At 47.1% G+C, this 142,756-nt stretch overlaps 1 protein-coding gene across 4 annotated transcripts; it reads left to right on the top strand.

The window, feature by feature from the left end:
* Positions 1-35,782: 35,782 nt before the first annotated feature.
* On the top strand, positions 35,783-141,151 carry FGFR2 (fibroblast growth factor receptor 2). 4 transcript variants are annotated; one of them, XM_061162790.1, is made up of 18 exons: positions 35,783-36,113; positions 39,918-40,204; positions 63,984-64,250; positions 65,132-65,209; positions 74,987-75,156; positions 86,920-87,043; positions 104,399-104,589; positions 105,702-105,849; positions 109,472-109,668; positions 119,199-119,350; positions 122,191-122,312; positions 124,354-124,464; positions 125,817-126,007; positions 132,551-132,673; positions 133,235-133,305; positions 134,592-134,729; positions 136,391-136,496; positions 139,455-141,151. In XM_061162790.1, the coding sequence occupies exons 2-18, from the start codon at positions 40,039-40,041 to the stop codon at positions 139,617-139,619; spliced, it is 2,520 nt and encodes an 839-aa protein (XP_061018773.1). In that variant the 5' UTR covers positions 35,783-36,113; positions 39,918-40,038; the 3' UTR covers positions 139,620-141,151. The 4 variants fall into 4 exon arrangements, with proteins under 4 accessions (XP_061018773.1, XP_061018775.1, XP_061018774.1 ...); XM_061162792.1 differs by lacking the exon at positions 105,702-105,849 and adding an exon at positions 107,286-107,430 and having other exon boundaries at positions 139,363-139,597; XM_061162791.1 differs by lacking the exon at positions 105,702-105,849 and adding an exon at positions 107,286-107,430 and having other exon boundaries at positions 35,786-36,113.
* The last annotated feature ends 1,605 nt before the right edge of the window (positions 141,152-142,756 follow it).

Raw genomic sequence — 142,756 nt, 5'->3', positions numbered from 1 at the left:
TTTATATATAGTAGTGTACATGCAGGCTTCCCAGGTGGTGCTGATGGTAAAGAAACCGCAGGCCCATTCAGGAGACGTAAGAGACACAAACGGGTTAGATCTCGGGGTCGGGAAGATCCCCTGGAGGAGGGCACGGCAACCCACTCCAGCATTCTTGCCTGGAGAATGCCACGGACAGGGGAGCCTGGTGGGCCACAGTCCATGGCTACAGTCCATGGAGACGACTGAAGTGACTCAGCACGCTTGCACAGTGTACGTACACCCCGGTGTTCATTGCAGCACTGTTTACAACAGCCAGGACATGAGAGCAACCTAAGTGTCCATTGGCAGAGCCTCTACAGGTGACACCACCTGGGGGAACAATGCAGGCCGCAAAAGAGTGGCACTTCAGGAGGATGGGCGGGTGGGTTGAGTGGCTCCATGTGAAAACCCTGGGCTGCCCTCAGCAGAGCCCTGTCTTCTTTAATTAGCATAGAGTGGTTTCTCCTGCTTGTTCGCCAGTGAAGGTGTGAGTGGGGAAGTGCAGAGTGATGAAGCCACGTGTTCGCACGTGTGTGTCAACTGTTCATCGCTGAGATCAGAAGGTAAGTTCCACAAGGGGAGAGATTTCTGTGCACTTTGTTCTGTTTCTGCAGCGTCTGCGAGAGTACATGGCCCAGGACTGGCACCCCAGATGCTTTTTGAGTTAGTGAATGCATCAGAGTCCCAGAGCCTGGCATGGGAGGCTGGGGCTGGACCAAATGTCTTCTTGGGGTCCACTAAGGGCTGAGGTCCACTTGTGTAGGTTTCATCTACAGTCATTAATAGGACTGCTCTTGGTTCTCTGCTTTACAGCAAACCTACTGTTTTCATTACGGAGAGTGTTCAGGTGCCTTTCATAGTTCCTGCTGCATTTGATCCTTATACTCGCCTGTGAAGGACATGGAACCAATGCTATTACCTTCACTCTACAGAGGGGGAAACTGAGGCTTGGGGACACGAGATGTCTTCTCAAGGTCACACCCAGAAGCCCACGGCCTTTCTTCCATCCTTCCTGCCTCAGGGGTGTCCGAACACAAGGTCATGAGTTACTAAGGAGGGTGCTGGTAAGGGGCTTAGGGGGAGGCTTCTAGGAGCCAAAGCCAGGAAGCCTTTTCATCCAAAAAAGACAAACATGCTTTTCAATTCCAATGCATGGCCTCTGGCCCTTTTTATTTCATTTTCTCTTTTTATTGATGAAATTCACATAAAAATAACCGCTTTTTAAAACATACATTTCAGCAGCATTAAATACATTTGCAATGTTGTGCTATTTAAGTTCCAAGATATTTTCATCATCCCAAAAGAAAACCCTGCCCCATGAGTGCTCAGTCCCTACTCCCCTCCCTTGGCCCCTGACAACAAGTAACTGGCTTTCCATCTCTATGGATTTACCTGTTTTGGGTGTTTGGATATTGTTTGTTGTTGTTATGGTTTAGTTGCTAAGTCGTGTCTGACTCTTTTGTGCCCCCATGGACTGTAGCCGCCAGGCTCCTCTGTCCATGGGATTTCCCAGGCAAGAATACTGGAGAGGGTTGCCATTTCCTTCCCCAGGGCATCTGTTGTATAAACAGGACCAACTAATTTTCAGTCTTTGTTGCCTGGCTTTTTTCACTTAGTATAATGTTTCCAAGCCCTCAGAGCAGGTGTCGGGACTTCCTTCCTTTCTATGACTGACTAATATTCCTCTGCGTGGACCACACATTCCGGTTATCCAGTCTGGCGGCATTTTAGAAAGGTTGTGTGAAGAAGTTTCACTTTCCTGGGACGTCACATCCCGTGCGGATGCCCTGAGGTGTGGCTCTTGACCATGGTCTGGTTGAAGCTCTTTTCCCTCTGCAGGAGCCCAGTGAATGGTCACGTCCCTCAGGGACACTGAGAACCCCCCGAGGAGACAAAGTGAGGGTCAGGAGTGGGTGAAGATCCCATTTGACCACACGCCCAGTGAACCCGAATGAAACTGGACCTGAGAGGCCCGTAGGGGGTCAGCCCCAGGGATGGAGGGGGAGGCAGTTTTCTGCTTGGCCCGGCTACAGATTCAACTAGGGAAGACCTTTTCTCATAGGGCTTCCCGTCCCCATCTTTTTGCAGAGGAAATGGGGCCTGGGTCCCTGCTGCCTTTCACATCCCAGGTTCTTATTTTTAATATTTATTTATTTATTTTGGCTCTGCCAAGTCTTAGCTGTAGTACTTGGGATCTTCTATCTTTGTTGTAAAATGCAGGATCTTTGGTTGTGGCGTGCAAACTCTTAGTTGTGGCGTGTGGGATCTGGTTCCCTGACCAGAGGTTGAACCCAGCTTCCTGCATAGGGGGTGTGGAGTCTTAGCCATTGGGCCACCTTCGTTGGAAGTCCCTCATTCAAGGTTCTAATCTGTTCTCCATGGTTAGTGTCCAGCTTTGAGTCCCAGGTTGTTATTCCCAATACCTGCCATGGGGAACTCTTCAGTGTTCATTAGAACCTTCCTTAGGTTCTATGCATGGGCTTTCCAGGTGGAACTAGTGCTAAAGAACCCACTTGCCAATGCAGGAGACATAAGAAACCCAGGTTTGATCCCTGGGTTGGGAAGATCCCCTGGAAGAGGGAATGGCAACTCACTCCAGTATTCTTGCCTGGAGAATCCCACGGACAGAGGAGACTGGCAGACTACAGTCCATAGAGTCGCAAAGAGTCAGACACGACTGAAGCGACTTAGTCTGCATGTTCTACACACTGACTTCAGCACGAACCATCTTGGGGTCATGGGTTCACAAACGAGAGTTCCTGGGGCAATTCTCTGAGTTAATTGCATAAAGTTTCTGGTTAATGGTAAATTTTCAATAACTCTTGCTGTGAAGGCTATGATAATCATGATGATAATGATTTAGATTAAAATTTAGTGCTTTGGAAAAAGCAGTACAGAAATGTGATCAGCTTGTTTTGTCTGCTGGGTGGACTGTCCCAGTTTCCCTGCATGGGTTGGAGATGGGAACTGGGTACCTGTCTGGTACGTAGTCAAGCATCACCAAATGCAGCTGCTTGGATGCGAATCACAGCGTTCACGCCTCCGTGTCAGCCCCAGACATGAAGAGCAGTTGGGCTCTGATCACCGGTTTGGGGTCCATATTTAAGAAGATTCAAACCAGAGACAGCGCTTCCTCTGCGCCCCTCCCCCCACATCCTGTTCCCTAGTGGCTTTGAGGATGGAGCCAACTTCTCAAACGATATCACACCAGGAGCTGACTGCAACCTTGGATGGTTTGGCTGGAACCCAACAAGTGTCATAAACTGGCATTTCTTGAACTTTCATGTGCCCGCTAACCAACCTTGTAAGCTGTTAGAGGCCCATTTGGCAAATGTGGGTGGAGCCTGGGTCTCCGTGTTTCTAACAAGCTCCCAGGTGGGGGTGCTGGGTCCTTGGGCCACCCCTGGGGGAGTGAGGCCCTAAGTGTTTAATTCCCGGCCTGGTCTCTGTATGCGTGTGTGTGCGCGCTAGGCTAGGCATTCACGGGAGCTTCTAGAAAATTCCTAACAGGGTTTCTCCACCATTCCTCTGGTACGGAAGCCTCATTCCTTGATGACATTAGGAGAGGGAGCCTCGGCAGAAGAGGCCAGCCTGGCTGACAAGGGAAGGGCCGTGGCCTTGCTGCGCTAACGGCCAGTGACCCGGTGCACAAGGTACTCTGTGGTCAATTCAGCCTGCTGGTCTCGGCCTGAGGTCACCTCTCTTGCCCACCCCGGGCACAGGCAGGCTGCTTGGGGCACTCGGCCGCTTGACATGGGGGTCAAGCCCAGAGCTCTGAGGGGGTGGACTGGGATGGTGGGACTTTGGGGCTCTCATGCTGCCTTTGGTCTCCGCTCACAGTCAGACGGCAGCGGTCCATGTGACTTTGGGCTGCACCGTGCTACAGGGGCCAAGGACAGGGACCAGTTCCCCCACCCCTGGCTCCCCAGCTGGTGCTCCAGTGTCTCCTGGAGGGCGGATGCGTTGCTGAGACCATGACTGCACTAAGGCATCTGGAATAGTCTCAACACAGAAGAGAATGTGCCCCCCAACCCCGAGAGAAGAAGGGCAGGAGCGCCCCACCTGCCCTGGCCCAGCGGTGGTGACGCTCTGTTCGCTGTCACCCCCCCTTGCTCCATTGGCAGCCACCAGGCCTTGGAGTGCAGTGCTGCCTCGTAATTTATGGGGCACCAGTTTCCTCCAGGACACGGGGTGGAGAGCCAGAAATCATGTATTTTGTTCTTTCCCTCTCTTTCAAGGGGAAGAGCAATGCTCTTGGAAAAGGAATCAATGTGTGTCCCATATGGATTTCATAAATTTCAGACACACCTCGTAGGGCGAGATGTGACCAAGCTGCCACTGGAAAGTTTAAAATGTGAGTCGGGGCGGGGGCGGTGGCTAGCGGTCAGCGGTGGAGAGAACCACTTTGAAGCATCTTTCAGAGCTCCTGTTCTTCACACGCAGGGCAGACGGGCCAGGGCCAGGGGCTGCCGGGTGGTCGGGACGGGGTGCAGATTCCAGGACACAGCTAGTGGAGGTACTGGGGGAGACGCTGGCCCCCCGTGGTGCCTCCTTGGTTGCTGGGAGAGAGAGAAGGAGGCACTCAAGGGAAGGCCGATGGGGAATGAAATGAGGGGTTTCTTCTCAGAGCAGGAGAGGAGGGTGGGGAGTGGGAGGAATCACCTCTGAGAAGAAGCTAGCTGTCACCAAGACTCCTCTCTGGAATGAGGGCTTCACAGGCCTGTGGACTCAGTTAGTCCTCAAAGGATCACGCAGTGGAGATCTTTTATGCCCATGTTACAGACTCAGAAGCGGAGGCTCCTTTAACAGATGCAGACGTTTAAAGCCACGGTGTGGCGCCTAGGAGACAGAGATGTGTGCCTACCTCCCAGGCACACATCTGTAAGCAGGCCACAGTGTACCAAGGCCTCCAGCTGATTCAGGGGCACGCTGGGGGAGAGCTGTGTGGCCGGGGTTGCGTGGTGGTGACCATTTCTCTAGAAAGGACCATATTGGCTTTCAGAGCAGCAACATAGCATCTGTGAACGTTCGGTAGAGAAAAATAGCGCAAGATGACCTTCTAGAAGCATCCCGTGGATTCTGTGGGCACCCAATTTCTCAGCACGGAGTGAGGACCGGAAGAGTTTTACAACTGCTTGGAATTAGCACGTGCAGACAGTGCCTATTATCTTCCTGTTGACAGTGGATGGGGAGTCAAGGTCCCCCTGCTTTCAAACAGAATCAGGACAAGCTGATTGGCTAATTTTCCCATGAAGACCTTTGTCTGTAAAAGATTTTGTTGACTCAAGGCTTTCAGAGATGCCTCATCTGGATCTACTGCTATACAAAACTTGAGCTAGAACATAAATATTGAATCAACGGTGGATGTTTATTGAGTGCTTACTATGGGCCAGAGATTTTTTGAATGTGGTTTACATGTCTTGCCTCCCACATCCTCACAATGAGCCTATAAGGCAGGGACTGTCTTTATCGTTACGTTATGAATGGGGACGCTGAGGCCCAGAGAGGCTCAGAAACGTGCCCTTGCTCACACAACCAGGAAGTGCTGCAGCCAAGATATGAACCCAGACAGATTGGTTGGTTTGCTTTTTAAAACTATTTCAGAAAATTTCAAACACATAGAAAAGTAGAGAGAATTGCACAGTGAACCCCTGTGTGTCCCTCACCCACTTCAACCATGATCAACATTCTGTCATCTTGTTTTATCTTTCTTTCCCACACTTGTTGTTTTCTGGAATATTTCACTCCTGGGTATCACATCATTTCACCTGTAAATACTTTAGTGGGTTTATGTAACAGATAAGGACCTCTCGGTTTTTATATGACAATAATGCTATAACCCTCCCCTGTAATTCCTTTATACCATCTAATACTCAGTCCAGTTTCAGTTTTCCCTGACTCCCCCCAGAATGTCCTTTTGCAGTTTTGTGTATGCTGAGTTGCTTCGGTCGTGTCCGACCCTTTTGTCTCCCGTGGCTTCTGCGTTGGCAGGGTGGATACTTTACCACTGAGCCACCTGGGAAGCCTCCTTTTGCAGTTAGTCTGTTTGAATCATGGTGTGACCACCTAACATTGCAATTTGGTTGATGCTTCTTGTCTTCTAACCTGTAACTGTTGTCCGCTCCCCTTCTCATGTCATTTATTGGTGAAATATTCTGGATTTCGCTGTTTATATCTTGGTGGTGTCTGTCGTTTAACGTGTTCCTCTGCCCCTTATGGTTGTGGTTTAGTCACTGAGTCATCCAAATCTTTGCAACCCCATGGACTATAGCCCACCAGGCTCTCAAACCATCTCTCCAAGAAAAGAAAGAGATTAGATAAAATTCAGTCTTTTTACTAATACTCTTAAATTTGGAGAGAAACAGGATCTCTAGCAGAGTAGACAAGAGTAAGTGTTATTTAGTCGCTCAGTTCTGTCTGACTCTTTGCAACCCCATGGACCACAGCACACCAGGCTCTACTGACCTCCACTATCCCTGGGAGTTTGTTCAAACTCATGTCCATTGAGTTGGCGATGCTATCAAACCATCTTATCCTCTGCCTCCCACCTATCCTTTTGCCTTCAATCTTTCCCAGCATCAGGGTCTTTTCCAATGAGTCAGCTCTTCGCATTAAGCTGAAACTCCAATACTTTGGCAACATCATCCCTTCCAATGAATATTCAGGGTTGATTTCCTTTAGGATTGACTACAGCCCTGAGAAAGGATTCCTTGAATTTGGAAGGCCCTAAATGTCACCTTGAAACCTTGGGGGAGAGTAGGAGTTGCCAAGGATCACAGCCATGCAGGAAGCCAACAAGCACAGAAGTGCGATACAGCCTTGGCTGGTGGGAGTGGACCTTGATTTATGACATGGAGTGGCACCCCAGAAGAGGGAGCAGAGCCCTGGTTTCCAAGAGAAGGCTACTGGCCATGCTCCCTATCCCACAACCCAGCTCCTTCCCGATATCTGTGTCATCAGACTACAGAAGAGTGAAGCGTTTAGTAAAATAAACCACAACACAGCTTACAGGATAGTGAGCCTCAGATAATGTGAAAAGGGGGTCAAGGAAAACTCCCCTGCTATTCAGAGGAAATACAGTGTTGCTCTCGTTAAACTTGAACAAGGTAAGATACAGTGTGGCCATCATGCAAGCTCATTATAGAAAACAATGACAACAAATGGAAGAAAAGGAGCAGAGCTGGGAAAAGAAAAAATAGATGAAGGGCCTGTCTTGAGTGAAAACCTATTCCAGGAACTATTTATGAACATTCCGGATAATAGAACTTAATAAGACTATAAATGCAGTACAACAAGACCTTAAAAGTAAGATGATATACAATAATAGAATGAGATTTTAAAGAATTTCAGAGCACAGGAAACACACTAAGTTTAAAAAGACCGTGTTGATGACTTTAATAGATTAGAAGTAAGGAATAATAAAGGCACCACTGGAAATCAAATTACTGACAAGGAAGAATTACTGAAATTATTCATGATAAATACATAGGAAAAAAGGCAAAAGATTAAAGTAGGTAGGAGGAGACATGGTAATAAAGGACAAAGATGATCCAATATAATGATAAATAATGTCTCTGAATCAGGGACCCAACAAATGAAATAGGAAAAGCACCACTCAGAGAGAGAAATCATCAGAAATAAAGTCAAACCTGCAGATCCAAAGGGCATAGGAAAAAAAATATGTTAGTACTGACATTAAGCTGCATCCTGGTTAAGATATTGAACTTGGAGGGTAAACAAAGACTTCTCAGATGTTCAGGCAGAAGCAGCCTACAAGGGGAAAAAAGTCAGGTGTCCCAGACTTACTAAGACAATGGCGCAATGTCTTGAGTGCTCTGAAGGAAAGAAAGCAAAATCCAAAAATATTAAACCAACACAAGTTGTTGTTTAAGCAGAAAAGCAGCAGGCAGACACTGGAAAGAGTCTTTGCTGCAGATATTTTTGCCCAGTCTTGTTTGTGTATATGTTTTTATCATCAAAATAATCTGTTTTCTTTATAAAAACACAGTTATTGCAGAAAATCAGATAATGTAGAGAAAAAAAAAAAAAAAAAAAAAAACAACAGCAATGTACAATTCCACCTATTCCAAACCAACTTCTATTAACACCTTGGAGTACACATTTCCAGATGATTTTCTATATAGATACCAGTTGGGATTTTTTTTTTTTTACACAAATGTCACAGTACCATACTGTTTTTGCAATACGGTATGCTTTTCTTCACCTAATTTACTGTGAACATCTTTCCATGTCATTAAATTTTTTCCTAAAGTGTAATGATCATGTACTGTTTTATGATTTGGCTCTTTATTTTTCAGTTAATTCACTCTTGACCCTTTAGATAGTTTCCTGTCTTTCACTATTATAATCCATAATGCAGTGAATGTGCTTTATAAATACATTTTTGTGCACACCCATAATAGTTTCCATGTAAAGTTGCTGGGACCAAAGCTAACGATATTTTTAAAAGACGTTTGACATATATCAAAATCTGCCATCTAGGAAACTTGACCAAATTTCAGTCCCACCAGAATTTTGGGCTGTTAAAAAGGCATCCTGTTGGTTTCTTAAATCTTCTGATTGGCGAAAAATTGTGTCTGAAAGTTGATTATGTTTTCACATCCTTTGATTACTAGGGAGATTGATTTTTTTAAGTATATATGAGTCTTTTATATTTCTTCATTTTCATGTTTTTTTTTTTTTTTTCCATAAAAAAAAAAAGTGGGCATCTGTTTCTTCTTGTCCTGGAAGAGCTGTTTATGTCGTAAATATTCAGTTCAGTTCAGTTCAGTTCAGTCGCTCAGTCGTGTTCGACTCTTTGTGACCCCATGAATTGCAGCACGCCAGGCCTCCCTGTCCATCATCAACTCCCGGAGCTTACTCAAACTCATGTCCATCGAGTAGGTGATGCCATCCAGCCATCTCATCTTCTGTCATCCCCTTCTCCTCCTGCCCCCAATCCCTCCCAGCATCAGGGTCATTTTCAACGAGTCGACTCTTTGCATGAGGTGACCAAAGTACTGGAGTTTCAGCTTCAGCATCAGTCCTTCCAATGAACACCCAGGACTGATCTCCTTTAGGATGGACTGGTTTGATCTCCTTGCAGTCCAAGGGACTCTCAAGAGTCTTCTCCAACACCACAGTTAGTAGCCCTATATTACAGATTTTCTGAATCACTTTCCTGATGTGACATTTAATTTTTAAAATCATCCTCTCATCTGTTTTCCTTCTTTTTTAAATTATGAAAATATTATAACACATTTACAGGAGGCTTGAAAAATATAGAATGAAATTTACATAGAGTTCCACTATATATGGGACATTTAATGTGATTATGGTCTTCTCTATATAGAAATTTTATTCTTCTTCCTACCACCAAATCTGTCAAAATTCTCCTTAAAAAAACAAGGAAGTATACAGTATAATAAACATGTTTCCGTTTAATTACCACGGAAATGGAAACGCTCAAGCACTTGACCTTGCAGATTTGACCCTCCAGCCCTGCTCTTTGTGTTGAGGTTTTAGATCATCTGGTTCCACAGCAGTTTGCCTTCATCTCTCCCAGCACCAGGTTGTTGATGACCTGCCCTGATCCATTTCTCTTTTCTGGGGCACCTGCGGCTCACCAAGACCCTGTGGATGGAGAGACCAGAGATGAGCCCTGTGCCTTGGGCACCAGAGCTCTATGCCAATCTGGTGGAGCTGCCAGCAGGTACCAACCTGAGTGCTGCAGAGGCAGCCCTTCCCCACGGGGCTGCCTGTCGACATTCCTACAGACAGGAGGTATGGGCTTGGGCTGCTGGGGGATGTGACTCTGGATCCAGACTCTGTCCCTGGGAGACCCGATGGGGGGCAGGGTGACATTCTGGTGTCACCTTGAAACCTTGGGGGAGAGTAGGAGTTGCCAAGGATCACAGCCATGCTGGAAGCCAACAAGCCCAGACATGTGATACAGCCTTTGCTGGTGGGAGTGGGCCTTGATTTATGCCATGGAGTGGCACCCCAGAAGAGGGAGCTGAGCCCTGGTTTCCATGAGTGTTGGAGAACTCTGGGGATCTGCTGAGAGCCCTGGACCAAAAGAATGACCTGGGCCCCTGCATGGACGGCGAGGTATGAAGAAGCTTGGTCATGAGGAATGAAGCAACATCCTAGGTCCAGAAACCAGGGGTGGTTAAGTTGTGGCATGTGGGCTCAGCAGTCACGATGCACAGGCTTGTCACCTCATGATATGTGAGATCTTAGTTCCCAGACCAGGGATCGAACCCAGATTCTTAACCACTGGGCCTCCAGGGTAGTCCCTCCCGACCATGTCCACCTTATCACTACCGGATTAGCAGCTGCTACTGTTGCTTTCCTTCTTCCCGTCATTTTGTTGATAAAGACGACTTCATCGATCATGTACTTCATCCAAGTTGGAAGTTACGATGAACTGGAATCACTGAAGAAATGGAGCTTCCCCAGCCATTCATTTTTGTCCCCAAATTGAGTCTGTTGTAAATAAGGATTCTTGGTTACAAATTAAGAAAACCTGATCCAAAATTATATATAATCTGTAGGCTTTCCTGAGGCTCAAGCTCCAGGCAGGAGCTTACAATAGTACTTCCTTATCAGTTTCCATAGGACCAGCCAGGACTGTCAGTCATATGTGATGCAATAGTTAAATGAAAATGGAAAGCTTGTGTTTTGCTTGAGCAGAGGCCCCGGGGGACACTTTGCTCCAGGGATCCACTTTATAATGTCGCAGAGGGAAGCTTACTCCCTCCAAACTGTGGAGGCCGTGCCAAGACCCCAGGAACAAGCACTCTCCAGTTAGGGACTTGCCATCTCAACTCCTGGGGTGGGCAGTTGTGAAAAGGAACGAGTCTGGAAGACATGGCAAAAGACAGACATGCCTCAGCCCCTGCCCTGGGGTCTCTGTTTCCAGCTTTTGAAAATGAACCCCAACTATTTATTTTCCTGCATGTGAGCTCGATGTGCCCTTCTCGCCAGCACTGACCTAGAAGATTGGGCTGTCCGACTACATTCACAGTTCAGCTCAGGGAGTCAGCGTGCTCTGGTCACTGCGCAGGCGTGGGTGTGACTGACCCCCACCCTCCAAGCGGGCCCCCCCAGCAGCATCCTGCCAGCAGGGGTGACTCGAAGGAAAGCCCACGTGTGCGAGTTCTGGAGAGAAGAAAGACAGGGGAAAGGCTGGGTTTGCTGGGAAGCCAGTACTGTAAACCCGAGATCCCCTCGGCCACCAGAAAGGAACAGAAGAGCATTTGTTATTCTTTTAAACGTGTCTTTTAAGCATCTGGCAAGTCATTGTACATAAAAGTAATGCATGTTCCAATGAAAAGAAGGCTTGAGTGAATAAAGCTGCCTATTCACTGTCTGGCCCGGTGTGTTTGACTTGAATGACAGTCAGAAGGACGAGTGCGTACTTGACATTTCTTCTCAAGCCCGAGCGTCTAAAGAGTTGCCAATGGTCTCCAGGAGGGGCAGCTGGGAGAGACCTCAGTGTGTTCCCCAGCAACAAAGTAACTTCTGACTCACTCCCCATGGAACCACTTTGGGGGAAAAACTCAGGGTTCTGAACTTTACTTCTCTGTTCTGGTGGCCAAGCTGGGGGAGGGGGGGGAGGTGCAGATTCCCAGCTGCCAGTTTAAGTCAGGCCACTTGCTGTGTTACTATGGGCAGGTTGCTAGGCCTCTCTGTGCCTTAGTTTAAGGCCTGGCAAAGAACAGATGGTCAGACCTGCATTTGTGAAAACCTCCTTTAGATCAGGGGTTGGCAAACTATGGCCCACAGGTCAAACCTAGCTTCTGTGTGGCAGGTGAGGTAAGAAAGATTTTACATTTTTAAATCATTGAAAAAGTCCAGGGCTTCCCTGGTGGCTCAGTGGTAAAGAATTCGCCTGCCAAGGCAGGAGACACAGGTTCGATCCCTGATCTAGGAAGATCCCACATGCCACAGAGCAACCAAGCCCATGTGCCACGACTACTGAGCCCACGTGCTGCAACTACTGAACCTTCATGCCCTAGAGCCCATGCTCTGTAGCCACTATGAGAAGCCCACCCACAGTAACTAGAGAGTAGCCCCTGTTCCCCTCACTGCAACGAAAGAAAAGCCTGAGGAGCAACAAAGACACGACACAGCCAAAAATCAATCAACCAATAAAGTTATTTTTTTAAAAAGTCCAAAGAAGAATAATATTTTGTGATGTGCAAAAATTGTCTGAAATTCATATTACACTCAGTGAAATAAGCCAGACACAAAGGGATGAATGTTATATGATTCCACTTATACGAGGCACCTCAAGCCGTCAGACTTATGGAGACAGAGAGATGCAGGGCTGTTGCCAGGGGCTGGGGGAGGGGAGTGGTGAGTTACTGTCGAGTTTGGGTGGAGTTTCAGTTTGGGACGATGGAAAAATTCTGGAGCTGGATGGTGGTATGGTTGCACAACAGTGGGAATGTACTCCAGGCTACTGAACCGTGCACTTAAAAATGGTAAATACAAGAATTTCCCTGGCAGTCCAGTGGTTGACTGCACGTCCAAGGCTGGGGATGCAGGTTCGATCCCTGGTCAGGGAACTAAGAGCCCACATACCACGCAGCACGGCCACAAAAAAGAAAAAAGAAAAAGAAAAAAGAAAAAAACTGGTGAAAACGGTCAATTGATGTTGTGTCTATTTACCACCACAAAACAGTTATGTAAAATTCAAATTTCAGTGTCCATAAATTCAAGTTCTATTGGAACACAATCACACACAGTCACTTCTGGATCTTTTATGGCTCTTTTTGCTATGACTGAACAGCTGAAAAGTGGCACCAGAGATCATATGGCTCACAAAACCTAAATTATTTCTACCTGGGCTTTTGCAGAAAAATTTTGCCGAGCCCTGGGTTAGAGACATAAAATCTGCTGCTTTTTATCAAGGGTTGGGGGCACAGCTCTGTGTCAGAACACTAACTCACAAGCTGTATCTCCCCCTATTCAAACGTCTCTGAATTCAGAGTGTCATTCATGGAGGCAGAATGCTGAGACAGAAAGAGATGGTGACACTGCGGGCCTGGCTCTGCCATGAATGGTCTGGGTGACTTGGGACAAGTCCTTCTTTTCTCAGGACCACAGCCTACTTAGAGGGTGGGTGTGCATGTGCACCCGGGGTTTGTCCCTAGTCAGAGCCACTTCAGAGCTGTTTTATAGTGGATTGCTTACGGCACTAACTAACTAGAAAGCTGAGCACCGAAGAATTGATGCTTTTGAACTGTGGCATTGGAGAAGACTCTTGAGAGTCCCTTGGACTGCAAGGAGATCCAATCAGTCCATCCTAAAGGAGATCAACCTGAATATTCATTGGAAGGACTGATGCTGAAGCTGAAACTCCAATACTTTGGCCACCTGATGTGAAGAACTGACTCATTTGAAAAGACCCTGATGCTGGGAATGATTGAAAGCGGGAGGAGAAAGGGAAGACAGAGGATGAGATGGTTGTATGGCATCACCGACTCAACGAACATGAGTTTGAGCAAGCTCTGGGAGTTGGTGATGGACCAACGGGGAGGCCTGGCGTGCTGCAGTCTGTGGGGTAGAAAAGAGTCGGACACGACTGAGCAACCGAACTGAACTGAACTGAGTTACAGCACTACCCTATGCCTCAGTTTTCCTTCTGTAATTGGGGATAATAGTAACCTACCTCTAGGGTTTTTTTTGAATTCATTGATTTTTTATTGGCATGTAATTGCTTTACAATGAAGTGAATCAGCTATATGTATTCATATATCCCCTCCCTCTTGAATGTGCCTCCCATGTCCCCCCTCCCCGCTCCCGTCGCACCCCTCTAGGTCATCACGGAGCACCGAACTGAGCTTCCTGTGCTTCATTGCAGGTTCCCACTAGCTATCTATGTTACACATGGTACTCTATATGCGTGGAGAAGGAAATGGCACCCCACTCCAGTACTCTTGCCTGGAAAATCCCATGGACAGAGGAGCCTGGTAGGCTGCAGCCCATGGGCTCGCGAAGAGTTGGACAAGACTGAGTGACTTCACTTTCACTTTTCACTTTCATGCATTGGAGGAGGAAATGGCAACCCATTCCAGTGTTCTTGCCTGGAGAATCCCAGGGACAGTGGAGCCTGGTGGGCTGCCGTCTATGGGGTCGCACAGAGTCGGACAAGACTGAAGCGATTTAGCAGCAGCAGCAGTGTACATACGTCCTTCATAATCTCCCAGTTTAACCCACCCTCCCCTCCCTCTCTGTGTCCACATGTCCATTCTCTATGTCTGTGTCTACACCTAGAATTTAAAAAATAGTTGCGTGTTGTTTGGGATAATAAGTTCTGAAGATAGGTGAATGTGCTTGGATTCTTTTTACTGGATGACACCCAGGTGGCCGAAATACAGCTTCTGCCTCCCATAGTCCTACCCAGGTCTTCTTCTGAAAGACTCAGGAAGCAGTCAGGCCCAAATGACCCTGCATAATGAGCTTAGAATGTAGAGCTAAAGTGAGATCCTTGTTTGATTTCTTCTAGTACCATGAGCAAATAGTTTCCTTTAGAGATGATTAAGAACATTACTGCTGCATAATTAATTGTCTTAAAGCCAGTTCTTGCAAAGCAGCGACTTACTATTTTTAGTGAGCTTTCCCAGTCTCTTCATTTTGTTTCCAAAATAACTGAGCTACAGATAAGTTATAAGGAGTGACTGGTTCATTGCTTGAAGAGGCTTGCACTGTCTTATGGAAACCTGTGCAGCGCTCCAAACCGTCGTTTCTAACAGTCAGAACAGCAGGGAGGCGGTCAAGTTTCGTTAAGATTTCTCGTCCCGGTCAGCTTTATCTCTGGTTTTTAAAACCGCCGTAGAAAAATGTTTATAGAGAAGGGCAGTTGCAGCCTAACCTTGATGTACTGTTACCCGGAAGCCCTCATGCGTGGAAACTGACCAAAATGCACGGTAGCGCTGAGATGTGGGGTGGACGATGGAATAGACTCGCTACAAACTGCACTGCACATGCAAAACGGCAGCCCAGATTTTAGCCTCAGAGGTTTGCCCCCGTCTGGGACCATCCACTGAAATAGTCAGGCTGTAACTTAATTCTGTAAATCAGCGTTCTGTGGAAAGAGAGGTTTTCAGCTGGGGGGGTCTCTGAGCGTCCGTCTCTCCACAGCCCGGCTTGGAAGTGTTGTGCGCCTTTTGCCTTCGTCAGAACCTTAAAGATGGAATTGAGAGCTGGGAAACTTTAGCCTGTTTAAAAGAAACTCAGTCCATATGTGGACCCCTGACAAGACCCAGGGTGTGCTGGAGATTCAAAAATATGTGATGATCACACTTTGTGTGGGACTTGGGAGGGGGGAAGTGGAGGAAACGGGATAATTTTTTTAGCAAGTGAAGGCATGTGTCGGGCATGGATCTCAAAAAGATTCTGTAAACACAGTTTTACAAGCAGTGGACTAAACAGACTCATCTGGGGGAGGGGAGGGGGGCAGAAAACGTGGTTGTAAAAGATTCTGTTCTAGATGATACTTGTATCTTTTGTAACTGTGGTGTTTTGATTGCCCATAGTCACCAGGCAAGAGCAGAGGAACTGGGGAAAGTGGTAGAAATTTGGGAGGACTGAGTTGATAAAAAGCATGTGACATAAGCAGTCAGGCAGGGTTTGGGTTTGGTGCCATATATGCAGTGGTGAGCTATAAATGTTAAACCACTGGTTCTCCAAGAAAAAAAAAGAAGCCCTGATTTATAGTCTGCTGATTTCTGTGGTGCAAATATTCCCACCATGGCCAAGGCCAAGTTCAAGCCAGCCAAGTGAATTCCCTGGACATGGCCTTGGCAACAGGAGCACAGAGTTGACTCCTGTAAGTCAGGCAGAGCCGGCTCCCTCACATGTGTGAGATAAATGGTGATTCTCCAGGATTTAAGAGAGAAATGCAAGCCTGCACAAGGAAGAAAGACCGGGAGGAGGAAACAGATTAGGTATAAACTAAGCTCAGTTATTTAGGAGGAAATGTCACCTATTGCTTTGCACTGAAGGTAGGTCATTTCAGCAGGGATGTGTGGAGCCCTTTCTGAGAATTTTTTTTTCTTAAACATTTTTAAACATTATTTATTTATTTGGCTGTGGCAGGTCTCAGTTGCTCAGGATCTTCGGTCTTCATTGTGGCAGATGGGCTCTGGTTCTCTGACCAAGGATCGAACCTGGTCCCCTGCATTGGGAGCACAGAGTCTTAGCCATTGGACCATCAGGGAAGTCCCTGAGAATTTTCATGTCTTGAAAATTGGGAAAGATGGGTCCCTGGTGGTTCTTGTTGGATTGTCAGCAGTGTGATGGATGCTGAGAATGAAGACCTTCAGCATACTTCTGTGTGAGAGGCAACGTAATACTGTTGTGGGCAACATCCCTTTCTACAGAGCGCAGTCTTTTACAAACAGGAACAGGTAATTATATGACAACAGAGACGGATGTGGGAGCGAAGGTGGGAGCGAAGGGAAAGAGTAGTGAATTGTCACCGGAATGCCTGTGTCGTGCATGGATAATCAGGATGATCACTGAGCTCTGAAACTCACCAAAAGAAGATGGGTGAACTAAAAAATGTAAGTTGTTGATTTCACAAACGACATCAGCATGCTGACCAGCACTCGTGCTGTTACAGACCACGAACCTTACACTTCAGTGGAAGAGAGTCTGGGAGATGCCTGCAGTCCCTGCATCTGAACATACTGCTATGTGGACTTGGGCAAGGTTCTTAACTTCTCTGAGGTTCACTGTTGTCCTTTGCAAAATGAGATCTTGCCGAAACACAATGACAGAGACCAGCACCTCCCAGCTTTGCTGTTGTTCTTGAGGACAAGGAATTAGCACCTGCAGTGTGACCCTGAACCTGGGGTCTGCTATGAGGTCATGTCACTTCAGGTCATTCTTAACCTCCCCAGGGCTCCCTAGCTCAATAGCTTCATGTGTCAAAGAAGTAGGTTGGATTTGATGATCTGTAAAGACCTCACGTATTAGATAGGAACAGCCAGGGTGACCAGATGCCCTCGCTTGCCTGGACAGTCTTGGTTGATGCCTGCTCTTGTGGTGTAATTGTTATAGGTCCATATTCACTTCTAAACATGTCCCTGTTTGGGCAATATGGTCACCTCTTAATAGCTAACATTTTTCAAGTACCTATGACTTACCAAATAGTGAGTTATGTAAATGTGATTTAATTTAATCATTTTACTGGCATTTAATCAGTTAAGCTGACGAAGACACAAACGTAGAGAACTTAAGGTCGCACCAAAAATGACAAACAGAACTGAGACCCAGACCCAGATCCTAGATCTTCCTGAAGCCAGTGTCTCCAGCCTTCTTAGCCAGCATGCTTGACTACACCCATGTTGTTTAGTCACTCAACAAATAGTTACAGAGTGCCCATTATTCTATTCTAGTCTTGTGGTTCAGAAGAGAGTTCCAGAAACAAGTTCAAAAAGCCGTGCATGTGAAGTTGGTTATTGCTAATAAGTAAAAGCATCATTAATTAGGCCCGTGCCCAGCACGCACTGGAAGATTTTGTGCATGTGTGGTACATACGAGGCCCATCTAGACCTCAAGGAAGCTTGCAGTAAATGAGCTTTGCCTTTTCAACTTGATGCTTTGGGGAGGCCCAAATAATGTGAAACGTTAGCTTAAGCAAAGCACCAATTAAGTAAGTGTGTTTGGTGCGGGGCATGTTCCAGCTTGATAATTGTTCTTTATCGCACCCAGATGTGGGTCAGATTCCCAAAGATGCCCAATCCAGATGCCAAAGAAAATCAGGGAGACCTACCAGGGGCTTAAAGAAACAGCACCACTTTTCAGGCACAACTGGATGGCTCAACCAGGGACATGGGGACTTTGAGAGAAAGGGAAAAAATAAGAGATCCTGAAGATCAGTAAGAGGATGAAGATGAGAGGTGGGGAGATTAGTTCTGTGCTCACGCATAGCTTGTGTATCAGGCACTATTCCAGACATCAATTTTGCACCATGTTTATACAGGTCTTCTCTATGACTCCCCATCGCTGTCTTTCTAACTGCTGCAGATTCATTTCCGCTGCACTAAGTTCCTAGAACTATATGCCATGGCTGACTCTCAGCCACCTTTGTTCAAATTCCCAGTGAAGGGTTCTGGTCTATTTCCAGGCTGGGTAAACCATCCAGGCTTCTAGATCTGACTGCTCCTTATGTTAATGAAGTCCATTTCCTCTGGGGGAAAAGCAGAGTAGGTGATGTTGGCTTCTGCACAGTTGGGCCACCAGGGCCAAGAGGCTGGATGCTTGACAGTGATGTAGCTAGGGCTTGAGTGCCATGGAGTCCAAACTAGTGCTCTTTACATAGTAGCCTGGGGGGCCCAGGGACTGAATACAGCTCTCAGTCTCGGGAATAAAAAGAGACAGATCCAAGGAGAATAAAATGTCTGGTATAGAGATGTGTCTCGTGGCTTCAGTCCACACAAACCAGTCCATCACATATCTTCCTTCCATGGTTCAGCTGTCCATCCACACCACACACCTAGCTGGAACAGAATATTTTTCAGGGAAAGGTAAATTTATTTGCTTAAGTTTCATGGTGGTCTTGGTAGTTGATGGAGGCCCCTCTGAGCTCTCCTACAGCCCCTGTGCTGGACAAGGACAAGTCACTTGGTTAGGGTTGCAGGGAGCGCTCTGTGTTCTGTGGTCCCTGGACCAGCTGTACTGGCATCATTTGGAAGCCAGGCAGAAATGCAGCATCTCAGGCCCCAGAACAGCTGAATCAGATTCTGCATTTTTACAAGCAGGCACTCCATGAGCACACCAAAGTTTCAGAGGCTCTGCTGGGCAAGTGGAGACCTGCTCAGACTGTGGCTGCCCACTTAGGTGATTGGGGCTCAGAGGATGACAAGGACAAGGCCTCCCAGGTACTCTTAACTTTCATCACTTTATTTCCCTCCTTGTTCCGATCTGTAATTGTTGTGTTTATTTATTCACTTGCTTATTGCTTTGTCTCCTCCAGAAAGTACATTTTATGGGGCAGCAAAGATATTATCCTGTTTAATGCTGGATCATTAGTGCCCTTGGACTCATTGGAAGAGACCCTGATCCTGGGAAAGATTGAAGGCGGGAGGAGAAGGGGACGACTGAGGATGAGATGGTTGGATGGCATCACCAATTTGATGGACATGAGCCTGAGCAAGCTCTGGGACTTGGTGATGGACAGGGAAGCCTGGCGTGCTGCAGTCCATGGGGTCGCAAAGTGCTGGACACGACTGAGCCACTGAACTGAACTGAACTAGGGCCCTTGGGACAGCCCTGCACAGGGCAGATGCACAAAAACTATCAGCCGGTTGCCTAGTTGGTTGGTTGAATGAATGATTATGGAGAGTGAGGACTAAAGAAGAAAGAGAAGGTGGATTGGCTGATGTTCCCTAAAGCATGTCTCATTGACTACACTCACCTGTGAACTGTTTGTCACTATTTGTCGCAAAGTTCCATTAGTAGAAATGTGTGACATTAACAGGTTGATTGTAAATGATGTAGACCTGTCAGAGGGATCCTTCAGTCTCCCAGTGCTGAGTGCTTGTCACGTTGGTTTCAGCAGGGAAACCCTTGGTAAGTGAAGTCTGATGTGGAAACCCAACCTTGATGACCCATGTAACTGGGTGTTCAGTGCCCTGGGATTCCAGATCAGGGGACGTGGGCACACCCAGCGGCCACCTGGCCCCGCAGTGGGTGCCCTACTCGGATGCAGGGTCTTGCTTCTCAGGCTCTGCTGGGGGCTGGCCGGGACACACCCTTGCCTCAAGCCTTGTTCTGATCCTTGCCTTCTTTGGAACACAGCCCAAAGTTCTCCTGCTCCTCCCTTCATCTTTTAAAAATATATTTTAAAAATATTTGACTTCGCTGGGTCTTAGCTGTGGCCCTTGGGATCTTCTCTTTTCGTTGTGGGACCTTTTTAGTTGCGACATGTGGGATCTTTAGTTATAGGGTGCGAACTCTTAGTTGCGGCGTGTGGGATCTAGTTTCCTGGCCAGGGATGGAACTCAGGCCCCCTGCACTGGGAGTGCGGAGGAGTCTTAGCCTCTAGACTTCCAGGGAAGTCCCACCCCTCCGCTTTCATGATGGGGCTCCATGGTCAGGGATGTGCCAAAACCAATCCCACTCTCCTGATGGAGGGGGGCACAGAGTGAGACAGGCAGAGGAGCCTGCCCCAGCCACAGAGGGTGAGCTTGGGGCTTCCCTAGTGGCTCAGTTGGAAAAGAATCTGCCTGAAATGCAGGAGACCTGAGGTCCATCCCTGGTTGGGAAGACCCCCTGAAGGAGGGAATGGCAACCCACTCTAGTATTTTTGCTGGAAGAATCCCATGGACAGAGGAGCCTGGCGGGCTACAGTCTATGGGGTCGCACAGAGTTGGATGCAACTGAGGGACTAACGCATAAATAAACAGGCGACAGCAGAATCGTCCCTAGGTCAGCAGTGAGGCTGGGAGACCAGCACTTGCTCCCCAGGAGGAACATTCCCTGCCTGATGCTGCTCCTTGTTGCTTCTGAAAAGAACTGCTGAGTGAGGGAACATGGTTAGCCAGTCGGTCCTTTCCCCACCCAATCTGCAGATGAGAAAACTGCAACCAGAGAAGGGCCGTGATCTGCCTTCAGCTGCCAGTGGCTGAGCTGGGGCAGCTCTTCCTTCACCTCCTGGGCCGGCCCTGGCTTTCAGCAAAAGAAAAATATGAAGCATGGATGAGCGCTATACAGACTGGGGGTTTGGGTCCCCTCCACCTCAAATTCATATGCGGAAACTTAATTCCCAGGTGATGTTAGGAGGTGGAGCCTTTGGGACGTGACCAGGTCATGAGGGTGGGGTCCCTGTGAATGAGATTAGTGCCTTTATGAAAGAGACCCCAGGGGGTCTCCTCCCTCGTGAGTGTGAGGAGCTGGGTAGGGGGTGGGGGGGGGGTGGGTGTGAATGAGAGGGGAGGCAGCAGGTCCAGATGTCCTTCTGGGAGCAGGACCCTGGTGGCCTCTGCTGCCTGGGTACGTGGAGTGGGAGGGGTTAGGCAGGGCCTACGGTTAGTGCTGAAGGGGACAATTCAGGTAAAACAACCCTTGGAGACCCCTGGAGAAGGATTTGGAGGCTGCCCTGCTTCTGTAAGTCCTCCACTGCCATGCTGTCCTCAGAGGCTGGAGCTGGTCTCTACTGCTTTGAGCATCAGAGAGAGTGGTCAGTTTGTGTCTCTGAGCCATGTTGCCAGGAGAAGAAGGGGGTTCACTTCAGGACCAAGAGGTGCTGACACTGTGATGCTCGCTTAGGATGGTGATGGAAGGAGTGGTGTTACATGCCTGTTACCTCAGGCCTGAGATGTCGGGGCATGTGGCCTGAGCCACTGAAACCGTATCCCCTCCGTTCTTTCTCCTCTTCTCACTTTTTCTCTCTCTTTTCTGACCCTGCTCCCTGCTCCCCCTACCCCGTTTCCCAACTAGAAACCCTGAACCCTAAGTTATCATAGGGCTAGGATGCAGCTCCCCTGAATGGTAGGAAGAGCCTCCATCTGGGAATTGGACCCAGACCCTGGGTCTATGTCTGTCGCCACTAGGTAAGACCTTGACCAAGTCACCCAAGACACCTCTGGGTTTCTGTTTCCTGAACCCTAGCCTCTGTGCGCCCTGGACTCTATGCCCCTTGAAGGCAGCTGTCAGGCTTGGCATCAGGACCAGGACTAGGTCCTGCTCCAGGACTAGCGGATTGTCAATCTTCTGATCCACCAACAAGTGAATGAATGAAAGAATGAATGAAAGAGTGGCTGCCCTGTGGGTCTTCTGGGGGACCACCGTGGGAACAGGCTTTGTGAACTGGCACCGTGAGGATAAGTGTACTGTCTTTGTGATGGCTGAGATCGAGGGAGGAGGCGAGGACAGCTCCAGGTACCTTTTGGACAGAGAAGGGGTGGAGCCCGCAGTCAGATCTTCTCCCTCCTTCTTCTGTGCAAATGTTCCACGAGGGGCTGAAGGCAGGGGACATAGGCAGATGCCATCTAAGGTGCCTCAGAGTCACAGTAAAGCAGGGGTGGGTGGCTGGGGCGTGGTCCTGGCTTAAAAGACATGGGTGGCTTCTCGCTTGGCTTACCTGACCTCCCTTCATTAGGCTGAGCTGAGGCTCGGGGTAGCGGATGCCAGGGGCCACCTCCTTGGTCATTGAAGAGTCACCTGGCTTGTGCCGGCCTGCCTGGACCCACCAGGAGAGATAACTAGAAGGATCTGCTGCTCACAGTCTCCCTCCCCCACATCCTAACAGGGAGCATTTCCTTTGAGCGGAACTTTTACACACAGGCCCCTCGGAGGGATCCATAAACTGGGTTTATTAACCAGCTGAAAGGCGAGTAGCTCGGGACCCAGGGCCCTGACGCTAGGTTCAAACATCACCACGTCTGTTTATTTTTTTTAGGTTTCTGAGCGAATGTATATTCCTGCATGTTTAGAGATTGGCAGCCCTGGAAAATGAAGTTTATTTATCCACTCTATACACATCACATAAACAGCTGCAAGCGGCTTCCCCGCCCCACGCGGCCGTGGCGCTCGGCTCTGACCTGCGGGCCTGCAGCTTAAAAGCTGGCTGGGTTTCTTGAGCGTTCTTCCCCGGGCCCGTTTCCAGGTGATGCCCGTGGGAGACAGAGGCCTGAATCCTGGGACTCAGGTGGGGCTGAGACCCAACCTCGACTGCCCGCAGGGACAGCTTCCACCAGCCTTGGTCTGGCTGCCTCGAGTCCACGGTCTTCATTCATTTGTTCCTTCTGCCAACCCATGCTGGTCTCTCGCAGGCCCTGGGCTAGATCCTGGCGATACCGAGCTGATCCTCTGCCCGTCCCTCGGGAGCCCCTACCCTGTAGGTGAGAGCCTCCAGGGACCGTGTCTGGAGGGAGACAGTGACTTCCCTCTGGGGCATCCTTCAGTCCCAAGCGAGGCCGCCTATCTCTTCCGTTTCTCCGGCAGTGACAGCTGTCCCTCGTCCGCCCAGCTCCGTTCCCATCTGTGCTGGGGGAAACGAGCTTAAGGACGTTTCCGGAAACGAGGCGAGGTCAGGACGCTCAAGTGTTTGGAAGTCATCCTAGAGATTGAGTGCTGAGGCCGGCTCTCTCCGCAGACGTGGCTGCGTCTGGGGACTGCTCTGGGTGTGCACGTGTTCTAATTGATTAAACGTGGAGGTACTAAAAAAATGGTGTGAGATTCCTGGACTGCTGATGGAATGTATCAGTCCTCTCCTACTCTGCATTTTAGGTCGGGCCAACGTGATAGTTACAAATATGCAAGGGGAGGGTGATCAGACAATACGCTGTGTGTACTATAGACACCCCCGCCCCCAAAGACTTATAGCCCCTGAAGGCTAACTTGGCCAGGGTGTAAGGATGTTATTGTTTTTCTTTCTAGGAAGAACAGGTCATGTTTACAAGATGGATTATTATCAGACCGGATAGAGAGAGGGTGAATTTCTTGCTTGAAAATTACTCTTCTTCTGAACCTTTTCAGCCACTGAATCAGCATCTTGCTTTATCTTCATTTCTCCCTTGAGTTTTTGACCTGCATCTCCTAATAGGAAGGCTCGTTTTCCAGCCAGCTGAGCAGTGGGACTTCCAGGGTGGAATTAGTCTTTCCAGTTTCTGTCTTTAATTGGCCCAGCCTTCGGATGGGCGCAGCCACCTGAGAGATGGCTTTTCAGAAAAGGTGGGGCTTGAAGAGCAACCAGGATGCCGATTTGGAGAGGGGAGAGGACCTCACAGGCAAGGGGGCGGCCTGAGTAGAGGGTGGGGGTGAAGCTGACCACAGGATGGGGGGGGGGTGGTCAGGAAGGCAGGACGGAAGGAGGAGCGGTTTCTAGGCTCCTGCCGCACACACACCAGCCAGCCACGTCCGTGGCCACGGTCACCCAGAGTGTCTGAGACATCACTCGTGCATGCCAATTCCTACTGTTTTCTTTGGTGTGTATTTTTATTTACTAATTTTATTTTTGGCTGCATTGGGTCTTAGTTGAGGCACTCAGGATCTTCCTTGTGGCATGTGAACTTGTCTGTAGTTGAGGTGTGTGGGCTTAGTTTGTCCCATGGCTTTTGGGATGACCAGGGATCGAACCTGTGTCCCCTGCACAGGTAGAGATTCTTAACCACTGGACCACCAGGGAAGTCCCCCAACTGTTACTGTTGATGAGCAGAGACCAGAGGTCAAGCTCTGTACCTAGTACCTTTCTGGCATTACCTTGTGTTTGGGATTGAACTATGTCCCCTACAAAATACTTGTGGAAATCCTAGCCCCAGTATCTGTGAGTGGGACCTAATTTCAAAATAAGGATCTTTACAGATGGAATTGGGTTAAGTTGAGGTCATTTGGGTAAGACCCTCATTCAGGATGACCGGTGTCCTTATCAGAAGAAGGAAATCTGGACACAGACACACCGGGAGAGGCCACGTGACGACAGAGGCAGAGACTGGAGCGATGCAGCTGCAACCCAAGGAAGCCGAGGACTGCCGGTCACCACTGGAAGCTCGGACAAGAGAGAAAGGATTCTCCCCTAAGGTTTCAGAGGGAGCATGGCTCACTAAAATGGTTGGATGGCATCACTGACTCAATGGACGTGATTTTGAGCAAGCTCCAGGAGATAGTGAAGGACAGGGAAGGCTGGTGTGCTGCAGTTCATGGGGTCGTAGAGTCTGACACAATTTAGTGACTGAACAACAACTAGGAAATTAATGTGCTTTGTTTTACCCTAAAACATCACTACCCCATGTGTGGTAGGCAGACTATGCCTTCCTCCTCCCTGCCCCAAAGACACTTGTTTTCCAATCCCCAGAACCTGGTAATAGGACTTTGAGAATGGAATTAAAATTTCGGACATAAAAATAAGAAGGTGACCTGGGTAGACCCAGTCTAATTACATGAACCCTTAACAGCAGAGAATTTTTCTCTGGCTTGAGCAGAAGAGACTCAGGAGAGGGAGAAGTCAGAGGCTTTCCCAAGGTGGGAGGGACTTGCTGTGTTGTTGCTGACTTTGCCAATGGAAGAAGGATGAGCAGAGAGACTCCTGGTGATTGGCCAGCCGGAAAACAGGACCTGGAGCCATGAGGAACTGAATCGGCCAACAACCTAGGTGAACCTGGGAGCAGATTCTCCCCACAGAGTCTCCAGAAAAGAACAAAACTCTGCCAACACCTTGAGTCCAGCTGAGCCCACTGCACTCTTGAGCCACAGAACTGTGGCATACTAAGTTTGAATTGTTTCAAGCCACTAAGTTTGTGGTAATTTGCTATAGCAGCATGCGTGTGTGCGTGTGTGCTAAGTCACTTCGGTCTTGTCCGACTCTTTTCGACCCTGTGGACCGTAGCCCACCAGGCTCCTCTGTCCATGGGATTCTCCAGGCAAGAACACTGGAGTGGGTTGCTATTTCCTCATCCAGGGGAACTTCCTGACCCAGGGATTGAACCTGCAGCTCCTGTGTCTCCTGCTTTCATGGGTGGATTCTTTACCCCATGATCTCGGGGTTTGAGTGGGAGTGGTACCCACAGGAGATGGCTGACACTGGTGGGATCATAATAAATCACTGGAAATTCAGCAGGCTTGAGCAGGAAAATCAGCTCTGAGACACAGAGCCAGGTAAAGTAGCAGGGGCTGGCACTAAACAGCAGCTAGAAAAATGGCCCAGGTATGTAGGGATGTATTCAGGGTGGAGGGTCTGTCCGCTTCCATCTTGGACAGAATTGCATCTTGCCCATCAGCTAATCCCCGTGGGATGGCACAGATGAGGTGAGGAAGCACAGGGGCTCAGAGGCCTGTTCCGTCATCACAGGCTTTGTGACCCGTCCGCCATGGCAAGCCTCTGGCCCTGGCATGGACCACATCCATGTGTTTTACATACATGCTTGATGACAAAGCATCATGTCTTTTCCAATAGTGCAGTCAATACCATAGTTACTATTTCATTCAAGAGGAGGCATGTTTGTTTTTTAAAATGTTCATATATTTATTTGGATACCCTGGGTCTAAGTTGTGGCATGTAGGGTCTAATTCCCTGACCAAAGATCGAATCCAGACTTCCTGCATTGGGAGCTCAGAGTCTCAGTCACCGGACCACCCGGGGAGTCCTGGAAGCATGGGTTTTTAACAGATTATCTTTATCACTGAACATTCAAATAGCACTGTCAATACACAAATCCATCAGAAGGAGAAGGCAGTTAGTTCCCAATGACCTCTGGGAAGAAGGCCCATCTCTCTTGGACTTGCCCCAACCAGGCAACTTGTGGGAGTGCCTTCTACCCAGTGTAGGGTTGCCATATAAAATATAAACCATTCACCTCAATCTGAATTTCAGATAAACAATGAATACTTTTTCATGTAAGTACATTCCATGTGATACTTGTTCATGCAATATTAGGGAATACAAAGAAGTATTCATTGTTTATCTGAAATCCCAATTTAACTGTCTTGTAATTTATTAAATAGCTAAATTTGGCACCCCTAACCCAGTGGTGTTCTGAAGTGATGCCATGTCTGATTTGGAGGAGGCTAACAAATGTCTGGAGAAGGCAATGGCACCCCACTCCAGTACTCTTGCCTGGAAAATCCCATGGACGGAGGAGCCTGGTGGGCTGCAGTCCATGGGGTCACTAAGAGTCAGACAAGACTGAATGACTTCACTTTCACTTTTCACTTTCATGCATTGGAGGAGGAAATGGCAACCCACTCCAGTGTTCTTGCCTGGAGAAGCCCAGGGATGGGGGAGCCTGGTGGGCTGCCGTCTATGGGGTCGCACAGAGTCGGACACGACTGAAGCGACTTAGCAGCAGCAGCAGTAACAAATGCCTTGATTCCTGTTTTGAAGCACACAGAGGATATTTTACAATGGGTCTTTTCCTTGTCCTGAGAGGGTGGGACAAAATGGTGCCTCAGACAGATAAAATGAAGAATCTGGTGGTTGTCATGATGAGCCCACAATGGAATGAATTTCTGCGTGATACTGAGAAGATCTTTAGAAGAAAGTGAGCAATACTCTGCCCTAGACAGCTTGAGCTGCTGTTGGAGTCAAGACTATTAGAGGTGAAACTTGAACTTGGTGACATTCAATGTTCAGTACCTAAAAATAAGGACACAAGAGGCTCAGAGAGGTGGAGTAGCTTGCCAATGATTTCACAGCAAAGAGAAACAGCAGGAAACAAAGCCAGAGCTAGGGCTTCAAAGAGAGAGGTCTTACTGTCTCTTCATTCAGACTGGAAATAATAATACTAGCTAACATGGACTGATCATTTGCCATGAATCAAGCACTTTACCTGAAGCCTCCCATTCAATCTGTACAAAAACTCTTCTAAGCAGGTGTTAGTATTGTCTCTGTCTACAGAGGAGGATGTGGAAAGAAGATGCAGATGATAAGCCCATGGCCGGCAGAGCTGGACTCCAGGGCCCATGCCCCTAGCACTCCAGGACAGCAGAGGGTACAATCTGCAGGCCCACTGGCTAACTGAAAGAGGGGCTGGTCCAAAAATGGAAAGAGCTCTCATCATCTGAATGGGATGGCCAACTTCTCTGGGAGGATCTGAAGAACTGGCCCCACTGGCTTTCATTTCCATCCACTGGCTAAAGCTGCTGCCCCTCCCCTGGACCTCACAGGGACCCCTGGATCAGGGTGCTGGCAGCATAAGGGACAAGCACTTGCTCCAAAGCCAGGCTCCCTCCCTCATGACTGTATGACTTGGCAAGCTCTTCATGTTTCCACAGCCTGATTTGTAACATGGGGGTCAGAGAGGTACCTGACCTGTATGGGATAACCTGTAAGGCCATGATCGCATTTGCTTGGAACAGAGTAAGTGCCAAGTAAATATCAGCCACCAAGCATCCACTCTGTGCTAAGACAGCAGGGTCATGGCTATTGCAAATGGGGAGCCACCGAGGCTCTGAGTGATGAAAGAGCAGGGCGGTGGTCCCCACCTCTGGGGAGAAGACAGACTAGAGGCTGAACTGCTTCAGAATCCCTTCAGAAGGGACTGGGGAGCTGGGGCAGCTGCCCTGATGCAGGAGAAAAACAAACCCAAAAGGAGGGGTGTGGTGTAAGGTTTTCCAAAGACAGCTCAGATCTGGGACAGACTGGCTTTGTTGGGAGGGGAGCTGGAAACTCCCACGCTTTAGGGTGGCAGTCCAGGTGGGCGCTGTGGCTGGGAACTAAAACAGGGGGCGGGAGGTTGAAGCTGAGCCATAAGAATCAGGGTGCAGAAGTGCTTCTCAAGCTGGATCCAGGTGGAGCGATGCGGCCACAACCTGGCAATGTGAGGCCAGGCCCCGCTGGGGACAAAGGAAGCCGGATAGAGGGAACACGCCAGGCCAGATCCCAGGGGAGGCCGCCCCCTGCCCTTGCAGGATGCCGGGTCCACAGGTGTCAGGGTAAGACATTCCGTCCCAGCGGGATTCCCGCTGCAGACGCACCTCGACACGAATCGCTCGTCACCTGCACAGCCGAAGGACTTCAGGGTGAGGCCGGGCGCAGGCCGGATAGCGATGCTCCCGGGCGGGCCGCAACCCCTCCTTCATCCCGGGGCGCTGCGCGCCCACCCATCCACCCTGTCTGTGCGCGCCCGGGACGCCCGTGGCCACACGGGGGCGCCGGCGGCCGCCGCGCGCCTCGCAGCTCAGAGGCCGGAGAACAAAGGGAGCCCCGGGGACCTCGGCCTCCCGCACCTGGACCCACCTGCTCCCCGAGCCCGCGGGCCCCGCGCCGCGCCGGCCTCCGGCTCCCGCGAAGGAGTTAATTTTTGCTCAGCGCCGCTCTTAGAAACCTGTTAAAGAAATCGCTCGCCCCTTGATGGACTTTCTCCCCAGCCAGGGGACAAAATACGAGCGCGCTGGGACGCTGAAAATGTTACTGGGTTTGTGGTTTTACGATGAGTCCTGCTCTGGATTCCCCCGCCCGTCTCCTTCCCTAATTCACCAGGATCCTGGCCGCATCACTTTTCTCCACTTGGATTTATTAAAGTGAACTTTTCACGTTTGGACAAAGTAGACACACCCTCGGGAAACAGGGTAACAAACGGAAGGCAGAAATCAAGGGCAAAGAGGAAGGCACCATGGAAATCAGGTCTTGCCCGGAAAGGTAACTTCCACCGCAATAACTTCTAAATATACTTCAGGAACTAGGTGCAAACTCTATGTAAATGTTCCCAGACGCCCTAATTAGGAAGCCCCCAAAGCCCCCAAAGCTGTCATGATCCCCATCAATTACCTAGTATCTACTGAGGACCTGTAGGCACAAAACGGCTCATGAGCTGTACACGACTAGCCAGCAGTTGTGCCAGGCCCTGGACCACGAGAAAGGGGAGGCAGGCCAGGTTCTTCTGGGTGATACGATTTGTGTGTGTGTTGTGCTTGTGCCGAGTCACTCAGTCGTGTCCAGCTCTTGGAGACCCTCCGGACTGTAGCGTGCAAGGCTCCTCTGTCCATGGGATTTCCCAAAAATACTGGAGGGGGTTGCCATTTCCTCCTCCAGAGGATCTTCCCCGCTCAGGGTTCAGACACCCGTCTCCTTCCTCTCCTGCGTTGGCCAGCAGATTCTTCACCACTGAGGCACGTGGGAGGCCCCGTTGTGATTTAGGAGTCCCCAGTGAACTCGTCTATCCCCTCATTGATGTCCAAGGTCAAACTCCACAGGGCTCTCTCCTCGGGCACTGCCGTCTTGGTTCAGCTGGCCTTTCTCCCTCTGGTTCATGGCTCTGGGCACACAGCTGTGAATTCCTGGGGGTTTGAGGGAGCTTCAGTCCTCACAGGGAGGGACTTAGGGCTTACAGAAACCCGCACTGGGACTGCTTCAAGTGGGTCCCGGAAGCAGGAGGTGATGCTGCAGGCCCTTTTCATTCAGCCAACAGTAATATTGTATCTGTCCATCAGAGACCATCCTGGCTATCTCTGACACTCTTCCCATTCTGATGAGGACCTTGCCCTAAACCCTGCTGGCAACACAAGACGATGGAATGCACGTGGGAGTTGGGGGGAGATGGGCAAAAGCAGCCCCTGGGGACACCCCTGGTTGAGGAGATCTTCTTGGAGGAGGCAGGGGAAGGCAGGGGGCCTCTCCAGTGAAGTCCACTGTGTACAGCATTCTGCCATGGTGACAATTTCCTCTAAAATCTCCACTGTCCGATGTGACGGCCCTAGCCACATGTGGCTATCGAGTACTTGAAACGGGGCTGTGCTATCAAAGAGCTGAACTTGAAGTCTTATTCAGTTTTAACTTGAAATGATCACATTGGCTAGGGGCTACCACAGTGGACAGCACAGCTCTAGGCAGGGATGGGGAGGGGTCTGAAAGAGGCAGGAGGACCTCATGGTTGATCTCATCCTCATTTGCTCTACTCCAGCTAAAACCACCTGTATGCTCTCTCTCCAGTCCGCTGGGAGGCATTGGTGTGGTGGAGGTGGTGGTTGAATGCGGGGTGGGAGTGAAGGAAGAGAACGGAGTCTTGTAACCAAGCAATGGTGGTGGTGGTTTAGCAGCTAGCTAAGTCATGTGTGACGCTATGCAACCTCATGGGCTGTAGCCCGCCAGGCTCTGTTGTCCATGGGATTTCCCAGGCAAGAACACTGGAGTGCGTTGCCATTTCCTTCTCCAGGGGATCTTCCCGACCCAGAGATCCAACCTGTGTCTCCTGCATTGCAGGCGGATTCTTTACCGGCTGAGTCAAATGCAGCCAAGCAATGCTGTGTGGTATGTGCAGCTATGGATCAGGGCTTAGAGGACTTTTTTGGGAGATACCGTGACTAGTAGATAGGGGTGAAAAGCAGGGTTCCTAGACTAGGGTTCAGAATACCTCAGAGTGGATGTAGACTCTGTAACCAGTTTGCTCTTCAGTGATGAGTAAATGACAATTCCTCTGTTTCTCTAGAGGCAAGGACTGTTCAGAGCTGGGAGGGGGTGGAGATCATAAACAAATTTGTCTTTTCAGGTTGAAAGGTGAAGCCTCAATTATGCAGAAGTGGGTGATGCCAAGGATAGTGGTGGTGGGCAAGGTGCATATTCAATGACTTCGCCAGAATCACACAGTTAGTCCTTGACAATGTCAGGGTAAAAACCCATTGTCTTGCTCTGGTGGCCACTGAAATGAATCCTAGCCTGATGGAGAGATCAGATTCTGGATTTCCCAGCCACCAGCTGGTGTGGCGGCCCTGAGTCCATCACTTCCCCCTTTCGGCATCCTGATTTCCTCTCCTGTAAAATCCTGGAGTCAGCATGATGGCAATTTTTTTTTTTTCTTTTCTTTTGGGCTGCACCAGGCAGCATGCAGGATCCTAATTCTTTGACCAGGGATCGAACACGTGCCCCCTGCATTGGAAGGCAGAGTCTTAACCACTGGACTGCCAGGGTTTAATACACACTGCCTCATCTTTGGACACCGTCTCCCTAGAAAGACCTATCCATGTCCCTCAAGCCATTTGGGAATCTCGTAAACCATCAGAGCAAGGCATAGTGCCAGTTTTTATTCAGATGCTTCTCATATTTTCAAAGATGCTCTTTTTAAAGCCGTTCTCCAGTGTTAAAAGTGTCTTCTACTGAGCACCATCCCCTCGACCTCCCTGCCACTCCGAGGGACTGCTTCTGGGCATTGGGTACCAATGAGTGTTGTGATGCTTTCCAATTCGATGGCCATTTGTCTGACTCAGCCATTTCATCTTGAGGTGGGCCTTGGGTAGACACCACCAGGCCTTTCAGCTGGGGCAGAGGTTGTTGTTCAGTGGCTCAGTCGTGCCTGACTCTTTGCGACCCCATGGACTGCAGCACGCCAGGCTTCCCTGTCCTTCACCATCTCCTGGAGCTTGGTCAAACTCATGTCCATTGAGTCGGTGATGACGTTCAACCCTCTCATCCTCTGTCGTCCCCTTCTCTTCCTGCCTTCACTCTTTCTCAGCATCAGGGTCTTTTCCAGTGAGTTGGCTCTTTTGATCAGGTGGCAAAAACATTGGAGCTTCAGCATCAGTCCTTCCAGTGGGGTGGAGGTGGGTTGGGGAATCCAGCAATGGTGGCTCCAGACTCTTTGAAAACCAGGTTTTCATATTATTATTTCATAATAATATCCATGTAGTGCTAGTGAGTCCTCAGCTCTTCACTTAATCACTTAACTTTTCCAGCAGTCTCAGGAGGTGGGAATAATAATTAACAGCTAATGATAATCATTGCAAACACATTGCATTTCTCATGTGCCAAGAGTTTCTCCAGAACCAGAGGGCATCTGGATAAAAAGGTCTCAATGCTTGTCACACCTTAATTCAGTGAATGCTTTGCATGACTCTATTAAATAACTACAAGATAGTGCTGCCAGTGCAGGAGACATAGGAGACGTGGGTTCAATCCCTGGGTCGGGAAGATCCCCTGGAGGAGGGTAAGGCAAGCCACTTCAGTATTCTTGCCTGGAGAATCCCATGGACAGAGGAGCCTAGTGGGCTACAGTCCCTAGGGTGGCAAAGAGTTGGACATGACTGAAGCAACTTATCACACACACACACACACACCATTGTTTTCCAAATTTTATAGCCGAGAACCTGAAAGACTCAGATAACTTAAGTTTTTCTCCAGGGAAATCTTGGCTTGGAAATTCAGACCCCGTTCTAAGTTTAGAATCATTGACGGTGACTAGTACTGGGACTCATGATTCTGTTTAAATGTCATAAGCTCCCTGAAGACGGGTCCTGTCTCTCCGATCCCCCCACCCATCCCGATCAGTACATCCTAGGATTAACAACTCTGACCATAGTCTTTGGACTATTGTAGATTTCTCCTTTCGAAAGCTTCTTTTTTTTTTTTTTCGAAAGCTTCTTTTATGCTATGGACATTCTTGAGATGTAGCTTAAAGAATGAAATTCAGTTTTGCAAGGTGCTCAGAATCACATTAAAAGGGCTCATTAGCACTTAAATGTCAGTAGCCTTTTTATTCCTCCAACTTTTCCATCGGGTGAAGGACCAGCCACCCATTAGAAAACAAATTATTAAAAGAGAAATTCTAAATCTTTAAAGGAGAGAGGCCTATGGCAGCCGGGGTCCCCACCCCAGCCCCGCCGCCGTCTTCTTCCCAGAACAAGTGGGTTAGCAGCAGTTTGTTCCTTGAAACTTGTGGGGCATCAGAGTTCTGGTGTCCTCATTTTCCTTCCTTCCATTGATGTATCATTACTAGAGTGAAAAAAGAAGGACGTCTCGAGGGCTTTTGAAAAAAAAAAATGGGTGACTACTCAAGACATTTTGTAAAGGGGGGAAAATTGCTAGGAAAAGGGACCTCGGTGGGGGGTGAAGGGGCTGTGAATGTGCCCTTGTCTGGAGGCTCTTTCAGCTGAAACCTGGTGCAGGCGTTCTTGGTTCAGTTCAAACTGTCACCTTTAGTTCTTGCTGGCTTTTCTGCCCTCGGCCCTGAACCTCAACAGATTGGGGCTTATTTACCTATTCACACTCGGCTGTGGAAGCTCATTAATAAGCTTATTAGCTACACCATTCAAGGGAGGCCATTGACAAAAGGGGTTCCAGCCACTTGAAGAGGGGAGAGAAAAAAACTGTAAAGAGATTATTTTCTCATTCAGAAGCCTCACTGGTGTGAACGCTTTCCTAGACCCTCTGAGGTCACTTGAAGCCTAAAATATGATGACAGGATTGGGTTTTTAAAAAAAATTCCAAACATGGTTTTGCTTTTCTCTAAACCAAAAAGTTTGCTGTTGTGGGCTTGTGGGCTTCGCTCACTTAAAAACGGACACTCTTAAGGGAATAAGGGGCTTTTGATGGATGGGTGTCTTTTTATTCCTATAAACAATAAATTCTGCAGACTGCATCTGGACACTGAAGTAGGTGTTCTTATTTGTTATTTTCAGCGGAAGGCTTCCTTTTCATTCAGGGTACACAGAGCCACTGATGAACAGTGGGTAGGGATGGCAGCTTCCTGCACCAGTAATTTATGTGAGAACGTGTTAACAGCATTTTCAATGCCTGATGGATTCCTTGCAGGATGGGAAAGGAATCTGTCCTGAGAGACTTGAGATCCCCATTGGTGGGGAATATAAAGTTGTAAGTGCCAGCCTCCAAGCAGGCAGACACTCAGCCTGATCTGAGACACTGAAAAGCACTGATGTGGTCAGAACAACTCGGGTGTGGTAGATGGCTGAGGTCACCTGGCCAAGGTATCTCCATGAATTAAAAGATTCTGGGACTGATCCAGGTTAAAAGACTTGACCAAAAACCATAGCCTGCCCCAAGCATGGAAACTGATTATTTTATTTTGCTTGAGATTCAGACTATTACTTTTGCTGTCACATTTCCCAAACAGAATTTCAGAGCCATTTGCCTGAAGCATTTCAATGGACCTGTACTCCTGGCGTTTCGGTAATTTTACATAAAAGTTCTCTGAGAGGTATTGTGAAGAAGAATGATTTTCTAATGATGTGGCACCCTGAAAAAATATTTTTGTAAATGTTGTGAAGTGTGCAGTGTCAATGACCCATAAGCAACTGCCTTTCTAAATGCAGGAAAAGTCGATTTCCCAGGTCAATTTGGTACTGCTGCTCCATCCATCTTTAGGACTCCAAAGCACTTCTGGGTTTAATGACCTTTTTTAAGGAAAAAATAATTAAGGTTTTTATCTATATTGTCTTGGACTTAAGGCACCACTGCTTGGGAGCTGGATGAGTGGGGAAGGAGAGCAAGTATGTTAAAGAATAAATTATCCTGTAGACACAGACTAGTGAAAAAGGTAAATGGAAAATATGAACTTTAACCAGTTACAGCTTGGCATTTAGTTGAAGAATCTTAAGATTCAGAGAGAGGAATTGATTTGCTCAAGGTCATATAGCTATTTATAGCAGAGTTGAGTCCTTAGAATCTTCCGAATTTATTGATCCAAATATATAGTACCAAACACTATTCCGCCCCGCCCAGTTTTGAACTTTTCCCTAAGAGAGCCAGATTCAAAGTCAGGCTCAGCTGCTGCCATTAACCAGCTGGTTAACCCTGGACAAATAACCTCTCTCACCCTGTATCCTTAGCAGAAACTGGGACTATTACTATGCAGGGTGGCTGTGCGGTTGAAAAAGAAGACTCTATTCCGTGTGCCCTGCCTATAGCAGAACCTCCGTAAATACACGTTTCTTTTCTCATCGCTATCGCTTTGATGAATAGGCAGGCATTCCCTAGGTTACTTTCTCTCGTCTCAAAGTTTCAGTTTCATTATATTTCTCCCCCACGCGCCCCAATACCACGCAGATGCATTTTAAAGTCTCGTGGCGGGTGGTGGGGGTGGGTAGAGAGCAGGCTTTCTGTCATTTGTTTTGACTTGAAATGAGACAACGTAACGTAACCACCCGGCAAAGCGTGGGTCAGGCGAACTGCCCAGGGAAGGAAGGGAGCGCGGGCCCCGGCCGCATTCACGGAGGATGCTGCCTGCTGCCCCTCCGCGTCCCGGTGCGGCCAGGGCCCCCTCGCCCTCCCCGCCGGGGTCTCGGGGCCGCTCGCAGGCGTCGGGAGCCGCGCCGAGTCGGGGCGGCGGGGCGCGCGGCGCTGATTGGCAGAGCGGGCGCCGCCGTCCAGGAAACGGCTCGGGTTTCAGCGGGGGCGTGACCCGCCGGGAGGGGGCGGCGGCGGCGGCGGCGGCGGCAGCGGAGAGCGCCGCGGAGAGCCGAGCGAGCGGGCGAGCGGGCGGGCGGGCGGGCGGGCGGGCGAGGGAGCGCGGCCGCCACAAAGCTCGGGCGCCGCGGGGTCTGCGCGCGGCGTAGCTGGCCCGGCGCGGCGACTCCTTTCCAGGCTGGCGGGGCCCGGGCGCCCCGAGGCCGCGGCTTTCCTCCGCGCTCCGAGCGTTCGCAAGTTGCGAGCGAACTTTGGTGGAGGAAACGCCAAACCCGACTCCTTTCTTCCTCCCGCTCCCCAAATCCGAGCGCAGCCCGCGGGCGTCATGCCCGCGCGCCTCCGCAGCCTGGGGTGCGCGTGAAGCCTCGGAACTTTGGCGCCGGCGAGGACTCCAGGACCACTTTTTTTTTTTTTTTTTTTTTTTTTTGCGGGGAGTTGTTCGTTTGCTCCATCCCGACCCACGCTGGGCGCGGGGACAGACCCCCGGGGATCGTTGCCATTCAAGGTAATCGCCGAGTCGGGCGCCTCGGGGGAGCTTCGCGGGGCGGGAGAGTGGGCGCGGTGGAAGCCCGAGACGCCCGGTGCACGGCCCCCCAAACGGAGGGCTGGCACTGTGGAGGAGGCTCCCTGTCCTTCCTCTTTGGCTGCATAGGTGATCGGGGAGCTGGGTGCCTGCTGACGGCAGGCGTTTGGGAAGTTCTGCCGCTGCCACCCCCATCCAGATGCTGACATCTGCCTCTGGCGCTGACACCCCACCCCCCGCGCCCGCCTCCCTGTCAAACTCCGGCCGGCGCACTCCCGCTGGCCTTGCGCGCTCCTCCGACCCCGGAGCTGGTGGGCAAGCGGCGGGGCAGCCTCGCTCGCTGATGGCACAGCCCGGTAGGTCCCAGACTCGGAGGGGGCATCTTCGAAGTTGCCGCGCGCGTTCCGGGGCCCGGGGAGCCCCGGCTCCGTCTCCTCTAGGCTCGGGCCGGGGACCCTTACCCGGGAGGGGTGCGCTGAGGTGGGGCTGGCAACACCTCTGTAGGGTAGGCGAGGGCTCGGGGCGGGGGGTGGCGCACTGGTAAGGGGGCTGCTCCGGTTCCCCGATTGCAGTGCCCTTCGGCCTCCCTGGCCCGCAGCCGCCGTCTCGGCTGGAGGGAGCGCGGTACGCCTGGGGCTAGGGGGCGAACTGGACCGACTTTTTCTAGTTCGCTGCCTGCTCTACCGGCAGCAGCTCGGAGATGTCGAAAGCGCAGGCGAGTTCTAACTTGCGCGCTCATTCTTTCAGCGCCGGGGCCGCGCCGGGGAGTCAGCCGAGGGCCGGGCCAGGCGCTGGCTCCGACCCTCGCGGCCACAGGGCCAGGCGCAGGGGTTCGGCCCGGCGCCGCGGAGCCTCACCAGCTCCCCTCGCCGCCCGCTCCTTTGCAGACTCTTCTCCGGACCTTCCTTCCTCTCGCCCAATTCAATAAAACCACCCTTAAAGGCAAACCTTCTTTCACCCATTATGTGTTTGGTGTGAAACGCTATCAACATTTAAAACCCCATTGTCCCCTGGGTCCCAAATCCCTGTAAATCTTCCACCGGCCTCGACTCATTTTCATCTGAAAAGCCTGTTTAGTTTGAATAGAAACGCAATCGGGCGCCCCTCTCTCTCGCCCTGGAATGTCAATTAAAATGCAGATTTCTCTGAGCTCTTTAGCGCCCCGAGAAGGGGGAGAAAATCACTATATTCCTAGCACACAAATCCAAGAACTACAATTGAAACCGGGTTGGTGGTGTTGAGTTCTCCCGGAGCTGCTGCAAGTTCTCGTTGGCTTGTCGTGGGTTAACGGGGAAGAGAAGGTGGTCCCGGGTCAGCCTATATTTTGTCTTGAAATTTCAGTGTGTTGAGGAATTCCCACCCCCACCACATCTGACCTCTTGAGAGCCCCCTGCTCTGTTCAGCCCTGGGGGGCCTAGGGAGGCTTGGAGCCTGGAAGGTGGGTCTGCCCCCTGGGGGCCTGGGCACCCCCCCCACCTTGCCTGGCACTCTTGACTGATGGGAAGTCTGCCGGGAACAAAGCTCCCAAGTGCTCCGGTAGAGGCTCAGTTAAGGCGGGTGATGTATTGACTTGTCTTCTTGAAGGGCGGAGGGTTTGGAAATGTTCTGTAAACTGCATAGATCTGGCATAGGGACCACTCCCCAGCCTAGCCCTCTCACTTGTCACTTTGCTTCTTTGGGGGCAGGCTTGTGCTGAGGTGAAAATGGACGTGGAAGGGGGGAGTTGGGGAACGGGTGGCCAGGAAGAGCCATCCATCACTAGGAGGGTGACAACTCCTCCCGGGCCCAAGCGGAGAAGAGAGTTCCCTTTCAAGGGGAAAAATAAACACGCTGGGGCTTTCACTGAGGCTCAGACTCCAGGAAGGATTATGGTATTGAAGGCAGGAAGCTGGGATTGTGGCCGCCAGCGGCACGCTGGGCCTGTGTTCCCAACACTGAGCCTGGGGACCTCATTATCCCGCCCAGGAGGTCCCTCCGTACCTTTGTCCACTCGGGTGAGGAGTTGTGCAGTCCTGCCGCCCTCCGCCTCCACTTTCCAGAGATTTGGGAAGGAAGGGGGGCAGCTGCGGAGTCTGGATCTGGAAATGGCTACGTAAGTCAGTTGCTGGTGCAAGCTGATGGCGTGAAGGGATGGCTTGAGATTTCGCTGAGGTCACTCACTGTCCGCCTCTCCCTACAAAGGAAGCCCCTTAAGGCCGGGACAGGTGGGTGAGGGGGCTGGGAAGCAGTCTGGGGCCCACTCTCTTGCTGGGATTTAAGACTGTTCCCGGAGTTGTTAGAGGCAAAAAAATTCCCATGCATTCTGGAAATGCTTTGTAAATCAGTGAGAATGTGTGTTCTCCTCCCACATGTATGTAGAAATAGATATGGAATTATCTTTTGAGGCTCTTACCTCGAAGAGGAATAGAAAAACTGGCCAAAGAAATCTTTCAAGCAACCTGAAAGCACCGGGTGGGCGCACGTGCTCTTCTTTTGCTGTGAATCACACCGTTTCACGTCTGCTTTCTTTGAAGAAGAGGTTTTCTTTTTTCCTCCTCTTTTCCCCTTACCTACTCTAATCCTTAGTCAAGGCTGAAAGTTTTTTTCTGATGTAACTTTGGGGACGCTCAGGCAGTATTGAAATCCCAAGTCATAATGTGAAACATGAAGTCTGCAAGCAGAAAGCGTGGAGTTTCGAGATTTGTATATTAGAGGTCTCACCTCCACCCTCAATCGTATAAAATGTGGTTCTTTCATATGTAATTCACAGAATCTGTGATTGGATCAGATTTTCTGAAGCTTGTGCATTTTGGTTCTTATTCTTAGTAATTGATACCGAACAAATGTAAAGTTTTGGATTATCTTAAGCTTGGAAATTTCTCTTTGCTTTTGGATTAAATGGGTGAGCAGATTAGTACATTGAACACCCCCTGGTAACTTCTGTTCTGAAATTTTAGCCAATAAGTTAGCATATTGAAAGTTATTGGCCCAATCACCTACCCTAAGAATAATTTACATATCATTGTCACCATCATCATCATTAATGAACACCCGTGTTATTCAAAGGAGTTTGCATCTGCTCCGTTTCTTAATGTACTGTCTAGTTTGAAGACATCCACTAGGCCTGGGCTGCCATTCGTCACAGTGGAATGGGATTCAAGCTTTGAATCTCTTTTTGGATCAGCTGCTTTGAATGTACTGCAGTCCCGTTCATTCTTTGTAAGTGGCTGCTTGGCGAAAAGATTGAAATACATTTCTGCATTTGAAAATGAATCTTGACAAGTGTAAACTGGTGGGAATTTTTGGTCGCCTTCCTGGGGTTCTTTTTATTTTGCTGGTCTTCTTTCCTCCTGAGGGCTCCAGGGAGGGTGGAGCAAGCCACTTAGCTCCAGCCCCCAGAAGCAGACGCCTCTGAAGCCCAGTTGGCGTGAGAGAAGTTAACGAGAGGCTGGCTATGCCAGCCGGAGCATCGTTAACTTGGCTTTTGTAGTTGCCCTTGAAACTAAGGTCACGTAGCTTCGGCTTCTGGAGGGCGGGAGAGGTGACAGTGGGTAGGAGGAGAGAGTCCACTTGCCCAGCTGAAGTGGCTGCACGTATCTGGGTCCTGTAGCTACTCTTTTTATCTCTGTTTCTTAAGAGTAGGCTTTCTCAACCATCAGCCTAACACGTTTTTGTGGACCGGTCTGGTGGAAACCCCTGGGACTCAGGTGCGGATGGAAGGTATTTGCAGATGATGAAAGAGAACTGGGTTGAGCTGAATTGGTGTTGGGGAAGATTTCACTGACTCGCCGTGTCTCTCTCCTCTAGAGGCTGCAGCAGCAGCAGCGGCAAGGCCAGTGAGCGGCTGCCGCAGCACCTTGGTTCCTGAGCCCACCGCCGGCTGAAGGCATTGCTGCAGGCAGTCCATGCTCGTAGAGGAAGGGTGCAGATGGGATTAACGTCCACATGGAGATATGGAAGAGGACAGGGGATCGGCACCGTAACCATGGTCAGCTGGGGTCGCTTCCTCTGCCTGGTTGTGGTCACCATGGCAACCTTGTCCCTGGCCCGGCCCTCCTTCAATTTAGTTGACGATACCACGGTTGAGCCGGAAGGTAAGTTATCTCATTTTGCTCTCGGGGTACCAAGTTTGTTTGGGGATTAGTCTGGGGGAAGTGGCCCTGAGGTCAAGGCCTGTTTGAGAATCAGCTGCCCCTTGTGTTGTGAAGGAGACTTCCAAGAGCGGGAGCTTGTGGCTCTCTGCCCCCTGAAAGCCAGGGATTATAAGAGAAGGTTCTCAGCTGTCACACTGCGGGCAGGGTGGTGGAGTTCGGTGGTTTCTTGGCGTGTGCGTTTTTCTCTGTGCTGGGTAAAGGAGGCGGCCGGCAGTTCATCCAGTGCCAGGAGAGCTGTGGCAGGCAGCTCAGAGTTGAATGCCATCTACCACTCCCTGCTTACCCGAGAGAGTCTTGCTCACAATGTAAAGGATAGCAATTTGCCGGCAAAAGGAGTCACGCGGGGAAATTGCCAACCTCTGAAATGCTGACATTTTATTTTCATTGTCTAAGGAGAGAGAGCTTCTGAACTTCAGCATGGAGAGGGTTGAGACACTACATTCTTTTTAGCCCTTGTAATTCATAATACTTAAGCCACACGTCACAGAGCGGCAGATTCTATTTTAGGTCAATTTGAAATGTACCTGGGCCTTTCCCGAATCTCTGAGAACTTCCAGATCCAACAGGGCGTGCGTTGGTGTTTCAGCTGTGGAAATTGCATGCAGGCAACACATTATGCATTTTTGGAACATGCAGAAAGGCATGAGGCCAGTTGTGAGCACAAAACAGGGCTGAATTTTCCCGCCAGGCAGACTTGGAACCTCTTCTCCCGGGTCCTTCCGCGACGTCGGTAGCCCAGCCCCGACTTGGTGCCGCTCGAGATCTGTCATCAGTAGGGAATATTGGTAGCTGAGTTATTTTTCGAGTGGTAATCCGAGAATAAAACGGCAGATCCTAGCACTCATCGCCACTTAATGAACCTGTTTGCTGAGAGCCCACCTGGTGCCCGCTGAGCTCGGGGGGCCTGGTGGGCTGTGGTCCGTCAGCCGTTCTGGAAAAGACACTCTGCTCGGAAGAGGACCGCAAGCCCGTCCAGGAGCAGATGGAGGGGAGGGCTGTGTCCCCATCGGAGGGGGGCTTCTACCCAGACGCCGAGTCATGCAAGGATAAAGGCATATCTTTTTTTACTAAAACGGAGGCGCTTCTTACCAAAAGCAGCTCAGCAGTCACGAGTGGAGGCTCGTGCCCTTTTTCTTACCCAGAGGTTTGTAATAAACAGGTGTAGTGATGTTGCAGTGGCTTCCAGGTCTCCGGTAGGGAACCTGGTAGGAGTTTGTGTCTGAAGCGTTCACAGGCTCCGGCTCCAGGGATTGTGGAACTGCCTCCTGGTGACAGGACCGCCAATGTCACTTGCAGTGGGGATGCATGTTTAGAGGGCTTAATGTGAGGGAAAAGGTTCCTGGTTTCTGAAAGTCATGCCTGTACGTCTTTAATTTTGCTGATAATTAAAATGGATGTTTCTCTAATTGCCGGTTTTCCCCGGGGTGCATGGCTCAGTACACTCACCGAGGCTGCTGAGTGGGGGGTCTCCTGCAGTGTGAGCCCAGGAACGGCCCAGGTTAGGAAGAAAATGTCATTTTTCATTTCGACTTTCAGGGCAGTGTGATTGGAGTTTATTTCAACATAAAGTGTAAAATGGTCCTGGAGGACCTCTTTTTATCGTCTTTAATTATTGAATGGAGTTTAAAAATATGTGTGTACATACTGGTAGGAAGAGGTGAGGCAGAGGTGGGGAGGGGAGTGGAGACAGACAAGGACGCAGTACCCCTGGCAGTTCTTTGTGTAAAAATGTGCATCCAAAAATGTGAGTGTTGTTGGAAGGAGGTCTTCCCAACCTGGCATCTGTGAATGCACTTGGGGGTTGAGGGGAGGTGCCTGAATTCCCTGAAATGGTAGGTCATATTTTGGGGTTCACAGCTCCTATGAGGTTTGCGTTCAGAGTTGTAAGAGGTTTTTTTCAAACAAAGGTTTAGTGGAAGCTGTGCAAAACCCTGCAAAGAGGCGGCTTTGGAAAAAGCACACAACCCCCTGGCCCTCAGTTTCCCTTTCTGTCATCCGAGGGCTGGATTAGACAATCTTCAGGGTCTCTTTATTAATGTTAAATGAATATTAATATCCTCAGAAGCCTTCTGATGACCTGCCTTAAAAAGGTTGCTGGGAGATTTAAGTGGGTCTGGATGTAAAATGCTGTTAGCACAGGTCCTGGTGTTTAATGAGCACCTGGGACAAGTTGTTGTCGTGTTTGCCGGTCAGTTGGACATGCCCATCTTCCCAGTCCCATGGGCTGGCTGTGTCAGTTGCCACAACATCAGGAAACATCTAGGCTTTTGGAGACAGTTGAGAAGAAAGTTGCTCCCTGATAGAGGAGCAGCTGTGTTGGCTTTCTGTAGGGTCTGCACTTCCCCTGTTGACTGATTTGAGCCCTAAGATGAGTTCTTCCAGTGCAGGAGTTTGGCTTTGGTGTCAGAGGCTATTAGGAAGGTAATCTAATTATAGACGAGAAAGAAGAATTTTTAGCAACTGGAAGCAGACTAAGTCGGCAGCTCCGGTTTAGGCTGTGGTCCTGGCGAATTGGTGAGAGACCGACAGAGTCCTTCATCCATGTGTGTCCATCAATCGCTGTCTGTCCTCCATGGTGTGTTTTAACTATAGCTTTGGATAAAGTAAGTTCAACCTCAACCTTCTATCATACAAGGCCTGATCTTGGAAGACTTTTCGGCTTGCTAATGTGGAAGCTCAGTTTAGATAAATATGTCCAGAGAAAAATGTGACTTAAGTTCCAGGGAGGGGCCTGAGCCCTCCTTCTAAAGGATCCTTTTCCAATTGTCCCAGCTTTGTACAGTATCATCTCATTGATCATCATCCCATCCCATCCATCATCTGTCATCATGTCATGTATCAACATCATCTCATCTACCATGTATCATGATCATATATCCTGTCACCTGTCATGTATCGTTTGTCTTCTGGACACGTTCTAAAGTGGTAGCTGTGGGTTTGGGTCTATTCAACTGACTTAAGAAGAAAATAATCTCTAGAAGATTTTAGTTGTTAATATTGCAGACTCAAAAAGATGAGTATTTTCAGTTGGTCAGTCATTCTTGTCGGGGGCCAGCTGTGCAGGGTTTAAACTCAGTTACTGACTCAAGGCGGCCAGTCCTCAATGCCAAGTACTGTTCTGTTGATTAAGGTTCTAATTATTTATAGTCAAGCTTGATTACCCTGTAGCAGAGAGGACTCTTGCTTTCAAGTTCTTCCTGACATTGTCACCTACTCTGGTTAATTAAGTCGTTGTTGACTTTAACGACATCTTTGTTTACACCAGCCCAGTAGGAGTTAAAATAAAAGGCCTTTTCCAACCTAAAACCTTTAATTACTTTCCCACCCTCCAGAAAGTGTGATGCTGAAAAGCAACAGCCTGGGAAGAAAGTAGTTTGCTTTTTTTTTTTTTTTTTTTGCAGTCAGTTTTGGGGCAACCTTCTGAGGTCATGCTGTCCTGAACTGATGTGAATTGGTCCAAAGTTCAATAGCAGAGAGATGGAGCCAGGGGGTCTACATGGAGACCTCCCCACTGTCAGATTTTTCCAGTGTGGGTTAGGTCTTCCGTTAGAAGTATTGTAAATGCCATAATATCAGCCATACGCATTTAATTGCAAGTTAAAAGGAAAGAAAAAAAAGAATATATCCGCATACCAAGAATGAATGATTTAAAATAATCTTCTGTTTTGTATTATCTGCATCTTTATTCCTCAATATGAGTGTTAATATTTAAGAGTTGACTGTAACTTGATAGTTAGCTCAGGAACAAGGACTTATTCTTAGTAAATTAAACCAAATGCAGGCTTGTGCAGTTAAATACACAATGAAGTACACATTCTTTATTAGTATATAAAGTATTTCACAATTCATAGACAAAGAGCTGTGTTTAATATTACTTCTAGAGCAAAAATTTGGCAAGCCCAGAGAATTGGTATTTGTATACTTTCTATACTGGTCTGCTCTGATGCAGATTTGAAGCGTGTGTGTGTGTGTTGCCGTTTTTATTTTAACCAATTAAAGCACTGAGAGGCGCTCTGGTAAAGAACACGCCTCCGATGCAGGAAACGTAATGAGACTCCGGTTCAGTCCCTTGGTTGGGAAGATCCCCAAGAGCAGAGCATGGGTACCCACTCCAGGATGCTTGCCTGGAGAATCCCATGGACAGGGGAACCTGGCGGGCTACAGTCCATGGGGTCGCAAAGAGTCAGACACCACTGAAGCAATTTAGCAGGCACACACCTACTAGATGACTAGCTCCCACTAGGCCATCACTGAAGACTTGTTGCTTTCAAGTCTTTCCCATTAAGTTGAGGGTGAGGATTCACATAACTAGAGCAATCCGTATGAGATGTTTTCAATATCAAGCTTAATGAATAATTACATGGTTATGAAATAACGGGTAGTGTTTAAACAGGAAGAGTTTTGTTTAATGTTTACATTCTCAATAAAATGTGTCCAGGAGCCTTCCCGTTTGCAGTCTCTTGTTTGGGTGTTTAGGATAATTGTTAAAAGGCTATCTCCCCCTGGCACCCCGCCCCCCCCCGCCCCCCATCAGAGTTTGGCTTAATTGTACATTTCCATTAAAAATCCTGTCCAATTTTAGTCTTTAAAGGAAAACATGGGAAATGGAGTTTGGGATTTTAGGCTCCATAGGAAATACAACTTGTGTGTTACTTTCTGCTGTGTTGGTTAAGATTTGTAGCAGGGTGACTTGCCTAGGTAGGCAATTCAAAAGTGATTGTTTGGAAGTTTTTCAGGCTGTGCCACAAATGGTTTTCTGATCCAGTGCGTTTTATGAGGCTGTGCAAAAGACGCATGGTCTTTATTATTATTTCGTTTTTCTGGAGAGATGACTTTAGCCTTCGATTTTGCTTCCTTTTTATGCTTTTGCTGTATCCAAGTGAGATTTAGAAATGGCTCCTTTTCCAGCTTCCCTGGCATTGCAGGGCCTGGTGTGGTTAACTGTATCATACCCTCACCCTGTGTCCTTCTCTCTAACTCTGCTGTCTTGGTAATAATTTCTTTTAACTGACCGTGACAGTTTTGAAGGCCGTATGTGCCAAATCATGGACCTAAAGCAAGGGTGGAATGTTTGACCTTAAGCCGAAGAGGAGAAGGGTTTCCGATCTTTGAATCCACGATGAACAAACCCTGAAGAATTCAGCTCTGACTTGCTAGAGGCTCTTGAACTTGAGTTTATAAAGCTCTACGCAGCTCGTGTTCCATTTTGGGGACAGTGTTTATCTTCATGGGAAGCCTTAAGGCTTTCTGGCAGCCTGAGAATCTGTACACAGTGGCCACTTCCTCCTGATCACTCAGGTAGACCTGGAGTTACCCCACTAGGTTCAGTTCTGGTTTTCCTGGATCAGGGAATGTGAGGAGGTGGGGAAGGGAGGGAAGGCTGGTTCTGTAAAGAAGTCTGGTTGAACAAGCTGCTGGCCTTTTCACCGTGATGGTCCCCCATGTCCTGGAGATGTTTTTTTCTGAAATTAAGAGAGGTCACACTCTTCCCGAGTGTCTCTTTCTCCCTCGTTCTGATTGTTACCACCCCATTTTAGGGCATGATAGGCAATCCAAGATGGTAGCCACATCCGTGGCAGGTGGTGGTTGCAGGCTTTCACTGGCCTCTGTTTGTATAACTTCAAGCTTTTACCATTTATAGATTCATGCAAAAGGATATGTAATGACCAGTTTAGACCACGGTCATCCTTAAAGAGTACAGGTCAAGCAAAATAGGCATGCTTTAGAGCTTCAGTAATTTGTGTTTTAGGAACTTTGGACACTGATGAAGTTTTAAGATGTTGGGTGTGAGCTGTTGTCACTTATTCCACTTCGGAATACCATAAGTAGTTACGTCCCATTCTGGACTTTTGCCATTTTCATGTGGATATTAAAAATTTCAGCTTCTTCTTGACTGTACTGAGTCAGGGAGCTAAGGTGTGGCCTACTCTTTCCTTTAACCCCTGTCCAACTAAAGCATAGTAAATCCCAAGTCATGTCTGATTGGAATGCGCGTATATAGAATGTCGAGTTGTGGTGAACATGTTTTATGAGGAGGTCAAAAAAATAGCTTATAAGGAAAATACCGATAGATTCAGAATTGAGGACAAGGGACGTATATATTTTGTGATTTATATACAGCACTTTACTTGAAAGAAAGAGCCCAGTTCTGAGCTCTGACATTAGTACAGTAAACTCTGTATAAACTGTGATGATTATTTTCTACACGAGAACGAGTTACTATGTGTGACCTCTTTTTAAAGGCTAGTTTACTCTTAAGTTTTTCCATACGTGACCAGTTGTAATGTTTTAAAGATATCAAGACATTGAAAAGGCCAGCGTTGTGTGCTGAGGGGAGTGGGAGCTGGGGAGGTGCTGTAAGGTGAATAGGAAGATCTTTGCAGGGGTGAGTTGAGGGTTAACTTGAAAATCCTTAAACTTCAGGTCTTGAGTAGATGACGAGATTGCCTCAAAGGAGTGTGACTGCCTTCAAGGCACCGCCTTCCCTTGGGAACTCACTGGTAGTTCAGTGGTTGGGACACAGCCCTTTCATTGCCAGCGGCCCGGGTTCAATCCCTGGTCAGAGAACTAAGATCCTGCATGCCCTTCACCCTCCAAAGAAGCCACCTCCCTCCCATCCCTCTAAGCCTTCTGACCTTGACCGAAACATGTTGCCTTCTTAGCGGACCCAAGTGGGCACACAATTAACTATAGATCCTAAATATTATAAAGGTTTCCAATGGAAAATCACTCACATTTGTAAAAGAATCCTTTATATAATTAGCCTAAATTCTCCATTTGCTTTTTTTTTTTTCATAGACATGAGTAAAATAATTTTAAATGGTATGTGATTTGCTTTCTGAGAACAGAAACTCTCTGAAGGAGCTTGGCCTTGAGAGCTAGACAAGGCAGGTTTGACTCTCTATGATCTACTGGTGCTGTGACCTTGGATTTGTTAGATAACCTCTCTGAGCCTCTCTTTCTTTATCTAAAAGTCTATCTGATAATAAACTTCTTGTAAGGGGGACCTTAAGGATTAAATGCAAATGGATGTAAAGCCACTACTGTAATTCCTGGCAGATACTAGGTGCTCAGTGAATGCTTGTTTCCTCCCCGCCCCACCCAGCTTCCCCCTTTATGTAAAAACCTGAGATAGGATGTCTGGTCAATATTTCAGGGATGTTTACCCTACCGTATAGGATGACAAGTCTTCTGATGAGAGGTATTTATATTAATTAAAGTAGAAAGGGAGCTCTTGGCCCTGGTTTTATCCAACCCTTTTTATTATCTGGGGTATTTACAAGTCTGGACTTTAGAAATGTGATCCTTTTGCTGCTTGCGGTCCAGATAGTTCGGGGTTGACTTTTTTTTCCCTATCGAAAGAAGTCATTTGCAGCTATGTAATAACAGCAGGACGTGCGCTTCACGAAGAGCAATGTATTTTCTCAGGGAGTTCTGTGTTTGGGGGCTTCCAGACGAAGGATTGTCAAAAGGCCCTATGAAGAAGGATGGAGAGAGACCCCCTGGCAGTCCAGCGGCTAGGACTTCATCCTTCTACTGCAAGGGGCACGATCCCTGGTTGGGGAACTAAGGTCCTGCCTGCTGTGTGGTTTGGCCAAAGACAAAGAAAGAAGGATGGAGAGAGGGTTTTGGGATTGGTTGGCGGGAAGGAGGGGTGTTGCATTTTCTGCCTGGGTCCTGGTCCTTGAGGGGTGTCCATAGCATGCTAAGACAGGCTTGCGAGGTTGGTCTGTGGTTTTGGTCTGTGGTGACTTCCTCCAGGCAGCCTGCTGGGCCTTCCTCAGTGCACAGGTGTCTGGACTCCCAGTCTTCATGGCAGGGAGCTGGTTATGGTACCCGTGATACTGGGGGTGGAGGGGAGCTGAGTGTTATTTGCATGTTACACCCCGTGGGGGTTACCTGAAAGGACAGGTGGGGCGGGGGTATGAAGGATGAGGATGTGAGTAGGGGTAGGCCGTGTGGGGGGGTCATAGTCTTTTTAGCCCATTCCTTCCTTGAGAGGATGAGAAGGCAGATGATAACAATAATTCTTATTGTCATCACATCTATTAAGTGCCTGCTGTGTGTTGGACCTTGTGTGAGATACCTTGACATATCATCTCTAATCTTTTTTCCCTTGTTTTATTGAGATATAATAGCACTGTTTAAGATGTACAGTGTTGTGATTTGACTTATATGTATTGTGAAATGATGACCACAGTAAGTTTAGCTAACATCCAGCATCTCATATAGACACATACACACAAAAAGAAAAAAGTTTTTTTCCCTTGTAATGAAAACACTCGGGATTTACTCTCAGTAACATTTATGTATACCAGCCATACGGCAGTGTTAACTGCAGTCATCATGTTTACGTTATATTCCTGGGACTTCTTTCTCTTTTAACTGGAAATCTGTACCTTTTGACCCACTTTCCTGTAGATCCTCCTCCCCGCACCGTCTCTAATCTTAATAATGCAGTGGACCCCAGCTATCCACATTCCCACTTATACGGATGAGACTCTTGACCTAGACTCTTGGAGATGAAATGATTCCTCCAAGACTCCATGGTTAGTGAGCACAGGCCCAGACCTTGGGGTCAATTTATTGGTGCAGCAAAGATTCCCCAATGCATGCCCCTTTCCTGAGCAGGAGGGTCTTTTGTGGGATCCTCTGGGGGTCCGCCTATTCCTAAATCTGTCATCTGACTCTCTAACATGTAAGGACACTGCTGGTTAGTGCTGCTGCTTCTCGTCTGTCCACATCTGTTCCCCTAAAGCTATTTGAAGAAAAGTCATGGCAGTAAAACCATTCCAGTAATTACTGCTTTGGGATTCTTCTGGAATGGCCTCTGGTGGTATGCTTATCGGTAAGAAGCTAACCCTTTCTGCTGCCCAGGAGACCAGAGGGCGGCTGCTCTGAGTCCCAGTTAGTGTCCCAGGCTGAGTCACGTGGCAGGGAGTCAGGATGGGAAGGACTCACCCCCACGCAGCAGCTCCAGGCCATCCTGTTCTCCTTGTCCCGAGTGCACTGGGTGGTCTACCCTGGGACCTGCTCAGTGTTCAATTTTGGTTCTCTGTTTGACGTTGTGTTAAGCTTTTCTTGAGCATTTTCTGATTTGAGATTGGGTCAAGGCCTACCTATGAGTCTGCTGATATTCCCAGGGCTCCTGCAACCTGCGGTCGTGGACTAATGCATGCTGGACCTGCTAATGTCAGAGACGAGGAAAGAAAAAAAAAGTATAAAATAAAAATAAAAGGGGGAAAAAATTCCAAGAATGAAAGGGCAGAAGCTCCAAACACCTACACTTCCTGCGGCCTTGGCCGGGAAGGATGTCCTAGGGGAAAAAAAGAGGCCGAGGAGCCTTTTTTTTAAAGCAAATAGAGTTCAGTTTGATGACTTTTTTTAAAGTGCTCTCTGAGTGGTTCCAGCTAGACGTGGGGGTGAATCAGGGCTGGTTCAGTTAGCCATACTTTGCACGGATCACCTGCTCCGCGGATGCAGAGGATGCCGGCATTCAGCAGGGGGGCTCTGTGTGGGGGAGAAGTTGTGTGATGCCTGGCGGGGAGGCAGCCCCACAGCGTGTCCCCTCTGAACCTCAAAGCCCTGATGCAGCCGCAGCTTCCAGACCCGAGTGCTGTGGGGTGACTGGCACAGCTTTCTTGTTGCAGCGTAATCGCTGTGGATGCATAGTTTGCCCCCCAATTAAGTTGAGACCCTACTGCGTCCTACTCTGTGCCAGGCTCAGTGGGGATAAGAGTGGCAAGCAAAAAAGTCTCAAGTCCTGTGGACTAGGGGATGGGGAGATGGGCCTTCATCAAATAATTGCAAAAAAATGAGGGGGCCCTTCAGACCATTCTGAGGTGAAGGTCCTCAGAAGTAAAAGCATGGTGTGTCTCGAAGGGGTTTGGGGGAGCCCTGAGGGGACCAGTGTGCTGGAAAGAAGACTGCAGAAGTAGGCCAGGCCAGGCAGGGTAGAGGCAGCCTACACGCCATGTCAGGGATTTTTCTGGGTCCCCCCCCAGCTGTGCAGCCTCTTCAGGCTGCTCTTGAAGGCAGTGGGTACCCCCTTGACTCACTGGCAAACCCACCACATTGGCCCTCTAGTCAGTCCCAGCCGGACACGCTGGCCAGGTTGCTCTGTGCCCAGTTTGGCTATCATCCTGGCCTCTCTGCCCATCAGGTGAGAGGTTTTGTTGTAGATGCTATTTAGTTGCTAAATTTTGTCCAACTCTTTGTGACCCCGTGGACTGTAGCCCACCAGGCTCCTCTGTCCATGGATTTCCCAGGCAAGAATACTGGAGTGGGTTGCCATTTTCTCCTCCAGGGGATTTTCCTGACCCAGGATCAAACTTGCATCTCCTGCATTGGCAGGAGGATTCTTTACCACTGAGCCACCTGTGCCCACAGTTAAAGTTATGGCGAGTGAGGAGGTTAGGGCCAGCCCGCAGTTGGCACTCGCGTAGGTCGTTTCTTCTTTCCCCTTGTCTATCTGGAGCTGCAGTTTGTTGTTTGACCCACGTGGAAGCAGGGAGATGGCCTAGGAAGCCAGGGGGCCTGGACTGGGTAATGAAGATAATTCTTCTCCCATCCTGGGGGCCTTGCCTGGGGACTCAGAGGTTCGAATAAGGCTTCCTCCTCGTGCCCTGGAGAGGGGTGAATAGTCTCCACTTAAGAAAGGACTTGGTATGCCCTTGTCCACATCTTGGGAAACTAAGATACTGGGGAGCCTTGCACAGCCCTTCCCAGATCAGGTGCTCTTGAGGGTTTTGAAAAAGGCTCTGTTGGGAGGTGGGTTTCCCCAGTGGCTCAGCGGTCAAGAATCTGCCTGCAGTGTAGGGGACGTTGGAGACTCGGGTTCAATGCCTGGGTTGGGAGGATTCCCCTGGAGGAGGAAATGGCAACCCACTTACAGTATTCTTGCCGGGAAGTCCCATGGAAAGAGGAGCCTTGTGGGCTACAGTCTGTGGGGTCCCAAAGAGTTGGACAGGACTGAGCGACTAAGCTCTCGCTCACGGTGGGGAGGTAGAGACTCTTCAAAGTTTGTTTGTTTTCTTGAAGCCTTCACCTCCATGCAAATAGGCGGCTCAGGGTTGGGGAGAAAGGTTAACCACGGTGGCGCCTATCTTAATTTGGAATTTCCTGAATGAATGTGGTTTCAGTCCTCCAGCCCAGGATCCCCCTAGAGAGACTTTTCTCCGCAAATCACCGGAGAAAAGTGATCCCTGTCGCTGGTCCAGCATCCTTGGGTCCTGCGGGGGCCAAGCCAGCTGGGGATGAGCCCCGCCCACCGCAGAGGCTCCGTCCCCTCTGACTTTAGCGGGACCTCTCCCTGGAGTCCTGATCCAGCTGCTCGCTGGAGACCCTGTGGGTTGTGAATCTGTGCCTTTGCCCGAACGCAGTTGCTTCTCTGGCCGGGCCTGAACTTGCAGGGCCAGGGCCTCCAGATCAAACCCATGCAAATGAGGAGGCCCATCTGTTTCCCAGTATCCAGCTGCTGTCCCTTCATTTGCAAATGGCTGGGATGCTGCTAGGGGAGGGAATGTGTCTGGGGACACATCTGCAGGTTCCGAACCGGTGTTGGAACTGGGGTCCTGCTGAGAGAAGAAAGGCCGAGCCCTTTAAGTAAACTTGCCGAACAATACCCCCAAAAGGTCCGGACTTACGGATGCAGGAGGCAGTCTTGCCCTCCGGGAAGAACTCTTCACCTTCTCTTCTCCCTTGCCTCCCCGCCCCCACCCCCATTTGTCACGGGGGTCACTTTCAGAGTATTCATGTATTCAGAATGTACTCACTGAGGGAGGGGCTGGGGAAAATGTCATATTTGGACAGTGATCTGACTTTTAAGGGGCTTCCTGGTGGCTCGGGCTGTAAAGAATCTGCCCGCAATGCAGGAGACTGGAGTTCGACCCCTGGGTTGGGAAGATCCCCTGGAGAAGGGAATGGCAACCCACTCCAGTGTTCTTGCCTGGGAAATCCCATGGACAGAAGAGCCTGGCGGGCTACAGTCCATTGGGTCGCAAAGAGCCAGACATGACTGAAGCGACTAACACTTACAGTTTAAGGGACTTAGAGGGCAAATGTATCCAGTTGAATTGGCACTGGTTATCCATTTTATGTTGGTAACGGGCCCTGTGAGCCACAGGTAATGCTAAGGTGGAAAGCTGACCGACCGCCCCTGAATACTTGTTTCTGGAATGTAGTCAGATTGCTGGCTTTGGAGCTTGCTGTCTGGAATGCTGGCCAATTACCCTACTCGCTGGAACCCAGGGCCTTAGGCATTCAGCACTTTTTTGTGGCCCGCCATGGCGTTGCCATTAGTCATCCTTGAGTGGAGCTGGGATCCTCTTTCTTAGGGAGTTCTGTGGGGGTTACTGTGCCCCCCCATACAAGTATCTCAGATTTGTTGGATGAATGAATAGTAAATGGTATTTTCATAAGCCACAGGCCTCTTCCTTTACGAAAGGAATCAAACAGGTGTTGTACACGGCTGTTGATAATGGTGACTCTTACAAGATCCTTGAATGTTCAGGAACATTCCAGAAATCCCTACTTCAATAACTTACATGCATATGATGTGGTAGATTTGTTCTTTTGAAAGAAAACTCTGTTTTAAAGTCAGGCAAATGCAAATTGAGGTTCCCACGTGGTTTTTGTTGTTGTTTAGTCGCTCAGTCGTGTCAGACTCTTTGCAACCCCGTGGACTGAAGCACGCCAGGCTTCCTTGTCCTTCACCATCTTCTGGGGTTTGCTCAACTCATGTCCGTTGACATCCTATCATCTCGTCTTCTGTTGTCTCCTTCTCCTGCCTTCAGTCCCACGTGACTGGAAAAATATTAATAAAATCTGATGATCAGTCATATCAAGCTGTAGCCCACAAGCAGGAAGGAGCCTGGCCAGTGCTGAGGGGTGGGCAGGGGACCCCTTGCTGGGGTGGGAGACTTCTCTCGGATGTACCCCCACTTACCAAAGGCCTTCCCAGGCACTCTCTGGTTTTGTCCCCATGATGACCTTGACCCAGCCCAGAGGTAGCCAGTTCTACTAACCAGGACTCTGAGGCTCAGAGATGTAAAGGGGCTGCCCGAGTGGACCGGGTTCCTCACTGCTACAACTGGTCTCCAGCTTGTCCTGGGATCCTGGAGCTGGGCTTCTCATGAGATGGCCCTTGGACCAGGAGCATCAGGGAACTTGCAAGAAATCCAGAATCTCAGACCCTACCTCAGGTCTCCTGGCCTAGGAACTTTGGAAGTGGGGCCCTGGAAGCTATGTCTGGGTGGTGTTTATGCAAAGTCTTTATGCAGAGTGCCAGCCCCAAGCTCTCCCTTGGAATGGGTGGGTGGGTGGAGACAGACTGTATTCTGTAGGAATATACTAGATGGAGAAACAAAGACCCAATGAAACAAAAGATGGGAGCCATGCAGTCTGTTTTAATGGGAATCAGAGGAGTTTTCACAGATGAGATATTTGAGCTGGGCTTTGAAGGCTGAATAGGAATTTGCCATGCAGGGTATTGGGACCAGGGTTGTAGGTAGAGGGAACAGGGCCCGTGTGAACAGACAAGCCTAAGCTTTGAGGGGGTGGGTGGAGAGACATTGAGGGCCAGGAGCAACCAAGGCCTTAGCCTGGGTGATGTTCTTTGGGTTTTATCTTGTCAAAGTGTGGAGTGGTCTGTGCCCCTTGCTTTTTTTTTTTTTTTTTTTTTTTTATAGTAGAGGTAAGGTTTGCTTTTCAAAAGATTACTCTAGTGGCTCATGATGAACATGGGGCCGCCCACAGGTAACGGGTTGGGGGCCACTGCAGAGATCTTTCAGAGAGATGGCAGAGGTCTGCAGCAGTGTGCTGTGGAAGTGACATCTGCTCTTGCTTTCTTTCTAGAGTTGTGAGTAGGGGCACAGCTCTGCAGAGGCAGAGTGAATAGGGGGAAGAGCTTTGGGGATGAGAGGTGAGAGGGAGCATAGGGGCTTTAGGGCAGACGTGGAGCTTGAGTTGATGTCACGTGGAGATGCCATTCAGCAAGAGGCCAGCGGAGGAGGACGAGGTGGAAGGTTACCTGCTTGTTTTGGAGAGGACCTCGGTTGGCATCCAGGTAATGTGTTCCCTCAGGCAGGTGGAAATATGAACCTGCAAGCAGGGACTTGAGGGGCACTGATGTGTGGGAGTGGGAAAAGCTGCAGAGATGGTGATCAGAAAGTAGGCAAAAGGACCAGAGGAGCCAGGGATGGAAATCAGAACGTACCCACAGGTATGGGGGTAGAGAAGGGGCTTCCAGAAGGACAGGAAGACCTCAGTGCATGTTCCTGTTCTTGAGAACATGTGTGTGCACCCAGACACACACACAGGCCAATAGAAAACAGAAGGCCACTATAGATAAACGGGCACTAAACAGTGTGTTAGGGGCTCTCTTTCTGTCGTCCCCACCCTTCCAAGTTGGGACGATCTGGTTTAGGGGATGTTTCCTCCTTTCAGGATTAGCCAACTGCAGCTGAGGAATAAGGATTTCAACCGTAAGGTCTTCCCCACAGCTGGTACCTCTGAGTTCTCGCTAAGCGCTGGCCATTGTGCGTGGAGCTTTCCATGCGCTGCCTCATGGTCGTTCCTGGCCTGCAGGGGCAGAACAATGAACTGATGAGAAACCTGAGGGCCCTGTCCCAGGTCACACGATTTTCTAAGTGGCAGAGCTGAGCTTCGGGCCTGTTCTAAGTCTGGTCTTTTTAACATCCCAGCCCGTCCTCACCTTTTCTGAAGAGTCATCAGGCAGGGGACAGAAGTGAGACCTAATGCTCGGGCTCAGGGGACAGCTCCAGGAGCCGGAGGAGCATCGGATGAGGAAGGTGGCCCCCCATTTTGTACAAGGAAGAGGGCTGCCTGGGGCCAAGGGCTGTCACCAGGACTTGGGAAGGAACGTGTTTTGGGGGTGGGGGTGGGCAGAGAGTTAGGTTTTCAGGACCGGAGATGATGTGTGTTCATTTTAGAGATGAAGCCCTGGCAAGGCCACCCTTGACCTTAAAAGAGGGAGCTGACAAGGCTCAGGCCAAGCCCCGTCATTCCTTCATCCCTATACCTCCTCATCAGGTCCCCCTCCTGCTCCCCCCGTCCCCCTTCCTGCTTGCGGTGATACAAGTACAAAACCTTCCACTGAGAAAAAGGAGGAGATTTTCCAGTGGTCTCGGTCAGTCGGCAGGGCCAGCTTTTTGATGATGTGGTTTTCCCTGGAACAGCATGCTTGAGGAAGCCCAGGTTTTGAGAAGGGCCAGCCTCCTCCTCTGTGTCTGGCAGGCGTGTCTCCAGAAGGCGGGAGGCTTGGGCCCTGGACGGCCAGGTGGCCGAGCACATAGACTCCCTGTCCGTCTGACCTGGGCCGGGAGAGCTCCTCTGACATGAATAGTGCCCGTTTCGGCTTCCTGGGCAGTAGATCATCTAATGGCTTATCTCTCTGGGAAATGGTTTTTGAAGAGAGGGCTAAGTTTGAAGTTCTTGCTCAACCAAAGCTGCCAGTATCTGGGGACCTTCTGCAGATGGTTCTGTTTTGATACTCACCTCCTGGTGGTCCAGAGGGGACCTCCTGAATGGTTTTTTGCTCTAATGTTTGATGCACGTATTGTGACCGGGAGAAAAAAAATCTTTTTGTGTTGCTCTTTCTCCCTATCGGAGAGCACTGTAATGAATAGTGTAAAACACTGAATCAAGGGATGCTGACAAATTAGGGAGTGGATATTTCTACATTTTGGGTCCAAATATTAGGCGATAATGGTGACTCTTAAATGGTGCTTTTTTAAGGCACTTGGCCTATTTGTGCATTTATTTTCTCATAGGCAGCAACATATATCCTTTCTTTTCAGACTGAGAGAGCTGTTTGCCCTGTTTCTCAAAGACAGACCTAAATTATAGGAGGGGTGTGCCTAAATATATAATTTTTAATGGTTACCATATTGGAAGCATTAGCCATCATCTCGTCTGATCAGGGGGAATGCGAGCCAGGCTAGAGTTTCTGGAACAGTCAAGCTTCTGTGGCAGAGGCAGCTATTTATTAGTGGTCGTCCTGGCCCCCATGATACCCACAGGGAGAGTGTTAAGTCCTGACATGAGTCTAGAAGACACCCCACCACGGGCTGGAAAGAGGAGACTGCAGCCTGTTTACTTCTCCCATGTTCCAGGGCTTTGAATTCCTTGGGGCCCCCATTTTTATGTTGGCAGTATTTCTTGAGGTAGAGAACGTTCATCTTTATATTGTGCAGAGTATTTGTGTCTCCCTTCCCACCCCGAAGGAACAAGTAGTACCCAGGCCTTATAAGGCCTCCGTTTGATGTCCGGATTTTGTCTTCTGCAAGCCCATTCTTGTAAAGGCGAAGCTTCGAGGCTGTCTGAGCTGAAAACAGCCAGCTCTGCTGCTGCTCTCTGGCCATCTGCAGGGCCCCCGTGCTGGGGAACACGAGGGTGGTCATTTCTGACTCCATGAGGGGGATCCCGGGGCCTTTAGATCTTTCTGAAGTTAGGCTTGGATGCCACCTCGGTGGAAACTGTGCCGTAGAAAAGTGGGGGCTACGCTCTTCCAAAGTCCCTGTGCTCTAAGACACCACGGGTCACTGAAAAGTGATGCCGGGTGTCTGTCTGTCTGGACCGTGTCCAGCTGGTGAGAAGCACTTTGGCAGTGCTGTGTATGTGAGGCGGTTCTATATTCCGCGCCTATGGACAGAACGCGGGGTATCGGCCAGTTCACGCTTCTTGCCAGGACCGGGGTGTGGCCACGGCGGGCCATCGTGAAGACCGGAGGGCGAGTCTGGAACAGACGCTTGCCTGCTGTGTGCCCCGTGGGCTGCCACATTTGCAGCTGCATCCCGGGGGTCTCTCTGGCAAGACGGCGGCAGCCCCACCGCACTGATGTTTGTTCCTCTCGTGCAAGGTGGCAGACTGTCCGGAGGGCATCAGGGAACCAAGGCTGTGTTTCTATTCTCACCCCAAATGCGGGTGTTGTAGTTCCCAGGGGAGTCCCCGCCGCCCACACCCCCTTGTAGGACATCCCTTGCTCTCTCTCCTTCCCTCCTTGTCTCTCAGAGGGATCTGTTGAGGCATTTCTTTCTGTTTCTTTCTCCCTGTCATCCACTTTTTCTGGAGGAGTGTGTTAAGGGTTTGGATGCCTCTGACTTTCTGAGATGGAGAGACCTCTTGGGGGACCCCTCTGCCTGCCCCACATCCTTGAAGCTGGAGTTTCCCTCCTTAGCTGTGATCATCCTGACCCTTGAAAAGACACCGGTCCCAAGGAAACCCCAGAAAAGGGTGCATTTGTGCAATATGACGTAGTTTGTTGTCCCTGTGGCATACGCCGCTTTTTTCTTCCTTAAGAGTTTAAACCTGTCATCCGTTCTGCACGAAGCGATTGGACAGGGCAAGACGCAGGTTTCCCATCTGTTCCCTGTTTGCATTTGGGCGCCATTTCAAAAACCACACGGGAAAAGTTTATAGGCAAACATTATAAAAAGTGACAGTCTGAAGTGCTGCTATGGCTGGTTTGGCAGCGTCAAGTGTTACCTGAAATAGCTCCCCGTTCCAAACGCGCTCGCTGCTTCAATTGTCTCAAGACGGCCTCCTGATGACACCGGGGAAGAATTCAGCTGGGCGAAGAATTCAGCAGCGAAGTCCCAGAAACGACAGCCTGTTCTGCCTTTTGCAAGACTTTCCCACTCTGGTCTCCTCCAGCCAGGACTCCTGTCCCCGTGCGGATTTCCTGAGCGGTAGAGCGGGTGACGTCAGCGTGACGTCACACCTCTGCCCCGCTTGACGTCACATCTCTTCTCTTTGCAGTGAGCGGCCCCTCAGTTCTAAATTCCAGTAGTTCCCGGGGTTCAGGGCTCTGGAGTTTCTTAGGTGTGGGAAGGAGATGGCGCTCCAGCAGGAATCACACGCTGACCATAAGCCGAGGCAGCTGTTATTCACCCTGTTCACTTTTTGCCAGGCTGCCTGTCTCTCTCATTTTTTCATATCAGATTAGTCCTTTATTGGAAAGCAGCCGCGTGATAAGATGCCGCTGGCGCTTCTCAAGTGTTTGAAACTCATGGGGAGAAAGTTCAGGTGATGCAACCTAAGGTGCACCAGTGAGCTGTCCCCGCTGGCCGTGCGCTCAGCAAGTAGGAACACGGGCCTCTTCGTCCTCCCAGAAGGTAGACTTGGCCTTGTTTGTTGGGCTCTCTTAGCTGCGGGAAGAACTCCAACGCTGTGCGAGTGTCCCAGCCTTCTTGCTTTATTGTGGATTGTCGTTTATATTATGAAAGATGTGAAGAGACATTTTCTGCCTGTGGAAGCTTCTGAAGGAGCACTTGCAGTGTAGCAAAGTGACTTCTGGAACCTTCTCCCGTCGTGTTTTGGTCAGAACAGAGGAGGGAAGTGTTGGACTATGCTCCCTGTGATTTCTCCCCTCCTCTGTGTAAAAGAGTAAAAAGTATGCTACATCACCAGAAAAAAACAAATGCCGGAAATGGCAATACCGTTGTAAAAGGTATGGTTTAAATCTCCCAGGGAGTACTCTGCTCATGTCAACCGTCCTATTTTATAGAGCAGGCGGTGTGACTTGGTGATGTGTCATTGGAAGGTGGTCGCATCAAAGGTAGAGGGGTGGGTAGGGTCCCGCAGATGCAGCATTGCTGCTCTGGGGGGATCTGGTCCATTGTCCTCTCTGAGCAAGAGGAGGGCAGTATCGCTGTGGCGGTGTCTGCAGAGCCCTCGGGAACACCTGCCGGGGAGTCACCTGGAGATGGCAGCCCCAGAAGGGAAGCCAAGCCCCAGGGGCCACGTGGGAGGGGCAGGGAGAGAACTGCCTCCACTGAGCCAGTCTGGGTCCCTGATAAGTGTCTGTGTTCTTGGCATCTTGGCCTGGGGTGGCTTTGATGCAGGACCGTGCAAGCTGGGCCACAGGAGCTGTTGGGTGGCCTGGGAGGGGCTGGGTGTGTCGTTCTGCCCCTTCCCACCATAGGCCCCACTTGCCCATCCCCCCTGACTCTTTAACCCCTTCTTCCCTCTTCCCCTCTTTCTAGTCATCCACCCATCCTCCCTAAGATGTGTTTGATATCCTCCTAGATTACGCGGGAGTATCACAGGATTCTGCTGGGGTTCTCCAAAGATGCCCTGGACCCTCAGATGAGCCTGTTGTGGAATAATCAGCTGGGGAGGGAGGAACACATGCTTTCTGAATTTCCCATGGGAGTAGTTAATGGTTTCAGACCTTGAAGGTGGATGGCTTTGTTTTATAATTGAACATCCTCACCTTATTGATGTATTTGGGGGAATTATTTTACTATCCTTGAAGCTGATCATCTCATTGGAAAGCTGGGTGATAGTTTTCACCTGGTTTTCTTGGAAATTAAAATCACTGTTAATAGCTCATCACCTTATCAGTCCTTTTGAGTTGGGAGCCCATCATTAGCAACATCATTTTATATACACAGGATATAGCTCAGTTGGTAAAGATTCCGCCTGCAATGCAGGAGACCTCAGTTCAATTCCTAGGTCGGGAAGATCTGCTGGAGAAGGGATAGGCTACTCACTTCAGGATTCTTGGGCTTCCCTTGTGGCTCAACTGGTAAAATTCACCTGCAATGTGGGAGACCTGGGTTTGTTCCCTCGGTTGGGAAGATTCCCCTGGAGAAGGAAAAGGCTACCCATTCCAGTATTCTGGCCTGGAGAATTCCATGGACTAGAGTCCATGGGGTCGCAAAGAGTCGGACATGACTGAGCAACTTTCACTTTCATAAATCCAGGTAGTCTCTTGACTACCTCTGAAAAGGTAGTCTTTTGTCTTGACTACTAGCCTCTGAAAAGAGTGGTGCTTGCAATCTTGGTAGTGTCATCAGTCTTGAAGAGTGAAAGTGATGGTGACCGGCCCCATAAGTTATAGTTGGGAGATCAGGTTCATATTGGATGGCTCACTGGAGTCTCAAAATAATATTCTCTTTGGGGGCCTTCATGAGCTTAAGCAGGAGCAGAGTGGACTTGGAACTCAGGGTGTCATCTTTTTCTCATGCAGGTTGTTGTTCAGTCTCTAAGTCATGTCCGCTCTTTGCAGCCTGTGGACTGTAGCATACCAGACTCCTCTGGCCTCCACTAGCACCCCTTCCACTATCATCTCCTGTGTATCCAGCCTGAATAGGATGTGGTCCTCCTCCTGCAGCAGCAGGTAGTGATGACTTTTTGGTGATATTGGTCCAGCATCTTAGATACCCCAGGTTTTAGCAAGACTTTGTGGTTTGCCTGTTTCAGATGAAGGAGAGGATTCTTAGTGAAAATGCTTTTCTTTGAGAAATCATCATTCTCCCTTTTGTCTGGGAGAGAGATTTTTCTGCATTATAATTGCAAGTATCTTGCCTTTTTTTTCTTAAAAACAAAACCAAAAAACTGTCTTAGAGTCTTCCTGTGCCTCCATGAAGTAGTTACATGGCTTTCCCTTATCGAGGGCCAGGGGGACAGATCAGAGCAGGATGGGCCACATGGGTCCTGGGCTCTCCTTTAAGGGAGGGAAGTATTACTGCTCTGTCCAGCTGTTTCCTTGCTCAGTCATCTCTTGATGACCATTTCTGGCTCAGAGGAAAGCAAATTCCACAACATTCTTGGTGACATGCTGATCGTGCAGTGTTGGTCCTAGTAAATAGCGATTATTTTATAACTCAGGCTGAGGCAGTGTCAATTCATTCTAACATTGTGGATGCTGTTTCTGTAATCAGTTGTGGGAGACCCAGGACTCAAATGACGTCTGATCCTGGCTTTGACCAGCTGTAAAAGGGCTGGGCCACGTGGCCTTGAGAGGCTTGTTGTTTGCAACGTTGTGTGGCCCTGACTCTAGGATGCAGGAAGTGAGCGATGGTCTGAGATTTGGGGCCAAACTGACTTCTTTGTTCTCCTCCTCTTCCCCTCTTCCCTACATTTCTCTTCCCATACCGTTTTTGCCCAGGATCCAGAGTTATTAGTCATTGGATTTAGCAGCATTATGACTTAAACAGCCTTAGGAGGCCTCATCTGAGGACCTTCCAACTAAGTTCGCAGCAGTATCTTTGAGGCATTATTTTGCCCTTCCCTTCTCTCTAGAGAAGCCTTCTCTGATGATCCTACACAACAGAAGCTGGCGAATTTTCTGGAAAGGGCAAGACTGTTAATATTTTAGGCTCTGCAGGTCATCAGGTCTCTGTTTCAGCCACAGGTTTGTCAACCGTCATATCACAGCAGCCCCGGACATCATGTAAGCCATGAGCACGGCTGTGCACCTGTACAACTTTGTTTACAAAAACAGGCTGTGGGCTGGGTGTGGCCCCGGGGGCCAACGCCGTTGGCGACTGTGTGGTTTGCCAGCTCCTGTTCTGGAGTCCAGAGCCTGCCTCTCTGAATGTGCCCCTAACATGCTGTTATTTCTTCCTCCCAACACTCGGGACCACGCCACAGACTTTATAGTTTTGTAGATTTCATATTTGTTATCTGTCACCCCATTGTAATTAATCACCCACAAGTGCAGGGAGTATTTTTGTTTCTGTTTGCTTCTGGAGCATCCAGGATAAAAGCATGTGGCCCATAGTAGGTGTGCAGTAAAATAATTGTTGACTGCAAAAAAAAAAACAAGCATTTGAAATGTAACCTGCTTGCCAGTTGGGGCTTTCTGCCCTTGTTTGGGGGTGTAAGTTTTTCCAGGTTGAATATGACTTCTGTTTTCTTCCTTTTGCTGTGATTACCCCTTTATGTTCCCGTCCCGTTCAGTGTCTGGGCTCTTCCTGGTGTGGTGGCCTTGGGGGGTGCCCCCTGGGGAGCCCTGGCCCTCCACAGTGGGTGGGGGTCAGGGGTGGGGGTGGGGGACGGATTTCTAGAACCTGATGCGTGTGGCCCTCGCTTATTCTTGGACCCTGGCACTGAAATAGGAAGTAAGTGTATTTCAGTCTTATGTGGGACCCTTGTCCAGACCACACTTAAGGACAAAACGATTTCCTTGTGACGCTGCCCAGATTCGGAGCCATCCCAGAGCTGGGAAGCTTTGTGCCTTCTGGGCCTGGGACTCCGGGTACCATTCATAGTGCTCTCCGTGAAGGACGAAAGCCAATTCATGGACTCTCGTGGGTCCCAGCTGGCGGCTCTGGCTCTTCTCCTTAAAGACACATGGTTCCTCCTCACTCTGTTTGCAGAGGCTCGGTCCTCCCGGGCCTGATTCGCCCTGCATGTTTGTGGATCATGTGCGTGCTCAGTCATGTCCAGCTCTTTGCAGCCCCATGGACTGTAGCCCAGCAGGCTTCTCTGTCCATGGGATTCTCCAGGCAAGAATACTGGAATGGGTTGCCGTGCCCTCCTCCAGGGCATCTTCCCAACCCAGACGCACGTCTCCTGTGTCTCCAGCACTGCAGGTGGATTCTTTAGCTCTTGAGTCACTGAGACCGTGATTTGTAACAATCACCTTCCATGCGCCTGCCTGGGGCAGGGGAGGGGCTCACTAAGGGCCGGAGGCCTCAGGCCTTCCTCTGGGGTCTTGGGCATCTCCTCGGGGGATGGGACAAGTCCATCAGGAAGGGGGCCCGTCCCCAGGAGCTTGTGGAGAGGGGAGACCCACTTTGTTCTGGGCCAGGGTGGCTGGTGGCAGGCTCTCTTGATCCGGGTGTGAAGGACGGGCGGGGTTCAGTGGGGAGGCAAGGGAGAAGGGAAAAACTCTAAAGGAGACAAGGCAGAAGAAGGCCGAGGAGACTGGAACCCGGGCTGTGTGGTGCGGGCTGGGGAGCAGCGAGGGGTCCAGCTCTCCAGATGGAGCACCAGGCCTGCAGCCCTCCGCACCTTCTTTGGATCCATTTAAGTGTGATTTAAGATCTATTTAAATGGGCTTCCCTGCTGGCTCAAACAGTAAAGAGTCTGCCCACAATGTGGGAGACCTGGGTTCGATCCCTGGGTTGGGAAGATCCCCTGGAGAAGGGAATGGCAGCCCACTCCAGTACTCTTGCCTGGAAAATCCCATGGACAGAGAAGCCTGGCGGGCTACAGTCCACAGGATCACAAAAAAAGCTGGACACGACTGAGCGACTAACACACACAAGTGCGATGGGGCCCGTCCCTCAGCTCCCTGGGGCATGTTTTGTCTTTTGGGTTTTGACGTGAAGGCATCCAGGTTTTTATCATTTTAAGGAAAAAAGAGTGTGTCCCAGCTGGGCCAGCACAGAAGTAAGTCTCCCAGACCAGCAGTGTTCTGAGCCTGAGAAACTGAGGCATTTCTTTTTAAGAAGCTCAGATTTGTGATACCAGGGGAAGTCAGCACACACAAATAGGGAGAGGTGTGTGTGTGTGTACACAGTCAACACAGTCATGTGGAATGAAACCATTTGTGAAACGCACATGTTTATAAATTAAAAATGCTTCAATGCTAGACTTTCCCAGGTGCCGCGTGGGTAAGCAGGCGTTGGATTAACAATCGACTTCAAAGTTGTACAGTGTCCTTGCCGGTTGGGTTTTGGGTTTGTGTTGAACGCTCTCTGGTTTGTTGGAGACTCAGTGGGGCAGCTTTTGCTGGGTGCTTCCTCCGGTTGGTTTCAGACACTCCTCTGCTCCCTGGTGAGGGCAGCTTCCTGGGGTACAAGGAGAGGCAGACAGACACCCCGGGGCCATTTGCGAAAAGAGAAAACAACCTGTGAACTGCCTCTCCTGGGAGTCAAGGGGCCTCCACTGACCTTTGTTGGACGTTCTCTCCTTTTCCTCTTTTCCCATCTGTCTCCATCTTCTCTCTCCCGCCTTTCTGCAGAGCCACCAACCAAATACCAAATCTCCCAACCAGAAGTTTACGTGGCTGCGCCCCGGGAGTCGCTAGAGTTGCGCTGCCTGTTGCGAGATGCTGCCATGATCAGTTGGACTAAGGATGGGGTACACTTGGGGCCCAACAATAGGACAGTGCTTATTGGGGAGTATTTGCAGATAAAAGGCGCCACGCCTAGAGACTCCGGCCTCTATGCTTGTACTGCTGCTAGGAACGTAGACAGTGAGACTGTCTACTTCATGGTCAATGTCACAGGTGAGTTGGCCTGCCAGCCCTCCGCTTTCTCTTCCCCGTAGTCGTTTTTCTGGGTAAAGTCTTGTCAGACCAGTGAAATCCACGGTGGGGTCTGCTAATTGGATGCTGGGCACAGAGCTTCACAGTTGGTGATTGATCTGTTTTTGAAGTTCTTCTACAGACCTGGTATATAAGAGGAGGCTGGTCGTTAAAAATGACAGGGTTCTCATATGCAACGTTACATTTTTAAGACCACACACTTTCCTATAAGTAAAAAACACATCTTTTTTTTTTTTTTTTTAAACTCCTATACCATCGGCATCCTTGGCGTTTAGAACATAGGATTGAAATTTGGATGCCAAAGATTTCTGCTTCCTTTTGTTAAAATTCGAGTTTCTCTCCTTGACTTTTCCCACGTGGCAAGGGGGCACTGCCCAGGTCCCCTTTAGTGGCTGAGTTTAAAATTCTGCTTTCAGATTATTAGTAAACAGTCAGAAGACCACAGGATTAAGTTTTTCTAGGGACTAATTCCTTTCTTGAAGGAGACCCTGAGTGCTGAAAGATTGCGTTGGAAAGAATCTTCAGCTATTACACAATCAGTAAATTTGTTGGGGACTTGAATACCATTTGAAGCTTAAAATCCCGTTTCAGTGTATCCCATTTTATAGCATGTTTAAATAATATGAAAGCAGAACACGTGAAGAATCATAATATAGACCAACTGTCATCACGGAGAAAAAATTTAAGCCATTAAAACCATCTTAACTAAACACGATCTCAGACTTTTTTTTTTGCCTGGGTTCCTGGGTGGTTGAATTCCCTTTCCAGAAGGACTGAGCTATAGATGATTGCAACCTTTTGCTTTGCAAAAACACAACATGGCTGTGTTCTTTTGAATACAGATGCCATCTCATCGGGAGATGACGAGGACGACGCAGATGGCTCGGAGGATTTTGTCAGTGAGAACAGTAACAGCAAGAGTAAGTAATTACCGTCTCCGAACGTCCCCGAGAGAGGAGAGCTCGGTGGGAAGTCCTGACTCGTAGCTGTCTCCCTGGCGACTCCTCTGGATGCTGTTGACTGCAGTCCCCACCTCTCCACTGTGCCTTCTCTTCCTGACTTTCAAATCTGAGAATAAAGCAGTGTTACTGTACACCCTTCTGTACTGTTTGTCCATTCTTATTGTGTCAGTAGCCACTTTCTTTTGAAAGCACTCATGACTTTTCTTTCCTTGGTTTGCTTTTCCCCTCTGGTTCCTCGCTATCTGGAGATGTAAAGCCAGCAGAATCATATGACATCCTATCTTCTTCCTGTCAATGTTGCTTGGCCTGACCCAGTGGTTCTCCACTTGGGGGAATTCTCCTCCTTCCCCCTCCCCTGGGGGACATGGGGCAATGTTTGATTGTCTCACCAAAGGAATGGGGTGATGCTAGTGGCATCAAAGAGGCCAGGGATGCTGCTCATAAACAGCTTTTCAATACACAAGACAGCCCCATAACAAAGAATTTCTTCTCCAGAATGTTGATAGTGCAGAACTTGCGAAATCTTGGCCTTCTAAGATATTATTGCTTGCTGAGCAGAAATAAGGGAAGCGTGCCTTATATTGCCAGTAGAAAAGGGGGACACCAAATGCTGTTTACATGTTTAAGGATAGTCAGAGCACTACCTTAACTGACACTAGGAGGCCTTTACTTGGTGAGTGAGAATGTGGGCCTCTCAGAGCTGGGCAGCCTTGGTTCAAATCTTGCTCCAACACTGCTAAATTGGGCAAGTAATTTAACTTCCGTGCCTCAGTTTCTTCATCTGTAAAATGGGAATGATAACAATCTTTGGGGGCTGTTATGAAGATTAGTGAGTGCATATTTGTACACTGCTCAGAAAAACATTTGTGAGTTTATTCAATAAAGAAGATTAAATACAAGTTGTATTTTCCAATAACATGGCTGGAATATTTCCAAAGTGAACTTACGTCGGTCGTTGGCATTCTTGGCTTAGATGTTATAGTCTTCATTTTCTCAAAAGGATATTAGTCAGTTTAGTAAATTTAAACAAGACCTAAATAATGGGACAATTAGTTATTAAAATAGACCCAGGGCTTTTTCAAGGAAGAAGAGATAATCAATGTTGTTCAGCACCTCGGATAATGTTTTGCTTCAGTGGGGAACTGGATTTGTCCCTGAGTCTCCTAGCAGCATAGGCAAAAAGGGAAATATTTTGGCTTATATTAGTTTTCACTCTCTGACAAGAGAAAGCTTGCAGTCTGGACCACTATCATCATCATTACTTAAGAACTTACTAAAAATGAAGATTCTCAGGGCCCACCCCAGACCGCCTGCTGAATTAGAAACTTTGGAAGTCACTCTGATGCACAGTAAGTGTGAGAACCACTGGCCTTTGTGTTCACACACACACAGGTCTGCCTCCAATAGGAGTTTACTGTTAGAAGGCTTGTTGGTAAAACAGAGGGTGACAGGGTGAGTGAAAGTGTCTTCCACTGTGATTTGAAACAGCCTTTTAACGAGGTGGTTGTTCTTATTATCGTGACTTAGTAATAAAACACTGGTAGATTAGAACATGTCACTCACTTATTATTGGCTCTGGCACGAGAGGCCGTGAGCCTGACGGTTATGAAAAGAGTCTGCTCAGGGCAAGCTCTGCTCTGACTGCTGGTTCAGTCAGTGCCCCCAGCAACCTCTTAAGGTGGAGAGAGGAGTTGTTTGTGTTTTATTGATTGAGAATCTGTGATTCAGTGAACACAAAGCGGAGCTGCAGTTCAGACCTAGGCTTGTTGCCTGTCTAATCGCCATGCCCCTCTGCCCATTCCCAGGGTGATGATGCAGGTGGGAGGAGGATGCTCGCAGAGTTGTGGGCAGCTCTAATGTGGTACCCACGTGTGGTAGCCATTGCTATTGACTGGGGCGTCAGACTCGGCGAGGTTCTGTTGCCGTGCCGGAGAACTGCCTTGTCCTAGTGATCAGCCCTCTGCCTGACAGCATGTTACCCAGAACACGCAGGAAGTAATCAAATGTAGCAGAAGGTATAGGTGATGTAACAGGTAGGCTGAATGAACTACTTCTGTGTCTGGTCTCCCTCTCTGATGAGTCTCTTTGCATCCCGAACACCAGTGCTGACTGCCCAGTGCCCAGGTAGTGGGTTGTTCCATTTAATGAATGCCAGCCTACGTTGAGTGAATCACCGTGCCTTCACCTTGCAACCAGGGTTCTTTGTAATTAGCTCTCGAATGACACCAGCTTTGCCCTGAAGTGGGTGCTCTGGAGTGATTAAGGGCTGGTGTTAGCTGTACCAGGGAGATACTGCTGTCGGGAACTGCCTCTCTTTGGGGCCCGTGAAACATTAGACGCGATTTAAAGTGATAGCAGTTCTTAGCTGGCTGCGTGGCCTCTGCCATCTGTTACTGTGATTAGGCTGGTGTGATTCACAGGTGCAGCCTGGGGCAGCTGAGATTAAGCAGCTGTGGCCGGCGTGGACAGAGGAATGCCAGGGCCAGGGTAATTGGCAAAGCGGGGAAGGGGATGTTGCCATTAAAACAATTTTTTGCCACCTCGAGTGTCAAATGCCTGACCTGATTAATAGGGAAAATTGTAGAAGCACCGAATTCTTTGCATTTTCAGCCACCTGGAAACCACTCATGTGTCCAAATGGATTCCTTCGGTGCCTTCTGATTGTCTGGAAATGCCCCTGGGGTGTGTTTGAAAGTTCCCCTTTAGTGAAGTTAACAAACGATGCTTCAGTGACCCTGTGCTGTCAGTGATATTTCTGAGCTTCTCCAAAAAGAGTTTTTTGGGGGTTGGTCCACGTTAGTTGTCCATCATCTGACTTGAAAAATAGATGGCAGGTTACTCCGGTTGCTGATATTCTTGTTTATCTAATTCTGGCAGTGCACTCTAAGAAGGCAAGCTTATCTGCCTGGTAGAGTTCTTTTTAGATTCTGTATGGAGTACAGAAAGCATGGTAGCCAAATATAATGGTAAAAATAACAGTCAAAAATTAAGGCAGGTTTGTTGCGTTTTGGCCATGAAACTGCTATGCATTAACCTCCGGGTCTGATTTGATTTTTATGGGAATGTTCTGCAGTGTTCAGGTATAGCTGAACTTCTACTTCTTCCTACGAGACCTAACTCAACAGTGGGCTCCTCTGTAGCTTTCCTTGTTTATACTGGCCGATTGAGTGGCTTTGAGTGTTTGCATGTTATTGTACGTTGCACAACGTATGGTATCACATTCAGTATTAGGTAGCATCTCTGACCTGCCTTTCCCCTTAGATTGCTTCTGAAGGGCAATGACTAGCCCAGATGTTGAATGAATATTTTGTGGTATCACCGTCCTCCCATAATCTCTTTTATGGATCCCATTAAAAACAGAGCAGTGTTCAGGTTTGGTCTGTACATGAAGAGAACAACTCGGTGTTTCTCAAAGAGTATCCTTGGGAACCCTGATTCCGAATAATCCTCTGCCAAAAATCAGTTGTATTTTAAAATGAATTTGGAGAATATCTCATACTGTAACCCTTTCTCAAAGACTTATGGTGCCTATCAGCCTAATATAAGCTCTGAGAAGTTCTGTAGGAAAACATCTGTTTCTTTTTGTCCATTCCCAGGGTTTTCCAAACTGATTGACCATAAGACCCGTTTAAAAAATATAGCATCTATTAACATCCTGCTGCACGTGCTTTGAAAATCCCTCCAGTGAGCTGATTTGATTGATCTAACCCCCCCACCCCCCCACCCCCCGATTTTAAGTCAGGTCCTTCCATCACAGATGTGAAGGGCATTCTCCGGTCATATTTTAGCAGCTGACTTGCTGATGACGTCACGCTTTACCAGTGCTAGACGGTTCCCTGAACGGAACAATCTTGTGATGTCATTACAAGCCTGGCTGCCAGGAAATAATGCTGTTACATATGCCCTTTGGTGAAAGAGACTTTCTCTGGACAGAAAGTTGTAATTTCAAATGCTAATTTTTGAAATGCATCCAGGTTGAGGATTTTGAAAGGTTCAAGCTTTATCTTTCAGCTTAGAAAAGCATAACTTAACTAGTCCTTGCCTTCCCTAGGTACTCGGTATCTTAATGGGTTATCTGGCAGCAAATAAGTATACATGTCTGTCCATTTTTTCAAGGTACTTTTATTACCTCCAGCTTGTGTTTAAGTGATTTTTGTCTCCGAAGAGCTTGAACATGATTGACAGAAGTTTCAGGTTGGCTGCTTAACTAGAGGGAGTTGATAGTAAGACAGCTGTATCAAGTGGAGTGTGGTTCTTACTATTGAGTGAAGAGAGAGAAGATAATTTTCTATTTTTGTTTTATTCTCCTTGAGACCTGCAGCTGCCCATCTTCCATGCTAGGGAGAAAGGGGTTTTTTTTTTTTTTTGGAAGTAACGGGAAAATGAAGGTTCTTGGCCTGAGATTCTGAACTTGCATCGACAGACCTACTGATGGTAGGAGATCACGGTCACATTTGCCTAATTGGGATTGTTCCTTGGTAGAGGTTGTCTCTAAGTTGGTAATGCTGGTTTCTTAGTTGTGTTGAAGTTTCCAGGAGTTGAAGAAAATGCATTTTTGAAAAAAATATGTAAGCTGCCTAAAGTTTTTGAAATGCCTTTTCAGTGAAACCTCATCACAAACTGGTGTGTGAAACCTCATCACAAAAGCAGTGATGATATTCCATCTACTTAGCCAGGTTGAATATCTTTTCTTTCTCAGCCTTCCTCTGGTCCAACAGCGGTTCTCTCAGGCTGAAGGCAGGGCCTGGGGACCTCTGCGGGCAACTGGCCTCCCAGTAGGAGGTCATTCGCCTGGTTTGTTCTAAAGTGTATCTTACTGAATGCCTCACTGATCAGCAAGTTGTCCTTTTAATGAAACTTCGCAAATAAAACCCTCCTGACCCCTCCAGTCACACCTTCACTGACATCTTCATATTTTTGTCAGGTTTGTTTTCTCTTTCTCTATGCAAAACTGAAGTGCAGTCTGTGGTGAGGATGGGGGAGAGCTCTCAGACACATACCCTTTCCTTCATCAAGGGTCAAAGCATTGAAATGTCCTGATTAGTGATATTTTTAAAGGCCCTAATTATAGACTTAAGACAGAGGCCTTAGTGGGGCTTTAGAGAGTTTGTGAGGCTTAATCTAGGAGCTGAAACAGGCTGGTTTTTTTTTTTTTTTATTATTTTTACATCAATAAAAATACAGTTGGCAGTCATCAGTGGCCACAGCTCACATAAATCTTGAACTTTTGACTTAATTACCATGGGAGAGTTCAAAGGGCAGCATGGAGTGGTTGAAAGAGCACTGCCTAGGGAGTTGGAGACTTGGATCTAGCCTTGGCCCAGCCTCTGGCCGTGTGACCTTGATCAAATCACTTAACCTTTCTGAATGACATCGATCATACCAGCCGTTGGGCCAGATGGTCAGTGAGGTCTCTTTTGGTACAGTGGTAATATGAGTTCATGTTTTTCCTTTAAACCCCCAGGCTGTATTCTCTCTGTTTGGTTAGAGAAAGAGAGAACACCATAACCCTTAGATGTTAGAGTTGAGATGCATGAGAGTTTTTGTGGGAACAGGCTTAGCAGTCCATGTTTTCTCCTTAGGTTTAAGTCACTGGGTCAAAACAAAGCCTCTGTCTGATCCCACCATTTACTGACAGAATCAGTATCTGTGTAGGATATAGACAGATATCTGAAAAGAATGTTAGAACTGGGAAGGGCCTTATCAGAACTTTTAGTTCAATGCCCTCATTTTATAGCTCAGGCTTTTAACGATTGTCTGTCTGGTCTGTCCATCCATCTGTTTATCCATCCGTCCATTTATCCATCCATCCATTCAATAAACACTTGGGTGTCTGCTCCATCGTCTGAAGATGACTTAAGCTGTACCTCTCCAGGTGATCCACTCTTACTGGTCATCAGACATTGAAAGGAATTTATTTCAGTATAGAAAGGCCCTGGGGGCATGGAGACATACACATAACCGATAAAATGGTGGCCCAGCGAAGGAGTAGGGGATCTTTATTGGTGGGATGAAGGGGATTAAGAAAGGCTGTGTGGAGGAAACTTTGAGGGACGTTTTGGTGGGGTTATAAATCTGCTTCACCAGACACGTGTTAAGAGGCTTCTGCTCTATTAAAATTGTACTTCCTCGGCATCGTTACTAACATACAATATCTGTTTCAGTGTAGAAGACGATAATGAGTAGGTAAGCCTTGAGGATGCAGTCGTACTTATTTATTTCGGCTGGGTCTGACTGTCCCTTTAACTTGGTCATTATTAGTTTTTAATGACTAAGAGAATGTCGTGCTTTTGCTACATACTACATCAGAAGATTTGAGCATGTCAGAGCAGAAAGGGCCATACCTATGTCTAGGTCAACTTATTTACTTCTGATTTAAGTAGGATCCGTGTTTGTGTCATCAGGGGTTTGTGCCACAGTTCCCTCTCTATTAAATAGATCGCTAAGATCATACCAGGGAAGGTTTACAAAGTGGATGCCGTACACTTCTTTCAGGCAACATGATGTGGCCTTGGCCATCGATATTGAGTGCCTACTGAGTGCTCCAGTCGTCTCTCCCTTTGTAGGTCATTAATTTGTTAAGTGAGTTCCTCCTGCAAATGGGAGTTGTTCATGCTTTCACGGCCTTGGGCTGGAAGAGGGCCTCCTTCGGTAGAGGAGCTTTTTCATGGGCCTGGTCCCTGTTTCTCACCAGCTGCGCTGTAGTTTATGGAGTGGGGGCCCTGGCATTTCCACGTGTCTACACTGCACACACAGCGGGAAGCACTGAAGACAGGGGGAGTTTGCAGAGGACACTGATGTTGGGAACACAGCGGAGCTGTTCCTGCTGTGTGATTATTTTTCTAGACCTTCCAGATTCTTCAAGTTTTGCAAAGCTAGTTTATTTCAGAAAGAGCCATTCTAAAAGATTAAAATAGCCCCTCCCCTCCAGCATCACACCTGTAATAAAATCTGTGAGCTGGACACCTTGAAGGAAAGCCTCGTCACAAAAGCACATCATGCCTGTGTGATGTTATCACCCAGAGTGGGCCTGGATGGGGGTTGACCATCGCCTGCTACTCAGGGAACCTCGAAACCTCGGCCCTTTCTGTTGAGTCAAGCTTTACAGTTCCTCAGGGAGAGCAGATGTCATGAATTCAGGTTTCCAGTGATGGTCGTGTAGGCTATTGGCTTCTACTTTGTTGATTAGATTTCATGGTGCCCCACTCACCTGTGATCTCTGAGCCTTTAGAAGAGAAACACGGCCGTGTCTGTTTTGCAGAAGCAGGTTTTATAGGTTCAGTGTTGATGATTGAAATTTCACCCCAGGAAAGTGGCTACCTGCCAGAAATTCCAGCAAAATTCTTTCCCTCTTGTCCTTAGAGCATTACTCCGGCGCCAAGTAAAAGGCCCTCATTGCCAGTGTGCTGTTGCCACAGGCTACAACCATAGGTGCCCATGTGGTGTGGGTGACACCTGGGCAGGTTGCAGGCTCACCCACAGCTGAGCCCTACGAGAGAGGAACAGAGCAATTTTCCTAGTGCCTAAAGCCCAGTCTGCTTTTCAACCCAGGGAACACGGAAACCGTGCCTAATGGTACACAGCATGTATCTGTTGATTTCTTTTATATAAAAAAAAAAAGAAAGAAAGAAAAGACATTCCATAGGATCAGGGCAGCTGTAATTGATGGTATCTGAAAGAGTGACTCCATTAATATTTAGCTAATTCGTATGAATAGGCTATTGTGTTTACTTAAAGCGATGACATGAATGCAGGCACCTGACGGCGTGAGGTATGCCTTTCATTGAGGTCAGCTTTGTGAAAGTCTTTGTGTAGCGACAGAGCTCATTATTTATTTTGTGTTCTTAACTCTTCTTTTTCAGTGGCTGTGGATGGACTTTGCCAAATAGAAGCTTTTCAAATGAAAGATGATTGAAATTGTTTCGGGATATGCCAGGCCCTGGGAGACCTGTGATAAATAGAAATCGAGTACTCCCTGGGGACCCCCTCTAAAGAATAGATGTGTTTATGGGCGTTTGACACCCCAAGTCAAGTGGCTACCAAGTTGCCTGCTCATTACAGATGCAACTGGATTCTGAGGCGAGAACGTGGCTCTGGTCCTTCTGCCCTGGCTCCCCTCCCACCCTCCACTGGCCCTTGTCTCTCTGGTACACAGACCGACAAGTTCTGCCTCACTTGGCTTTGCCTTAGCATCATGTCCATACCAGCCATACCTCCCCACCCCGCCACCCTCCACCTTGACACTTAGATAAGCAGATGGATGAAGAAGACACAGCATGTTCCTGTTAAGAAATCTTCACTCCACTTTTTATAGCAGGTTTCAAGAGCAAGGGCGAGGCAAAGAGGGGTGGGTGTTCTGAATGCAGTTGTTCCACTTCCTCTTTCTACCACAACACCCTGGCTGCTAAGTGGAGGGCATCGGTACCCTGCCAGGAATGTGCTGTGCCATCCACAGAACAGGAGAGGAGACTTCTAGGTCATACTGGAGAGAAAGCCCCTTCCCCCCAGCGCTGCCTCTGGTTTGTGGGGGGTGTGAACTGTTGCTCAGTCTAACCCTTGTAAGTGGTTATGGGTCCGTCTTCTAGAATTTCAGTGTTCTAGAATGTTCTTGGATGTTCCAGGCCCTGTTGATGGATGCTTTAGGCAGGGGGATACAGGGATTTTGATTACATATTTGCTGGGACAGAAGCATGCATGTGAAGAGTTAAATCGCCATACAAGATATTGTCAGTGGAAATCCTGGGCAGTGATAAAAGGAGGCAGCATGCCTCCAGTTGAGGCTGTCTGTCTTGGATCTAATCCTGCATGTCAGAGAGGTTAAAGGTATGGATTCCAATGCTTTGAGAGTAGTTCGGGGAGACAGACAGTGGGCTCTAGAATCAAACTGCCTTGGCTCAAATCCTGGTTGCACCTCTTCCTGGCTCTGTGGCTTCGGGCAGGTTACGACTCCATGACTCAGTTTTCCCATCTGTAAACAGGGATTATAATTGAATCGTTGTCAGGATAAATGAATTAAATGTGTGAGAGCTTTTGGGGCCATGTCTGCAAGTAAAAGGGCTACCTAGATGGCTCAGTGGTAAAGAATTTGCCTGCCAATGCAGGAAACACAAGAAACTCAGGTTTGATTCCTTGGCTGGGAAGATCCCCTGGAGAAGGAAATGGAAACCCACTCCAGTATTCTTGCCTGGAAAATCCCATGGACAGAGGAGCCTGGCGGGCTACAGTCCATGGGGTCACAAAGAATCAGACATGACTGAGCGACTGAACATGCACACGTTGAGATGATAAGCTATACTATTGATCACCCTTTAAAGCGCCAGTGGATAAGTTGATGTGGCTTTTGAACACAATTTGTTTATGTGTATGTGTGATCGTTTCACAGGTGCGGCGATCTAAAATAATATATTTTTTGGGGTGGGGAGAACTCAACTGTTCTTACTATATGTATTGTCTGTCGCTTTGTGTCTAAAGTAGCATTTTAAAAACATTCATGAATTTATATTCTGGCAGTAAGTACAAGGGAAAGAAAAGTTCCCTGTTAATAAACTCTAAGCAGTCCATCTCCAGGGACCTTCTGGGAGGCCAGCTGGATCAGACTTCAGAAAATGTTTCTGTGGATAAATATTACCCGAAGTTTTGGAAGTGTCGGATCGTTCACATACGAACCTGTTAGGGGTTTATTGATGGAGATCAGTTGTCCTTCTCTGTACATTATAATGTCGTTTTCCAAAACAGGAGCACCGTACTGGACCAACACAGAAAAGATGGAAAAACGGCTACATGCGGTCCCAGCAGCCAACACTGTCAAGTTCCGCTGTCCAGCTGGGGGGAATCCAACACCAACCATGAGGTGGCTGAAAAACGGGAAGGAATTTAAGCAGGAGCATCGCATTGGAGGCTATAAGGTAGAATGAAGCTTGTAAAATGCTTACATTTTTAAAAATACTTAATACCATTACTTAAATTTTTATTTCTTCATTTTTTAAGTAGTCAATAAAAGTTAGCAGGAAATAATAGAAAGAATATTCTCTTTTTTAAAAAAATCAGTAATTATCATAATTGATCGTTACCACGTTTGATATTTTAAAAAAGTTACCCCAGACTTGCATGTGATTTTAAAGCATAATCCCCATTTGTGTTGTTCTTTATATGAAGAGAGTTTAATAAAAGAAGGGTCGAAAGTTGAGAGTCTGTTTTCTATATGTTTTATGGTCTGTAAAACTAAAATTGGAGCAGAATTTGAGAAGTACAGTTGCCCTGTTTGAGCAGGATTGTGTGAATAGTGGATGGACTTGGATGAGAGACGGGGGTATGAAATATTACTTATTAAGAGAGAATGCTTCCAAGATGACAGAGGCAATCTCCCTGTCCTCCATCCTCAAGGGTTCTGAACAGCCCAGTACAGGAGGTGGTGAAATACTCATCACTCCCTGGAGAGGTTGAAATGGATAACGTGTCCCCCAAGATACCCCTTCAGGCCTTTGTTCATCCATTCATCAGATGTTGATCCAGTGCCCTTTGTGGCAGGCACCGTCCTAGGCTCTGGGCAAAACACAGCCTTTAGCTCATCAGGGTTCCTTGTCCAGCAGGAAGGCAGATAAATATCTGGCCATCAGGACACTGATATGGGTGAAATTAGAGGAGTGTATTGTCCTGTGGATGTTCAGTGGTGATGGCTCCTTGAGACACTAAGGTAAAGGTGATCAGGAAAAGATTCTGGACCAAGCTAGAAGGAAGATTGTCTCAGAAAGAGTGATACAGAATCTCCAGATCATTTAGCCTGGGAAGGGAGAGCTTTGTGAATTTAGTATGTGAGGAAGACTTCAGAAACTTTACTGTGAAATTCTTTGGTCCATTTGGAACATGAGTGGGTGCATCAGTTACCATTGCTGCGTAACAAATTACCCCGAGACCTGGTAGCTTTAACAACAACATTTATCCATTCACAGCTTCCATGGGTCAGGAATCCAGGTATGGCTTTGCTGGGCTTCTGTCTCAAGGCTTCTCATGGGACTGTAATTACGGTTTCAGTTAGGGCTGGGATCTTATCTGAAGGATCAACAGGGAAGAATCTGCTTCCAGAGTCACTCATGTGGTTGTTGTCAGGGTTTAGTTCCTTGCAGGTTGTTGGACTAGGGCCTCAGTTCCTCACTGGCCGTGGGCTGGAGGCCACCCTTAGATCTTTGCCATGTGGGCCTCTCTGTAGGGCAGCTCACAGCATGGCAGCTGGCCTCCTGAGGGAGAATAGACAAGACGGAGGAGGGCATGAGGAAGACCGAGGTCACAGCCTTTGTAACCTAATCGTGGACGAGCCATTCTACCACTGATGGCTGTTTTCTGCATTAAGCAAGTCACCAAGGGAGGTGATGACTGAGGGCATGAATATCAGGAGACATGAGCATCACGGGACCATTGGAGAAACCTGCGCAGTGGGTAATACGGAGTGTGCACAGCCAGGTCCTTATCACGTGGGAGAGGATTTCTTGGTGGGAGCAGGTGGTACCTAGGAGGACTCTCCCTGGTGCACCCCTCACCTGTGTTAACACACCAGCATCACTCTGGATGACGCTCAAGTCCCCGTGTCACCACTTCTGTGGTCAGGTAGAGCTTCTCTCCACCCAAAGAGCCCCGGAGCCCTTTCCTGGAATACCATGCCCAGTGACTCATCTCGAAAGGGGGTTAGTATTTTCATCTCTAAGAGTTTATGGCTTTTAACACTGAAAGATGACTTTCTAGAAGCCAAAAGCCCAGAGGATAATTGGGAAAGCCTACGAGTGCATTTCTAAGTGTGTGTGTGGGCAGTTTATGTGTGAAGTGCATCAACTGGAAGGTGGATGCCTTTGAAGTTGTGGAGTGGACACACTCCATTTGTCCTCCACAACTTGCTCTTTGGGGGAAGCGGTAGCAGAAGGGCGGTTTGCCTCTTTGTTCTGTCCTTAGACGGGCACAGTGAGGTTGGAGTTGGCTTTTTTTTTTTTTTTTAAAAGGAATGAACAGACACAGATTTCATTAGGCAGTGCTGGTTGTAAAGAAAGGGTTAAACCACTAAAATTGGGCCCCTGGGCTTGTTCTTGGGCTTCCCAGCTGACACTAGTGGTAAAGACTTCATCTGCAATGCAGGAGACTCGGGTTCAATCCCTGGGTCGAGAAGATCTCCCGAAGGAGGGCCCAGTCCAGTATTCTTGCTTGGTGTATTCCATGGACAAAGGATGGGCTTTGTAACCTGGTGGGCTACAGTCCATGGGGTCACAAAGCATTGGACGTGACTTAGTGACTGACCACAGACACACACAGGCTTGTTCTTACCACTAGACGTTCTCTGGAAATATAATGGATGCAGTTCCAATTATTATTAAAAATTTTTTTTTTCTTTCAAAGCATTTATTAGATTTGTTACCATATCACTTCTGTTTTATGTTCTGGTTTTTTGGCTGCATATCATGTGGGATCATAGCTCCTCAACCAGGAATCGAACCTTCATCCCCTGCATTGGAAGGCGAAGTCTTAACCACTGGACCACCAGGGAATGGTGGTCCTCAATGATTTATTTAAATATAGCTTAAGTATCAGAAAGGTTGTCAAAATCCTGGTGGTTAGCTCATTTCCTTCCCGGGAGATATGAGTACAAAGGGTCGATGAGCCTCTAGAAATTCCTGCTCTCAAAATAAACAGGACCAACATCATTATTCTGCCTGAGGAGTTTTTTTGCAAGTCTGAATTAGTGATTATAAACATGCTGGAAGACTGAGGGTGCCTGATGAGGAAGCGCTGCTTGATTTTCACCGGGTGCAGTTCAGTTTTGATTATTGATGACAACATCCCGCTAAATGAAGAGCAGCTATGTTCTAAAAGCAAAATGAGCAACCTTTAGCCTCTTCTTGTAGAGGCAGAGGTGACCCAAGTATTTTGGCTGTTTGATGTTGGCGTCATTTCTGGAGTGAAAGAGGAGTGGAATTTGAGTGTATGGGGACGAAAGTCTGAAATCTGTTCTGCTTTTCTACAAAAAGGGCAAAAGGGAGCGAGTACCACACCTTTGGGTTTCCCAGGTGTCTCAGTGGTAAAGAATCCATCTGCTAATGCAGGAGACCCAGGTTTGATCCTTGGGTCGGGAAGATTCCCTGGAGAAGGAAATCGCAACTGGCTCCAGTATTCTTGCCTGGGAAATCTCATGGACAGAGGAGCCTGGCAACAGGGCAACAGTTATTGGGGTCACAAAAGAATCGGACAAGACTTAACGACTAAAACAACAACTACGCCATCATCTTTGGAACGTGGGGTGCTGGCTGGCTCTGTTGAGGGTACATCTCTTGCCCGGATGGGTTTTCTCCTTGGAGAAAGGGGCCGGGACAGTAGACTTTGGCCTCGGAGATTGCCCCGTCATTGCAAGGGTAGTCAGCCTGGATTCACTAAGGGGTTTTCACAACAGTTGTGGCATTGGTCATGAGTTCTAGAAAATACTGGGCACTCTTAGAAATTCCATTGAGCTTCATGGGCTTCTGGGACTTGAAAAGACAGAGCTCTCTCATCTCTGGGAAAATGTAGTTCCCTAAAGCCTAAGCCTTGCTAATGATATGTTAGACCCACCCCATGTCTGCGGTCCCCAGGTTGTGAAGTCACTAAAGGTCACAGAGGCTGACCTTCCCCTGAGGACTGTTCCCACTGGTCTGAGCTCCAGACTCATGGGGCTGAACAGGGCAGAGTGGGGAGCAGGGTCATGATGGTGGTCTTTCCCTCTGATATTCTTTTTGTTACCTACATGCACTTGTAAAGAATTGCACCTCTGGAATTTCTCTGGCAGTCCATTGGCTAAGACTTCGCCTTCCAGTGCAGAGGGTGTGGGTTTGAATCCTGGTTGGGGAACTAAGATCCCACATACCTCATCTAAATGACCCCTCCTCTCATTCCCATCCATTAGTTCTTTTATTTAATGAAGAAGCGAAGTGTCAACTTTTCTAAGACCTCTTTTTCTAGAAAGCGACTTGAAGTTTTCTGCAAACGAAATTGTGTTACTTCTGTGATTTTTTTTTTTCCCCCTCCTTCATAAATCTCATTCCATAAACCATGGCTGTTCGCCAGTGGCTCAGCTGTCTGTCTCGCTCTTTCCAGCTGTTGATGGGTCAGGTGCTTTGGCCCTGGGCTACTGTGTTATGCCTATGTGCCCACTGAAGGGAAAAGGAGCACAAAAAACCAAAGCAAAGTCAAAGAAAATTATGAAACAGGACAGAAAGCTCATTTTAATTAAAATAGTGAAACTCCTTGGTATTCTGTGCTTCAGTCTTATTTATCAAAGAACTCATGCTGAGCCATTCTTAGGTGATTAAGAGTCAGATTATTGTTTTTCTTAGTATGTGGGCAAAGGCTGGTTGGATGTTATTAATTTATTTATAATGACCAAGCATGACTTGCAACAAAACCATATCTCCCTAATGGTGCTGATGCCTGGGCCTTTTCAACGTCAGTTAAAAAGTTGGCTAGGCTCTGTACTTCACCTGTCCTTAAGGTGGGAAATTGGGATAGAAAATCTCCCATGTTTGATCCTTTCCAGCCCTAAAACTTGTGATTTAGTAGCATAGCCATGATGTAGCATCAGGCATTTTTCATGTTAAATAACTGCACAAATTTTTAAAAATGAGATTGCTTTTTAAAAAATATGTAATTAATTAATTTGGCTGAGCTGGGTCTTCGCTGTGGCACATGGGATCTTTGTTGCGGCATGTGAGATGTAGTTCCCCAACCAGATATCGAATACCTGGACCTCCTGCCTTGGAAGCGTGGAGTCTTAGCCATTGGACCACCAGGGAAGTCCCAGGAGATTGCTTTTAAGGCTAGATATTTAGTAGGGCTCTGGACAGTTTTCACAATTAAATGTAGAAAAACGAGAAGATGGCTGAGATTAATAGGCCATCTCCATTCCTAATTCATTCCTAGGTAATGATTTAGGCATAGAGGAGAAAAACATTCTTGAAAACCATCTTTCAAGCCACCAACTGCATAAGACCCATGGAGAGACCATGGGGTAAATCTCTCGCTCAACATGACCATGGAATTGGCACAAGAGTCCATGGCATCCAAGAGGTTAGAATTTCCACAGAACCACTTGGCAGAGAGAAGCATTGTACAGCATAGACTATTAGTTTCCAAGTATATTTCAGGTCCAAGAAAAGACAACTAAAAAAAAATCATTTTCTTAAAATCATAACTGAGCTGGTTGTTTCGATGGGTAGATTAGCTTTACATTTTCTAGGTTATTAAATGTTATGCTTAACCCCAAAGTATGTTTATTTGGAAAAGTCACGACTAATGTGACTTTGTAATATATTTATATACTTTGTTGAGCTTTTTTTTCAAATAAGACGTTTCTGCTTTCATCTCAGATCAGGCCGTCTGTGATGAGAAGCAGGTGTAGTTGGTATCTGCTGGCATGTGTGGTCTGTTCACTTGTGTCTTGACTGTTCTGGGTGCCTCTTGTGTGCGTCGTACTCTGGCCCAAAGAGGTGAGCTGTTCTGCCCCTTTTACAGATGAGGCTTGTCACATGGCTCCTAGATGGCAGAGCTGCCATTTGGATCCAGGCAATTTTTGCTCCAAAGTTCATGCTCTTATTAAACTGCTTTTTTCAAACATGGTTCCATGTTTTGTTAAAAATAAAATAAAATAAAAAATAAAAACCACTGTTACGATAAATGAAAAACAGAGATGGTAATAACTTCCCTGGAGCACATAAATACCAGATGAATCAAGGCATACTGTTGAGAGCAAAGCCGTGGCTTGGGGGTGCTTGGGGGATGATATGATGCTGTTCTTCCAGTTTCCATGACCTGGGAGTTTTTTTGTTTTTTTTTTTTTTTGGTGCGTGTGTGGTAAAACTTGTCATTTCTTTTCCATAACTTTTTCATCCCTTAGAATAGAAACTCTGTATCCATTAAGTATTAATTCCCTGTTCCTCCTTTCCCCCGGCCCTGGTAACTTCTCATCTATTTTCTATTTCTGAATTCGCCTGTCTAGGTATCTCATATAAGTGGAATCATAGGAAATTTGTCCTTTCGTGTCTGGTTTATTTCACTTCATGTGTTCAAGGTTCATCCATGTTGTAGCATGAATCATAACTTCATTCTTATACAAGGATGGCTGGATAATATTCCATTATATGGATAAGACCACGTTTTGTTTATTCATTCATCTGTTAATGGGCACTTGGGTTATTTCCACCTTTTGGCCTCTGTTGACGCTGCTGCTGTGAACATCACGGTACTAGTGTCTGTTCGAGCCTTTGCTTTGGATTCCTTTGGGTGTATACCTGGGAATGGAATGGCTGGGTTATATGGTGATTCTGTGTTTAGCTTTTTAAGGAGGGCCTTGAAATTTTTAAAGAGTTAAGTTCAAAAGGCAGTGGATACCCCATTGGCAGTCTGGCCCCAGAGCACCTTTCTGGGCATTTTTAGGGAATAGATGTCTAAGAGAACAGGCTTGCATTTTATATTCCCTTCCTGTCTCCTCCGAAGAGATCCATTGCTTGCTGAGTAGAGGGAAGCGTTTCTGCCACAGGTCCTAGAAGATCAGCGCTCACCCAGCCCTGTTCTCTGGACACCACCTGAAAAGCAAACTTGGTGTTTAAGCATTAAACAGGTGTTTGCTTCCACGTCTGCCCAGTGACAGGCAGCAGTACGTGTCCCAGCCCTCGGCACAGGTAAGCTCAGTTCGTATATAAACATCCCAGAGAGATGATTTGAAATACCCCAGGAACCAGCTGAAAATGGGAGTCTGGCAAGGGATAGTAGGATTTTGTGCATCCTAATGACAGCTGGCCTCTGTTGAATTACAGTTCATGGGGCACCTTATGACGGCCAGAGTTAAAAGGGAGGGCTGTCCTTCTCTATAATTTGAACCCATTTGAACCCTGATACTAGTGGAAGGAAGTTGTGAGAATATTTACCGTCATATGGACACTGCATTCCTTGACTTGGCACAGAGTTCAACTTTCCATCCAGCTTCTGGGTGTTTATTCTGCTTGTTATTGAACACCTGGGTATTTAGAAATGTCCAGAGGTTTTTGCAATGTGAAGGCAAACATCCAGGTGACAACTGGATCTTTGACCTTTCACCCAGGTTTTTGGTCTCTGACCAACTCAATGGACATTCCTGGTTGTCAGCTGCAGGCTAGGGGTTTAACAGGCAACTCGGAGGCTTTAGGTAACCAAGGAATTTCGGGGGAAAAAACAAACAAACCTGTCTGGGCCACCTTTTTTCTTTGCATGACAGGGTATGGAATGTTTGTGAGTCTAGTTTTTGGATGGCAAGTCAGAGAGTGTAGGCTGTTAGCTTAGTCGACTTGGTTCCAGTATTGCAATGTTATTTTTAAAAGTCTTTAGTGAACATCAGCTTTGAAACCCCACGCTCTCTCCTTTTGTTCCTTGGCAGATGAAAAATACTGATGAATTCCACAAAGATTTAGCCACAGGCAGGAATGAAAAGAAGGAATTGTGCATGTACTGGTTGATGCAGGATTTCGATTCTCCTGGGCTCTTGAGGTCGGTCTTGCAAGAGAGCTACACATGCAGTGAATCTGCCGCAGAGCAACTCCTCACCTAGAGTTTTCGTTCACATTTTCTGTTGTCTGCATGGGGGATTTATGTTTAAATTTTAAAAGTGAGAATGAGAGAAGTATAAACACTTTTAATTCCATTACTTTAATTATATTATATATATATATATTATATATTGCTAACAATTTAGTATATTTTCTTTCTTATTTTACCTTGCATATAAGTCATGCTTACAGATTCAGGCCTATATGCACCTAGAAGGGTGTGTGTGGTAAGTGTGTGTTTGTATTTTTTACAAAAGGGAATCATAAATAGACATTTGCATTCAGGCTACTTGTTTTCGTTCATCAATAACTATTAATGATATTTTACCAGCACTGGACAAAAGAATGCTTCATATTTTTTAGTGACTGTATGCTAGTCTTCTGGAATAAACTACTCATTCTGAATGAGCCTGCTCCTCATGGGTTCCAAGTTTTTTTTTTTTTGTTACAAGCTGTGCTTGAAGCAGTGATCTTGTTCATGTGCTTTGGAGTAATTCTGCTCTTTTTTGTGTAGACAAGGTTTCTAGAAGTGGAATTAAGTAAGTCCCCCCCAAAAATGTCTGTTTTAATAGGTATGAGTAAATTATTTTACAGAAATATTTTTCTCAACTTCCATTCCTATTATGAGTCTGTTTCCCTCCACCCTCACCAAGTATTCAATGACACTGATCTTTCTAATTTTTGTTAATCAACTGGTGAGTAACCGTGTCTCATCATTGTTTTAATTTGCATTTCCCTGCTCCTTAATGAGGTTAACATCTTTTCATATGTTTATTAGATGTTCACATTCCTCTTCTGGGAATGCAAAGATAGTTTATGTGCATTTGACCTAATTGGCAGAAACGCTGGAGCATTCAAAACCTGGGGAATTGAGAAAAACATGTTGAAGATAACATCTTATACATTTTTGTAGTTTCTTTAGGTTTACCCAGATTCTTGGTATGGAAATGGTGTGTTTCATGGCCTTTTAGCTAAGATCAAGTTTAATACGGTGGCTTCCCTGGTGGCTCAGTGGTACAGAATCTGCCTGCCAATATGGGAGATGCAGGTTTGATCTCTGGGTTGAGAAGATCCCCTGGAGGAGGAAATGGTAGCCTGCTCCAGTGTTCTTGCCTGAAAAATTCCTTGGACAGAGAAGCCTGGTGGGTTACTGTCCCTGGGGTCGCAGAGAGTTGGACATGACTAAGTGACTGAGGATATTGTTTAAAAAACACAGAAACCTTTCCGCCTCTTCCCTATTTTTGTAGAGTTACTGTTTATAGTCTCTTGGCTTGTCATTAAGCAGCTAATAGTTAATGGTAGGATGTCCTCTACAAAAGTGTCAAATTGTCTCCATGTTGGTGGTTTCCAAGGGCATCCATTTGGAAAATGCCACAGCTCATAAAATTTGGGATTGGTGGCAAGTCAAGGAATCAAATATTGGAGCCATGGTGTAAGAAAATAAATATTAGCAGCGTCGTATGGGGTAATATTGATTGAGTACCAAGGTCTCTGAAAGGGCAGAAACACCCTGTTTGGTAAATGTGTTTCTCATTGTGAAAGCTTTTATAAATGTTAACTTATTAACATTATTGTCATGCATCTCTAGGAAGTAAATATCCACGGGAGAACATGCCCTTGTGGAGGGATCTTACGTGTACTGCCACAGCCCCGACGAAAGATTGCGGCTGACCATATGCCCAGGGGTTTAAAAAAAAAAAGAAAAAAGCGGTGGCCTGCCGAGCTGCATATGCCAAGATTTAACGTCTGGGCTGAGGCAGACCGTGCCCTCTGCACAGTCCAGGTTCAGCTCCATTTGGAATCCACTCTGTGCCAAATCTGGGTCCAGGCACAAGAAAGACATTGACAGTTTGGACGGGGTCCAGAGACAGGCACTAGCCATGATTAAGGGCTTAGGCCCATGACATTTGAGCGGGGGCTCAAAGAACTGAATATTTACAGCAGGGCTAAACGCTGGATTACGTGGCTTGGTGACGTCAGGGCCTGAGTTTACCCTCCACGTGACCAGTTCCTCAGAGGCCAGGCGAGTCCCATTCCTGATATTCCTGAGAGTTGGGGGAGAGGGAGGGTCTCACTGTGGGCTCATCTGGCCTAAGTTAAATCAAGCACTTTCCATGCGCGGAGCCTGTAGCCGCAGGGGAGTCCCTGAGGCCCAGGATTTCAGTAGAGCATTCTCCTCGCACTGGAAATTTTAGCATCCACATCTTGTCCTCTTTCTGAGCATCCATTAAATACATACTTCAAAGAAGGTGCTTATCCCTCCTAAGAGGAGACATAGCCTCTTGTTCTGGGTCTCCCAAAAGCCTGTGGTCCAGCCAAGGGCAGAAAATGTATCTTCTCCCAACACAAAGAATGGACTGTCTCCTGTCTCTATTGTGGCTCTGATGCCTGCAAGTTCATTTACTGCCAGACTTCTTGCCTGTGACGGTGAGACCAGCGCCCCCTCACCAGCTCTAGGACCTTAGTTAGCCCTCCATGGTTGTACAGGGGGAGTCGTCTTCAGGCAGTAGCTGAAACAAAGTGACTGCTCAGAACTCAGTCTTGATGCAGGGCTTGTAGTCTGTTAAGAAGTAGAGTCCAGCGTTCGCCCCATGATGCTTCCTAAGACTGTTAGTGATGACCAGCCATCCTGTTTTTGGGCTCAGCATCGGTCACTGCACTCTGCAGGGGTGGCTTGTGCTGAACTCACAGGCTGACATGAAGAGGGTTGAGCTACAGCGTGTTCGTCTAATCTCTTACCTCTGTTGGCTCTGCTTTTCGAAGTGGACAGCTGCTCTGCCCTCCTGTTTTGTATAATGGAGCGTTCACGAGATGATTTTCTTTCTTCTCTAATTTAGTTCCTTGAATCACTCATGTGCTTGCAGAGGCTCTGGTGGTATTATCGGTTTTTATGTGATTAAGGCAGAAAACACTTGCCGCGCTCAGGGAATCATTCAGAAGGTCAGTTGGAATTCCTGAAACGATAGTTAACATGAGTAGGTCCCGGCTTTTTATTTTTTCTTTCTACTTCTCCAGAATGCCTTGTCCAAAATGCCTTTAAAGAAGGATATGGATTTGGAGAGAACTGTTAAAGCTGTGAGCCTGAACAATGCAATCTGCATTTTGTTCTAAATATGGGGGGAAATATCATAGTTGCTTGAAAACCTGAGTCTACTGAAATGTTTTAAAAGCAAAGTGGGGACGTTAGAATCTAGCCTGTTTGCATCTTGACAGAACTAGGGTAAGAATCACAGTAACTTATTTTCTCACTTGCTGCCTATCTTTGAAAAGTCTCAAGGATTTTGTAAACAGATGGATACACACCTTAAGTTGCCTAAGGATTCATTGCTCCCATATTTGGAATTCTGAGTATATATCTGAGGGGCATGTAGCATCTTATCCAGTGATGGGGCAGGGCGCAGACCTAAGTATCCACTGAAACTTTTGATGTCCCAATAGCATCTCAGGGCCACATGGCAAGTGCTGGGAGGCCTTCAAACCAGAAGGCTCCAGGAACAGAAACAGTAGCTGCCTCGTGGGTTCCTTGGAGGAGTTAAGGTTAAACTTGCTGAGGTTGAAAGGAGTGCTCAGGGAAATATTGGGTTACCATAAAGTTCGTTCGGGTTTTCCTGTGACAGCTTTCGGAGTGAACGTTTTGGCCAGCCTAATACCTGGTATCCAGTGTGTGTTCACATTCCTGGCATTGGCTCTGTGTGGGTCCTTGGTGCCATAGAGTCTCAGGGTTCCCAGTGGATGACCAGTCTGAGGCTTACCTGCCCAGGAACAGTGACACCTGGGGGCTAGTGATGTGTCCCTTGGCCACTTGGCAGCTTCCAGAGGAGCCCTCAAGCCCACGACATGACCGACCTCCTCCACACGCTCTTGTATCTGAACATGTCAGTGCGGGCTTGCCAGGCGTTCACTGTGATGATACCTATGGATTTCCTTTGTCACCAGTCTGAGTCCTTATTAGGAGGAAACTTCAGAATTCAGATGATTCTTCTTTACCATCCTTGTCTCTCTCAACTTCTTCTCAAATCACGAAAGCACAGCACCCGGTATTCTGTACTAAACGTGTCCAGTAACTGCCTTTCCTCTTTGCAGGTACGAAACCAGCATTGGAGCCTTATTATGGAAAGCGTGGTCCCATCTGACAAAGGAAATTACACCTGCGTGGTGGAGAACGATTACGGGTCCATCAATCATACATACCACCTCGACGTTGTTGGTGAGTTTACCTCTCCCCGAGTGCCAGCCGTGTGCCATCCTGCTGCAGCTTGACTCATTTGAAGTTGGGAAAGTGAGCCTTGTTTCTCCCTGTGCTTTCAGGAGAGTTGGTTTGTTTTCACTCTTTCTAAATACAGGCTGTCATTTGAGAAGGATGCTTCTGTCATCTGACAGTGTTGTTTCTGATTAGCTGAGTTACATGTGTTTATCGTGGTCCCCTCGGCTCCCAAGCATCCTCCTGTGTGATGTGGGTGTGATATGAGATGCGCTGATGTTCTGGAAGCTGAGATTTCTCTGGAAAAAACACTAGCGTGTGTAGGGAATGGGTCTAGTTAGGCCGTGGGGGAACATTGTTTTTGAAAGAAGGTCAACTGTATAATGTTGGCTGAAGAGTAGAGGAAAACGTATTATAATGACTGAGCTTATAGCTGGTTGGAGGAAGGTTAATATCAAGGAGCCATTCAGTTCCATCAGAAGAGAGTCATTAGACACCATAAATTCAACATCCATTCCTAGAACCTATTTCTTCTGTGAAAAGAGAACTGTTTTGATGGACTGATGAATACTTGAAATGCTTGGAGAAATAAGCTATTTTCATGAAATATCTTAAGACCACATAGCTTGTTGTCCTAGAAACTCAAATTTCTTCTCAAGTCTGGTCTATTATGATGGGTTTCGTTGTCACTGATGAAGAAAGGGTGTTTTGCTGTGTTGTTAGAGGATTGATAAACTTACCCCAAGGACGTGTCTTCTTGTTTTGCGATGGTGGGTCGAGGTCTTTTCTTTGTAGAAGCCATCTTTTCTCGTTGCCATCTACCCTGTCTCTCAAAGTGGCCGCCTGTCCCTGAGTCCTTGCTGTGGGTTACCTAATCGGTTTGCACGTCTCCACATGCCAGGTTGCCCCTGCCAAGGTCTCAGCTCAAAGCTCACCTTGCTTCAGTTTGCCTTGATCTGACCCTTTGTAACCCCACAAACTCATGCCCACCCACTGTGTATCCATAAACAAAGGCCTTCCTCCATCATTTCCTGGGCATGAGACCCTAGTTTTATTTTCCATGTGGGCATTCATTTCTTCTCCTTCAATAAAACATAAACTCCTTGAGGAGAGAGACCCCACAGATAAATATATATATTTTTAAATATTTTGGCCACACTTTATGTATGGCATGCAGGATCTTGGTTCCCTGATCAGGGATCGAACCCACACCCCCTGCTTTGGCAGTGTGGAGTCTTAACCAAGGGACCACCAGGGAAATTCCAGCCCCCGCCCCCGACCACCCATAGATATTTGAATTGCCCAAAGAGCCATTAAGAAACCTTGCAAAAGTTTGATTAACCAAATTACATAGATTTGGTTACTTGAAGTTTTAGGTTAATTGAAAATTAAATAGAAAACCATTTTAATTTTCTAGCAGGTTAAATTAAATTCTTAAGCAGCTCTGCTTTAGAAAGTATGATACAGTCTTTTTAACATTTCCATTTGTGAGTATTCAGTGGGGAAAAAAGTAACATTTTATTATTCAGAATCCTTAATGTGAAATTTGAAAGGATTTTGTATAATGTGAATTCTATAGATATTCATAAAAGCCCGAGTTTTATACTCTCTTTTCTTACAAAGATATTTGTGGAATGTTTCTTAGTGGGAATCACCGTGTACAGATATTTTACCAAAGAAACAGAAAGAGAAGTAACACTCAAATATGAGAAGAAAGTAGTTAGCATTTATCTTGGCATTGATGTACCATGAGTCTGTTGATCAAAGAACATACCACTTGTATTTCACTTTGGGTCTGATGCATCCTGAGTTTGACATGTGAGTGTTTCTATTTCAGGAAAGAAAGGTTTGGGGCTAAAAGTTCTAAATACTTAATTTTGAAAATAATTTATTATGGGAATAAAATCATCATGCTATAGCAGTCTTTGGGGATCCTGGCTTTGCAGAGGTCTACAAATTGTTCATTAAGATTGGTTGGGGCCATTCCAGGAATTAGGAGTCATATCTCGGCCACTTCAGCCACGGGGCTCTTGCTTATATAGTAGGTTTTAGGTTGAGTTGTTATGTAAAACATTCAAAAGCCCCTCACCCCACCTCCCCTTTCAGCTTTCTGGCAGCTCATCTCTGTGAAGCCCTGAAATCTCTCTTAGCATTTAGGGTTGGATTTGAATTGGGCTGCTGAATAATGGAATTGTGCTGTCTAATGTTAATCCCCTGGCAATCAGTCTTGTTGAAAAGAGCGTATGATTCAGTGGTGTAATGTGGAGAGAGCGTAGAGTGTATGGAGTAATGCAGAGAAAGGCCTGATTATGTCACAAATTTGGGAGCTCGCCCAGCTAAACGTGGGCCAATAATGACACAATGCTGGTTGGGAATATCCATGAAAGCTCAACCACAATAATTTTCCAAGCCTTGAACCTTCTTTATAAATAGAAGCCAAAAGTCAGTGGAGTCTAAGACATTTTCAGGAAAGATGGAGGTGTGAAATACTCTCATTTTTGCTCAAAAACCCTAGTAATTGCTCTGAGTAGTGGTAATAAAGTAAGGATTGAGTCAGCTGAAGGGTCTCAGGCAGACTTACAGGGCTGGCAGACAGTCGTTCTGAACATCTCGGCAAGTGGAAACAAAAAGGATTCAGGCACAAACACTGAATTTCTGGTGGCCCGCAGGTCCAAGATTAATATACCGCCGCTTCGTAGCACGGCGCTTCAGCTACATCTCTGTTTCACAGAAGTTCAGAGATTCTTTCCCAGAGAAAGTGAAGTCCTGTCCTAGTGCACGTTCTCTGAGGTTTTATTTTTGTTGCTATGAGACATAGGCTTGCAGTTTAGATACGACGATGCATCTAACCGGGTGAGATCTTTTTATTGAAATTCTCCCTTGGAAAGGCATTCCCATAAGCACTTTCATGTAGAAGCCGTGTAATTTAAGTGACATTCTTGTGTTCTGGAATTAAACAGCAAGCCATTGTTGTGTGTGAGGGAGATGCTTTGGTTTTTGGGAGCCCTTTTAAGAACCTCGCTTGATCCTCATTAAAATTGACACCATTACTTTTCAGCCATTTACTTGCAAGAGAAAATTAGTGTGAAGCTCCACGTCTCGGTAATTGTGCTGATAATAAAACGGGCTCTCTTTAAAAGACCTGGCTCCGGGAGGTGGCAAGTGTTTGCCACCGTTCATTGCGAGCGAGGCTGAAATGCTGGGTCCTGCCCGGGGCCCTGCCACCAAGAAAGAAGCTGCAACCTGGGAAAAGTCATTTAACTTTTGGTCTCACTCTCCTCGTGTCTGAGAATGAAGGTGCTGAGACTCACTGACATTAGATAAACGCAACCCGGTGGTGTGAGTGTAGCGGGTCTGTCTACCCACACACTGGGGACCGAGCGACCTGGGACAAGTGATTTAGCTGCTCTGAGCTCAGAGGCAGATGCCTGCCTCATCCCTGTGTTGGGTTATCAGTTTTCTGGGGGCTGCTCTAACACATCATAGCCTGGATGGCTTATGTATATAAGGTACATGTGTGCATGATCTGTCCTGTCTAGTCAGGCTATTTGTGACCCCATGGACTGTAGCCTGCCAGGCTCCTCTGTCCATGGGATTTTCCAGGCAAGAACACTGGCCTGGGTTGCCATTTCCTCCTCCAGGGGATCTTCCTCACCCAGAGATCAAGCTCTGATACTTAAGTTGTATTTAAATAAATCACTGAGGGACTTCCCTGGCGATCCAGTGGTTAAGACTTCACCTTCCAATGCAGGGCATGAACATGTGGTCCCTGGTTGGGGAACTAAGATCTCACATGCCTTGCAGCTAAAAAACCAAAACATAAAACAACAGAAGCAATGTTGTAACAAATTCAATGAATACTTTGAAAGAATTTTAAAAAAAGCTTAATAAATAATTGGAACTGTATCCATTATATTTTCAGAGACTGTTTGGTGGTTAGAACAAGCCTGTGTGCGTGGTCAGTCACTCAGTCATGTCTGACTCTGTGTGACCCCATCGACTGTAGCCCGCCAGGCTCCTCTGTCCGTGGGATTCTCCAGGCAAGAACACTGGAGGGGGTCACCATGCCTTCCCTCAGGGGATCTTCCCGACACAGGGATTGAACCTGTGTCTCCTGCATTGGCAGGTGGATTCTTTACCACTGAGCTACCTGGGAAGCCCCCAGATGGCTTAAAACAATAGGAGTTTATTTTCTGTCCGCAGGGTTGGTTCCTTGTGGAGACTCCGAGGGTGAGTTCGCTCATGCCTCTGTCCCGGCTTCTGGTGGCTGTGGCAGTCCTTGGCTTGTGGACACGTCACTCCATTTCCGGCTCTGTCTTCCTGTGGGCTTCCTCTCTGTGTTTATTCAAATCTCCTGCATTTTCTCTCTTAAGGACGCCAGTCAATGCATTTGGGGCTCATCTTCAATCCATGGTGATCTCTTGAGATCCTTAACTTAATCACAAAGACCTTATTTCCAAATAACGTCACATTCACAGGTTCCTGGAGTTAAGGTGTGGGCTTATCTTTTCTGGGGCCACAGTTCAACCCAGTTTGGTGGTTTGAGAAATTTGTTGGTCTAAAAGATGAAAACACCCAGTGGGTACCTAGGTGACTAGCAACAAATGCTGCTTTCTTTTTTGCCAAACTGGAAACTCCTTTGAGAATCAGAAGACACCCTAAATGGCTTTTATTGAGTCAATCAGAAGTCTTATTGAACAAACTGGATGGCATGATGGAACTGGCCAATGGCTGGCGGTCACTTATCCTGCTGAGGTGTCCACCTTTGGTTAAAGGTGTTGTTGAGGCTGCCCCAGGAATAAGATAGTTGCTTGAGCTTGCAGAAGAAGGTTGTAGCGTTTTGAGAGCTTTGAGTTCATTGAATTGGTCTCATTACTTCCACTTCCACCTCTCACCCCATTTTACAGTCGGGAAAATCCGAGTTCCAGGTGGGTACTTCATTTTGCCAAGATCTCAAAGGAACTCCAGAGCTGGGTCTTCTCAAATCCTAGATTAATGCTGCCGGCACCCTCACTGATGTCTCTGTTTCAGGATTACTGTGGTGTAGACCAGCAGCTGCTGCAGCCAGGCTCAAGAAAGGTGAACCCCATGTTCAGCTCTTTGTTGCCAAAACCCCCAAAAAGTGAGAGAGAGAGGGAGCAAGGGAAGTATTCAGAAGACCAGTTGCTCCTTCTTACTCATAAAGACCCTTTCTTTGGCTTTGATTTATGAGCTTTGTGTCCTTTTGCTGTCTAGTTTTGCGTTCCCAGAGACCAGCGGGTAACTTGGGAGCTTTGCACCTGGCCTTGGGTATTTGGCGGGGGGGTTGGTAATGTGTTAGTCTCTCTGGCATGTTTGACTCTTTGCAACCCACGGACTGTAGTCCCCCAGGCTCCTCTGTCCATGGAATTTCTGGGCAAGAATACTGGAGTGGGTTGCCATTCCCTTCTCCAGGGGATCTTCCTCGCCCAGGGATCAAACCCAGGTCTCCTGCAGATTCTTTGCTGTCTAAACCACCAGAGAAAGCCCACAGGCAGCTGAGTCCAGAGGAACAAGTCCTCTGGATTTGCGGAGGCCAGCCGTGCCTCCTGTGAATCGGCTTCCCAGAGATTCGTCCTCCCGGGGGAGTAAGCAGCAGACAGTGTCTCGGTGGATGTTTAGGAGCCATTCAGGGGCCAGGTGTCCCTTCTGGCTGTGAGGGAATCACTCAGTCCCCTTCACTAGTCCCGATGTGCTCAGCGGACGACGGTGCTGTCCACTGGCCCTTGACATCAATCTGCTATAACTTGGCTCCAGACAGGATGGGACTCAGCCTGAAAGCAGGAGGGAATCCATTGCAGTGCTACCTGTCCCTCAGGTGTGTGTTGGGAAGGAGTGAAGTCGTTTCTGTGAACGCTGACTGATGGGCCTAAGAGGCCGACACCTGGCGTGGAGTGCTTGGCAGCCCGTCCTCGTGGGAGAAGTCGTGTCAGTTTTTATTGCTTGGGGCAGCCCCGTCCTAGGAAGACAAAGGACCCTGTGTGATCCCTGGGCCATAGGAAGGAGACTGGGACAAGTCAGAGCCCCTGAAACCGCACTTCTGCAGGGCAGTGGACCTTTGTTTTGGCGGGGAGAGGGGGATATTGGAACAAAGTAGGCTTTAAGAAAAAAGAAGAAATTATGTTGTAGTCTGTGAATTAACTGGCTGGATCAGGCTTCCCTGATAGTTCAGTTGGTAAAGAATCCGCCTGCAATGCGGGAGACCCCAGTTCAATTCCTGGGTTGGGATGATTGGCTGGAGAAGGGATAGGCTACCCACTCCAGTATTCTGGCCTGGAGAATTCCATGGTTTATACAGTCCATGGGGTTGCAAAGAGTCAGACACGACTGAGCGACTTTCATTTTTTGGCTTATTACTGAGGCTCTCAAAATTAGGATCATTTCCAGCCACTTGCTTCTTATGGAAGACCCTTCTGTGTCCTGGCTTCCATCACATGGTGGTTCCTGGATGCTGCTTTTGGTTTTCTGTGTGATGAGGGCAGCCACGGTACAGGTAGCGTGAAACAATGCAACACTGTGTATCTGGAGGTTTAAATGCGTCCAACACCTGACTCTCACCTTCCAACTTATAGCTCTTGTGCATTTCCCTGGCACTCGCCAGCCCTCGGCTCCACAGAGCCCTTTGGGGTTCTTAACTTGAAGCATCTTGACCTAGAAGCTTCCTGGCCAGACCTCATTTGATTTTCCATATTCATGATTTTGCTGCCAATGAATTCTTTTCCATTTCTTGTTCTAAGTTTAAGACTTGGTGTTTCTCCTGATACTGGTTTTGTGTGCCAGCTCAACGTTGTGAAATCTAGCTGGAGGGGGGCAGAAGGCCCCTCCATTGATGATGGATGAAGGTGCCATGCCAGGGAATAGGTCACAGTGGTGCATTCCTCAGTGAGCCTGTTAACACTGACATGGAATCTTGGAGCTCCAGTGGGGATTGAGTAGGAAGCAAAGTCTCACTGCTTTTGTGTCTTCAGCAGCCAATTCCTTCTCCTCTTCCTAACCTTGCTGTCACATTAACCCTCAGGGGTCTCCACTCCTTGCCGGGTAGCACTTCTGGAGGTTCTTGTGGGAATTACATGAGTGAGTGATTCAAATTCTGTTTGCCTCCTCTGCTATTTCTGTGGCCTTGAAAGTCGTGGAACTTCTGAGCCTCAGTTTTCTCATCTGTAAAATGGGGGTGATGACATGCTTTTCCTGTAGCACCATTGGAAAGGTGCAGTAGGTGGGTGGTGCTTTTAAATAATGGGACCCATGTGATTGCTAGTCTTGTCATTAGGGGGTCCCACACCTTTTTTCACAGCTCTAAGCTGAGACATGCACACTCAGCCCAGCCCTGGCTAAAGGAGTGGTTGGTCCCCTCCTTCCCTTCAGGACAGAGATTTCAAAACTTCCTTCAGTAGCCACTGTTTAACGAGCTTCTTGGTTGCTACAGAGCGGGTTTTCATACCTGTTTCATAACAGGTATTTGAGGGGCAAAAACTGGTCAGTGGGTGGTTACATTGGCCCCAGATCTACTGACCAGCAGAAAGTGCTTCCTGCAGGACTAACACCAACTCGAGGTGACTCCTTCCAGGCTCTGAGAGCAGGTGGAACCCATGGCTGCCAGCTCCTGGGGTTGGAGCAGGCACATGCTGGCCTGGATGGGACATGTTAGAACTTTGCCACATCAGCGTATATGCCATGTTCTCTGCAACCCATCAGCTGCCCTCTGCCCCAGAGTTGAAGAAGGAAGCTTTATTGATTGTTTTTTATTCTGGCAGGGGGCCTGGCTGAGAGGTGCCTGGGGAGAGGGCTAATATTTGATCTCCTGTCTAGTCTTTGGCATTGAGTCTATGATGTGGGCAAAGAGGATGTAGACGTGTTAAAGTGTATGACTTACAGCATTTTGTAAGAGGGTCTCTTCACCGTAGCTGGAAATGATTCAGGTGGGAGCAGAGGGCAGAGAGAACGCTTGCTGCTATCAGAGTGTGGGCAGGTTAGCATGGCATGAAGATGTAAATTCATCAGTGGCAGTCAGGGTGCCTAGTAATTGAATTAGAACTTAGCAAGATTTTGATCAGTGTGTGCTGAATTGAAATAATAAGAAACGGTTGGAGTAACTTATATTTGGGGGTTTGTGGTTCTTAACATTGAATGTGTGCATGCTCAGTTGTGTCCAGTTCTTTGCAACCCTGTGGACTGTAGCCCACCAGGCTCCTGTGTCCATGGAATTGTCCCCGCAAGAATGCTGCTGCTGCTAAGTTGCTTCAGTTGTGTCTGACTCTGTGCAACCCCATAGATTGCAGCCCACCAGGCTCCCCCATCCCTGGGATTCTCCAGGCAAAAGCACTGGCGTGGGTTGCCATTTCCTTCTCCAATGTATGAAAGTGAAAAGTGAAAGTGAAGTCACTCAGTCATGTCCAACTCTTCACAACCCCATGGACTGCAGCCTACCAGGCTCCTCCGTCCATGAGATTTTCCAGGCAAGAGTACTGAAGTGGGTTGCCATTGCCTTCTCCGCCCGGCAAGAATCAGTTCAGTTCAGTTCAGTCTCTCAGTCATGTCCGACTCTTTGTGACCCCATGAATTGCAGCTCGCCAGGCCTCCCTGTCCATCACCAACTCCCGGAGTTTACTCAAACTCATGTCCATCGAGTCGGTGATGCCGTCCAGCCATCTCATCCTCTGTCGTCCCCTTCTCCTTCTGCCCCCAACCCCTCCCAGCATCAGGGTCTTTTCCAGTGGGTCAGCTCTTTGCATGAAGTGGCCAAAGTATTGGAGTTTCAGCTTCAGCATCAGTCCTTCCAATGAACACCCAGGACTGATCTCCTCTAGGATGGACTGACTGGATCTCCTTGCAGTCCAGGGGACTCTCAAGAGCCTTCTCCAATACCACGGTTCAAAAGCATCAATTCTTTGGTGCTCAGCTTTCTTCCCGGTCCAACTCTCACATCCATATGTGACCACTGGAGAAACCATAGCCTTGACTAGATGGACCTTTGTTGGCAAAGTAATGTCTCTGCTTTTTAATATGCTATCTAGTTTGGTCATAACTTTCCTCCCAAGGCAAGAATAGTGGACTGCAAATTCTAATGTAAGGAATCTTCCTAGTTTCTCCCTAACCTCACACAGCTTCAATTACTGGTCACCTTTTTAAACAAAAGACCTCTGTTGGGTTGTATTATGCCTATTCTCATTAAGATGAATGTAGAAACACCAACAAATCCTTCCCCTCTGAAATAGTAGTTCCACCAGAATGCATTTATGAACTCCCCCACCCTTAGAGTACCCCGCTGTTGCAATGGGGTCTTGTGTTTGGTTTCTTTTTATAGTCAGAGGAAGCTAGGGGAGAAATGACCTATCGTAATAAGGATGTGCTCCCAACTTCAAGAGCAGGTTTGAATTGGAAAGGTGGCATCTTGAGTTACTGACACTGTCTTTCACCATAAGGAGATCAGATACAGGTGGGGAAGTGGGGAAGAAAAGGCTGAAGGGAGAGTGTCAGTGTTTCTGTGGGGAAGTTTTTCTGTTCCTCCTCGTGAGAAGAGAGCAATGTGGAGGTAAGAACATCATTGCCTTGGTCTTGAGGGAAAGATCACTCCACAGGGGTCATGTCTATTGATTGCATTGTAATGATTAATTCTCTGTCTGTGGGGCATCTGGTACTTGGCCTGCAGGGTGCTTGGGACGGTCGGTTGAATGGAACACGTGCTTTGGCCTGTTGGGCACGCCAGGTCACAGTGCAGTCCCCGCAGACGGCCGCAGTGAGGTGATAAAATAGAAATGGAGCTTCCTGGATCTTGATAGAACCCTTTTTTCTTTCTCCCAGAGCCTCCCACTTAGAGAATTCTCTCAAACGAAGCCTACTTGAATTCTCTCCATCCCAAATCAGTGTGCAAGTCACAGGTCAGAAGGTGCCCCAGACATATTCTCTATTGTCTCCGTGTGAAAGTGCTCTTTTTAAAGATAAGCATTGGATATTGTTTTGGAGGAATCATTTTGGAAGTTGTGCTTTACTTAAAAAAGGAATCCCTCATTTTGTTCGGTTCAGTATACATTCTGGACTGAAACTGAAAGATGAAGGATTTAGTCCTTTAACTTTTTACATTTTGGCCAAACAAAACAAAACCACCTTGAGTGTGAACCATCACTGAGTGATCAGTGGGTAGTGGGCAGGGCTGGCCCGAGGTCTCTCATCTGGCTTGGATGGTGAAGAAAGAAGAATTCAGATTGGAGCCTTTTGTGATCTGGGTGACTATTTTGAAGCTTCCCTTTAGATGCTGCTGCTTATGATCAAGGAACTATTCTCTAGAGTCACTTTTATTTTCAGGGCCTGAGTATGCCTCTAAGAAAACAAATGGGGTTTTAATGTCCAACTTCTCCTGTGGTTCGTTACCAAAGGGAGGCATTTCTTGTTTGCTCAGATGGGCTGAAAGCTTTTGCTTCTGCTTGAACAGCCCCAGGAGTCAGGCATCAGAGAGATGAGCATGATGGGTTTTTCTGGATCTCCTCTTGAAGTCAGGTTTTTTAATGGTGAAAGTTGATAAAAGCGTCATCATTGTTGCTGTGGACATCTTTCCGTGTCTGTGCGTAGCTTTTTGCTTTAGTCTTTCCAGTGGTCTGTGTACTGTCTGCTGTGGACATAATTTATCTAATTGTCCCCTTTGGCTGAGTATTTAGCTTATGTTCATCTTTTGTTTTCCAGTTACAAGAGAGGCTCCATTGACAGACTTTGCTCACACCTGTTTGTTGGCCACCTGGGTTAATATTTTTCTAGGACCTATTTCTAGATGGAGATTCACTGGATCTATTTGGGTACCAGCATCTTCATCCTAAACAGCTTCATTCTGAGCACTGCTGTCTTTGGGGACTCCCCCATGGTTTGGGTTTTTTTTTTTTTTTTTAAGCTTTTTTGAAAATTATTTGGGGGGGCGGGAATCTACATCAGAGTTCCACCTGTGTAACAAGAGGGTATATTTCGATCCTGGAGTTTTTTGTTTTTCTTTTTTAACATTTCCAACATCCTCTTCCCATGAAGGGAAGCCAGCTCTGCAGACACCAGCTGATAACCTTGCATTCCTGAAAGATGTTGCATGGGCTGAAGCAAGTGGCGGGGTGCTGAGGCTCGGTGATGGAGCTCCCCGGCATGATTGTGCTCAGCTGTGTTTATCCCAGCTCCTCAGGAGGGAGACTGACGTCTGAGTTTTTCATCAGCCTGAAAACCAAGCACAATACAGGCAGGGACCTTGTGCCTGGTGAGAGGAAAGCCTTCATTTAGTCAACTGGACAAAATAAACATGCTTAACTAATTGAGAAGGCGGCTTTTCCAGGATCCCTGGGACTAGGTCGCCCCCTGAGATTGCCACCTTTGCCATGTTTCTTTAAAAAAAAAAATTAAGGTAAAATATACATAACATAAAGTGTACCATTTCAACCGTTTCTGAGGATACAGTACAGCGGCATTAAGTACAGTTGTTACTGTACCAGTGTCCATCTCAGAACTTTTTCATCATCCCAAAGCCTTTTCACAAAAGAAAGGGCACATTTGAACCTAAAGTTGGCATACCTTTGTGGCCGCCAAAGCATTTTCACATCCAGTTTAACTTTTTGAAGACACAAAGATCAGGGTATCATAAACATTTGGGGTGTAAATAACACACGGCCCCGCTCCCGTAATTTGCCCAAGAAGACCTAAATTGACACCCAGCTGGTAGAAGCCACTCAACTCCCAGCCAAATAATACCGTCTATGACATTAATTAGGGAAGGCACCGTGCCTCTGCCTGCTTTGGGCTTCCCAGTGCATCCAGCCTCAGCCAGCGCTTCACCCTGCGTCTCCACCTCATCGAGCAAGCACAAAGGCATTAGTGGTGTTTTGCTTCTAGCATTTCACACAGCGCAGCCTCCCTCAGTCACTGAGGAACCTCAGTGCTGGGGAGAACATTTTGGCTTTCCCCAAACCAGCTTGCTCCCCCAGACTTTGCTCTCCCAGACTTTGCTCTCTCTGCAGAGACACACATATGTTTTGGAGGAAGTTGACTCCCCAGGCCACTTCCTCTAGAACCCCTAGAATCAGATATCCAAGCAGGAGGAAGATGAGGCTACATGTAGGATGGAAAGAGAGCAGCAAACTAGTCACCTTCTACCAAAGTGAGTTTTTCCTTTTTTTTTTTTTTTTAAAGTAATTTCTGGTACCCAGCATCCCCTAGTCCTTTCTGGAAAATGACAAGCAAAATCCTGGCTATGGATGCGTTGACTGTTTCTGAGAGAGCAGCACTCCTTCTCATCCTATGTCCTAACTATCCCTTTTCCTCCAGCTTACTTTTTGGTTCTGACCTCCTTTCGTGCCTGTCTCTAGACGCCGGAGGAAGCTTAGGGAAAAGAAAACTCAGAACCCAGTTAGATGTAGCCTGGCTGGTTTGAGGGCATATTCGGCAGAGTCTTGACAAGGCAATGAACTCACTCTAATAATTGTAATTAGTGTGAGGTCTTTCGCAGGTTCTTGGGCTCCTCAAACATCAGAGGCTTTTGATCGGCTCTCCTAATAACCAGGCCTCATGCTAACTGGTTTAGTGTGTGTTTTTTTTTTTTTTTTTTAATGCAACAAAAGCCACCACCGCCTACTCTTGAGAAAAAAAGCAAGGCTGGGCTTTAGGAGCAAGAATTCTCAGTTGTTTTCACGGGTCCTCCAAATTGCAGAATGTTCTTTCCCTATTCAGCCCTTTGGAGTTGCTAAGAAACTGCCATTTCAGAGGAGGGGTAATTCAATTTTGATTTTAATTTAAAGACAGGGCAGGCAGGGTTCTTCACGTCCCTGAAATGAATGGGTGCCCGAGAAGGAGGAGGCTCGCTGTTTGCAGATCAGTCCTGGGCATGCACCGTGATTGGAGTCTCTCTGTGTTTTGCTGCCAGAGAGTGTGGCTTTGAAATGGTTCTTTGTGGCAAGCGCTGCTGAACTTTGTGGAGAAATACTTAGAAGACCAGTGTGTGCTGGGAAATTGGCGACTCCGGACTTGATTAATTTATAGGTGTAATTTAAGAAGCTGGTTCTCCTCCTGATCCCGGGGATGTGTATTTACGGAGCCCGTGGACAGGAGGCCTCTCTGCCCAGTGGACGTTTTTTATGGCCTTTGCTGTGTTAGAGCAAAAGTTATAGATCTCTTACGAGCAAACATATTATTATGTCCAGAGGAGGGACGGGCATGTTATAAAGTTTCAAATGGTCAATTAACAAAGATTTATTCTTTGTCACTCAGGCATTTTCTCTCTCTCCTTCTCAATAATTACCCCTTGGAATGAAACAGGCTGTTTTCTTCCTGCAGCCTTGGTCCCAGCTCCAGAGTAGGATTTGAGAGAGCCTGTCTCAAAAATTTAGACTCTTAGCAGCTGGGCCTTCTGCTTTGGTAAAGTCGACTGGTTTGGAGTACTTGACAGAGGGAGTGAGGGGGAGAATGCGGGGGAGAGAATGTGTTTTTTAAAGCACTCCAGGCTGTGCTTACTACACGTTTATTTGGTGGAACCTCATTCCAGCAAGGCAGCCAACTGTCCCATCGGCCGCAGCCGCACCCTTTGGACTGCCTTCCATTCTGTCTAAATTTGGAGCTTACGCAGGGACCTCAGAATCTCCTACTGTAAGGGTGCTCATCTTCTTTCCGGCCCGTGCACTGTACCTCGGCAACCTGCTGAACCAGAATATGTATTTTTAAACATTTCAGTAAAAACACAGAGATGAGATGCCTGTTGGCTTTTCTGCATGTGTATATTGCTCCCCTTATAAAGAGCAAAATCTGGTTTCTATAATATCTGAGAGTTAAACATGCTGTGAGAGACCCCTTGCCTCAAAGGAAATCCTTCCTGGTAGAGGAGATATGACTTCTGTGATTACAGAAGGACAGGAGATGGGCCAGCTCTGGGTTTTATTCTCTCATCCAGAGATGATTCATTGACTGATTCTCTTTATGGGCTTCCCTGGTGGCTCAGTGGTAAGGAATTCCGTCTGCCAATGCAGGAGACGTGGGTTCGGTCCCTGGTCCAGGCAGATCTCCGGGAGGAGGAAATGGCAACCTACTCCACTGTTCTTGCCTGGGCAATCCCGTGGACAGAGGAGCCTGGCGGGCCACACAGTCCATGGAGTTGCAAAGAGTTGGACACGATTTAGCAACCGAACACCACCACCAAATTCTTTCTATATCAGTTTGCTGCCCCCAAAATGTTGCAGACCCAAGGGCACTGGTGTACCCCCAGGGCCGAGGAGAGCACGTTCGCTCTTGGAGGGGCTTTGTGCCCACCGTCCTGGCCCTGGCCCTGTCCCTGTCCTGCTTTCCCAATGCCTGCTGGCCTGGGCCTGGCAGGGACTGCCCACTTCCTGGGGGCTGCCCCCCAGCCTGCTCTCCTACCTGCCATCTGCACCCTGCGTTCACCCCAGTCTTTCAGAAGTTAGAACGGGAGTCCAGGCGCTGTCATCCTCTCACTAGTGATCCCCGTTCTTGGGGGTCTGATGGACACAAGGGAAGAGTGGTTGCTGAAGGATCTGAGAAAAGGGAACGCCGTTCTTGGCAGAGCCTGGCATCCTGGGATCTCTTCCAAGATGCTTCAGGCCTCGTTCTCCGACTTGTTTAAGGGCAGAGAATAAGGTTGCAAAGGAAATCAAAGCCTGATGTGGAGAAACGAAACATGAGGCCTACTGACTTTTTAAAAACATTTTAAATAACATTCTCTAAGGTTTCATTTTATACTGGAGGCAGCTGTAATAAGTTTTGGAAGGCGGTGTAAGGTTTCGATTACAGAGTGATCCAGCTTGCAGTTTTTGTACCCAAAGTGAGAAAGGGCCGAGGGGGAGAGGGGGTGGCTCAGAGGTTATTTTGTATAAGGTGAGAAAATTTGAAAGGATGAATTCACCACTGTAAGTGGTAACAGTTGGTATGCTGTAATTTGCAAATGCAATAACATGAAACCATTGGGAAGATGGTGCTTTTTTTTTTTTTCTTTTTTTGGGTGAACATAGTCCGGATAGCAATGGAATAACTTAATAACTGGAGCAGAGCAGCACATGGACCACAAGTAAAACAAGACTGCAGCTCCATCGTGGGCCCTGCCAGTGTTACCCCAGTGACAAAGTTCTCTGCTGAAGGCTGGCGCAGACCAGGGCTGCGGTGCCGTATGAAAGCCCTCATTGTTCACGGCATCATTATTTGGTATTACATGCACAATGTTTGCTTGTGAAACGATTTATGAGAAACAAGCATGTTGAAGAAAGGGGACTTGGTTTGAAATTCAGTTGATCTGGCTTATGACATTTAAGATTTTATAGTACCTTTGTTTCTAAGAATAAATATTTAGGTCCACTGTAAATATTTATCTTTTGAACACGCAAACACACGCATGCAAAACTGGAAAACTGAGCCAGGGAAGGAACTGATACCTAACATTCATTTCTCTGTGGGAAGGAGTAAAGTGCCTCCGTATTTGATAGGTGCAAAGGAGCCTGTTTTGTGAGCTTGGCCGGCAGCGTCTAGCCCGCGGGACCAGCGCCCCTTGGGCTGTTAAGTCTCTTAGGAGGAGGCCTGGTCGGGAGAGTGTGTGAGGACTTAACTCTGTTCTTTTCACGTGCATGGGGTAAGCTAGGGTTGAACCGTAGCTCTGTCCCTGCTGGCCTCTGGCAGGTCCCTACTGCATCCACCTGGCCACCAGACCTGACCAGGAGCTCACAGTGACCCATCGCTGGGGTGGTGTCTTAGCCAAGCAGTGAGTGTTTCTAGTGACACTTGAAAAGATTCCAGCTTTGAGATTTTCTACCCCCAGGACTAGGAGCCTTGACTTCTGAGCTGTTTGCTTAGCCCATGTGGGTGATACCACGGCAAATGAATGCCTTCTTTGGGCTCTGCAATCCTATCTTTTTAATGTAAAAATAAAGGTGTTTGTGAAATGATGGAAGACTCTAGAATGAAATGTGCTAAAGAGTAACTGCTAGCACTTTTTCTTTTCTTTTCTTTTTTTTAAGTTTTTAAAAGCCAGCCACAGGCTTACGCAGTAAAATCAATTTGCACATGGTCTGGCTCCTGTCCAACAAATTCCACTAAATGACATTTTAATCTGAAAGCCCCAATATAGAAAGGCTTAGATAGCTGTCGTTCTAATTTGCTGTTTCCAGTGCGATGCTTGGGGATGCTCAGGTGTGGTGTGGAGACATCTTCGGTTTATCAGGCTGGTTGGGATGTCCTCATTCCCCTTGGTGATGTTTTAGGCTGGAGGTTAAAGGCAGCGGTACCCACAGTGTGGGGAGGGAGACAGGGAACAGGTACGTGCAGGTCGGTGGGCACGGGGTGATATTTGTGCATGGACTCTCTTTTTGTGTGTGACTCTTGACCGAGCTGCTATGTAGGGAGGCGCTGGTCCGCTTGTGATTATGTGGACTGTCTTTGTGGACAAGATCACGCAGCAGGCTGGTCTGTTACTCGATTCTTGAGGAACCTCATGTAGTTGTTCCTGCATCTTGATGCAGTTGCCTCTGCAGGGTTTCTGCAATGACCACCCCTGAACTGGAAAGTTTCCCTAGAGAAACGCAGACAAGTGAGGGTGGAAAGTAATTGCTGGCTTACCCACTGTGGGGCCTCCTTTAAGATGGTCTGAGACGGCGCCAGGGCTTGTGAACCAGCGTTGCTTTGTGTTGCTTTTGGTGCCACATCTGAGTAAGCCGAGGAGCGTCTGCCTGTGCATCCAGCCTGGGACATACAGTGATCCGTAGTACTTAGCAGGGAGGTGAACGGGGCAGGGGACAAAGAATGACCAAATGGAGTGAACTCCACAGCAAAGGGATGAAACCAGTTGTTCGTTACTTTGGGCTTTAGATTTTAGTTTATTTTCTTTTCAAAACAAGGGCTGTAAATCTTCCCCAGAGCATCTTAGAAAGGTGCGGGGAGACACTGCCTATGGGTGCCATTTTGGAATTCAGGGTGACCTCAGAGTTAGTCCCTGAGATGTTAAGCTGATGATCAAGGTGAGTTTCTGAAATGGTCCCAAATGGAATAAGAGAAGTGGCACTCTTTCCCTCACCATTTGTCTTTTAAATCCTCAAAATAAAATCTTATTCCTGTTCATTAGGTGGCCATGGACAACAATGACTTGAGAATGTAGTAAGTTCTTTTCTCAGCTCTCTAAATAAGTACTCTTTGTACAAGGGTCGTGCTCCAGCCGTCTCCTTTGAAGTCGTTTTTTGTTATGCATCGGGCCGTGGTGTTATTTCAAAAGAGTCAGCCAGCAGACTCGAGGCCTTTTTGGCTTGAGTTCACTAGCAGCCTTCTGGACAACACGACTTATTTGTTCATCTCTCTGTGTCCCGTCCCCTCTCCCCCTTCCTTCTGTGTCTCCACCAGAGCGATCACCACACCGGCCCATCCTTCAAGCCGGGCTGCCGGCAAATGCCTCCACCGTGGTTGGAGGCGATGTGGAGTTTGTCTGCAAAGTGTACAGCGATGCCCAGCCCCATATCCAGTGGATCAAACACGTGGAAAAGAATGGCAGTAAATACGGGCCCGATGGGCTGCCCTATCTCAAGGTTCTGAAGGTGAGCAAGTTCTGAATCCAAAGATACCCACGACTGGGTTTCCCCTTATGAGTTTGGCCACAAGTTCTTTGATTTCCTTTTGAATATGAGAGAAGATGACTCTCCTATGTGTTCAGTACAGAGTGTGTTTGAGAATTAGCAGATCATTAGGCTTGCTAATAAAATCTCAGAAGGGAGCCGTGGGGCAGTGGGAGGACTACTAAAGTTGGAGTCAGAATAGTTGAGCTGTTTATCAGCCCAGAGATCTTAGGTGAGATGTTTAGGCTTAGCTGCACATCTATAAAAGTGGGGATCGTGATAATATCTTCCCTACAGGGCGTTGTGCAGATCAATGGATTGGAGTAGCTGGAAAGAGCGTTATAAACTTTAGGTGTTGTAGCAACGTTTATTGTTCCACTGATGTTGTTTTCTCTTAATATGATGTTAGGATCAGATTTTAGTAGCCACCTTTTAGAAACAATTTAGATTTTCCTTTCAAAAGAAATCCCTTAACCTTTGAAATTCTTTCACACGTGGTTTAGATAAAACTTGAGAAGGTATTTCTGCATGTGTGAAATGTAGAACAAGGAAACCTTCTTTCCCCATGTAGTTCTTCTTTGGTTCCTTGCAAGACCCAGTTTTAATAGCACCAGCCTCTTTATTTTTTAGATCTGTCTTGCTCTTCAGGATGGTGATAGCAACAGGTAGCTGAGTCTGCACAAATACTTCTGACCATGCTGCCTGACATGTCTCCCACATTGAGTTACTCATAGAGAATGTCCTTAAGAAGAACAGTCTTCCAGAACCATAGGTAGCTCAGCTTAGAACATTAAACTGCTAAAGTGTGCCCTCCAACTGCAAACCCTCGGGAGGCAAAAAGCTGGAAAGAGATGATCAGTTTGGGGAACTGCGGGCCCTTTCTTCAAGGGAATTGATCACACCCTCCCTCCCTTCTCCACTGGGTCACTTCCACTGTCCACCAGTTGACTTATTTTTCTTCCTTCTAAACCCACAGCCCTTTGATGCTGCTGTTTAGATGAGATGGAGGTGGTTTTTTGGTGGTGTGTTGGTGGTGGGACCTTGTGAAGTCCTTCCGGGTTGGCCGTTATATTGTTCTCCTGTGTCTATTCCAGCACTCGGGGATAAATAGTTCCAATGCAGAAGTGCTGGCTCTGTTCAATGTGACTGAGGCGGATGCTGGGGAGTATATTTGTAAGGTCTCCAATTATATAGGGCAGGCCAACCAGTCTGCCTGGCTCACTGTCCTGCCAAAACAGCAAGGTAACAACGTTTTTGTTTGATTTTTTTTTTTTTTTTTTTTTAAACGAAGGCTGGATATAGAAGCTGAAAAGACCTGGTGCTTTGGGAGATTGCAAGCAGCTTATAGGGTGATTCTGTGGTCTTGGTATATTCATCATAATCTTTCTTCCGTGATGCAGCTGGTAGGATGCCAGCAGCCATGGAAAAATACCCACACATGTTCAAAGCGCTTGCTCTAATTTCTTTTGAAGATTGCCCTTCGCCCCCCACCCAGTTTTGAAGTAGTTCCTTCTGGTTTATCTTGTTCAGGCTGCACATCTCCCATCATTATTGCATACCAGCACTGTTGCAGACACACACCGGTGTGCCTGTTGCATTTGTGGCATTTGCACAACAGCAGAATTTGATACCTCCTCAGCCCCAGATTTTTAGAGAAATATTGGCACAATATCGTTGGTTCAACAGAGCACTGTTTTCTCTGTTACCTAATTGATACTTATAGAATACTGTCCTTGACCTTCTTATCCCAAGTTCAAGGATATTCCATCTCAGTGAATAATACTGCAGACTGGCTATTGAAGACAGCAGTTTGCCTTTCTCAGTTTTTCATATGAAAGTGATATGAGTCAGTCACGTCTGACTCTTCGAGACACCATGGACTGTAGTCCACCAGGCTCCTCTGTGGAATTATCCAGGCAAGAATACTGGAGTGGGTAGCCATTCCCTTCTCCAGGGGATCTTCCTAACCCAGGGATCGAACCTGAGTCTCCTACATTGCAGGCAGATTCTTTATTGTCTGAGCCACCAATTTGTCATGATTCACATGCAAATGTTTTTGTTGAAAAAAAAAAAAAAAAAAAAAGCCTGGTTTTTTTGCTATCAATACCATGCTTTCTTCCTTTCTCTTTTAATGCAATGTATGTGAAGGAATAAACGTTACCAGAAGCTGGTAACTAACACAGAACCCCACCTTGGTGGTTCTCACAGGCCTGGAAGGATATGCCAGGTATCCACTTGGACTTCCTGCGGTGTGCTGTCTTGCAATACAACAGTTTAGACAGAGCCATCCTTTTTTCAAGGTGGGAGTCTGCAGCCAACAGGACCAGAACCCAGCTTGGACTTCTGGGTACCCTACTTTTGGAAAATCACTCCTCCATCCAAAGCAAGCAAGCAGAGACCCCGAGGATGGTGTTCTGTGGGTTGATTTTTCCATGCCTTTGATCGCATGCATGTCTGTCTAGGTGGTGACGGCGGTGTGGTGACGGGCCTGTGGAGGTGAGCTGCTCCATGTTGCTCAGCATCTCTTGGTTGCGGGCTTTGTGGATGGGCTGCGATTGGAATCTTCCGGTGGCCGGTACCCGCTGGAGGTCCCGGTGCAATGCCTCGTGGTTCCATGGCCCCCTCCACAATCATTCCTGTGTCGTCTAGCCTTTTCTCTTGCTTTCCTTGTTTTCTAGGCCGCCGGTGTTAATACCACGGACAAAGAAATTGAGGTTCTCTATATTCGGAATGTAACTTTTGAGGATGCTGGGGAATATACGTGCTTGGCGGGTAATTCTATTGGGATATCCTTTCACTCTGCATGGTTGACAGTTCTGCCAGGTATATACTGCTCTTTCTCTCCATGGTTTTTTCCCTCTTCTTGGTTGATTGCTATGGAATTAACACAGCTTCTGTTCTCAGGAATGACCCCTTTTCCCCTCACATAAAGATTTTTTAAAAATGTTTAAAATTATCCCCCTGGGATAAGAAAGTTGCCTTGGAAATTCACTTGCAATGAGATCCCACCCTCACATTTATTTATGATCAAGTGAAATTTTACCCTTCAAACCCCAAGAGATCTTATGTTTTTAGTGAGTTATTGAGTCAATGTATAAATTCACCCATCCCCGTTTCTTTTAAGGAAGAAGTTGAAATCACTCTGTAAAATTCAAAGTAGTTTTTCTCATTTCAAATTCCATTTTGTTAAAATCCCATATGTACTTAAAAAAATTTTTTTTGTTCCACTTTTCTGTTTTTAATGAGATGGAAATAAATGGGTGTATGTCGAGGCTCCTGGGCAGAAACATCTCCGTGTGTAGGGTGTTCAGAAGCAGTGTGTTATCTACTTGGGGATCGGTGGCTTGCTGCATGATGTAATGGAACAAACTCTTAGGCTTTTACTGCAAAGCATGCTCTTGCCATCTTGGGCTTGATGTTATTTCCATCCTACAGAGAAATCAACATCACTGAAGCCCTCTTGCCTAAACACTGCTGCTGTCTAAATCTTTTAACTGACATCTCTACCCTAGTCAAGTCTTAACTGCTATCTTCTTTAATACATCCGTCTCTTTGTCATTTCCTTTGTGAAACTGCATAGACTATGGTTTGCCAGCTCATAATGTTCCACTCCAGTTATTAATTCCTTATATTTAGAGTTTGGTGCCTACCTGCATGCTTATTTTATGTCTAGCAAAAATAAATTGATCATTTCATTTTGTGCTGTGCTGCTGAGAGTTTTGACTATCTTGCAAATAGTTTTCTGACTCAAATGTATAAGCTTTAAATAATGCCATTGCATTCATTTTTTCCTTTTGTTGTGAATCTGCTCTGAGTATTTGCTTTGAGACAGTGTGACGCCTCTTGTATTGAGCTTGCTTTTACTTGCAGTACTGCATTTTGCAAGTGCCCGACTGGCACTTCTTAACCGATTTGCCTGACAGTGCGAGCACATTAACTAAGAATGCAGTTTGAGAAAAGGTACTATTTGGAAATACACTGCTTGTCGATTGATCATTGAGGACTAAGGAGGGAGCAGATTATTGGAAGTTAGTGTAAACGTTTCTAACTTAAGCAGTTTTATATGTCCTCATATGTGACATCATCTCTATTTTTTCTTTAAGAGTTGTGACATGAGTATAACAAGATACACAAAAACTTTAATGGTTATTGATTAAAGAATGTTACATACTTTTTATCATATGGACATAATGATTCTATAGTATAACCAATTCAGTCTTTATATTAAATGCATTTGTTTGTTTAGTTAAATAATCTACTGGACTATATTTAGAAACCTGAACCTTTTCCAACCAGCCCAGTAGATGAATTTTTTTTTTTTTGTTTTCTTTGAAACTGTGTTCATCTGGGTAAACGACTTGGTCACATCTTCCTTTGGAAGAGCTTACCCAAATAAGACAGAGGCACTCTTCCTTTAGAGACAGAAGTGGGCATCGTTCATATGTAAGAATTTTTAAGTGGTTTGCATCAGAGACCATCAAGGAAGAAGGCAGCCCTTTTATCATGGGTGTCGGTGACCGTCCTACCTTACCCAAATGTCTTAACAGAATGTGACCTTGTAACCTGATGCTCGTACCTTGGTGTCAGCCAATCCATCACGATCTCAGGATTCCGGAGGTCCGTTGAGGATAGTGATAAGAGACCACCTGGGCCCCAGTGGTGAATCAAGGAGCCCAGAGTTTAGAAGACATGCACGGCAGGCCCAGAGCCCATGCCTCCTGCAGTGCTGAGATGTTGGGAGGCCCGTCTTGCCTTGGGAATGATTGTTGCCTTTTGATTTCCTGTAGTTATGCCGGGAAGCATCAGTGCGGTGTCCTAACTCTGTGGCCTGCTTCTCTGTTCCCCCCTGTGATCTGCAATCCAGCTCCTGTAAGAGAAAAGGAGATGACACCTTCCCCAGACTACCTGGAAATAGCCATTTACTGCATAGGGGTGTTCTTTATCGCCTGCATGGTGGTGACCGTCATCCTGTGCCGGATGAGGAACACGACCAAGAAGCCGGACTTCAGCAGCCAGCCGGCTGTGCACAAGCTGACCAAGCGCATCCCCCTGCGGAGACAGGTAACAGAAAGTAGATAAAGAGTTTGAAGAACTTTACCGCTTCCCCACGCCCAGCCAGCTCTTGGGTCTCTTCCTCTGCTTCTGTGCTTCTACTTTTGGGAGCATCCCTGAGCCAGTGGTTCTGACCAGCCTCTTAGTGGGCACCCATCCGATCAGTGTCTGGAGCTTGGAAGGTCAAGTCCTGGTGCATCGGTGGGGTCAGCTGAGTCTAGTTCTGAGGGTGAGAAAGCCCAGTGGTGTGAGACTCTCAGCTCATCTGCAGGACTGGAAATAACCCAAGAGGCAGCACCCTAGTGCCTTTGGGTGGGACTCAAGTGCAGTGGCATAAGCCCTCTTTGTCCCTGTGATCGAATGCTTTTTTTGGCGATAGACTGATGCCTATTGGGAAGGAAGGGATTCTGGTTTTCTTGGACTTACTTTTTTTGAAGTCAAGGTCAGAAACCTTTGCCTGGAGGTGTCTGAACCACTACCCCATGAGGTCTGTCTTAACTGGATTTGGCTTCCACCTCTGATTCTTAAAATAGAATCCTATAGTTCCCCCAATGGCTCAGTGGTAAAGAATCTGTCTGCAATGCAGGAGATGCAGGTTCCATGCCTGAGTCAGGAAGATCCCCTGGAGGAGGAAATGGCAACCCACTCCAGTATTCTTGCCAGGAAAATCCCACGGACAGAGGAACCTGGCAGGCTGCAGTCCATGGGGTCGCATGACTGAGCGTGCATCCACACATATGCCTATAATAGTTATGATTAGGTGTTCACATGAACATGACTGTGGATTTGGTGGCAGAATGATTTTTATATTGAATGGGCAACTAGTTGTTGTTAACCTTGAGCTTGTTAACCTCAGTCTTGTTGGTTCCTTTTTGCTCGTCTATGCCTCCTGGTGGCTTTACTTTTGCTTTGGGCAGATGGGACAAGTTGGAGCCAACACCTCTGCCTTAAACCAAAGCCTGGCAAAGCTGGTGGGGCTGGACGTGGTCATGAAGATGGAAGGGGAAGGCAGGTGTGAAGGCAGTGTTTCCAAAAGTATTTAGTACTTGGTTCCAATAAAGACATGATTTTTGAAACAGTAAGGAAAATGTCTAACTCACAGGCTCTAACTCAATGTGTACAGGATGCTTGTTAAAATTGTAGATTCCTTAGTTGCAGCCCCAGAGATTCTGGTTGAGTAGGTTTTGAAGAGGACCAGGAATCTACATCTTAAATAAGTCCTCAGATGATTCTGAAATGCACTCTGAGAAACTCTGGATTAATCCCAGCCTTACCCCTCCTGGGACTGCAGGTGGCAATGATATTTTCTGGACAAGGCGTTAGGAAACATTAGGAACCAGTTGGTCAGCAGTGGTTTTGGCACAGATATGGCTGTTCTCAGCCCAGCTCCAAACTCTGGGCTGAATGGGTCCTTGTTGACTTCTTTGAATCTATGTTTCAAGCAGGTCTTTCTAGATGGAGGCTTAAAAAAAAGGGGAGGCTGAGGGTAGCATTTGGAGTGTGTGTCAAGTGTAGAGTGGTGCCCACATGGTGTTAAGAGTAGCAGCAGGGTGAGGCAGGGGAGAAAGATGTCATTGGTTCCCCCTGCCTCCAAGAACGCTGTTTTATTAAAGTGGTACACTGTTTTTCTCGGGGCTTCCCTGGTGACTTATCGGTAAAGAATCTGCCTGCATTGCAGGAGATGCAGGTTTGATCCCTCGATCGGGAAGATCCCCTGGAGGAGGGCATGGCAATCCATTCCAGTATTCTTGCCTGGAGAATTCCATGGACAGAGGAGCCTGGTGGGCTACAGTCCATGGGGTCGCAAAGAGTTGGACACAACTGAAGCGACTGAGCATATCTTTCTTGGGGCCAGGGAATTGATGATGAGGCCACTTGGCTGACTCTGGGAGAGTCCAGTCTTAGGATGACTCTTAGAACATGGTACCTTCAGTGACCTTCGGGTGGTGTGGCCACTCCAGCCTGACCCGCAGAACCATTTTTACAGCCATTTGGACCATTTTTACAGCTACCATCTTGAGATCCTGACTCTAGGGACTTGAAAGAGAGAGTGGTAGTCCCATCTCTATTTTTTTTTTTCTAATAGGGAAAAATGCTACCTTTTGGAGGAAACTTTTAATTTGGTGTAGCTAGACCATTGTCCTGTAATTATTTCATCATGCTTTTTTTTTTTTTTTTTTCCTACAGCTGTTACAGTACTCTTCTTTTTATTTAATATAGAAGAAGCAGATGCCTTTAAAATCCCCTTGACTCAACTCTGGTCTTTGTGCTGTATTTCTCTCTGGCTGACTGGTGTTTCTTCTTTGTCCGTCTCAGTCTAAGTTGGTCCTTTTTCCTGTCCTTCCCTATGTGTAACTGAAGGCAGCATTCCAGTTCTTCCTCCTTGTTTATCCCCCCAGCCCCTCCTTCCTTCTTAATTTTCTGACTGCTTAGTCTAACACAGGTTTCATGAAAGACATGGCCTGTGGCCTTTGCCAATGGCTCCAAAGTTATTTGGGGGCCTTCATTTGGGATGCAATGGCCTTGTGTTTCAGTAAGGTCAAATAGTGTAAGAGAAGCAGTCGAAAGTAGGCAGGTACCAGTCCCCTGGAAAAACAAATCTCTGGGCATTTATTTGGGGGGATGTTGACACATCTCAGCTGTACATGTGGGACCTGCTGATTCTTCACAAAGAGCCATTCGTCCATAATAAGCATGGCCCCTTTGGTGGAGGAATGCTTATCAGATACCTGGATAAAAGAGGGTTATTGGACTGTGGCTGGAATGAAAAGCCCCAGAAAGGCCTGCAGATACGTTGATGACAGAGAGCATACCACAGAGATGCCGGGCATGCCTTTACCTGGCGACAGGTGAGCTGTAATTAGATGTCTTGGGGATGGCCTGTTCCTCGGTATTTCCTAGGCGCTTGCTGTCCTGCATGTGCCTGGAATTTCATATTCTTGGCCCTGATCCTTGCCCCTCCCCAGACATGCACAGACCACATCTCACTAGATCCATCATTGCTCCCTTTTTAGAATAAAAGGTTTAAAAAAAAATTGTTTTATCCTATTGTGAATTTTTTTGTTGACATTTACTAATATGTACTGGACTTACCAGTGTAAGACCAACATATGAGCTTGTTATTAGTTTTTGACACAAAAATATTTTTCTCTGGTACCAAAGAAGAAATTCCTTGTGATCATTTCCTGGTAACCATGAGTTTGTTGAGGCTCTTTGTGCATTCTGATATTTGGGGAAAGAGAAATAACTTTTCGGTAGGGGAGGTGGGTGGTGTAGGGTGTCTCCCTGTTTCCTTTGACAGGGATCCTTCCATGTTCTGAGCTGGGGCTCAGACAAACAAGGGGACCAGCAAGAGCCAGCCCAGAGAGGGGTGTATGCCCAAGCCTGCTGGCTCTTGTACAGGTCTCCAGGGCTGCTAGTGGATGGCGTGGCCATTGGGAAGTCTTCCTGACACATCCATGAGTTGCCGGGTGGGCTGTACTTTTTGTGTGTTGCACACATTAGTTCTGTGGGGGCTGGAAGAGGTGTGAAAGGAAGTGAGTTGTTTGTTCAGGAGGTAGGCAGCATTACTGGGTTTGTTGAATTGGTTTCTCAGTGAGCACATCCGAGTCTTTTTCTAGAGCCAGACTCTTCCACTGGGTGGGATGGAGATACACTTGCATCAGCAGATAACCCCACACATGCATGTACCTCATGCTATCTCACCACCAGCATCTCAGGACGGGGTGGCAGGGTTGGTTTTTTGGGTTTTGTTTTTTTCTTTCCCCAGACTTTAATTTCGCCCTCTTGGTTACTGGTACAGATAGATTGAAAACCAGAGAAAAATCAAGGTCAGTCAAGGTGATATTTTATAAAAGTATCTTTGAGGCAAAGGACACATTCCCAGGGACATCGTGAATGGGACAAAAATGACCTGTGTGGTTCAGGAGCCAGTTCTGGGGGCGGTGTTACAAAACCCACTGCATTTTATGAAGGGCAGGCCCACATCTAGAAGCTCATTTGCTGCCGATCAGCTAAACAGCGTGATCTCGGAACATTCTCTGTATTTTGGTCATTCAAGTGGTCTAATGGAACGTGGCTGGTTCCAGAAAGCATGTGGGTAATTGGATGGTCATGGATGGCTTAACTGGAATTTGCCCTTGCGTGTGGGTGCCTGGCCCTCCCAGCCCCGACTTGGCCGTTCTCTCCCCTCAGCTTCCAGAAGACACGAAGTTCGGCTAAGATCTGTCCTGGGTTTGGGCTGATGAGACCGGTCAGGGTTTGATAGGTTTTCTCTCAGGGGAGGTTTGGGGATGCAGAGACTTGCTGAAGGAGGATAGTAAGTGTCAAATCAGTTCCCCTGCCTGCTTACCTAAAATTTGTCATGGAAGAAAAAAAAAAATCCTCCCCTCCCCCATCCCTTGAACCTTTATTTCAACCACCAGCTCTAGGTGGTGAAGGTACTTTGTTTGCTATTGGGGAGTGATAGGCGGTGTTTATAACATCACTGTGTTAGCGCTGGGGTCTCGTGCTCTGGTTTGAGAATGTGGACCCATGGACTGAGCGTCAGAGGGTTTCTCTGGCTGGCTGTGGTCCATGTGTGAGTCCTCCTTCTCGTGGCATTTATACCTCTGTCTGCCCTGTTCTCTGCGGGCCCCCCTCTCGTTGATGAATCGAATCTAGTATTAAAGGACAATACAATCTCTTGGTGGCCCTTTAAAAAGAAAAGGAAAAAAAATCCACTTCCTTACCTAATCTCCTTTATGTGCTGTGGAAATAGGAGAAAAAGCACATTTAGTTAAAAGCTTGATTTATGGCATGAGGAATTTATGGTAAAGAGATTCCGGAGAGTGAGGAAGCTGAGTGGAGACTGTGGCAAAACATGATAGAAAAGGGCCTGCCAGGATTTGGGAGTAGAAACAGCTTATTTTAGAGTGTTAGTGTTTCTTGTTTTAAGTAACTCAGTGATCACTATCAATTCGGATATTTCAAAATTAGAGGAAAAGGAAGCCTGGAATTGAAGGAGCATATCTGAGAGGGAAGATTTTGATTTTGTGCCCCCTCCCAAAAAAAGAGAGTGATTACCTATGTTGCAGAAGCAGGATTCAGGAGTGAAATTCAGTGGAATTCCTTGAAGAATGTGGTCCAGAAGAGAGAAGCTCCAGAAACACGGTGTTCCTCAGAGGAATTGCCTGCAAGGGGTTGGGCCAGCCCTGCAAACACGTTAGCGCTTGGAGTAAGACGGAGTGAAGAGAAAGCCAGTCATGTTTTACAGTCCCAGAGGGGATTTTAAAAGCATAGTAAAATGCATGGAGGTAAAATTATGATATACCTTCCGTAGACAGAGGGATTGAATTCTGTCGATTGTTCCACTCGGGACATTTTCTTCTCTTTTTTTCTCTTTGTGTATGTTTTGTTTTGTTTTGTTTTGTTTTAACAGCAGTATCTTCCAGATCTGTCCATGGAATCTAAACCTCTGCCCTTAATCTGAACAAAGTTCCCATAACCTTCATTCTAGTGACAGCAACAAAGTTGGGGAAGGTTTTCCATTTTCAAAGCTTTTGCATTGAAACCTTGTGAGAGACACTCTGTCTGTGGGGGAAGATGTGTATGGGTGTGAACTCTTGTCACGGGTTTGTGGGCAAAGATTCCTCTGGGGTCACAGGTTAGCCGCGGAGCAGTTAACTTCTGACTGAATGCTTCGTTTTTCTTTCTGAGGCAGCCACTAAGCCCTATTTGTCATGAGGGCTTTCTTAACTCTCCAGCTCTCCTCCTGCCCTGGGACTGTCCCCTGACTCCTTAATTTCTGAGGCTTGCTCTTCTGCCCACCGGACCCCTCCAGCCCTTACCCACCCACCCTGGCTGTGAGCAGAGGGTCTCATCTTTCAAACCATTAAGGCAAATCCTACCCTTAATGCCGGTGGAATTGCTTTCTCCCCTGCTGCACACCATCTGACAGACAGCATCTCTCACACAGAACAGTGCTAGGCTCCAAGTCTGCAGGCTTCCCCAGAGGGAGGGGTCATCATAAACTCCCATGAATCTGAGCAGCAAATGACTATAAAAAGATGCTAAGGGACCTCCCTGGTGGTCCAGTGGTTAAGACACCGCCTTCCAATGCAGGGGGCACGGGTCTGGTCCCTGGTCAGGTACCTAAGTTCCCGTATACCACTGGGGTGCAGCCAAAAATACAGAAGATGCTAAGAGAAGCCATTGTGGTGTTGGTAGCAAAACTGAACTCTTAGCAGGTGCCAGGCTAAACGATTTATGGGTATGACCTCATTTTACCCTCACAGTAATTCAGTGACATGGGAACTGTTCTCAGTTCAGTTCAGTCACTCAGTCGTGTCCAACTCTTTGTGACCCCATGGACTGCAGCATGCCAGGCTTCCCTGTCCTTCACCAACTCCTGGAGCTTGCTCAAACTCATGTCCATTGAATCGGGGATGCCATCCAACCATCTCATCCTCTGTCGTCCCCTTCTCCTCCCACCTTTAATCTTGCCCAGCATCAGAGTCTTTTCCAATGAGTCAGTTCTTCACATCAGGTGGCCAAAGTACTGGAGTTTCAGCTTCAGCATCAGTCCTTCCAATGAATATTCAGGACTGATTTCCTTTAGGATGGACTGGTTGGATCTCCTTGGATCCAACCAGTCCTTGGATCTGGTTGGATCTCTTTGGACTGGCCTCCTTTTAACAGACGAGGAGACTCGAGTTTAGGAAGGTCAAGTGACTAGCTGAAGCTCTCACAGTGTTGGAATAGGGACCCTGCAGCTCGCAGTGGTGCACTTGGCTCAGATGGGACCACCCCTATCTCCACTCAGGGTCCCACATTGTAAACAGTTCGCAGGGGAAGGGTGCCAGCTAGGATTGGTGGCACCAGCTAGGCTGGGGGAGTCACTGGGGACCCACCTGGAAGGATGCAGAGATGCCCCAACACCCAGCCTATAGCCCAGGGAAGAGATGAGAGCCAAGATCTCGTTGTTTTTGACTCACTCGGTCCAGTGAGCCGTATATTTCAAGAATATGTTTCATGCCCCACCCCCAACTCCTGCCCATGACATGCCTCAGCCCAGATCCTTCTCATTCTTAAAAATATTTTTGTCATTAAGGGAAAGTTCTTTGTTTTTCTAGAATGTAAAAGAGATACATATGCATGGTAATCAAATTCAAATGCTTTAGAAGGTTCTGAAATAAGACATATTCCACCCCCTCCCTCCTCAACTTCTAACCCATCTCCCCGAAGGTGACCAGGGCTCAGGCTCTCACGGATCCTTTCTGAGACTTGTTTTCCGTGCCTGTGTCCTCTGACCTCGTGTGGGAAGGCGGCCCACGCTCACTGTGTCCTGAAACCTCACCGATGCCAGAGGAGGCGGGCCGGGCCTCCTCACCCAGAGCTGCTCCCCCCATCACCGCCCCAGGGGTTTTTCCATCTCCAAGTCCCTGCACTCTCTGCACAGGGGTTCTAGGAACCCTGCGGTCCAGTGAGCAGGGCTCACTGCTGGCCTTGGAGAGGGAGTTCTGGCTGTGGACTCTGCCGGACCTCGTCCAGCTGGGGCCAGACTAACTCTGACTGCTCTTCCCAGGCTTCTGGCTGTGATCTTCAAGCCCGGTTCCGACCGTGATGCGTGGTGATTTGTGCTTCTTCACGTGGGAGACCTTTTTGTCTGTGAACACCCATCTCCTTTGGCATCTATAGCTCACGACCTGATTCAGGGCATTAGGATTTGGGGAAGTGTTTTTACCCAAACCTGTTCCTTGAAATCTCTCTGAGCCCTTCTCTGCAGATGGAGCTCAAGACATATATGGGGTCAGTGGAGGCTGCGGAGATGGTGTTACTGGTGGGCCCTGCAGCTGAGGTCAGCGTGCTGCGGAGGTAGACTCTGCAGGCTTTTCATGTTTACCTTTGTCTTTTTTTTTTTTTTAACCTTTTCGTCTTTTTGCTTCTGCTCTTTGCCTCTGTGGCCCAGACATTTAGGTGTGAAGCCTCTTAGAGCTTTATCTGTCCATGAGGCCCCTCTCAGCTCCAAAACTAATGACCGCTCAGTTCCTTTAAAATATGTATATATATATATATCATTAAATACACACACACATATATATATATATATGTTTACTATGCTCATAGTAAACCTTGATCATAGAGTCTACATAATAAAATGTAAGCATGATTCCCTTTGGCAAAAGACTGCTCAGAAGGCTCAGAAATGTTTTCATGTACATTAAAAAAGATAATAGAAATTCTGTGTTAAAAATTGCCTTCTTCTTGCTATTATAAGTAATACTAATACCAATTTCCTATTCCTGGAACGATCCTCAGCCCCTAATCCATTTTTGGACATCCTCTCAGGTTTCCTACCTGCTTTATAAGGGCAGTCTGGGTTTAAGAAGCAGAGAGTCAAGATTTTTTAAGTAGGACGTTCCCTGGGAAGTCTTCTGGTTCCCTGTGGGAATGGTCCAGGCTCTACCTTGAAAGTTCATCCTCATTATATTTGTTCATCTTGGTCCTTGCCACCTTGATTTTAAAAATGTTTATAAGCACTGCTGGGGAGAAGGGTTGATGTGAGAGTCATGTAGGGGACAGAACCAAATTTGAGGAATCACGTCAAACCCGATTCCTGTTCTCTTGGGCCGGTCTTGTTCATGGTTTAGAATAAAGTGATGGTCAGGCAGCCCGTAGTGGTATTTTCCTTTATAGAAACCAGCACAGGGAAGATAATATATTTAAGAAGTAACCATTTTTTCAAATGCAGACTATAATGAATGAGCGTAAACTGAGAAAACTCAGTGAAAGCCTGCAGTCTGCTGGGGGGTGGGGGATGGGGAGGGGAACTCTCCCACAAGATTGTGAATAAAGAGGTATTTTTCTTCCCTTGACTCTTCGTTTACTAGTTTCTGAAACCAAAGTTGACCTGATCATCAACTGGTTCTCAGAAGGAATGGGGAAGAAGTAGGCAGTGGTCCCCAATGCCTGGGTCTCTGGTTACCCTTGAATAAAGGCACTTGTTGCTGCCAGAATGCTTTTCACATTCAAATCCTAGAGCTAGATCCTTGACGTATTCTCCTTTACATTTCAAAAGATAGAGCTGATTGAAGAGCCGATTTTCCAGTTTTTGTGGAATTTCATAAGCGTAGCATTGATTCACCATCTGAGCTGGTATGCCAGGAGGAGATTGCTAATCTGGGGCTCTGCTACAAGCCCAGGCAAAAAGACAAGAATGAAGCCCGTGGGGGTCTAGCTCTGTGTCCTCAGATGATACACTGAGGGTTTAGGGCAGAAAGAAGACTTTCTTTTTTAAATCAAGCAATGTCTAAAAAATGTTGTTTGGAAGTCTGGTTTTAGGAACATACAAGTTGGATGAAATCTAGCACATACTGCCTGGATAGGAAGACCGAGGAGTTGGAATCCAGCTCCTAAATGTTTGGTCCTAAATTCATGACTTTGGCCAACCCAGCCTCTCCTTGCTTTCTAAGAGCTGACCACTGGCTGGGTTCTGGCCGGCTCCCAGTCTTCTCAGGTGGAGCCAGGATTACATCTGTGTCTTTGCATTTTGTATCCAGGTTTCTGCTGAGTCCAGCTCCTCCATGAACTCCAACACCCCGCTGGTGAGGATTACAACTCGCCTCTCTTCAGCTGCAGACACCCCCATGCTGGCGGGGGTCTCAGAGTACGAGCTTCCAGAAGATCCCAAATGGGAGTTTCCGAGAGATAAGTGAGTCTGAGTGGGGACATATCTCCCAATGAAGACTTAAGTATAAATGGGGACATGGGGTTGACGTTTTCTGTTTATGACCCTTAACTGCAAAGTCTTGTTGTGATGACATCAACCGGAATGGGTAAGAATGTATTTCTAAATAACCAACTCCAGGAAAAACAAAGAACTGATTCTCTCATGGGCTCTTTTTTAATAGTTCTTTTAACGCAGAGCTACTGAGCCATGGTCCCCAAACAAAATGGTACCTTGTTAGTATTTTTTTCTTTCTTTCTTTTTTTTTTTTTTTTACTTTCTAGATAATTTAGATCCAGTCAAGTGGAATATAAGTGGGATTATCCCATTTATAAAACAGAATTGACATTCTAACTTCTGGTTCCTAGAACATGACTGTCCTATGGTTCATTTCTTTAGAGAGATTAGATATGGAATATAAATTGCCTTAAGAATCTTCACCCAATAGTACTGTTTTTAATAGTTTTTGATATAATACTGGGCTGAAAATCTTCAAATATGGTACTCGCCATTGAATTTCTTATGGTCCATAATATTTTCCTTATTGGCTGATATAGAGGTGTTCCAATAAGATCAGTCCAAGTGTGGCCACCTGGGCTCTGGTGAAGGCATTATTGAGAGCTGTACATTTCTTGGTCTGGCTTCAAGCTCATGGACTTTGGATTCTCTTGGGCTGGATTTGAATCCTGGCTATGCCAGCCAGTGGCTGGGCAACCTTGTATGAGTTACCTGATTCTTTTTGAACTTCATTTCTATAAAATGAAGGTCATAGTATAGACCTCCCAGAACTGAGCACAATTCTTGGCTCATGTGAATTTCCCTTCATAACTGGTGAGATCTGAACTTCAAATCTCAGCAAGATGGGCATCCAGCCAGTGGACAAATCTTGGGCTACCAGCCCTCCATCTTCCAGCCATGGGCCAGCCCCCAGGTTTACCTTCTGAAGTGAATATGATGGTCATTGAAGGGCTGTCAGCTCATTTCCAGGGTCTCTCTTGTAGTGATTAGAGTCTAAACAGCTTGAGAGTAATGGAAGGTAGAAATTGCTGACTCTACATCTCCATCGAATCAACTGGAATAAGCTTTTGACTTGCTTATGTACAGCTACCCTATTAGTCTTGATATTTGCACTGTCTTCTTGAGGTTATGTCAGAGAAGTGTCTAATGACTAGAGAAGGGACTCATGGACAGATTTGGAAATACAAAGATAAGTTTTTTCAGAGATTGGATGTGATGAGGAGCCTTACTTTGGAAGGAGAGGTAGCTTACATGGCACTTATAACCTTGACTCACACAACTCCAACCGGCTTTGTTTCCTAACAGCTCATTTAGAGGTATTAATATATGCCATAAATTAGAGCCAAATTATTGTACCGGTGTCATTTTGTTAGAGTGTTAACGGAAGTGACTTCCAGTTTGTGTGCTGTTCATTCATTCTTTCAGGACTTGTTTACTGCATTCTTACCAGTGAGGCACCAGAAAAAAGCAAAGAATGATTTCTTCACCTGTGGAGTGTGAGAAGGGGGTGTTTCTCATGAGCCAGGGCTTGACTAAACAAGTTGGTGGGTTCTTGTGCACATTCCTATGGATATACGACTGAGTTGGGGAGCTGTGATCATATTTTAAGAAATTGCAGCTCCCGCGTTCAAGCCATAGCTTTTGCCACTTGTGACACCACCGCAACAGTGGGAGTCTGTCTGTCAGCTCCCACCCCGAGTACCCTGAGTGCGGAAAATCTGAGTGCTAAGCGTTTCAAAATAGTGTTTAGCACAACCATAGGTGGAGCAGATTTCCAATGAATGAAGGCTATTTAGAAGCAGTTTATTAGATTGGAGGCAGACGTTGTACAAAGAAAGGATTGTTATGTTTGTAGTAGCAGGGCAATAGGACATAAATTAGCCATTTTTCCAATGCAAATGTTTATTTTCTGCCAAGATATTAAATTTAATTTTAGCTCAGGGTAGGAAGGGAATGACCTCAGCATAGCACCAGCTACCCTTGGTCTTTGCTTTAACTTTTTCAAACCATTGCGTACTTACCAAAAATACTGCTTACTAGTGGCAGCTCAGTACTTTGCTGTGTTATACTTAAATGAAAAAACCACATTTGTAAGTATTCCAAAGTTTCTTCCATTCTTTTGGTTTTTGGAATGTCCAAGGAGTCTATATAGCTTTTAGCATGATGCATGTAGCACTTCTGACCTTAGAAATTTAGTTTGTTGTGTTCACTTTGGATTTTCTTCATTATTAATTTTGGGTAGTCATAAGGATTTCTAAACTAATATGTCAGAAAAATCCCCCCTCTCTCTAGAGTTTTCTTTTTCCTTTAATGAAAAAACAGAGATTCCTTGAAATGCGTTTAAGATTCATATCTTGTAACTTGGCCCAGGATGTGACCATGAAGTCCATTGGTATTTAAATAATAGTGATTTTTAAAGACATCACTTCACAGAGACAAAAAAAAAAAAAAAGTTTAACGGTATTTTTTGAGACATTCTAAATTACAAAAATTCGATGGGCTCAAGATCAAAGCTTCTCCTCATTAGCACTTAGGAAAGCTGACCACCTGACTCGCAAGGATACTTTCCTTAAAGAAAATAAATCAAGAATACAAATGTGACATTCAATAGTTGTTCCAGCAGTCACTGACATTCCCTAAAACGTCACTAAGAAAATACTCAAGCGCGTGTGTTCCCCAAGTCTCATTAGTTCCATATGATAAATGCTCCATGCTTTTGTAAGCTGCTGAAAGATTTTTATATTGAGTTCTGGAATTTCCCTCGCTGTACCAGATGCCATGTACTAATCCTCTCTTTACACATTCAGGCTGACGCTGGGCAAACCCCTGGGAGAAGGTTGCTTTGGGCAAGTGGTCATGGCTGAAGCAGTGGGAATTGACAAGGAGAAACCCAAGGAAGCAGTCACTGTGGCCGTGAAGATGTTGAAAGGTGAGGGGGGTGGTGTGGGGAGGGAGGAGAGGGGGGTCGCCTTATCAAGAATGTTCCTTTTGTGTGAACTCTATCATGGCACGGGGTCAAAGAGCACATAGTTGACCTAGGGGTTGAGAAGTTTTCAGTATAAATCAGCATCTCGGACAGACTATTTATCTTGAGCAGTGTGCACTTATTAAAAAGAAAAGCCAGTTCTGTTAGAAAGTGGTAGCTCATTCCCTTTATATTTGAAAATGCTTAGAAAGCATTGACTCACATAGAATTGATTAATTTAGATGAGTGTTGGTACCTTGGATGCAGAATACAAACCTTAGCTTACAAATAAAGGGAAGTTGGCCTTTTTAGGGGGAGCCAAGAAGGCTGAGAGAGAGGAGGCCACTCTTTCTTCTTTGCAAGAGGAACAGAGCAGGAATGGCCCTGGTCTGGGGGAGTCGCTTAGGAAGCTAAAAGGGAGCTCACGGCATTGATGCTGGTACAGAACTGCTCACACGTTCAGGGACGTGTGAGCAATGACCCAGAGATGTAAACGTTGAGAGGCGTTCGTGGGAGCCTGAACATTTCTGTGTTAACCTTCCAACCCTGCTCGTGCCTACAGCCACGGAGCCTGAAGACCTTTTAACTATTAACTTCATCTTCCCACAGTATTCTCTTATGAGAGGAGTTATAGGGAACGGTTACATTATAAAGCCCATTGTAGGCATCTCAGAAAAGACACCCCAAGCATAGTTTTTCCCACATGTCCTGGCAGAGAGGTCTGAGTGTGTGTTGGGCGGGGGAGAGTGTCACGCATTGTGGACACCCAGGAGTTAGGCTTTTTCTTTCTTTCGTGGGATTTTGAGTCATCGCATCTCTTCCTGAGAGGAGGGAGCAGGGTAGAAATAGTTGGAAAGGTACTGGGTGTTTTTTTTTGGTTGTATTTCCTTAGCTCTGGATCTGAATGGCTCCCCAGGAAAACGAGGACATTTTGAGCTGCTCCCCACTTTGTGTGTGATGCCTGGGAGGACCACAGACATCAGCTGTGGCTGTTTTAATATCCAGTGGGCATCTCGGAGCTTAGAGAGGACCCTGTGTGTCTGCGCAGTGGAGCCTCTCCCTCTGAGGGGCACGTGTGCACTCCTCCATGGGCGTCCGCGTGGATTTTACACTCTAGGCACTTGTGTTGCTCTTCCTTTTGTGAAGCCAAAGAGCTTTATGCAGCATGGCTTCTATCCATGACCTATCCTCATTTTGGGAGTAAGCCCAGATTTTCCCATATTGAATTAGTTCAATTCAGGTACCTGAGGAAGAATCTTGCCAGTTTTTGGAAGCTTAACTGCGAGCCAGGATATGCAGGACCTAACGTGTTCTTGTTTGAAATTATGGAGCAGAGAGGTTTTTAAAACTTTAATTATTTTAGGATGGGAATCCCAGGCCCTTGGGAAACCCATGGAAGGCGAGAACCTTCATCCCCTCAAGCTGTAGGAGCGCGCGCAAACACACGCACGTGCGCACACACACACACACGCACACACACACTTTTGTCCTTGGTACGGGGACTTTTGTCCTTGCCTGCATCCATCTGTGAATGCCCTGTGGGCTTTGAGGGCTCAGCTTAGCAGCCTGTGATCCAGAAAAAGTCTGAAGTATATGAAATGCCCCCATCTCCTCCCCTTCCTCCTCCTCCACAGAAGTCCTCACAGTTGCTTTCAGGCCCCATGAAATTTGATGTGGTTTTCTGAGGTACTTGCGATCTGCCAGAGGATAGAATTATTTCACAGTAGAGAAGAATGCCTCTGTATCTGTGAGGTTTGCTGGGAAAGAATTGGCCTTAGCGTTCAATGCGTATACAGTTGTCCTGACTTTTGACACTATTGACCCCATATTAGCTGTTTGACATGGAGGAAGGCAGTTCTCTGGGCATTTCCTGCTTTACCAGTAAGAGGAGAGAGGTGATTTGGAAAGTCTTTTCTGGTTCAGAAATTCAATTTCATGTTGTTTCAACCAAATGTTCATCAACTAATAGTAGCAAAACTGATCCGTAATTTACCTAATGTTCTAGATGATGCCACTGAGAAAGACCTTTCTGATCTGGTGTCCGAGATGGAGATGATGAAGATGATTGGGAAACACAAAAATATCATAAATCTCCTTGGAGCCTGTACTCAGGATGGTGAGTAGGAGGGAAAAAACGCATTCATTCACGTAACCCAGGGTTCAGCGTCCATGTCATTTTAGAAGCATATGGATGTTTAGATCTTGCTCCTAGAGCCTCCTAATCACGTGTTTAAAGTTCTTTTTAAAACCCCCCTCAGGAAGGTGTTCCTGATGACCATGTCTGGGGTCTAGGGGGAAAGGTGGATATTGGGCGACCCTGGATGGGAAGGCCTATAGGGTCCTACTGTTTTTTGGACATAACCTAGAGGGTGTTTGGAAAAGGCCATCTTGTTATGTTTTTGTTTAGTGAGTGCTAAGAGAGAGTTACCAACATAAGATCCTGCATTTTGGTTGACAAGTTCTTCCCTTGAAATGGGATTGAGGAACCATGTCTTGCTATGGGTGAGCCTCCAGGAGTGGCCTTAATTAAAGAGGGGAGACGGACAGGAAGGACATGTTATCTTCCTCCAGGGAGTGAGAACCCTGGCTTCTCTCATAGATGATCTGTGTCACTTTGGGAACCAGTTTAATGATAATTAATAAACTTAGAATGCCTGTTTTTTGCCTTGGCAGTTTCCTTGTGAGGTCTCTACCGGGAGTCAGGAGACTGTAAAGGGTTATTGTAAATATTTTCGGCTTTGTGGCAGCCACCCACCTCTACTGCTGGAGTGAGAAAGCTGCCACAAACAATACAGAAATGAATTGGCCTCGCTGTGTGCCACACGAAAACAGGCTGGTCTCTGCCATAGGGACATTATTGCATGTGTGTGTAAGGAGCCATGCACTAGCTTGCAGTGTTCATTGCACAACATTTGCAATGGCCCAAACCTGAAAACAACCCATCAGGGGAGTGGATAAATACAGCATGGTATATTTATATGATAGAATCTATGTAAGTGTTGAACGAAATGATCTGGATCAATTTTTTATCAGCCTGACTGGCTTCCAGAAAGATCATGTGTGGGGGGAAACTGTTGCAAAGCTGTGTCTTTATTACTCATCGATGTTGCTAAAAATAATACGTCGTTTATTGATACATAGGTGTTTGTAAAATCGTTAAAATTAAATGAGAGCAGCAAATTTAAGGTAGTCGCTGCTTTCCAAGAGGGGGCATGACAAGAAAGTGGCACTCACTGAAGCATTTCTGTTTTATGAAAGACTGTTGAGTCCACCTTGACCAGCTGTCGGTTGTCATTTGGGGGGCGATTAGAAGGCAGGTGTTCTATTTTTGTGTGTGCCTTTCTGTATGTTTAAATTAAAAAAAAATAATAAAGCACTGGGTTGTAATAACTAAGAACTCCTTGGCAGAGCTGCCCCAGGGCAGCTCCGGGGTTCGCTGCCTCTCCAGCTCGCGTTTTCCATCCACAGGGCCGCTCTATGTCATCGTCGAATACGCCTCGAAAGGCAACCTTCGGGAATACCTCCGCGCCCGGAGGCCACCCGGGATGGAGTATTCCTATGACATCAGCCGCGTTCCCGAGGAGCAGATGGCCTTCAAAGACCTGGTGTCATGCACCTACCAGCTGGCCCGGGGCATGGAGTACTTGGCTTCCCAGAAAGTGAGTCCTTCCCCTTCTCCTCGGTTGGATGGATTCCAGTGAAAAATGTCTGAAGAGAACAGGCCGTTTGGATGTGCTCGTTTGCCGAGTCAAGCCCTGGCCTGTCTTGTACAACCTGGAAAATGTGTCTTGCATTATTCATACTGGGGTTTGATGAACTCTTTAACAGCCAGAGTTGCGTCATAGACCTGTAGCAGCACCACAAAGTTGAGCAGAGAAGACGTCTCTTCTCAGAGACGGGGCTGGCCAGCACCCTTTGGGGAACCAGCTTTCCAGGTGGGCGGCAGTGGGGTTAGGGGGTGCTGCCTTTGATGCCGATGATCTTTTGGCTTTGTTTTGTGGTTCTTGAGTCTCTGGACGTGGACCTCGGGTGTCGTCCCTGTGGTTTTGAGTTTGAAACGATGTTAAAGATTCTAGGAATGGAGATCAAATGATGGGGTGTTTTGGTAGCATCGAGTGCCAGGTATTCTCTGGATTTATTTTGTCTCATTTCACGAGGTGACCCTCTGCGGTTAAAAGTTGGCCGGGTCCCCTGAGGTGAATCACTTGCATTCCAAGCATGCTGCACACAGTTGGAACTTGAAACATCTGAGTTATTCTGAAAGCAGTTAGATGGGTGCCCAGATGTCCCCTGGGGCACTTTGGATTGGCCCCAGGCACCCTTCCCTGGCCCACACTTCGGGGAAGGTCCACAGCTTCTTCCTTGGGCAGAGGTGGACCTGTTCTTATCTGCTCTGGAGTGTCATGAAACACCAGTAATTCCTCGGGTCTCCAAAGAAGTAAGAGCCTCTGGTGAGCGTGGACCCTCTGTCCCCTCGCTGGATCTTGGCCATGACGGTCATTGATGGGACAAGGCGGCCCCTGTCATGTCACACCACGTAGTGATTCAGGAAGGGCCCCGCTGCACCTCAGGCCCTGCTGTCTGTAGCCAGGTGGGAACACAGCCAGAGTTACCTCGTGTTCTGGGTTTTTCTTCTTAGAAAAAGAGTCCAGAGTTGAAGATTTTTCAAAAAAACAAATTGTTTTTTTCCTGTAAAATCTCCCAATGTATAGATTTTGGGAAACCAAGACAGGATGGAGTTGTGTGCGTGTGTGTGTGTGCAGCAGACTTTGCCAGCTGACGAGTCAGACAATCAGATCCAGAATGTGGGACATTTGACAAGACATTGCTTCAAAATGTTGGAGTCACAGAAGACCGAAAAAAAAAAAAAATCCTGCAGAGAGAGTTTCAGATGAAAAGAGGCTGAAGAGTCATGACAACTAAATATACATGTGCGATCCTGGACTAGGTCCCTGTTCTGGGCGGGAGATAAGGGGACAGCTTTTGTAAAAACCGTTTATGAACATTTAAAACAGGTATATGGACTGTATATTAGATAATGTGACTGTTTCAATGTTAAATTTGGGGGCAGTGACAGAGGTCTTGTGTTAGCAGGTAGGAGATACCTGCTAATGAAGTCTGCAACTCATTTTTAAATGGTTCATCCATAAACAGTGTGTGTGGGGAGTCTGGGGATAGAGAGAAAGGGAAAGCAAGGAAGCATAAGAATTGAATCTGGCAAACGTGGATATCTATTACACCTTTCCTGTAGCTTGGAACAATTGCTAAGTAAAACCCTGGGAAGACATCCTGCCTGCAGCCTGCCTGGTCTGACCCTCTGGTCCTTGTTGCTCTGTCCTCCTGCTCTGGTGTGGAGGGGGGAAGATTTTGGGGTCTCATCAGGGAGCTGCTCCTGATACAAAGTGGTAGAAGGCTGGCCTGGTCATTTTATTAATCCTTCAGCAAATATGCCTGAGTGTTCCTGATTTGGATGCCTGATTCACTGGGTCAGGCTCCCTGTGAGGTGACCGGAATGGACGCTGTCCTTGGCCTCTTGGAGCAGGCACTGTGGGAGACAGCAGGTGAAATCAACAATAAACATGGGCATAAAAATAAGCATGTGAAAGGCCGAGAATCGTGCTGTGGAGGAAGCCCCTGGTGTGCGGGCAGGAACGGGGCACGGGGGACTCAGGAGGTTTGGGGACCAAAGGTGATGGCTGAGCCCTCCTTCAGAGGGACAAGCTGTGTGGAGGCAGGCCCTGCTCATTCAGAAGGTGACAGCCCCAGGCAAGACTTGGCTCTGGGCACTGGGGAAACCTCCAAGGGGCTGCTGCTGCTGCTAAGTCACTTCAGTTGTGTCTGATTCTCTGAGATCCCATAGACAGCAGCCCACCAGGCTCCTCTGTCCCTGGGATTCTCCAGGCAAGAATACTGGAGCGGGTTGCCATTTCCTTCTCCAGTGCATGCTTGCATGCCAAGTCACTTCAGTTGTGTCTGACTCTGTGCGACCCTATGGACAGCAGCCCACCAGGCTCCTCTGTCCACGGAATTCTCTAGGCAAGAGTACCGGAGTGGGTTACCATTTCCTTCTCTCCTCCAAGGGGCAGTGATTTGGATCAGGTTCGCAGTACAAAGGTGACTACTTGTGACCATCGTTTCGGCTAAGGTTTATTGGCTCCGATAGACACCGGAGAAGTAGATTTGGTTTGGGATATATTTTGCCATCAGGACAGTTAATGGGTTGAGTAGATACGGGAGGGAGAGAAAGAGGGACCAAAGATGACTGTTGGATTTCCACCTTGAGAAACTGGACGGTGGTGTGATGGTGGTACAGCTTATCAGGATGAGGAAGATGGGAGGGGCAGGGGTGGTGGCAGGAATTGATTCCCATGGGAAACCCCAGGTGCATTTCCAGTATGTCCGAGGGTCATTCAAGGGCGGATGTCCGCCGGGAAACTGAAGGTGCAGCTCAGCTCTGGGGGTCTGGGCGAGACACTGGAGCCAGTGAAGAAGGTATAGGTTCAGGGCATGGGAATGGATGAGTTCACCTTGGGGGGGAGGTTGGCGAGAGGCAGAAACAGAAGCTTGGAGTCAAACCCCGAGAAACCTCTCAAATCCAGAGATTGACTTAAAGCGCAGGAAAAGACGGAGGAGACAGCCTCAGAGGAGGAGGAAGAAACCCAGAATGTGGTTCACAGAGGTCCAGAGAGGTGTCTCAGGAAGGCAGAAGGAGGAGAAAGAAGATGGTTGAGTCTGGCTCGTGGAATGATGGTGGTCCTTCCCCGCCCCACCACCCACATCGTACCCTGGCCCCGAGCATCAGAGCCTTCCTGCTTTGCTCTGTGGTGTGGTGAAGAGAGAACTGAGGATCCGATGAACTCTGCAAAATGGGGAAAAGAATACGGTTTAGAATGGAAAACTGAAAGTACTCTTATTAGCAGTATTGTAATAATAATCATGCTACTAATCACTACCACTTCTTGAGAGCTTAGTGTCCTCCCAGGCCTGGGGCGAACATTTTACATACAGTATTGTCCGTAACCCCAGAATAACTCAGAAACAGGTGTGTTTATAATCCCTGTCCTGTGGGTAAAGATGCTGGGGGCTGTTAGGAAACTGCAGGAAACCTTTGAGCCCACATGTCACTGTGCTCATTTCTGAGATGGGGACTCGTCAGTTCAGAGAATAAAGAGGCTGGACCCAGACCTGGCCTTTTGGTTTTCTACTCAACTATCTTGCTCTCAGGTACTCCCGCCTCTCTGGACCAAGAAAAGGACCATTGGAGAGGCATTTGGGAGTTGAAATCAAAAAGAACTCAGGAGGAGTATGTAAAGAATTCTCTGTGTATATCTCAGGTGTATATGAAAAAGACCAAGAAGATGAGAAGAAATGCTCTGTGTTGGGCTTCGTTTGCCAACCCAGGGTGGAATAGAGGGGACAGAGTCCTGTTTCCTAAGGCTTTGCAGTCATATGTTTCCAAGGCTCTTTGCCAAAGGCCACCTGTAATTAAGGACCTAGAACAGGTTTGAGCAGGTTCTAGATGAGGATCTTAAGAATGGTACCCTGAGTAGAACCTGCTTCTAAAACTGGAGGGCTTATTTCTGATAGTGGACAATGGAGAAGCAGGGGACAGGTCAGATCCTAGCTCTGCCACACGTATTCTGTCCCGGTGGAGGGTGATGCGTTTGTTAGAGACCCGCCTGAGGAACTGTTGGCTGTGACATCTGGCTCATTGCTGATGGAGTGTAATGAGAAACTCAGTTCAATGGACATTGACGGGGTCAGGCTCTCTGCTGGGCGTGTAGAGATGAACCTGCAGTCCTGCGCTTAAGCTGGAGATGGACAAGTTAAAAGACACGGTGATGTGTACAGTTATACAATGGGTGATGTGGTATTTGAGCCTTATCCCAGTTGTGTAAGCCTTTCTATTTTTAGTGCAAAGTACACTAATTTTTTTTATAAAATCTTAAGGACAGTTAAACCTCCAAGGTGTTTAACTTGAACAACTGTTTTTATTTTTGCTGTTTTTTTTTTTTTTTTTTTAAAGCTTAGCTTCCTTATCTTTAAAATGGCTATGGTAACACCCATCTCATAAGTTGCCTTGGAAATTGAATGTGATCAACTGTGCACAGACATCCAGCACGCTGTCAGGGTCATAGAAGTCTTCCTTCCTTAGGGACCCGTTGACCTTTGTTTATTTTAAAAAAAAAAAAAGGAATATCAAATATTCCAAGAGCTCGTTATATAAAATGGCCAGCTCTGCACTGGAGAACAACTCGGATTTCTGCAGATGATGGAAATTTGGCCTGACGTTGATTATTTTCTTTTTCTTGGGTGTTGGTTCCAAGTCTCTTCTTGTTCAGCCCAGAGGGTGGGCTTTGGTGTTTCCCAGCCACCTGGGACGCAGGAGGCTGGTGATGGATTCTGGCTTCCACAGTGAAAATGGAGGTCGCCGTCATGGTGACTCAGAGTTGAGCCCTTATGTGTGGTCGGAGCCCCATGCACAGGGAGCCAGATTCTTCTGACCACATGGCTTGCCAATCGCACAGTCTTGTCGGCGGGGAGCACACCACCGGGAGAGTTTGGCCCAGGACTTGGAAGTTCCATTTGAAGAGGCCTCCAAAACCAGGAACCCGGCTCCCGCCCCGACCGGATCCCCGGGCAGCTTCTGGGAGCTCCTGCGTTTCCTGCTTCCATTCCGGCCGGGCACAGGCAGCCTGTGGGCTTCTCCTGCTTTCCCCTCGATGACCTTAGCCTGTCCAGGGGCCACAGAAGCGGATGAAAACAGGGAATAGTTGGAGGGTGGGCAGAAAAGAATGGTTCCTAATTCATTCTTCAGGGAGAGTTTGGCTTGCTCCTTTTTTTTTTAATGGCCTGTTTCTTAGAGTGTCTATCTAAAACCAGCCCCATCTCACCCATATCAGAGGGGTTGCTAGGAGTCTCTCCTTCATATAATAGTTTGCCTTTGCCCAGAACCTATGTAAAAGGGTTTGTTAGGGATGTTTGTTTACTTCTGTCTACCTTACCATTTCCAAAAATAGGAGGTTTTTGGGACCTCAATTACTATGTATACTGATGAAATTTTGGTGTATTAAAGTACAACTAAAACGCTTTCAACAGCTTACAAAAGCATATCATTTGCAGAAAGGAAATATAGAAGCTATAAGGACTAGAGCTTTCTGAGGCTGAAGAGATCACATTAGAACCATGAATCAGCTGTCCTGTAGTAAGCATCTCAGCGCCGGGCCCCTGTGTATGTGGCAGACATAGGTTGGGCCCTATGTGGGATCCAGGTGTTGGGTGAGAACTGGACAGAGGATTTGGATAGACAGGCAGTGATTTTGATATAAGCCCGGAACAGATGTGACCAGCTCCTTCAGAAACAAAATTTGAGGGAAACAGAAAAGAAGATGCAATAGGGCTAAGTCTGGAAGCACAGACACTGTTGTGCAGATAGTGTGGCCATCTGTAGGGGATGGGGGTGGGCAGTGATGAGACCCTGGGCTAAGCGGGTGGCAGGGGGAGTGGAGCTGGGTGGACAAATTGGAGAGGCATTTGGGAGTTGAAATCAAAACTTGAGAGGAGTTTGTAAAGAATTCTGGTGTGTGTGTCACAGGTGTGTATGAAAAAGACCAAGAAGATAAGAGTAGAGACCTTGAACTTAAGGTGCCAAAGGGACGTGGCAATGCCCTGTAGCCTGATAAAAGTGAGAATCTGGATCCCAGGAGAGCGGTCAGGATATAGATAAGAATTTGAAGATCTTTCCTGTGTGTCTAAGAATGGGAGCCATGAGGATGTATGGAAATATATAAAATTAATGGGGCAGGTCCTCTGTTTTGAGGGAGAGAGGAGTTAAGCCAAGGAATCTGAAGGGGTGGGGAGAGAGGAGGAGAGTGAGCCAAGAGAAGGGATGGGGTGGAACTCAGCAGGGGGACAGCCTCAAAAATGAGCAAGAAAACAGTGTCCTGAACTGCAGAGAGGGAAAAAATTGCATTTGAGTCTTCACAATGTGAAGGATGCCAGTCAACTGAAGTTAAAAAGGCATGTGGCTTCTTATCTACCTCTGCTCATTGAAATAGTTGGGACCTTAGTCTTTAATTAGAAAAGAAAAACCAATTTTTGACTTCAGTTGTGTTTTCTGTCTACATTATAAGAAGTGCCTATATTACCTTTTTAATCCTTGTGGCATTTTGAAACAAGTTTCTTTCTTTTTTTTATTTCAGTGCATTCATCGAGATTTAGCTGCCAGAAATGTTTTGGTAACAGAAAACAACGTGATGAAAATAGCTGACTTTGGACTGGCCAGAGATATCAACAATATAGACTATTACAAAAAGACCACAAATGTGAGTCTACGGTGATGATATGGTGGGAGAAGGTTGGAGGGGTGGCACGGAGTGTTCCAGGTGAAAGATAATGTTCAGAACTAGAATGACCAATGCCTTTTTATTCCCGCTCATTTGCATTACTCCTTACAAACTTCTCAATAAGCAAGTTCAGGCTTAACTCTTGCTAAGAGTTAAGACTCTTAGTAAATGTGAACCAGTCTTATATACTGAATAATCAGCCTCTAAGATCTTCATAAGGCTCCTCATCTGGAAATTCCCTAGCAAAGATTGGACCTTGGGAGTTTCTGGGTTAATTTTCATCTAGAAATGGGCCAGGGTGTGTCAACGTGCTGGGGAAGATGTATGATCATGAGGAAACGACCCTTTATCAACATGTCCATATCTGTGCATCTCCCACACGCTGTGTAGTCCCTTTGGAGCGTATTTTTTCACTAATGACTCTCCACCAAAAACCATTAGAGTGTCAGCTCTTAAAATAAACAGGGCATAGCCCGGTTGGGGCTGCTAAAGTAAACTGGTTTTAATATATTGGGTTTTACATTTCTTCCACACTTGCAGGGCCGACTTCCGGTCAAGTGGATGGCTCCCGAAGCCCTTTTCGACAGAGTGTACACCCATCAGAGTGATGTGTGAGTAACTCCCTTGTTGCTGTCTTCTCCCTGGGGTTGACTTGCAGAAATCTTGTCTGTTCCTCGCCTTCCTTCCTTCTTTGGTGCCTGCTGCATTTCACACACGCAGAGAAGGTACAGGAGCCAGCCTTAGAAAGGACGGATTTTCTGCTAGGCTGGTAACCAATGCTCTGTTACTAATCTGCCTGGCTTCAAAGCACATGGGAGGTGGAACTGCTAACCTGCTCCTGCCAGAGCGGAAGCTCCCCCCTTGAACTTACTCATGGATGTGCAAGTACAAAGCTGCTATCTAACTTGCCAAGCTGTTGGCATGTCCTTCGCGCTCTTCAACTTTTCCTTCTTGAGAGCCGTTTGTCGTATTTTCCCCATCCTAGGGTTTGTCCTTACAGGGGGAGGCTGGTTGGGACGAGAGCCACTCAGGGGATCTCCACAGAGCCTACTCCCTGTTTATCCTTTGAAAAATGTCCAGCCTCATCTTTGCAGCCTTGATAACATTACAGCAAAAGAGTGAAAACTCTACAGTATTTCAATTATGATACACCTAAAAATACTATCAGAGCTAGGCTCTAAGCGGTGTTTTAGAATTCTAGCTTTGGAAATCTGGTGGAAAGATGTTACCACTGGGAGTCACTGGGTGAGAGGTACAGAGGATTGCACTGTTCTATTTTTGTAAGTTTCTGTGAATCTATAATTATTCCAAAAGTTAAAAAGTCAGCTGAGCTGTTCTTACTTGTGTGGGTAGGAGGGCTTCTGGGGCAGGCATGGAGCCTGTGCCATGGCCACTGGTTCTCTTCAGCAGTCCTAGAAAGAGAGCCTTATGGTTTCTGGTTTTGCAGTGAGCTGCTTCTCTTGCTGTATACAAAACTGAAGGCAGTTTCATTTCTGAAACCCACCCTAATAGAATCAGTGAGGGTGTGTTTCCAGCTTAGAAGCGCATGTTAATAACACTGCATGAAGATGAAGAGTTTTGTTTGAAAGTGGTGGAAGGAGGAAGGAAGAACTAAATCTCCATCCCTGTTTCCCCTCCGTACCCTCCCCAGAGAGTGATGGTTTACCATCACTTTTCCGTTGTCTGCTGATGGAAAATCCCATCAGAATATCTCCTCTTCGTCATCTGGGGATGCTTTCTGGGGGCAGGAAGGGGCAGGTTGGATGAACTGCAGGAGGGCCCTGGTCATTTGTCTTTGAACGTAAGAAGTGAGGGGGAGTTTGTTTTCTTAACTGGGTGTGTTTAGGTTTCTATGATTCAGATGGGTTACTAATGCTGTTTTCTCTCCTCTTTGCAGCTGGTCCTTCGGGGTGTTAATGTGGGAGATCTTCACGTTAGGGGGCTCGCCCTACCCAGGGATTCCCGTGGAGGAACTTTTTAAGCTGCTTAAGGAGGGACATAGGATGGACAAGCCAGCAAACTGCACCAACGAACTGTAAGGGCTGTTGTCTCTTCTGATGCCCCAAGGGACCCACCATGCCACTAATGCTTCTCCTGGCTGGTTTGGTTTCCTAAGGCCCCCAGGTTTTTAAATATGTCTTGAGAAAAAGAATTGCTGAGACTTCCTGGGCTCAATCCCAGAACTGAGATAGTTCAGACAGGCCTGACTGTCCAAAAGAAAGAGCATCCTTCTGAGGTGGTATGGAGTGAGCTTTACACCACGGATGTGTTGGGTGCTTGGCCGAGGGCTCCCAGCTTTCCACAGTGAGCCCCACAGTTATCTTCCTGGGCCGCTGTGCTGTCCTTGCTGTTCTTCAGAGTGAAAGGAAGATACATCAAGCCTTCCCTCATATACAAGCTTGAGATCCATGGGGCTGCCTCCATTTCTCATGAGTGGTCTGTGGCCTCTGCACTGTGAGTAGAGAGTGGGTGCTTCTGCAGCCTCTTTGTGACCATTGCTATCATAGATGGATTTCGACCACAGCCCTCAGGGTGAATGAACTAGTGTCTGCTTACTTATATTTTACCCCTATTTCAGTGCAGAGGATTAAAAATTTGTCCAGGTGCTAATATAGTATATTAATCCTGATCTGACTATAAAACTGGTTTCGAGCAAAACCTACCCTGTACTTTAAGTGGAATTACTTGTGTTGTTGACAAGCGTCTTGTGCAGCAAAATCAGTGCTTTGAAAAGGAGTCTCTCCTCCCAGCTCCCAGTGTCAGCTAAGAAGAGGGATTTTTCCAGAGACTGCAGTCTCTTGGGTATTGTTTCATGGGGATTTTATATCAGTAATCCCATGAGTGCTTTGCGGTGCGTAGTGGGCGTCAGATGAATGGTCACATTTTATAGTATATTATATAAAGGCATTTATTGTGCTCCTTGTCATTCCTGGCGCTTTTTCTACTATAGAGGGTCTGTCGAAACCCATCGTCAAGATAAGGCCTGGGAACCTAGGCCTGTCCAAGAGTTAATCCGGAAGTGAAGGCATAGCCCAGTGACGACAGGTTAATTCATAAGAACCTTGCCTTAATGTTGTGCTTTTCAAACTTCAGTTTTTCAAAACTGAGGAACCTTTGTCCAGAGTGTCGGGCAGATAACAGTAGAGCAGCTTTGGTCCTGGCAGGGTGTGTGGGGAGGGAAGACTGGGTTCCCACCCGCCCCTACCTGGCTCTTCCCACAGTGTCCAGAAGTGTGGAAATGTGATGCCATGTTATAAGTCACTGCTACAGGGGTACCAGAAGTCAACCAGGAAAACACATAGAAGTGTCTTTTTGGGTTTTTGGCCGTACTGCATGGCTTGTGAGATCTTAGTTCTCTGGTTAAGGATTGAACCTCAGTCCTTGCTGGTGAAAGCACTGAGTCCTAACCACTGGACCACCAGGAAATTCCCAGAAGTGTCTTTTTAGATGGTGTAGATACCGTCCTAAAGCATTTTGGATAAAGTGGTGTTTTTGTAAATCAAAGTGCCTTTCAGAGGAACTAAGTAGTGCCTCTTTTGGCAGAGTGGATCACCACCTCCTAATTCAGTTGCTAGGGAAGTTCTGATACATTTTCATAATTGAGGACATCTCTCCATACTGACTGTTAAGAGTGACATATAGCCACACCCCTGGTCCTCAGGGAATTAATTCACCAAGGAAACCCATCTCTTCCAGGTATATGATGATGAGAGATTGCTGGCATGCAGTGCCCTCACAGAGACCCACCTTCAAGCAGTTGGTAGAAGACTTGGATCGAATTCTCACACTCACAACCAACGAGGTAAGAGCCTCCTTCCAGAAGCCAAGGGTCCTTGCTGGGGAGCCCCCGTGAAGCTTTTGAAATGCAGCCTCCCTAGTGGGAGTCTGGGGTACAGTTTATCATTGTTCCAGGGCTTGGACAGAGTGAAACTGTGTTCCTCCCAAACCCTGAATTTTCTTGGAATTCCATCTTGAGAGTTCCAACTCACAAAAGCAGACACAGAGGGCCCCACCTGAGGCCGCCCCTCACTGTGGCTTGTGGGTCCACAGTGTGTGTGTGTAGGAAGATGGGGAGGGGGAAAGAAATGTCCAAAACTGCAGCATTTGGATTTGAGTGGGAAGGAGCTGGGGTTTCTGTGCTGGTTGGATTCCTTGCTCTGCTCATTAGTGTGAGGGCTGCTGGTCAGTACTCTGAGGGCTCCTGGTCAGTACTCTGAGGGCTGCTGATGGTCCATTACCAATGAACTTGCCAGGATGAAGTGAAGTTGTGCCATTCCAGCTTCTATATAATGCAGGACATAGACCTACATGACCCTGTGTGATCATAGTGTAAACATGCACAGAGTCACTCCTTTAAAGAGTGACTTACAGGATTTTTAAGTGAAAACTTTTGATAAAATATGTATTTTCTATAAAATAGTTATAACCTATAACAACAAAAGAAACCATCTTCTGTCACTCACTGTCCACACTCATGGTGGCTACTTCACCATGCAGAGAGAGTGATCTTTGGTTGTGGAAAGAAAGTGATGTGAGCAGGAAAGATGATAAACCCATCAAGGCCAGAAAAACCCCACAATAGAGAGAAATAGTATTTAATGAGGATATAGAACAGTGTTCCTCCAGACAAGGGGAGAAAATCCCCATAGTTGTCTTAATAACAACAGAAAAGGTTAAAACTGCCTAAACATTTTAGAAGGAAAAGAACATATTTATTTTAAAATAATGTATTTAATAGTTCAGATTGATTTTTTTAAAATAATTAAATGTTGTGATTTGAAGCCTTAAGCCAGCAATATTATCTGTGTGTCTGACTGTGGCTGATAAAGGGAGCGATTGCATTTAAATGAATACAGCTGACCTTCAGAAGTTAAAAGGAAAGGAACAGTTCAAGGGGGGAAAAAAAAAAACAACCAACTTTCTTCTCCTGCCAAAATTGTTGTTTCTAGTATAAGTTCCTTTAACCCTAGACTTGGAATCCACTGATATCCCTAGGTTTTTTTTTTTTTCCCCTATCAGATCTGAACATTTATGGCTTCAGTTAGAAACTGAAAAAGCACTAAAGTTCCATTTTAATGATCCTGTGTCCATGCCCTATGCCATTTATTTATACATTTACATTTAAAGTGGGCCTGTTTTCACCCTGAAATTTACATCTAGCATCCTAAAATAAAAAAAAAAAAAAAGCAGAATGCCATATTGTCTAACGGATATAAAAATCGAAGTTCTTTCCTTCTGAAAATCATTACCACATGCTGGAGAAAAATGGTTCCATTTAGGACAAAATTTCATTTTTTATCATTGTAAGCAAAAAAGTTCTCTTTTGATGTGGCGGGCGTGTTTGTTTCCAGTCGTGTGGTTCATGCTGATGTTGTTGGAGCTGACATATCCCCCTTTCTTGGATGGGGACTCTTTTTCTTGCCAAACCTGGTGATGAATTATAGGGGTGGTTTGGGTTTTTTTTTTTTCCTGTCTGTTAAAATGTATAGTCGCCAACATTCTGTGGGCCCTTCTCTGATAACACTGAGGCTCATTGTGCTGTGGTCTACACTTTTTGTCCCCTTCTCAGCAAAACCACGTGTCATAGTATACTCCTTGGCTTTTGGGAGTGTGAGCAGAAGCACCCCAACATGCTAGCCTGGATGCGGCAGTGAGACCCAGTAGTGGCCCAGTTTAGAAATCTTTTCATAGTTTGCAAACCTTTTATGTCACGGGCCAGACAGTCAATATTTTCAGTTTCATACGCCTCTTTGTGGATCTCTGTAGCAACAGGCACAGACATTGTGTAAATGAATAAATAAATGTGTCTATGTTCAGATAAAACTGGATGAACCCTAACATTTAAATTTTAGGACATTTTACATACTTTAATACCATGAGATGTTATTCTTCTTTGGATTTTTTTTTCTTTTCCCCAACCATTTCATAATGTTAAAAGCCATTCTTAGCTCACGGGCCACACAAGAGCAGGTAGAGGATTTTCACCTGTTTTAAGTCGAAAGAAATATTAGGGGCCGTTGGGTAGGTTTCCCGGCAGCAACACCACTAAGTGCTTCAGGGAGCAGAAGAGCCCTTTTTGAATTTCAAACCTGCAAAACTTTGAAATGTAACCTGCGTTTTCCTAAACTGTTCTTTTGCCGTCTACTATGGATATAACACACATGAGTCTATCCAAGCCTTTTTTGAACCTGTTTACATTTTCAACTCAGAGAGCTTCTGAGAGTAATGAATTACATCTGTGAAATTACTCGCTGAATGAAGACATATTCCCCTTAAATTATCCTAGAAGCTACAATAGTAAAATGTAATTTGTGACATAAATATTCAGGGTCTCAGTGCTGGAAAGATGTCCTGGACTTCCACAGCTTCTTACATCTTCCCCATTTTGCTGGGCATGGATTTGAACTGTGTGGTCTATCAACGAGTCCTGGGGTCTGCCCATCGAGGTGACTGCTCGGCTGGGTATTAGGGTTCCCCACTTGGAAATAGTTTGTAACTATTGAAGGGTAACCTAAAGGAGATAAAGTCGGGGTCTCAAGGTAGTCTTTGCGGGAGCTGGGCTGGGTGGGTCTCTCCCTGCTGGGGGTGCCCCCATCCTGTCCCTACTCCCATATCAACGTCCCAAGAACCTGTGTTTGAAATAAAAGTCTTCTCTTCGCTTCTTTCAGGAATACTTGGACCTCAGTCAGCCTCTCGAACCGTATTCACCTTGTTATCCTGACCCGAGATGAAATAAAACGTCTCTCTTCCCTTCTTTCAGGAATACTTGGACCTCAGTCAGCTTCTTGAACAGTATTCACCTAGTTACCCTGACACAAGGAGTTCTTGCTCTTCGGGAGATGATTCTGTTTTCTCTCCGGACCCCATGCCTTACGAACCCTGCCTTCCTCAGTATCCACATAGAAACGGCAGTGTTAAAACATGAATGGGCCTGTCCCCCTGTCCCCAAACAGGGTGGCGTCAGGAACTTAGCTGTACTGAGCAGGGGGGGCCTTGCCTCCAGGAGCCTGTTGTCTTGGCTTGTATATATGGATCAGAGGAGTAAATATTTGGAAAAATGATCGGCACACGTGTAAAGAATTTATCCAGCTGGAGACTTGTAATCTTCACCAGGAGAACAAGAAAGTTGTGGGGGCAATGGACTGCCATCGGCCACCACGTGCTCGTGACCCACTGTGGGTACTGGCTGTGGACCAGCCGGACTTGAGGCAAACACACGTTCTGCCTGCCTTGTGAATTTTGTAATAATTGGAGAAAATATATGTCAGCGCACACTTATAGAGCACAATTGCAGTATATAGGTGCTGGATGTATGTAAATATATTCAAATTGTGTATAAATATATATTATATATTTACAAGGAATTATTTTTTGTATTGATTTTAAATGGATGTCCCAGCGCACCTAGCAAATTGGTCTCTCTCTCTCTCTTTTTTTAAAAATAGCTATTTGCTAAATGCTGTTTCTTACACAGAATTTCTTAATTTTCACCGAGCGGAGGTGGAAAAGTACTTTTGCTTTCAGGGAAAAATGATATGACATTAATTTATTAATGAATTGGTAATATACAAAACAATTGTTTATTTTTTTTTTTCTTTTTCTTGTTTTGGTAATTTAAGTGGCATTTCTATGCAGGCAGCGCACCAGACTAGTTAATCTCTTGCTCGAACTTAACTAGTTACCAGATCCTTTGAAAAGAGAAATATTTACAAAATATGACTAATCTGGGGAAAGTGAAGTTTTGGTTTATTTGTATTTCAACTCTGCTGTCAGATGATTGTCCTTTAACCACCTAACTGCCCGTAAAAGGGCCCATTAATGAGAAGGTGTGTTGCTTTGGTGCAGCTTGGTCATTGGGCCCATAAACCTTTCACTGGGCTTCCCAAGACAAACGGTGCCAGCGTTCTCTTAAAAAGATGCCTTAATCCGTTCCTCAAGGGAGGAACTCTCATCGAGATGCTAATAGAATGTTCTGTCCAGACGCTGGCCTTCTGCCCCCCTCCCTGCCAAGTTGCACATTGATCAGATTAGCCTGTATTCTCTTTGGCGAATCTTCATCACGGCTTCCAGATTCACTGGCAACAGAGAAGTCTCTTAGAATCTTCATGCCCTGTCGGAGAAAATGGAAACACTGAGTTGTTCTGCTGATAGTTTGGGGGATCCTTCCATCTTTTTAAGGGATCGCTTCCACCTCCTCTGGCAGGACCTCACTGAAAGATCCCGCCCGATGCCAGCGTCGTGTTACTGCCATGGTGTTCGTTCTGTATGAACGTGTTGTGTTTTGCTTTCAAAACACCTTCTCACTCTGCTCTGGCTGTGCGACATGAATGCGAATGACACTGATTTTTAACGTGTTATGAAATTGGAGAAAGTATTTAATAAAACCTGTTAATTTTTATACTGACAATAAAAATGTTTCTACAGATATTAATGTTAACAAGACAAAATAAATGTCATGCGGCTTATTTTTTTAACACTCGTGTCTTACCAAGTGGTTTCCCGTGCTCAGAGGCATTGACTCCGTGCCGCGTGGTGTGATCGCCCAGAAGGGAGGCAGAGCTGGGGAGGTCTGTTGTTTGCTACAAACAGGTGACTTCTCAGAGCGCTTGGCCAGGACCCAGCAGTACCTGGGACAGGTGGATCTAGTGGAAAATCAGAAAAGGTTATTCAAGTCCTGGCTTCATTGCTTCCTGGGACCCCAGGGAAGTCTGTGTTCCTTTCTGGACCCTAACTGCTCCTGGAGGAGCAAATGAAGGGCATGGGAGAGAGCTTTGTGGTTGGGCAGATGTTCGAAGGATGGGAGGTCATCAGAGGGGAGACATTTAGAAGCTCTGGATACTGGGCACCTTGAAACCTTTTAAGCTGCCTTCCTCATGATGTATGGAAACTACACTTTGCTTCAAATTTTCAAAAAGACAACTTGAGCAGATTTTTAAAATAATTGTACTGTTTCCATGCCACCAAGAATCTGAAGAGGGAAACAGCATTTTGCCTGTTGACAAATATGTGCCTGTGACTTTTAAGGCTTCATTAGATCAGCTTGCCAGCCTTCACACCAGCAGAAGAAGACAAAAACAATCTGGCATCTGAACTTCAGCCATGCTCTCAGAACCCTCTGGGGCTGTTGGTGGTTAAAAAGTGCCGTGTTTGGCCAGAACGCAACTTTTCAGTTTAGAATAAAATATTTCTCTTGGAAAAAAAAAAGACAAAGGTGCTGTCCTTGGCATCTTTGTTCTGTTTGAGGCTGTTAGTGAAGCAAGGGTCTCACCAGCCAACTGAAGAGTGACCTCAGCCCTCGTTCTGCACTTGCCAATCTTCTGCACTATTTATTATCAGGACAGGGGTATAATCCCACCTAAAAGAATGAGATTTAAAAAAATAGGATAACACGGAAAAAAAAGATAATAAAAAATAAATAAATAAAAATAGGATAACACGGGAATTCCCTGGCAGACCAGTGGTTAGGACTCAGCACTTTCAATCCTGTGACCTGGGTTCAATCCCTAATTGGGGAACTAACCCGCAAGCCACATGGGACAGCCAAAAAAAGAAAAAGATAACATTGTAAATCAGTTAAACTTCAATTAAAAAAAAAAGTAAAAATAGGTGAAAGCAGCCTTTTTAAGGCAGTCACGTGTATACAGGAAGACTTCTGTAGCCCTCTGGCCGTCTTCACCAGCGGGCTCTCCTTGGCTGGCCAGGCTTCAGGAAGGACTTGATGCTCCATGTTCATGCAATTTCATGATGTATCTTCTATATTTTTGAGACTGTTTAGGGGCAGTCTATGGCTTTTACAATGTAAATTATATTGTTATTAGATGAAGTAAGTTGTAATCCTATACCGGCCATTAGCTATTTTCATTTTAGAATTAAATTCATCATCAAGGGGGCGTCCCTGGTGACATAGACGGTAAAGAATCTGCCTGCAATGCAGGAGATTCGGGTTCAATTCCTGGGTCGGGAAAATCCCCTGGAGAAGGCAATGGCATCCCACTCCAGTATGGTTGCCTGGAGAATTCCATGCACAGAAGAGCCTGAAGGCTCCAGTCTTATGGGATCGAA

This window comes from Dama dama, chromosome 15 (genome assembly GCF_033118175.1).
Source record: "Dama dama isolate Ldn47 chromosome 15, ASM3311817v1, whole genome shotgun sequence".
Classification (NCBI taxonomy): Eukaryota; Metazoa; Chordata; class Mammalia; order Artiodactyla; family Cervidae; genus Dama; species Dama dama.
The sequence above is the reverse complement of the archived record's forward strand: the minus strand, read 5'-3'. Positions and strand labels throughout refer to the sequence as shown.

What these genes read in the sequence shown, in the direction of transcription:
- FGFR2 (XM_061162790.1), top strand. Translation starts at nt 40,039, where the DNA reads ATGGGATTAACGTCCACATGGAGATATGGAAGAGGACAGGGGATCGGC. An exon ending in CCTATCTCAAGGTTCTGAAG is followed by an intron (nt 104,590 to 105,701) that starts GTGAGCAAGTTC and finishes TGTCTATTCCAG; the next exon opens with CACTCGGGGATAAATAGTTC. An exon ending in TACACCCATCAGAGTGATGT is followed by an intron (nt 133,306 to 134,591) that starts GTGAGTAACTCC and finishes TCCTCTTTGCAG; the next exon opens with CTGGTCCTTCGGGGTGTTAA.